This window comes from Camellia sinensis, chromosome 9, assembly GCF_055761805.1.
Source record: "Camellia sinensis isolate YWXY chromosome 9, ASM5576180v1, whole genome shotgun sequence".
Classification (NCBI taxonomy): Eukaryota; Viridiplantae; Streptophyta; class Magnoliopsida; order Ericales; family Theaceae; genus Camellia; species Camellia sinensis.
The window spans coordinates 26,403,757-26,547,935 of NC_138969.1; the positions used below are offsets into that span (position 1 = coordinate 26,403,757).

General features: G+C 39.9%; 3 protein-coding genes, 1 non-coding gene and 2 pseudogenes across 11 annotated transcripts; 3 read left to right on the forward strand and 3 right to left on the reverse strand.

Annotated features, from left to right (window-relative positions):
* The first annotated feature begins 7,464 nt into the window (after positions 1 to 7,464).
* On the forward strand, positions 7,465 to 10,050 carry LOC145798513 (mediator of RNA polymerase II transcription subunit 32-like). Of its 6 annotated transcripts, none has more exons than XM_082886369.1 (3): positions 7,480 to 7,613; positions 8,427 to 8,575; positions 9,380 to 10,050. In XM_082886369.1, exon 3 carries the CDS (start codon positions 9,428 to 9,430, stop codon positions 9,863 to 9,865), a length of 438 nt encoding a protein of 145 aa, XP_082742495.1. In that variant the 5' UTR covers positions 7,480 to 7,613; positions 8,427 to 8,575; positions 9,380 to 9,427; the 3' UTR covers positions 9,866 to 10,050. The 6 variants fall into 6 exon arrangements, with proteins under 6 accessions (XP_082742496.1, XP_082742495.1, XP_082742497.1 ...); XM_082886371.1 differs by having other exon boundaries at positions 9,391 to 10,050; XM_082886368.1 differs by having other exon boundaries at positions 7,510 to 7,613; positions 8,044 to 8,575.
* Positions 10,051 to 11,912: 1,862 nt separating this feature from the next.
* On the forward strand, positions 11,913 to 37,133 carry LOC145799308 (ornithine aminotransferase, mitochondrial-like). The gene is made up of 10 exons (XM_082888859.1): positions 11,913 to 12,089; positions 17,585 to 17,716; positions 30,886 to 31,116; positions 32,205 to 32,364; positions 32,542 to 32,597; positions 32,949 to 33,101; positions 33,808 to 33,905; positions 35,018 to 35,098; positions 35,745 to 35,978; positions 36,766 to 37,133. Exons 1-10 carry the CDS (start codon positions 11,913 to 11,915, stop codon positions 36,914 to 36,916), a joined length of 1,473 nt encoding a protein of 490 aa, XP_082744985.1. The 3' UTR covers positions 36,917 to 37,133.
* A 5,366-nt stretch (positions 37,134 to 42,499) lies between these two features.
* Positions 42,500 to 48,497, forward strand: LOC114294611 (uncharacterized). 3 transcript variants are annotated; one of them, XR_014339479.1, is made up of 3 exons: positions 42,515 to 42,648; positions 43,449 to 43,598; positions 47,822 to 48,497. It is a non-coding gene; the product is annotated as an uncharacterized LOC114294611 (transcript). The 3 variants fall into 3 exon arrangements; XR_014339480.1 differs by lacking the exon at positions 43,449 to 43,598 and having other exon boundaries at positions 42,500 to 42,648; XR_014339478.1 differs by lacking the exon at positions 42,515 to 42,648 and having other exon boundaries at positions 43,077 to 43,598.
* Positions 48,498 to 49,399: 902 nt separating this feature from the next.
* Positions 49,400 to 50,437, reverse strand: LOC114294616 (uncharacterized). Its single transcript, XM_028238739.2, has one exon. The coding sequence runs from the start codon at positions 50,359 to 50,361 to the stop codon at positions 49,600 to 49,602; it is 762 nt and encodes a 253-aa protein (XP_028094540.2). The 5' UTR covers positions 50,362 to 50,437; the 3' UTR covers positions 49,400 to 49,599.
* A 45,510-nt stretch (positions 50,438 to 95,947) lies between these two features.
* Positions 95,948 to 98,573, reverse strand: LOC145799309 (cytosolic sulfotransferase 5 pseudogene; annotated as a pseudogene).
* A 17,342-nt stretch (positions 98,574 to 115,915) lies between these two features.
* LOC114294617 (flavonol sulfotransferase-like pseudogene) lies at positions 115,916 to 116,227 on the reverse strand (annotated as a pseudogene).
* Between the last annotated feature and the right edge of the window lie 27,952 nt (positions 116,228 to 144,179).

Below are 144,179 nucleotides of genomic sequence, written 5' to 3' on the forward strand. Positions count from 1 at the left end.
GTTTGCGATTGATGCTGGAATGCTGTGCAAGGCTTTTGAAAGGCTACTGATTCTTGATTTGCTGCAACAGAGAGCAAGAAAAGGGCATGGCAATGTATTTTCACAAATGTATGCATGCCTCGATCCTCGTGCCACCAATCACGCATCTCGATGCATGATGGCCGAGGAGTCGAATTGTGCAACTCAATATGAAATGAATGCACATATGGACACAACAAGGCCTAGACTCCATCATGGATAATCCAGAGTGTCGGCGACCAGGAATTGAGATACGTTCCGTCACTCGGAGTACGAAACGTACCTCGTTTTCCATGCTCGGGCTAACTCCTATCCCAAACACAATGCAATATGCATGAAATGCATGAATGTAACTAATATACAACCTAGCATGCACAATGCTATGAAATGACATACACAATGCACGATGTAACATGGCATACACGATGCTCTAACATACAACCTAGCATACGCAATGCTATGAATTGAAATGGCATATACAATGCATAATGGACTTACACCAACATAAGTGGATCTCAGCCACACTCACATAAGAGGCCATTAGGTGAAAATGAGACACTCGAGATGCGTGCACACATGCACGCAAACCGAGGACCGAACCTAAGGCACAATATGCAACTCTAACTAGGCATGGCAAGGCATGAAATATGGTATGCAAACATGCAAATTTCAGCGCTGGAATATGATGCTAAACAGCCCCAAAACATGGCAATATGGCACCTGATGCATGGAATGAGACCCGAAACATGAAATTAGGTACATAGAATGACCTATGGCTATGCAAAGCATGCATTATTTGAACATGAAGTGTGAATAAAGAATCAAGACAGTCCCAAAACAAACATATTTACAGTTTTAAGCAAGGTCAAACAATGGACACAAATAGGACTAAGCCAGCATGCAAAAATGGCCCCGTAAGAGAGGTAATGAAGAAAGTAGCAGCTGCTGGCCCTAAATGGCCAAGATCCCTTCAACAAAGTTTAAGAGGGGCTCAAAATGAAGCACTTTACAGTTTACAACAAGCCACGGATCTAAACACAAACAGGCCTAAAACATTGTGCAAGAAATGAGCCAAAAGGGAGACAAAGAAGCAAGTGATGGTTTCTGGCCTCAAACAGAGGAGGGCCCTTCAAAAAAGTTGAAGAGGGGCCCAAAAAAAGGTGTTTTACAGTTAGTGACCAAACCCAAAACAGTGCACATGCAAGCTTAAAATACTATGCAAAATAGGGCCTAAAAAGAGGTTTAAACACAAAGAGTAAAAAGGGAGCCTCAAACAGCAAAAGACCCTTGATAAAACATGAAGAGGGGGTCAAAATAAGGCTATTTACAGTTTGGACCAGAACCCAAAAATACAAGCACAAGGGGCTAACAAAACATGCAAAAATAAGGCCAAAAGAGGGATAAAGAGGCAAGTAACAAAAGGAAGCCTCAAACAGTGAAGAGCCCTTCAACAATGTTGAATAAGGGCTCAAAATAAGCCACTTTTTAGTTTATAACCAAGCTCGAAACAATTTAAAAATAGGCCTAAAATACTATGCAAGAAAGAGGCATACAAGAGAGGTAAAGAAGCAAGTGCAAAAAGGAAGCCTCAAACAGGGAGAGGCCCTTAAACAAACATGAAAAAGACCTCAAAATAATACTATTTTCAGTTAGGGTCGGAGCCCAAATATGCAAGCAAGTATAACTAATATATTGAGAAAAATAGGGCAAGAAAGAGGGAGGAGAGGACTTACCCTTGAAGACCATGTCTTTGACAACTTTTGGACCAAGTTTGGTGGCTCCTTAGCTCTGGAAAACAGATCCAAGTGGATGGAATGGATGGTAGTGGTGTGGTACTAGGTGGTGGTGTAGAAATGGTGTAGGGTTTGGGAAGTTTTGAGGGTTGGAGTGTAGAGAGAGAGAGATACAATGTAGGAGCTCTAAAGCAAATTTTGTAACCCCTAAAATGGGAGCTGGAGGGCCTGATATATAGGCAAAAGTGTGGGAAAAAAGGGAGGAAAAAATGGGGGGAAATGAATTCAAGTTTCCCCCCAAAAGTGTAGCCCCTCCGGATACACAATCTGGGGGGAAACAAAATACATATTTGTAATGTACCAGAGGAGGGGATCATGGCCGGCCGGTTATTGAAGTTGCAGGTGGCCGGCCGGCCCTTCCCATGGCCGGCCGGCCAAGGGTCAAAAGGGTCAAGAGGTATTAGTGGCCGGCCACCCCAGATTTGTGGCCTCCCATGTGTGCACAACACAACCATGTGGTCAAAAACTGGAGAGAATGAACCAGGAGAGAGAAAATGTCACTTTTAGGAGGGGCTTAAAAGGGTCACACATAATTACTGGCCAGCCATATGATATTGGTGGCCTCCTAGGTGTGTACAACACAAATATGTGGTTTGGGGCAAGAAAAAGTGGCCTTAGGATGGTCAACATTGGCTTTCAAGTGGGAAAAACGGGCGACGGAGGGCGATGGAGGAATAAAACTGGTTGTCAGAACAATTACTGGCCTCCCACCCTTCTACGACCTTTCTAACAATGAAACAGAGGTCCCTGCCAAAAATGAACTCAAACCGATGCAAAATGGAAGTTCGGGGGCCGAAACGCGCAGCCCGAGGCCCCGAAAACTGACTGTTAGGCACCGGAAGTGGTGTTCGACCACGAAGTTGTTCTCTCGAGCCACAGTGTCCCTCAAAAGGGAGCAAATTAGATGCATGCCAAAAACCGGAGCAAACGGAGGTGGTTAAGCGGTCCTGAACCGAGGCACACGGTCAACGGCTCCGAAAAATCGGAAACCGGACTCCAAACGGGCGAAATGGCCTACGACCACGAGACGTAGCCTACGGCCATTGAGAGATGATCTATGAGACCTCTCCCTCCCTTCGGGAAGAGAAAACAGAGCCTGGTTCGTAAACCGAGGCAAAACACAAAAGAGTCCGAAAGTCCGGAGGCAAGGCTCACTGCCGAGACTCTGCGACCTCTGAGCGAGCACAATATGCAACATCACCGAGCGCTCAATCGGTGACATCTGAGTCTTAAGGTCGGTCAAAAATGGGGTGTCTACATGCTCAAAGCTTGCTCGCGGCCTGGGGTAGGCCCGACTCGGCCCGTTGATAATGTGAATATTCACATTGACATGTTAACATGCACATTGATAGGAATGTAGAATTGGCCCGTGGCCTGTGGACTGCCCGAAGCCTGCCCACGGCCCGGGGTAGGCTCGTTTGGGTCCGGGTCCGAGCCGATGGGTCGAGCCTCGAGTCGGGCCAATGGGCCTGGGCCTAGCCTCAGGCTTGGGTCGGGCTTGGGCGGGCTTGGCCATTTTTTTTTAATTCTTTTTAATTTTTTCTACCAAAATTTTATTATTTTTCACAAAAAAAAACACTAGGCCTAGGCGCGAGCCGGGCCTCGGACCAAGCCTTGAATGGGCCTTAACCGGGCCGATGGGCCGAGCCGGGCTTCAAAGTGATGGCCCAGGCCCTAGCCTAGGGTCTCGGACTAGGCTCGAGCTCGGGCCCAAACGAGCCTTTCCAGAGCCGCGGGCGGGCTTCGGGCAACCTACGTTCTTTTTGACTATTCCATTAAGTCCTATTTGAGGTAAGAAGACCAAAATACCATTTTCATTTACTTATATTCTATTTAGTCCATATTATTTTCTTATATTTCAATAAGTCCTATGGGAGACATAATTACCAAAATACCCATAATGTGAATGTTCATATCATCAATGCATAGAGGCCCGGGCCGGCCCATATCGAGCCTCGTGGGTGTCCGAAAAAATCCGGTCCGGCCCGGCCCACGGGCAAAAAAATTAGGCCTAGGCCTTAGCCCTGGCACAAGGGTATTCGGGCTTTGGACGAGCTGATGGATCGAGCCTCGGGTCGAGCTAGTGGGCCTGGGCCTAGCCTCGAGCTTAGGTCGGGCTTGGGCGGGCCTAGCCATTTTTTTTAATTCTTTTTAATTTTTTCTACCAAAATTTTATTATTTTCCACAAAAACAGACATTGCGCCTCAAACGGGCTGGGCCTCGGACCGAGCCTTGAATGGGCCTTAAGCGAGGCTGATGGGCCGGGCCAGCCTTCAAAGTGATGGCCTAGGCCCTAGCCTAGGGTCTCGGACATGCTCGGGCCCGGACCCAAACGAGCCTGCCCCGGGCCGTGGTGCGGGTTTCGGGCAGTCCACGGGCTGCGAGCCAATTCTATATTCTTATCAATGTGCATGTTAACATGTCAATGTGAATATTCACACTGTCAACGGGTCAGGCAGGGCCTATCCAGGGCGTGGGCAAGCTTCGGGCAGCGGGCGAATTTTACACTTCTATCAATGTTAATGTTAACATGTTAATGTGAATATTCACATTGTCACGGGTCGGGCCAAGCCCGCCTCGGGCTGTGGTCGGGCTTCGAGCCGCGGTCGGGCTTCGGGCCGCCAACAGGCTGCGGGCCAATTTTACACTCTTATCAATGTGAATGTTAATATGTCAATGTGAATATTCACATTGTCAACGGGCCGGGTCGGGCCCGCTTTGGGCCGCTGGCCAATTTTATACTCTTATCAATGTGAATGTTAACATGTCAATGTGAATATTCACATTGTCAATAGGCCGGGCCGGGCCCCCCAGGTCGCGCCACGGGCCGTGGGCGGGTTTCGGGAAGCCACGAAGCGCGGGCTAATTTTACACTCCTATCAATGTGAATGTTAACATGTCAATGTGAATATTCACATTGTCAACGGGCCAGGCTGGGCCCACCCCGGGCCGCGGGCGGGCTTTTGGCCGCTCATGGGCCGCAGACCAATTTTGTACTCTTATCAATGTGAATGTTAACATGTCAATGTGAATATTCACATTGTCAATGGGCCGGATCGAGCCCGTCCCGGGCTGTCCATGGGCCGCGGGCGGGTTTCGCGCCGCTACGGGACGCGGGCCAATTTTACACTCCTATTAATGTGAATGTTAACATGTCAATGTGAATATTCACATTGTCAACAGGCCGGGCCCGTCCCGGCCTGACTCGAATTTTTCCGGGCACCTACGAGGATCGACATGGGCCGAGCCCCTACACATTGACGATATGAACATTCACATTGACGGTGTGAACATTCATATTAGGGGTATTTTGGTAATTATGTCACCCATAGGACTTATTGAAACATAAGAAAATAATGTGAACTAAATGGAATATAAGTAGATGAAAAGGATATTTTGGTCTTCTTATCTCAAATAGGACCTAATGGAATAGTCAAAAAGAATATGGGTTGGATGGAATAAAACTCTTAGAAAGTGGATTTATCAAAAAAGCTCCATTCTTAATACATTAAAATTTTATTATAAAGAAGTTTTTGATTAAAATCTCCTTATTTTTTGAAGTGTTGAGGAGGGACACATGAGTCTACAACGCGCATTGCAAGTTATATAAATGAATATAAACAATAAATGCTGTCATCGTCTTTGATCGTTCTAACTGGCGTATAATTAGGGGTGTAATTTGGGCAAGTTTGGGTGGGTTCGGAGGTTGTTTAAATTCAATTTAAATTGTATTAGGATCTGTCCAGACCCCTCTAAGTTTGAATTGTAACACGAGATTGCTTGTTCAAGTCTGACTCGAGTTAAACTCGAGTTGCCCGAATTGTACATAAATTTTAGTGTTTTTTTTTTGTGTGTGTGTGTGTGCGCGCGCAGTTGCATTACTAAATTATTAAAATTCGACTTTATTTATATTTTTTTATTATAGAAAATCATTAATACCACCAAAACAAATAATTTATATAATGTAAGAGAGATACCACTATAGTAGTCTTTATAATTTATAAGTGAAAATAAAAAAAATAAGATTTTATGTTATTTGTATATATAATATATATTCAATATGATTTAATAATTTAAATTATTTTAATATCATGTAATGGTTAATAATTTATATGTATATTAATATTTTTATATATCTATATATGTATAATTTAGGTTTCAAGTTGCTCGGATTGATTGACGTTTTTGCCCAGACCCATCTAAATTTAATTCGGGCTTCTGAACTTTTATCCAAGCCCGTACCGAATTTGAAAATATCTTGTCTAAATCTTAAAAAAATTCGAACTAAGTTCGGGTTGCTCAGGTTGAGCCCGCCCAAATTACACCTCTACTCCTAACGCTTCTAAATAAGGCTGCTTTTGGCAATACCGTTAAAAGTTAACTTTTAATTTATTTTGAACCACATTATCTCTTATATTTTTTTAAAAAAATTAAAAAATCAATTTTTAACTATCTTTTCAAAACATCTCTAAATGTTACCATATAAGCTAAATAAATGCTGCTGTCGTCTTCAAACTCCCTAACGTCTCTAAACACTCGTTTGGGATGTAGGGTAGGGTAGGGTTGGATTGAATTAAAATAATCACAAAAAAGCAAAATAAAATTTTTAATTCCCAAATTAAAAGTTGTCACATTAATCTATAATTATTTTATTTTTCTATTATAAAAATTAAAAAAGTTAAAAAACTCATCTCAATCAATATTATTTTAATCCTAAATTCAAATAACTAAAAATCAAAAAAAATTAAGAAAAATGTTTGGTGGCCCGAATTTGTGTGGCCCAAATAGCTCAAATATGTCAAAACGACGTCATTTTACACTAAAAATAATGTCGTTTTAAGACATTTAAGTCATTCGAGCTAAGAAAATTTAAACCATTTAGCATTATTAAAAAATTAAAAAGCCAACTTCCATTCCAAACGAAACATAAATAAATGTTGCCTTCTTCAAATAAATGTTGTCATCTTCTTGGTTTCTGACGAGGGTGGACCCTCTTAAGATCTCTTAAAAAATGCCACCAGAGTTATATTAGGAATTTTAAATATTTTACTAAATATTTTATCAAATCTTTTATATGGGTGTGTGATTCATACATATGTAAATTTGTGTGAATCTCACCTCATATAAAAAATTTGATAAAATATTTGGTTGAATGTTTGATACATGGCTTCGTTTGAGAAGTGGGTTGATTTTTTAGTTTTTTGATTTTTTTTGTCTGGGCTAAAAAACTTGGTTTGGGAAGAGTTTTTTGACTTTTTGATTTTTTTGATTTTTTTTGTGAGAGAAGAGTGTAATGATTATAAGTTGAATATGATATTTTATTTGTTGTAACTAAAATAACCTATTTTATCATTTGTGGTTTAAATAACCAAAAATAAAAAAGTCGATAAACTATCTTTCCAAACGGTGCCACTTGAAACCTTGTCCCAAAAAAAAAAAAAAAAAGTTTTAATTACATTAACATCCTCTCAGTTGTTAACAAATATTATTTTCAACAATGATTTAGACCACTAAAAAATACACTATTAATAGTATTAATGCATTGTGAATGGCAAAAAAAAAAAGAAAAATAAATAAAATAAGGCATAGAAAGTGGGCGGACCCACTGCCACATCATTAGTGCTCCCTGTAGCGCTCTCTTTTTAGTGCTCCCAAACATTTTTCTATTATTTTACACCCTCTTTCTATCAATTAGAACCTTTTGAACCCAAAATAAAAAAAATAAAAAAAAACCCCTTCTCTCTCTCTCTGTCTCTGATTGCCTCGAACTCAAGCTCTGCTTCGATCAATACCAGTTCAAAGGTATGTGTATCTTCTCTTGTGATTCCATTCTTTTGTGACTTTGAATTTGATAATAATCGTATGCTTATCCCCAATCATCACTTAATCATGGTTATTGTGCTATCTTTCAGTGTTTTACAATCTCTTATAGCAATTCAGTTGGTTAGAAATGATTTACTCGATTCAAATTTTGATCTTTTAACTTTTGATTTGTACTCGTTTGAATTCTGTATCTGTCTGTATATGCATTTCGGTTGTTGTATTCGAAATTGGGCTTAGGGTTTTACATGGGTTCTCAGTGCTTTTGTGTGTTGTTGATTAATTAACTAAGTTTTTGTTGCCTTAATGCATTGTTTGAATCTGAGATTTGTTGAGGGAAATTTGCTTGTACTTGTTCAATTTTATGTGGGTAACCAAACAAAAATATGATTTTTAAATTTTTTTTTTTCAGGAATGTCTATTTGTTTTTTTCTCATTTTCTTAGTCCAACCAAACAAAAGCAAAGAATTTAGATCATTTTTTTTCATTTTCCTTCCCTTTTCGCTTTCTTTCTCTTTTTCCCTCAACAAATTCTAAAACCAAACAGAGCATAAACGAGTAAGAGAGAAAAGAAGAGATAATGCTATGAAAAGGGTTGCTATATTTGTCAAGGAACTAAATCCTTTTGGAAGTGTGTATGTGTTCTTTTAGATCTTAATTTGGTGCTGAAAAAGTGCTCATATCCTTCTCTCTCTCTCTCTCTCTCTCTCTCTCTCTCTGTTATCTTCCATCTTTGCTCTCTCTGCATCTCTATCTCCACCCGATCATCCCTGCCTCTCTATATCTCTCGCGCAGATCCCTCCATCTATATCTCGATGATCGTCCCTGCCTCTCTCTTCCCTTTGTTTTATCTCTCTCTAAACCCTGGCAAAACAAGCAGATGAACAAGACGAAGTTGAGATTCTTGAAATCGTCTGAAATCTAGCACGCATCTTGAAGTCCAGGTATTTATTTTTCTAAAATTGTCTTTCTTATGATGGAGAATTGCTTAAAAGTTGATTCAAACTGCTTGAGATTAGTTGAGATTGCTTGAAATTTGTTTGATATTGGTTGAAATATGTTTGAAATTGCTTGATTATTGTTGTTGTTGTTTTTAGTTTGTTTGTCTTTTTGGTGAATTGTTAAAAAATATTATTTTCTGTTTGGGGGAGTTTTTGCTGGGAAAGGATGAGGGAGGGAGGGAAGGAGGGAAGGAAAACAGTCAGGGATGATGATCTGGCAGATTTGGCATCGCCAAAGCTTATGCTAAATTTGGCACAAGCTTTGGTGTTGCTATAATTTGGCAGCCAATATAGCATGCCACTGGAGACCTGTTTTTGCCAACTGTTGCCAAAATTTGGCAATGGCAGCACACTGTGGATGCTCTAAGTCACATTATAAAGCTTTGTTTTATTTTCTTTTCTCACATTTGTTTCCCAAACAAGAGGATAGAATAACCCACTATTTTCTCTTCATATCTCTCCTAAATTATTCAAACAAGGAGAGATCACCATCCTTTCTTTTCGCCTATCCTAGTTTGGCAAATGCATTAGCATGCCCTTCACTAAGGATCTCTCTTTCTCAACCAAAATGACTCAGATACAGCTCATTTCTTATCATTCAAATCCCTTGCATTGTTTACTACCCTTTTACCCTTTGTCACTGGCACAAAGAAAAAATGAAGAAGAAGAAGAAATAGAGAGTAGAAACTTATTGTTAATTACATTTATGCATCAATTGTGTATATTATTTTCTAATTTTTCTTATAGGGTTTCAACAGTTTGTTAAAGATCACTTTGAAGGTAAAGGCTCCCAAGATGGACAACATTGTAGATGCTTTAAATAATGCATACCAGGAGTTTGTTGCTGCAGCAGCTGGCGTGCTTGAAGCTAAGGAGAGTTCCGGTGGCCAGAAAACAGCAGTTACTGTTGCTGCTCTTGAAAACTTTAAGCAGTGTCAAGAACTGTTCAGAGTGGCTTGTGATCAAGCTGAAGAGTTCGTGGAGTCTGTGAAGCAAAGGGTAGGGTCGGAGTGCCTGGTTGATGAGGCCACTGGCTCGGTGACTGGAAAGCCAGGGCAGGCTGTCACAACTGGTCTTCCGCCTATCAGTGCAGTTAGGTTGGAACAGATGAGTAAAGCGGTCCGGTGGCTGGTGATTGAACTTCAGCAGGGTTCTGGAACTGCTGGAGGTTCATCGCATCCCCATCCTTCTGCACCTTTTGATGCTAGATTTTCTGAGGATGCAGCTCAATAGGTATACAGACAATTAAGGTCGTCTTTGTTCTAGATCTTTTTGGAAGTAGATGATATTTTTATTGCATCATTGCAAGATATTATAGTTACGAGTCACGACCATACATTTTGTGCAAACACTTGCATTGTCAAAGTGCATTTAATTTTTAAGTGAACAAGGGTTAACTGCTATTGCTTGTTTCTGAATTTCTTGATGTTTCTAATTTTCTGTTTAACTCTGGCGTGCTGCATTATCCATTACATATTTTTTTTAGATCTTTCTTAGGTTGCTTGCATGCCTTTTTATGGTTCTTGTTTGTGTTGGGGTTTTCTTACTATTTGATTTTCATGGTGCTATGATTTAAAGTGCTGATCCTCTGTATTGTTAATTTTATCACAATATACTTTTTTGCCAATTCTAATTTCCCTTTTTTTTTCCAACCTCTTTACGTATATGGTGAAAAGGTCAACCAGGCTCGTTAGATATTGGTTTTAAAATGCTATTACCCACTGTCATGACCCATTATTGGGCTTATAAATGAGGGGTGCTGGGAGTGTGTAGTGGATTTGGATTTGAGTGCCTTAACCTAAGAAGCACGGGTATGAACACAGACACGGAGAGAGATTAAATCTTTGAGATAGTCACTTGTTGATGTTGTCTGGGTCTGGCCCTTGGTCAACACTGGGTGTGATCATGATGGAATCATCCCTCATTGAGATTGTCGACCAAGTACCTTGGAGATTGTTGCTCTTTGTGGTGGAATCAATTGATGACCAGTGATTTAGGGCGGCAAGATCAACACTTCTCTTCTCCTTGAGATCGTCTCTTCTTTGTCTCAACTTTTCTATCTACGAGTTTACACGCTGTTTATCAGTAACTTTTCCATTGAGTTGCAGATGGTGACGGGGTTGTGGTGATTAGAGTAGCGTGTAAAACGAGAAAGTAGAAACAGGGGGGTAATAATGATAAAAAAATATAAATTTTAAAATAATAATTTGTATCATGCTAGTTTTTTTTTCATGCCTCATCTTTTAATATTTCTTTATACACTTTTTATAGGTTTTAATTTAGATTTGCATTGGTGATTCGAAATGTTTGTTTCATAAACTTTGTAATAAAGGTTATTCATGTAAAAATTAGTTTTATTGGACAATTATAAATTTGAGAATAAATTACATTTTTGTTTATAAAACAAAATTTGCATAGATTTAGTGTGAGGTGATTCAATATAAGTTTGAATTGATACCTATAAAAAAAAGTATGAAAGTGTTTGAAGAGATGAGATATGATGGCAAAATTATCCTCCCAATCTAGGAAGCACGGATACGGATACGGGATACGGGTACGATACGATACGGACACGGCGATACGGCAAAATTTAAAAAAGTAGGATACGGATACGGCGGGGATACGTTCAAAAAAAAATATATTTTTTCATAATTTTTAGTAATGTAGCATACACAAAAATAAAACTTCAACAATTTTTAGTAATGTAACATACATAAAATAAAACTTCAATTAAATTTCAACAATTTTAACAATATAGCATTACCCATAACAACCATAATGCAATTCAATCCCAAATTAAGGGGGAAAAAATTTACAAAGTTCATTTATTTATCAATAAATTTATTTATTTATTTATTAATAAATTTTTTTTACCTTATTTAATTTATTAATAAGTTTATAAAGTTTATAATTTTATAAGTTGACAAATTTTATTTTTAATAAGTTTATTTATTTATTTATTTATTACTAAGTTTTTTTTACCTTATTTTATTTATTTATTTATTTGTTTGTTTTATTCAATAAACTTATTCAATTTGCAGAGTCTACATATAAGTGTTTTTTTTTTTTTTTTTACTACGTGATTTGCAGAGTCTAGTCTACATATATATAAAATAAATAAATAAATAAATAAATAAATAAACATCCAAGTCCAGAAGGCAGAACAGATCTACATCTCGAACTCGAACCAGAGTCGAGACAGACAGATCGAGCGAGATCGAGAGGGAGAGGGAGAGAGAGAGAGTTCGTGACAGACAGGGGGAGCGAAAGGGAGAGAGAGATGGACGAACCTGATCGAGATGAGATCGATCGGCGAGCTGTTCGAGACGATCGGCGAGCTGTTCGCGACGATCAACTGTTCGCGACGATCGGCGAGCTGTTTGAGACGATCGGCGAGCTGTTCAAGACGATCGGCGAGCTGCTTCTCCTCCTCCTCCATCGCGGCTGCGTCGAATTCGTAGGTCAGACACAGTTTGGTTTGTTATTTTTCATTTTTTTTGTTTAATTTCATCTTTATTTGCATATTTTACAATTTCACCCCATTTTAAGTTTTTTAAATTATTTTTTTGCCCCCGCCGTATCCATACCGTGTCCATTCCGTATCCATACCGTATCCGAGACGTATCCGAGACGTATCCGAAATTCAAAAATTAAAAAAAAAATACGGATACTCCATTTCCCGTATCTGATACGTATCCTCGCGTATCGGGCGCGTATCCGTATCCGATACGTATCCGATACGCATACGTGCCCTATTTCGGAGTATCCGTGCTTCATAGCTCCCAATACTCACAAGGACAAAGTTTTCATCAATTAAAATCACACCAAACTCAACCTTATCCTGGGGAATGATAAGAGTGGTGATTCATTCCACTAATTTTTAGATCACTAATAGCTCTAATGAGCTTAAAAAAAAAAAAAAAAAAACAAACAAACTCAAGCCAAAACATCACATCACTTTGGTGAGGGTCACTGTGCCACATCATTAGTGATGCTCTACAGCCCCTAATTTAGTGTTCTAAAACATTATTCGGAATGATAATGTGCAGCCGGGGGTCTTGAATCGGCCCAATCAGATGATGACAAATTAGAGGCTATGTAGTGCGACAAATTAGAGGCTATGTAGTGCATTCGTGGAAAAATTATTTATTAGTTGATTCTGGTCATCTCAATCACAAATTTTTTTGTCTCTCATTTTTTTTTAATTACTTAATATAAAACTATGATTCTTCACGTTCTCCATTACAATACATACGTCATGTAGTGCTGATCAACCAATAACTTTTAACAGAGGTGACGTACGCCGTAGTAGTGTATCCAATTCTATCCTTTCCTATCCTATCATCTATTGGATTTCATACGTGTACTCCACTGTAAACTCTTCAATCAAAAAAATTTCAAAATCAAATCATGGAGAAACTTTGTAGAATTATATAAAACTATACAGCTTGTTTGATTTTAATTTTTAAAAAATAGTTTTCAAAAAATTTTATTTTTTTATTTTAATATTTTTAATAATTTTTTTAATATTTTAAGTAATTATTTTTAATTTTTAGACATACCTAACATAAATATATTTAAAAAGTATAATATTTGTGAAAAAAAAAATCTTTAAAAAATACATAAAATATCAAAAAATATATTAAAAAAATACGACAATTCAATACATGTTTCGTATTTTTGTGTATTTATTAGCTTTTTAAAATATTTTTTCACAAATATTTTACTATTTAGATACATCTAAGTAAGGTGTGTCTAAAAAAATATAAAAAATTACTTAAAATTAAGAAAATACTCACTAAAAATATGAAAAATAAAAAGCTCAGTTTTTAAAAAATTGAATTCAGAAAATTGAAACCACACACACTGATAAGTATTATTGATCTCAGTGATTCTATGACATAGATGTTATCCACATTTTTTCAAAAAATAAAAAATAAATGCAGCCAAGTCTATATTATTTTTTGTTTCTTTATTTTTTTTAGCTTCGGCATTTAATTTAATTAAGTTTTGTTCGGAATGCAAATTTTTTTTATTTTTTAAGAAAAAATATGTAAAAAAGAATGAAAAAAGAATTTTAATTTTGTTATATAATTTTTTTGACTATATTTGCCAAATGGATAAAATAAATTGCAATTAATGCAAGGATTATGAATGGGGTCATTTTACGAAGTTTTTTTTCAAAAAAATATATTTTATTGAAAATAATTTAAAATAATTTGATTTTTCATAGCAGTGCAAGTGGGCGAACATAAAAATTATATTTTACTTTATAATTTTTACTGGACCTTTATTGAAAGGGCATTTATTTTAAATTATTATCATTGAAACATAAAATGTTCAGAATTTTATTTTTTTTTTAAATTTCTTCAATATTATTTTATCTCAATTCAATGCAGAGTAAGATCATTTTTAATGGTAAATATCAAATTTAAATTTTATTGTCAAATTTTAACTATACTATAAGATCTTATTTTAATATTGGCTTATTTTTTTTTGATACAATCATCATCTCTCTGCCCAAATTTCATGGATAATAATATCAAAATTTGACAATTTCAATAATAATTTTATTGGTGCACCCAACTACTATAATATATAGTTATGGCAGTTCTATTAGCCAATTTCACTGAAATGAAAAAAAAAGAAAAGAAAAAGTAGTCCATTTTGGGCAACAAAAAACAATACGGTTATTATTATACTATTTTTGAGATAGGATTTTTTAAAATCTAAATAGTTGGTTTGAAAAATCATGTTTGAAGTTAAATTCTGAAAATATATTTTAATTAATTTGTTATGATTTTTTTAAAATCATAGTTTTAACACAAAATCTCAAATTAAAATTTTAGAAAAAAGCTTAAAAATAAATTCAAATTTACTTACATTTTAGAAATAAATAGGATGAATTACACTCATTTCTCTTAAGATTTGGAAAAAAAAAAAATAGTTAATTTAACATTTTTGACAAAAGTACACTGTTCTTTTCGTAAGACTAAATCGATCGAAATTAATGCAATTGTAATAAACAAAGACAAATACATATGTTAGTAAAAAAGAGATAACAATAATATTTTTAAATTAGTGTTGAAAAGGGCCTAACTGTTATTGAATTAAAAATTCAAGAGAAACAAATATAATTATATTAAAAATGTGGGACTAAATGTAGGCTCATTGGGCATTAGGTTTGTTGGTCGAAAAAGCAAAAAAATTAAATTGCCACATATATCAATTAATTTTTTTTTTTCACAATTATTTATTCACACAAAAAATTATTCAGAAATAATTTTTTTATTTGATAAAAAAAAAATCACTAAAAGAGTCAAATTTCCAAATGGGATCACTCTTTTTTTTTTTTGGTTTGAAATTTTCAAAAATAATTTTATGAATTTTCAATCTATATTTAAACCAAAAAGAGTAATCACTCTACTTGGTTTTGGTTTTTAGAATTCATTTTTTCAGAATTTTTTTTTATTTATTTTTCCTTTTTTTCCATTGAATTTTTTTAATATTTTAAATAATTTTTTAAAAAAAAATTAGACACACCTAAGATAAATATACTTAAAAAATATAATTTGTGAAAAAAATCTTTAAAAAATTTACTAAATGCAAACAATATTAAAATTTAATATAATTTTCTTATTTTTATGTTTGTGTTTGTAAATTTGTATTTTCTTTTTGGCATCTCATATTGGATATGATGTTTGGTTTGGATAGAATTATTGATGGCTTAGGATACTTCTATTTTAGTGGTGCTTGGATTGAGTGATTTGAGTAAGAAATTAAGTGAGAGAACTCTTTTCTTATATAAGTGAAGTGAGAAATGATAAAAATTTGTGACAAAGAGAGCTATTTTAGTGGTCATTTTGGTCCCTATACCTTCCATTGGCTCAATTTTGAGCTTAATTTTAGATTTTGTGTCAATTTAATCCAATTGATAACCTCGTTAGTGTTTTTGATACAAAATTATTACTGAATTGGTTAAGGTTAATCACAGAGTTGAGTAACTTTATAATTTTACCCTAAAAAACATGACATATGCCACTTATGTGAATATTTTCCATAAAAAAAATACTAAGAGTTGTAATCAGTTTGACCAAATTGAGACAAAATTATAAATTCAAGGTCAAAATTGAGCCAAATGAAATTATAGGATCAAAATGACACAAGGACTAAAATACAGGACTACGGTCATAATTTGTCCTATTTTATTTTATAGGTTTTATTTCTCATCGAAAGTGGTGAGAGATTTTGTGGGAAACAAACGGATATTTGGTGGTGAGATTTAGTGAGGAACAGGCTGATTGGTTTTATATCTCATCAAAAGGGCCAGTGCTGTATGTCAGGCCCTTCCCCATTGCAACTTCAGAGATCTAAGTTTTGCTTAATTGCAAAGATATAAAATTGAAAAAAGTTTACATAATGTTAAGCTGATAAAGTATTTCTACTCTTTCTAAGAAACCGTGGCTAAGAAACTATTATGTATGGTTGCTTATGTTGAGTTCTATCTTTTGAACCTGCATCACTTGTTTCAGAGAGTTGTGAAATATAAAATATACAATTGCCTACTCACATTTGTTTTGAAGTTTGGTTGGATGCATTCGTGCTTAGAACCCAAATTGCAGAATAAGGCTGCTACAGGACAAAGAATCCAGAATTATAATACTTACTTACCAGTCTAAAGTTCCTTTATCATGTATATTTTCTGAAAAAAGATCAATAAACAAGAGGCCAAAAAAACCATTGGGAAAAACCACCGTGAAGACAGATAGAGGATCCATTGTACTTGAGCTTGCAACTTCAATAGAGTACTTGTCATTCTGATTTGTTGTCATCTGCTTTCTCTGTTAAATTGTGAAGGAAGAAACATGATTGAAACACCCCTTAGCTCATTTGAATGACCTCTTCCTTATTCCCTAGAACAGTGTAACTTTTATGCTGAAGCAATTTTCTTGGACAAAAAAGTTCAAATGGTGCCAAGTTTCCCCTTAAGTTATCATTTTAATAATTTTTTTCTAAAAGATCAAGTACAGTAGTTAGCTTTTGTATATTAGAAAAAAATACTGGAAGAAATGCATAATATGGTATACTACCACAAACTTATCAAATATATGTAGTATACTACCACAAGCGATAATTTGATAGAAGAATAACAGCTTTCCATACCAAAAAGAAAGAACGATTTATTGTTATAGATAGGCCAAGCTCATTGTGTCTTGTATATATTGCATGCGCCTTGCTAACAAAGAAAAAGACAAAAATTAAAAAACAAAAAGCACTTTTCACCAATTTCAAAACACTTTTCATTGATTTAAATTTTTTTTTTTTAAAAACATTTTCACCATTTCCAAAATGCATTTTACACAAATTCCAATATTGAAGCTTGCCCCAAGGCACTTGTTAGCATTTGCCTATGAAGCATGGACACCTTTTCGGAGGTTGTGTACAGGTGTCCGACACATGTTGGACATGGACACGCTCCAAACAAGTGTCAGACACGCTGGAAAGAGTTGGACATGCTGGGACACTTTGGACACGCTGCGGACACTTTGGGACACGCTGAGGACACGCTAGGGACACGTTGAGGACACGCCGGGGACACTTTAGGAACACGCTGAGTATTATTTTTTTCAAAAAAAATTATAATTTTTAATTTGTTTGCTAAAACAGCATACCTAAAGTTGATAAAGTTGATGAAAATTAAATATTTAACATAAAATACATATTAAATATTTAAAAATATCCATATAATAAAAATATAAAAATATATATTTTGAACGTGTTCCCAACGTGTCGTGTCGTGTCCTGCACTTTTTGAAAATTTACGTGTCCGTATCATGTCCGTGTCATGTCATGTGTCCATATCCGTACTTCTTAGGCATTTGCCATGGTGTATAACATCCATCATTGATGTGGGTTATTTAATGTGTCTTGGTGGATTTTTACTTATCTAAGCCACTTTTCTGGCTGAATCGCAGTTATCACCCTGTTCCGATTGTATTCTCTCGAGCGAATGGATCATCTATATGGGATCCTGAAGGCAACAAATATCTTGATTTTCTCTCAGCCTACTCTGCGGTTAATCAGGTGAGATTCAGGGGCTGTTTATTTTAGTTAGTTATATCTTCACATATACCTTGTCAGAGAACCAACATTGTACTGGATGTATCCTTTTGCCTGCCAGGGGAGGGTTTAACAAGTTCATCTTGGGAGGCCAATGTAAATAGGAAGGTATAATTGAAAAAAGAAAAAAGAAGATGAAGTGTTTTTAAAATTATATGCATGCTAAAGACACTTACCTACTTGAGTAAGTTATACTGCCCAACTGAAAAAGTGGTTACATATGACATTGAAATTTCACTTAAATTGTCAAACTTCTACAATTTTCTGAGAAAATTGGCCATTGGACTCTGTACGGGGAGCAAATATTCCGGCGTGCCCGTATTCCTTTCTTCCGTGCTCCGTCGATATCCGATCACCTGCGAGCAAATAACGGTGAGCTACCCGGCGGTGTGTGGCCGGAAAAACCCTCCGACGGTCAAGTTAGCACACACCTTAGAGGGAATAGAGAGAAGGGAGAGAGTGTTTGAGTGTAAGGATTTTCTTACAGAGATGTTCGTGTGTTGCGTATGGGGGGCGCAGACATGCTTATATACCTTCTGAGCCCCATATCCACTCCCTGTCATCTCCTGACATGTGGCTCTGCTATCCCATCTGTCAGCATAAACCATGCCATTCATCACCTGCTCTCAACTGCCTGCCAGCACAGCTGGTGCTCGGCAGCCGAGCTGCCCTACCTCGGTCGTACCATGCTTCATACCTTAAGCGCCTAACCGGATAAACAAACGGTGGACCGGGCTAAGCGGCATCCCGGCCGAGCCTAGCCCGGATGCTTACTTTGATCAGCCTTCTCGCCGGTCAATCAACTACCTCGGCTGATCGCGCCTTTCCGAGCGCCGGTCTCTCGGTCTGTCTGGTTTCGACCATCCTCGGACCAAGCATCCTGGTCTGACCGGTCACTTCCCGACCGAGCAACTTCTGCACGGTCCGGGGCGGCACACCGTCCAAACCTTGCCCGGCCCAAGTTCTGGTAGCCCATCTCCGGGTGAACAGTTGATCATCTCGGCCCAATGCACTGCTGGGCCCTCAGCTTGCCCGGTCGATACCCCGGCCCAACACCGGATCATAAATCACCCTCTCAATTGCCCCTTAATTCCGTCCGCGGAAGCGTGACTGGGATTACTCACCTCGACCGAGATAACATTTCTCCGGTCGTCAAAATGCCAAGCCTCGACCGAGCTAGTTGACGTAATTGTCCGCAGATTTGACCGGTTATATTCCTCGGCTGACCTATTCTTGTTGAAAGTAGCTCGGTTGGCTCTTCGTCTTTTCAACCCGTCGCTTCAGTCCTGTCAAAGCCATAAATGGGGACACGTGGCGGTCTGCCATTGGTCATCGGGCAGCCAACCCGCCGTTTTTGCCAGAATTTGAATTTGGGCGGTCTCTTTCGCCTATACAAACTCCCCCCCCCATCGTTCCATTTTTTCCTACTGCTGCCTCCATCTCTGACGGTTCTGAAGTTCAAGCTCGACTGCCATTCTTCGTGTTCGAAGGATTAGGTCCTACTCTTCACTGGTAAGTCAATCCATCCTCATTTTGTTGTTATGTTCCTTCATATTACACACATTAGGGTACAAAAACATAGATATTAGGGCATAGGTCGTAGAATCTGTATTAAAACCTTTCTCTGTTCTTGGTGTTCTTCATATTTCTAAAGAACACTGATGAACTGGGGTGAACCGGGCTCTGGGCCTTCTTTTGATCCAAAAAACCAACCAAACCGGGCAAACAACATGTTTGTTTCAACCCCAGCGAAAACCGAGTTAACAAAAGGACTTGGCCGTTCAACCGGGCTAACATCTGGTCCGCTTGGGCGACCGGGCTCCTTAGATAGAGTAGACAACCGAGGTGGTTTGGCGCCCTTAATGACCGAGCTAAAATTCAGCACCTTTCGCGCGACCGCGCTAACACTTAACACTTGCCATCCTTTTCCTGCAGAGTCCAAGGGGACCACTGTCATTCCTGAGGCTCTCAGGACCGGGCAACATCCAATACCCAGAGCCAAACCCCTCAGCCGGGATAGACTAAGCCGGCCAAAAATGGGGAAGTTCCGCTTCCTAGTGGATACTCCGGCTGCGCTGGCTACGTTCAGGGAGGACTACGGCATCCCGGCCGATGTCCACCTGCAGCTCGCAGAAGAGGAGACCACACCTTGGGGTAGGGAGGAGTGCCCCTTCACCGTGCTATCCATCGTGGAAGGGGGTCTTCGTTTCCCGCTCAACCCTCTTATAACCGAGTTCCTCCGCCGCACCGGGCTGGCACCCACACAGGTGTCCACCAACACTTATAGAATAATCAACGGCGTGCACGAATTGAACCAACGGCTAGGCACCAACTTAGGCTTAGCCGAGATATTGAGGCAATACACAATGGGCCACACCGGTGACGGCCTAGCTTACTACTTGAAAATAAGACCGGGCAAGGAAAAAATCGTAACCGGCACCCCGGATAAAGATATGCACGACGATGATTTCTTCTGGGTGTCCGGCAATTACGAAACAGCCGAGGTGCCGGGCTGGTTCATAAGCAAGGACTTCGGTTCTTCATGTAAGCCACTCAAACTTGCTCGGTGAACTTTATTCTTTAGTTTAACTAACCGGTTTCCCTGTTTCTTTTGCAGCTATCCAAGCCTTGCAACCCAACTACCAATTCCCCAACGTCGAGGCAATTCGGGCCGTGCTTAGGTACCGCCACCGAGACTGCAACGAATTGCTCGGCTACACACCGACTTACAGATATTCTGCTCCGCGCCGGAGTAGAGTAACTGACTTCCTCAGAGCCCCTTCGCCACCTCCAGATCCAACCCTACCAGACGTCCCATTAATCCGGTTAACCGACGAGCAAGAGATGGCCAAAAGATCTCGGATCAAAAACCTTCTAACCGCGACCTCAGCCGAGATACCGAGCGTTATAACCCGGTCGCCAGCCGCCGGCCAATCCAGCAGCGCTGTGGTCGCCCTTGCGTCCTCGGCTCCAGCTGCCGGGCAATCTGCCAGAGAAGCGCGCCGGGCTGGAAAGAGACCAAGGGCAGATCCCTCCGCCGAGCTCGTCGCCGAGCTGACAACCGAACATCCAGCTGAAACTCCTGCTCCCGTGCCCGCTTGGCGTCCTCAGCTGAAGCACCGGGGACAGGACATCCCGGCGACGGCTTCAATCAAGGCTGACAAAGAACATTTGCTCGCCTTCGATATCTCCAAAGCATTTCTCCTACCGGGCGACGTGGTCGGCAGCGACCACGTCCCTGACACCCGGCTGGTGAAATCCTCAGTCAAGTCCATGGCCAGGGTAAGTCGGCGTTCTTTTTAATATTTCACAAGTGTTTGCTCGGTCCTTCTTGCTCGGTCCCCTTTCTGATGTACTTTGCTTCTTTATGCAGGCCATTCAGAAACAACATTTGGTCTTGGAGCGCATCCACCGGCTTAGGCAGAAAGCCAATGACACTGCCAGCCAGGTTGAAAGCCTTCAAGCCGAGCTCGGCCGGGCTGAAGCTTCTCTCGAGATGGCCAACAATGATAATAACAGGCTGCTCGGTCAACTGAATGCAGCCGAGAAAAAACATAGCGAGCTCCAGGCCGAGGTTGACACTCTGAAGAATGAGAAGAGGAAGGCCTGCCGGGCTGCCAACAACGCGGGTTTCAACGAGGCCGAGAAGAATTACCAGAAGCAAGTCTTTGCAACACAAGACATATACTTCAAGGCTGGCTGGAAATCCGCTTGCGAACAGCTCGGCCAAAGTTCTGACACCGACGTATTTGCCAACCCTCCTCCAGCTTCTCTACCAGTCTACCTTGTGCCATATGCAAACGATGTTTTCAGCGCTTTACAGGCTGAGGCCGAGGAGGGACTTGAAGATGGGGACGGGGAGACAGATTCTGAGGAAGAAGAGGCCGAGGTGCCTGAGCAGCCCGGCAACGATGAGCCCGGCGCCCAAGAAGCAAGCCAAACTATTGACCTTGATGCTGATGCTGCCGAGGATGCGTTCACCAATCTTTCCCCCTTAGTTTAGGGTTCTTTTTCCTTGTTTTTGTATTTTTGCTTCCAACTCTCTTGATGTAACCGGGCTCTGTCCCCTCCGTTTGTAATGAATTTCTTATCAATGAAAATTCAAATTTTTGCAAGTGTATGCACGGTTGTAATCAGTTCTGAAAACATCTCAGTATAACTCAACGAACCGGAATACAAAACACGGTCTAAGCACTTCAGCAGAACAAGACAAATTCATGAACTGCAGTAGCCACTAAGTCGAACAAATCAACACTTCCAACCGGGGTACATCATCTCGGTTGGGAATCCAAAGTTGGACAAAACGCCAACTCTTCCAACCGGAGTACAACATCTCGGTTGGGAATCCTAAGTTGGACAAAACACCAACTCTTCCAACCGGAGTACACCATCTCGGTTGGGAATCCTAAGTTGGACAAAACACCAACTCTTCCAACCGGAGTACACCATCTCGGTTGGGAATCCTAAGTTGGACAAAACACCAACTCTTCCAACCGGAGTACACCATCTCGGTTGGGAATCCTAAGTTGGACAAAACACCAACTCTTCCAACCGGAGTACACCATCTCGGTTGGGAATCCTAAGTTGGACAAAACACCAACTCTTCCAACCGGAGTACACCATCTCGGTTGGGAATCCTAAGTTGGACAAAACACCAACTCTTCCAACCGGAGTACACCATCTCGGTTGGGAATCCTAAGTTGGACAACACCAACTCTTCCAACCGGAGTACACCATCTCGGTTGGGAATCCTAAGTTGGACAAAACACCAACTCTTCCAACCGGAGTACACCATCTCGGTTGGGAATCCTAAGTTGGACAAAACACCAACTCTTCCAACCGGAGTACACCATCTCGGTTCTAAACATTAAAACAAGAATCCATGTGCTAAAGCAAAATTACTTCTATAATTTTGACAAAAAGAATTACATTCTGCTTTGCAAGCCAAAAAATTTCCTTACAAAAAGAGGAAAGTAAAGCTTAAAAATAATACAATTTCAAGTTGGCCGCATTCCATGGCCGGGGTATAGCTCTTCCCTCTAGATCCTCCAAGTGGTAAGCCCCCTTGCCAGCCAGACCAGTGATCTTGTAGGGTCCTTCCCAATTTGCCCCTAGTTTGCCTTCTCCTGGCACCAGGGTGTTGCCCATAATCTTCCTCAAAACCCAATCTCCAACTTTGAACGGTCTGGGGTGCACTGTCTTGTTATACTTCTTGGAGAGCTCTTGTTGGTAGGCGGCCACATGGATGAGGGCTTTCTCCCGGCGCTCTTCCGCTAAGTCCAGCTCCAAGGCAATAGCCTCGGCATTTAGCTTGGGCTCAAAACTCTCGGTTCTGAGGGTGGGCATTTCAACTTCCAAGGGTATGACCGCCTCCATGCCGTAAGCCAAAGCAAATGGAGTTTCCCCGGTTGAACGTCGCGGGGTTGTTCGGTATGCCCAAAGTACACTAGGCAATTCCTCAGCCCACTTTCCCTTGGCCTTTTCCAGCCGTTTCTTCAACCCATCCAGTATAGTCTTGTTCGACGCTTCGGCTTGACCATTGGACTGCGGGTAGGCCGGGGTGGAGTTGTAGAATTCGATCTTCAGATCTTCACAAAATCCTCTGAATAGGCGACCGTCAAACTGGGTGCCGTTGTCAGAGATCAAAATCTTGGGGACGCCAAACCGCGTGACAACGTTCTGCCAGACAAATCGCTTCACGTCTTTCTCTTTGATGGTTGCCAAGGGCTCGGCTTCAACCCACTTTGTGAAGTAATCTGTGGCCGCGATGAAGAATTTCCGGTTGCCCGGTGCTGTTGGCAATGGTCCCACTATATCTAGCCCCCACATGGCGAAAGGCCAAGGACTGGTGAGAGGAAGAAGTTCCCTGGCAGGCTGGTGGATCTGATGGGCGAATTTCTGGCATTTCTCGCACTTGCGGACATATTTTTGCGCGTCGGCCTGCATGCACGGCCACCAGTATCCCTGCGAAATAGCTCGGTAGGCCAAGGACCTGCCCCCGATGTGGCTGCCACAAATGCCCTCATGAATTTCAAACAAGAAGGCCTCCACACTGTTCGGGTGCACGCACTTGAGATACGGACCGGTGAAGGACTTCTTATACAACGCGCCTGATGGAGAGAGCCAAAACTGCTCTGACTTTACCCAGATTTTGTGTGCTTCTTTCTTGTCCGCGGGAAGAGTCCGGTCTCTGAGGAACAAGATCAAGGGGTCCATCCATGAAGGACCTAGCTCGGCGCAGAGTACATCCGTCTGCCCGGCGTTTTCAATGCTTGGCCGCGGAAGAAAGTCAATCAACAGGGGGTTTGGAGACGTGCTATCTACCATGGAAGCGAGGCCGGCGAGTTCATCAGCCCGGCTGTTTTCTTCCCGGCCAATCCGCTGGACTCTAATTGCCTCAAACTGCTTGATATGGTCCCTGACCAGAGCTTGGTACTTCGCCATCCTGTCGTCCTTCGCTTCATAAATCCCTGAAACTTGGTTAACCACAAGCTGCGAATCACTATATACCAGAAGCTCGGCAGCCTTCATTTGAATTGCGCTGTTGAGCCCAGCAAGAAGCGCCTCGTACTCAGCCTCGTTGTTAGACGCCGGGAAGCCGAGTGTGATAGAATGCTCAATGGTTAGGCCGTCCGGGGATATAAGAACGATACCTAGGCCGGCACCATGACGGTTGGACGCTCCATCAACAAAAAGCTTCCACATGTCCCCCACAAAAAGCTTCCAGCAGTCAGATGGGTCCTGAGAGTTGCGAAGGGCAATGGGATCACAACTGCTCGGCTGTGCGGTGTCAAGTTTGGTGTTGACCGGTTCAAAGTCAGTGCCCCTTGGTGATTCGACACCGGACTCAGCAAGTTGGTCCGTAATGCCCAAGTCCGTAGGCGAATCACCAGGTTGCGGTGTGAAGCCGGCCGCAGGTTCTGAGCTGTCTGGAACCATTCCTCCCCCCCTTGATGATTCGGCACCGGACTCAGCAAGTTGGTTCAGAATGCCCAAGTCCGTAGGCGAATCACCAAGTTCTGAGCTGTGTGGAACCATTCCTTCCCCCCGTGGTGATGCGGTACCGGACAGAGTGGATGGGTTGGTGATACACAACTCCGTCATCGCAGCACCAGGAGGTATTACCGTGCAAACTGAGGGAACTTCGATGGTGCGCGCTAACTCCGCGGCGTGACCTTCTGCAACTGGTTGTGCCTCGGTTGGCATGGTGTGCGTCTCATCATCTGCCTCGGCAATGTCGACCGGGCATACCGGATGAGTGCCAGGTGAGAACTCGGCAACAAAATCGGCCAAGGTTTGGGCTTTGATCGCGGTGCACGGCTGGAACTTCACATCGAACTGTCCCAACTCGACCGCCCATTTTAAAATTCGGCCTGAAAAGTCTGCACGCTCAAACAAGGCCTTGAGGGGGAACTCGGTCAGTACGACGATGGTATGGGCGTGAAAATAATGTGCCAATTTCCTCGAAGCCATCATCAGTGCCAACGCAAGCTTTTCCAGCGGCAAGTACCTCGTCTCAGCCGGCAGCAAGGTCTTACTTACGTAAAAAATTGGGAGGTGCTTGATTCCTTCAGCCCGGACTAACACCGCACTTACTGCGTGCTGGGAGACAGCAAGGTAAAGGTAGAGTTCCTCACCGGGCTCTGGCGTAACCAACAGCGGCGGAGAAGACAAATAATCTTTGAACTCGGCCAGAGCTCGGTCACACTCGTCATCCCATGAGAACTTTGACTTCAATGCTTGAAAGAAAGGGCGGCAGCGATCTGATGACCGGCTTATAAATCGATTAAGCGCGGCGGCCATCTCGGCCAGATGCTGCACGTCCTTAGCCGAGCTGGGCGGCTTCAACTCTTGCACGGCTCTAATCTGAGTAGGGTCTGCTTCGATGCCTCGGTTCGTGACTAAGAATCCCAAAAATTTCCCGGATCCCACACCAAAGGCACACTTCGAGGCGTTCAAGCGCAGCTTGTACTTCTTCAGAATGGTGAACATCTCGGTTAAGTCGGACAAATGGTTTGCCTCATGTCGGCTCTTTACCACCATATCGTCGATGTAAGCCTCCATTGTCCGACCGAGCAAAGGAGCAAACATTTTGGTCACCATCCTCTGAAAGGTTGCCCCGGCGTTTTTCAAACCAAAGGGCATAACTCGATAGCAGAAGAGTCCCCTTGGAGTCGTGAAAGAGGTGATCTCTTGGTCAGGCCCATGCATGGCAATCTGGTGGTAGCCGCGGTACGCATCCAAGAAACTGAGCCGATTGTGTCCAGCCGTCAAATCCACTAGCTGGTCAATGCGCGGCAAAGGGAAGCTGTCTTTTGGACAAGCTCGGTTGACTGTCTTGTAGTCGACACAAACTCGCCACTTTCCATTCTTCTTAGGCACCACTACCGTGTTGGAAATCCACCGAGGGTAGTGCACTTCCTGTATTGCTCGTGCTTCAAGCAAGTTCTTTACCTCCTCTGCTACTACCTCGGCGTGATGCAGCACCGATCTCCTTGTTCGCTGGATGACTGACTTTGCTCCAGGGAAGACATTGAGGTGATGGCGGATATAGCTTGGGTCAAGGCCAAGCATGTCGTAGGGCGACCATGCAAAGACTTCGATATTCGCCATCAAAAACTCAATCATCTCGGTTCTCTCCATGGCCGAGAGACTTGAACCGAGCAAGAAGAATCTGTCCGGCTGCTCGGCATCAATCCGCACCTCAACCAATTCTTCAACAGCCTTGTCTTCGGCTTTGGTGCCAACATCATCCAAGACACTCCGGTCCTCCGGTCCCTCGATCATTTGAACGAATCCCTTGGCAGCCCGGCTCCCGTTGACCGCCACGAAACATTGCTTGGACATGACCTGATCACCCCAAATTTCCTCGATTGCCCCCATAGCCGAGGGGAATCTCATCACCTGGTGGTAAGTCGATGCAACGGCTTGCATGGCGTGAAGCCATCCTCTTCCAAGGATAAGGTTGTACGTTGAAGGCACTTGTAGCACCCAAAACTCCACTTGCTTGACCACGGATCCTGCTTTGACCGGCAAGATAATCTTTCCCAATGGCCACTCCGGCTGCGAGTTAAATCCAACCAGTGGCGAAGTGGCCGGAGCCAAATCTGTCTCACGGAGTTTGAGCTGTTTGAACGCATCATAATACATGATCTCGACCGAGCTTCCCTGGTCGATCAAGATCCGTCTAACATCAAATTCTTTGACGCGCAGTGTTACTACAAGAGCATCGTTGTGCGGCGTCTGGATACGCTCTAAATCCCTTGAGGTGAAACTAATCACGTCTTTCTCTTCTGTCTTCCCCCTTTTGATGGCAGACTGTACTGACAAAACTTCCCTCATATGTTCTGCCTTCTTGATCATGCCCCGGAGTTCGCAAACACGCTTCGGTTCCACGATGCCGTGGATGACATTAATAACTCCTTGTGGTGGTGCATCTCGGTCATCCTGTCCCCTGGGATCGACCGGTGTCTGATTCGGTTTCACGCCGCCATCGATGTAAAGGTCCAGATGCCCGGCCACAACCAGTTCTTCCAAGTGTTGTCGCAAAGGCAAACAATCCTCAGTCCGGTGGCCCCTCTCTCGGTGAAACGTACAACGATACCGCGGATTGTAGCCCTTTTGTCCATCGCCCAACTTAGCAGGAAACCGGACATACTCCTCGTCTCGGATTTCACTAAGTATGCGATAGATTGGAATCTTGAAGACCGTGGTTATGCCAGTCCTCGCCTTCATTCTTCTGTTTGCGTCCTCAATGTCATCTCAGGGGTAATCATCCCGGTCATTCCGACGTCCTCTACCCCGGTTTTTTCGATTTGAACCTCGGTCTGATTCCTCTGCTCGGTCATTTGAGCGGTCGGACTCTTGCCCAACTGCGTGCACCTTGCCTGCTGTCTTCTTGTCTGTTCCGACCGGAATGGCCTTCACGGTGGAAGCCGATGCATCATCCTCTACTCGGATGTGCTCATTGATGCGCTGCATGAGCTGGCCCATGGAGGTCGGTTGGTGCATGGTAAGCGAGTCCCGCAGTCTATGTCCGACCGGGAGACCGCGCTTATATTGTGTGATAGCAAGGTTGACCGGGCAGTCTAAGATCTCGTTGAAGGTTTCCCAATACCTTGAATTGTACGCCTTCAATGTGTCGCACGGTTCCATCTTGACACTTAGCAAGTGATCGACTTCCTTTGGTGTTTTTGTGTTGGTTTTGAAGCGCGTAACAAACGCCTCGGCCAACTGATGCCACCTTTGTATGCTCCCTTCCGGCAACCTCTCGAACCACTTTAGGCCCAGCTCGCCTAAACTTGACGGGAAGATTAGGCACATAAGTCCGTCATTGCGCCGATGTCCGGCCATAACCTGTCGGAAGTGGCTCACATGCATGTACGGATCGGTTTTTCCGTCGTAAAGTGTGAACTTAGGCTGGTGGAAGCCTGCCGGAAGTGGCGTTGTTTCTATTTCCAGGGAAAAGGGAGTGGCACTCAGCCTTGCCAAGTCTGTATCTTCGAATATCGGCGTTGCTTGGCGGGGTGGAGGCATTCCGACCTCCTCACTGCCGTGAACCCCGTAGGAGAGCCGCTGGAAAGCAGGTATTCTCTGAGCTTCGCGACGGCGAGCCCGCTCCCTTAACACTGCCCGTAGGTCCTCTGACTGAGCAGAATAAGAGTACCTCGACGTCGTCGCCGGACGTGAGGGTTTGTAAGTGCTGTCTTGCGCGCTAGACTTTTCTGCACGCATGTCGGAATCACCAACCTGGTAACTCCTGGTGATGGAAATGGACTGAGTACGTCGCTGACTCTGATCGCCTGACCGGCGGGATGGGGTGCGCTCACTGTGGACTCCCACTCCAGCTACACCTTTCCCTTTGACATGCCGCTTAAGATCCTCCATCTCCGCCGCCATCCGCCTGATGACAGCGTCTTGGTCCCTTAACTTGCTTTCCAGTCGCCTGGCGTGTGAGTCTCTCCGCCGGTGACCGTCTGGACTCCGTGAATGCCCATGACTCCTTCCGCGCTTATCCCGCGCGTCTCCTGACTGTCCTCCAGTGGGCGTCCCCAAGTCAGCCATTGGATGGACGGCAGGTGGTCCCTCTCTCCTTCGGGTATACTCCGGGGTGGCTCCATCGATGGCGGACAACGGGAACTCGTCGTTGTTCGCCATGGACGGCGATCAGATGAACCTGGAAGACAAGGTTTTGTCTGTCAAGATTCCCACAGACGGCGCCAATTGTACGGGGAGCAAATATTCCGGCGTGCCCGTATTCCTTTCTTCCGTGCTCCGTCGATATCCGATCACCTGCGAGCAAATAACGGTGAGCTACCCGGCGGTGTGTGGCCGGAAAAACCCTCCGACGGTCAAGTTAGCACACACCTTAGAGGGAATAGAGAGAAGGGAGAGAGTGTTTGAGTGTAAGGATTTTCTTACAGAGATGTTCGTGTGTTGCGTATGGGGGGCGCAGACATGCTTATATACCTTCTGAGCCCCATATCCACTCCCTGTCATCTCCTGATATGTGGCTCTGCTATCCCATCTGTCAGCATAAACCATGCCATTCATCACCTGCTCTCAACTGCCTGCCAGCACAGCTGGTGCTCGGCAGCCGAGCTGCCCTACCTCGGTCGTACCATGCTTCATACCTTAAGCGCCTAACCGGATAAACAAACGGTGGACCGGGCTAAGCGGCATCCCGGCCGAGCCCAGCCCGGATGCTTACTTTGATCGGCCTTCTCGCCGGTCAATCAACTACCTCGGCTGATCGCGCCTTTCCGAGCGCCGGTCTCTCGGTCTGTCTGGTTTCGACCATCCTCGGACCAAGCATCCTGGTCTGACCGGTCACTTCCCGACCGAGCAACTTCTGCACGGTCCGGGGCGGCACACCGTCCAAACCTTGCCCGGCCCAAGTTCTGGTAGCCCATCTCCGGGTGAACAGTTGATCATCTCGGCCCAATGCACTGCTGGGCCCTCAGCTTGCCCGGTCGATACCCCGGCCCAACACCGGATCATAAATCACCCTCTCAGACTCTAAAGCTTAAAATTTGTAGAAATTTTCAAATAAGTTAAATGACAATGAAGAAACTTGAATATATATATATATATATATATATATGTATGAGATTAAAAAAATGAGAAATACAAGTTTTTATTTTAAAACAAGTTTGCAGCTGAGGGGAAATTGAATTCGTAAGCCATGCCTACTAGATGCAATTCAAAGGTTATGATTGTGTGATCAAATTTTCAAATAAATAATCTCAACTATGAAATGTTTCTATTATACTTGAATGAGGTATGAACTGTCAACAATTTAGACACCATGATTACATTTCGTGCATTCCCATTTTTTTTTTTTAATGGGTATCCATAAAAAAGAAAGAAAGAAAGAAAGAAAGAAAATTCTTGTAAGGTTAGTCCAAAGATTGTAAAAAGCTTAAACAGGGTTTCTGAATCGATAAACACATAATACTCATGTTGTATTCTAAAGCAAAAGCACTAGCAAATCTTCTTACACAATAGCTGTGGCGCTGGGGCCGTAGTTGTTGATTCATGATATGTGTTGTGTGTTGTTTTCATATCTCTCCATATCATGTACCTCGACTTATTTATTATGTACTTTTAAGATTTTTTTTACCATCTTTAAAATAGGTAGAGAACAATTATATATACAAATCAGAAGTATCTTGCAAGAGTGAAGGATTAAGTAGCATGATCACAACTTGCCATTGAATTGTTCTCTATAGTAATATTTTGATAAAAACTCTCTTTAGCGCTACTTTTTTCTTAAAATTTCCAAAAAAAAAAAAAAGAGAGAAGAAATTGAAGAGTGCTTGTGTCTTGTGTATCTGCATTGCATTTCCACATGCTTTATGGAGATGTATACATTTGCATCAGAGAGGGCAGCCTATGGAATAATATAGAAGTTTGTTGTAGGAAATGAATACTTCTGAAGGGATTATTTGTTCTTTACATCTGTCTTGATACCAACATGTTGATAGAGCCCAAAGGCGATGAAGAGATCCGTCTATAAACATTTATAGCCTACACTTGAATGGACTTATTGTATTGGTTCACTTCACTTTTCTTTTTATTGCATTGCATAGCAAACGGAGGTTAAGTTTTAACTTAATAGCTTCTTTCTGCAGGGACATTGTCATCCAAAGATTGTTAAAGCATTACTAGAACAGGCAGAAAGGCTCACTCTTAGCTCTAGAGCCTTCTATAATGACAGATTTCCAATATTTGCAGAGCATCTAACCAGCATGTTTGGTTATGAAATGGTCTTACCAATGAATACTGGTGCCGAAGGTGTAGAAACAGCTCTGAAGTTGGCAAGGAAATGGGGCTATGAGAAGAAAAAGATTCCCAAAGATGAGGTACCAAATACGTCTTCATCCCGATGTCTTATGCTTAAAAACAGGCAAAGAATATTCAAACTTTTTGGCTTGTGCTTCTTCAAAGTTTTATTATTTATTTATTTATTTTGGAAAAGGAACTCACATACTTGATTTAGGTGTACTAGTTATGATAATCATTTATAGAAAATTTCTCGATCCGTCTCCTTCTTTATCTTAGACTCCAAATGTCTATTTTAAACATACCTAAAATTTCTGGAGTCATGTTGGTGGAATCTTTAATTTCATTTAGCAATGTATTTTTTTCTTTATTTTCATCCCTTTCTACAAATTTCTGGGGTTCATTAATCCAGATAGCAGTCTGCATTTATTATTGCATTGTTTATTGGGTCTTGCAAAACAAGTGCCCATAGGTCACAAGGAAAGACAAAAAAGGAGAAGAACACGATGCGCCTTTATTAAATTGAATACACTTTTCATTGAAATCAATACGCTTTTAATCTTTGCACCTATTTTCAAGACACTTTTCACCCCAATTCCAATATTAAACAATGCCTCGAGGGCATTCGTTAGCATTTGCCTGGTTTATTAGGGGTATTTATTCATAAATACCTTTTTACGTACTTATGTTCCACTTAGTCCAAATTATTTTTTTATATTCTAATAAGTTCTATGGTTGACATAGTTACCAAAATACCCCTAATAATAATAAGGTAAAGCGTGCATTAATGTTCACATTGATAGTGTGTATGTTCCATGATGTAAACATTGTAAAATTTATTTAATGTGAATGTTCATATCACCAAGTTGCTAAGGGTACAAAAAATATTTGTAAGGGTAAAATTGTCCATAAAATACCTTAAATATGAGAATTAGGATTTGGTAGATCAAATGTCCTAAATAATAGGACTTATTAGAATACAATAATATCTTATGAACTAATTGGGATACAAATACTTGAAAGAGGATTTCCTAATAAATTTCCCGGTTTATTATGGCAATTACTTTTTTAACATTTTAGCATTTAATGTTTTTTGTTGGCTTGTTGCCAAGTAGTATAACATCCTATTGCGCTTTCGATTTTTTAATTCAAATAATGTCTTTCGCAGGCTATCATTGTCTCGTGTTGTGGCTGCTTCCATGGTCGTACATTGGCTGTTATTTCTATGAGCTGTGACAATGAGGCTACTCGTGGTTTTGGGCCCTTGTTGCCTGGCCACCTCAAAGTTGATTTTGGTGATGGAGTTGCTCTTGAGAAGATATTTAAAGGTTTCTAAACATGGGAATTTTGTCAATTATGATGATATTTTTAAATTACAATGAAATATTTTGCTCACAGCTTTGGGCCTAAGAAATCTTGTTCTTATGAAATGCCATGTTATGTCAACTTTGGCAGATTAGAATATGTATGATGCAAATATATTATTTCTCTTTCATGGTATGCAGAAAAAGGAGATCGGATAGCCGGATTTCTTTTTGAACCTATCCAAGGAGAGGCTGGGGTATGTGTCCTTGGTAACTTAAAATATGATCAATTTGGAAATGTTCTTTTATTTTATATTTTCATTCAATCAGAGCAACAAGCAATGATAGGATAATAATTTATATATTACAATTTTTCGCTTCTAGCCAAACTGGCTCATTATTTTAGGCTAAGTCGTAGCCATTTTCTTCAATCTCAATGGAACATATATATTATTTATTTTTATTTTTTGTGATATACTATTTGAAACAAGGTCTATGGTAGTTTGGCCTGCCCTAGCTGGGGCATGGATGTATAATTTAGTGATTTATTTACTGTTTCTTAATTTCTTTACCTTTAGATAATTTTATTTCACATACTTTGTTGTTAGGTTATAATTCCTCCAGATGGTTATCTAAAAGCTGTCAGAGATCTTTGCTCAAAATACAATATTTTAATGGTTGCTGATGAGATACAAACTGGATTGGCACGGACAGGAAGAATGCTAGCTTGCGATTGGGAAGAAGTTCGCCCAGATGTTGTAGTAAGGCCTTTTATCATATTAGATTCATACACCCCACTATTTGATTTGAATGTGGCTGACTTTTAAGTTTTAACCCTATTGTTTATATTATATCTGAAACCATATCAACCAAGTCAACTAAATCTATCGGTAAATATATTTTAACTCTTTGCTTTAGAAATTTTCTTTGGTAAGATATTTGCTTCATGAATTTGGTTTGCAAGTTGGTCCTTCTCTGTAGATGTTTTATTTATTCCTTTTCTACATCTCAAGGTATGGATCTTCTCTCCAGCACCAAGAAAAGGGCTTAGTTACAGGAAGAGAGAAATTTCAATGTGGCCAAGATCTACATTTTTTATTTTATTTTCAGTTCTGTCATCATGTGTCATAAATTTAAAGTCTAAAACACTTGTTTTCGAGAGGTTGTCGTGGCAACTATGTAACTTGATCCAAACCAAGTGATGAAATCAATCTAGGATGTAACTATCCTCAAGTTCGGCCCGCCAATTACGCTAGTATGAAGAACTTTCATTCTTTTATACATGTATTGACATCTCAAGAAAAATGCCTATTTTCTCAGTGTGTGCGAGGCAATATTCTTTCAAACTTTGTGTTACTAATACTATATGAAACCCTGGATTGTCTAAAGTATCTGTGAATATTTTATTAACAGCTTAAATTTGCTTCCATGCTGTAAGATAACTTATTTTATGGTTACATTGTTCAGATACTAGGAAAAGCATTGGGTGGTGGAGTGGTTCCTGTAAGTGCAGTGCTTGCAGACAAAGATGTTATGCTTTGTATCAGGCCAGGAGAGCATGGAAGGTCAGACTTATGACTGCCTCACTTTTATTGTTAAATTTGTTGGGTCCATTTTCGTTTCCCTGCCACTGAATTTGAATGTTGCTTACTTAACAAATTACAGTGTTAAGCTGCCAAGACCTATCTTGATTTTGAAAAGTAGCCAAGTACCCAAATCCCAAATGCAGTTCAATCACAGATAGACTGGTTACAGCTTTTGTTTGAGTTAGGCGTGGTTATTATTCCATTTATTTTGGGTTATTACTGTGTCGTAAGCATAGTCTATTGGTACATGGAAACTTGGAATAAATCTTTGGGGTTCATTTCTCTGCATGATGTGTTTGACTGGTTCGATATGTCATGCCACCTCTGGAATATAACTTGGTGGGGGTGGTGGGCCAGGTCTAGTTTGGCTGCCGCACAATTGAATTTTGAGAAGTCATACGAACAGAACTCAACAAATGAAAGAACGAGTTTATGGAAGTCAAGCATACATTGTCTACTTTTCTTGTTGAAGGAAATAATGGCTATGATTTAGCTAGAACAAGCTGCTCTTTTTCTTTTAATTTTTTTAGTTTCCCATCTCAATTTTGATGCTAAAAAGTAGGGATAAAGTTCTGGTTCTAATACATGAATTACCTATTGAATCGTGCTTTACTTGAACATCATGAATGGACTCATTTTAGCTTCTAATATAACTGTCACTTGATTCAAAACATTAGGCCTGTAGTAGCTCTTCCTGACCAACTCGAAACTGTTCAAATATGATATTTAGGAGATTATAAGGTTACACTGGTACGTTCATCAGCTTATGTGGGGAGGCTCTGTTTTCACATACAACTTTCTCTCAGTTCACATACCATTTTTCATTAGGAGGTTGATTTCTAAACAAAACTACATGGTTCCGAAATCAACTTCCAAATGAAAACCAATAGTTCCAAAATCAACCAGAGATATAGCTGAATCATAAAGTTTTGTTCGGAAGGTGATTTCTGAACTGAGATAATGTGTGTGTGAAATAGAAGCTCCCGTTTATGTCCGATCTGTATTATCTTTTTCACTCTGTCATTCATAATATTGCTATGAGGCTGCATTTTGCAGAAGCTGACATGGTTTTGATTTTACATTGTTATCAGCACCTTTGGTGGAAATCCTTTGGCTAGTGCAGTTGCTGCTGCTTCACTAGAGGTTATCAGAGATGAGCGACTCGCTGAGAGGTATTAATCCTATTCCCTGGTGTTTAGGATAGCAAGACTTAATGCTATAATCATCAGACACGGGGCACTTGGAAGAAACTAAATTCAGAGAGTGTTCATTTGATTTGATTTATTTTTTATTTTTAAGTTTGATTTTCTATTATATATACTATTAGTACATTGAGTGAACTCCCTAATATTTTAAATGTCAGTTCTTCTAGTTGGCGGAACAAAAAGTGAATTTCTTGTGCTTGGCATTCGTAAGTTGAGTTTTGTCATCAATTGTTTATCTTGTGCTTTACTCGATTTGCTTGGCTTATTATTGGGCTTGCAATGGTTGCGCTGGCATTTAGCTTCACTCAGCTCATTTAGCTAATGAGCTCTAGTCTGATGTTCAAGCTCGGCTCATTTTACTAATGAACAACACATGAATGAGCTTTTTAGCAAGCCACACCCATGCTGTCATGAACAACTTGGTTCATTTGCAGCTCTACAGGCTTCAATCTATGAAAAGTTGTTAAACTACTTAGATACACTTAACCCCTTGAGTTTGTGATATTATCACTCCTAGCCCCTTCATCTGGGAATCTGACTTGGTCTTCCCTGTTCAATAATGTAAATTTGTTACTGTGGTCTCTCTCTCTCTTCACTACTTGTTACTCTGTAGATCGGCAAAAATGGGAGAGGAGCTTAGGCATCAGCTAAACAAGGTTCAACAGCAATTCCCTAATGTTATAAAGGAAGTGCGGGGAAAAGGCATGTTTAATGCTGTGGAGCTTAACACCAAGAATTTGTTCCCCGTCTCTGCTTATGATATATGTATAAAGTTGAAGGAAAGAGGAATTCTTGCAAAGCCTACTCACGATACCATTGTTCAACTCACTCCTCCCCTTTGCATGAGGTAAGGATCGATGCTTGATGAATGTTTTATGGTTTCAATATGTTAAAATCTTATATTTATTCACAGGATCATCATGGTTTAGTGACGTCTTCACCAGGCATACCCTGTTGACAACTGTGTCAGTCCGAAGTTTTCAATTGTTCATGCCACTTTTGAAGTGATGCATTGAGCTCAACTCAGTGAAGCGTCATACTAAGTATTTGGATTGACCATGATAACCCTTTATGTTCTCCACTTTTCCCTGGATGTTGTAATTCCCCTTGCTCCCGAACACGAAATACAACAATTTTAAACAAAAAGGGATTTTGACTTGGCGACAAAAATGTGACTTTGTTTTATGGAACTAAATACTTCGCATAAAAAAATACATGACAAAAGGAGCAAATTTTAAATGAGAATGCTGTATTGCACGAGTGGCGTGTAGAGTTAGATTAAAAAGCATACATACGAGACTCGAGATAATACCAAATGAGGTAAATATAAAAGTTTGTTGACTTTGTTTTGCGCAGTGACTTTGTTTTACTGATATATCTTGTGTGTTTCCAGTTTCCCAGTACTGAATGTTTTCCTAAATTTCTGAATTTGTCGTACACCCGTACAGAATTCACATGTTTTAACTGTTAATACTTCTCTTATTTATATTTTGCACGGTCTATAACCGAATTTCTGAGATAGATACAATTAATGGACTGGATGATGAGAAATTAGTGTCCATAGCTTCCTATTTGTACTTCGTTTTTACATATTTGATATCATGTGATTTTCTGACCTAATTCGGAACTTTCAGTTTGGAGGAGCTCCCAGAGGGCTCAAAGGCACTGCACGACGTTTTGCAAATCGATCTGCCAGAGATGCAGAAGTCAAAGCCGAAAACAGTTCCCCCAACAACCTTAGATGTATGTGACCGGTGCGGCCGAAACTCCTATGATTCATCATAGGAACTCTGAATTACAGCCATATCGTTACCTCTTATACTTTTATATATTGCACCTGGTACACAAGAGCTGTGGTTTTTTTTTTTTTTTTTTAATATTAGCTAGAATAAAATAATGCTGAGACTTCTTCACTAAGTTTGGATGTTGTTTCTTATGATTATTTTTCGTTTCATGTTTATAAAAAAATTTAAATTGTGAATAAAATTTTGTTGGGTACCAATTTCCGTTTTAAAAACATTATAGACATATCATAAAATTTTTGTAACTAAAAAAAAAGGTTTTCATTTGTTTTGAAAATAAGTTTTCTTTTTCTCCCACCTCCTTTTTACTATCTCACCTCGGCGACTCCCACCTCCAACCATTGTTGTCAATTGCTTCATCTAACCATTGTCACCGGCTGCTGCCTCCTATTTAAATGTCACTTGGCGCCATTTGAATGTCACTTGGCCTCGATTTGAAACCTTGGCTAAGACCTCAAAAATAATTGGGCCACCTCTTTGCATTGACGGGATAATGTCATAAATATATTTTTTTTATATTTAGTTGTTCTAGACCTATATGAAAGTGTGAGTGGGTATGAGAGAGAAAGGTACTAACAAAGTGATATTGAATAATTTAGAGAGAGCGGGAAAGGGGTTTGATTTTATCCGTATCAAGTACATAGAGTTAGGGGTGTTCGCAGATCGCTTTTTAACGATTTGATTTATGATTTAGACCTGTTCGTATGTTTGTGGTTTAAGAAAAATTGAATCTATAACTGGCTGTAATGTGAGTTGTGGTTTGTACGAATAGGGTTCGCGAATATAAGGACGGTTTGCAAATTGAGTTTTTACCTTAAAATTTTTTTTTTTTGCTTTTTTTTTTATAATTTTTTTATAATTTTTTAAAATATTTTTGATTGCGGGAGATTCAACACTATTCTCCATTAAAATTGGATTACAAAAAATTATGGTTATTTGGGATGATCTAAATAGGTATAATTTTTAATTTTTTACGAAAAGATGTATAGAAAAGTAAATAGGTGATATGACCCAAATAAAATGTACTTATCTAAGGGATTGTTTGGGATGATCTAAATAAGTGCACTTTTTGACTTTTTATGAAATATGGGTTGGGTTTGAAGTGATGTGGTAGAGAGATAATGTGATTTTCATCTTATTTAAATCACATTATCTCTCTACCACATCACTTCAAACCCAACCCATATTTCACGTTTTTTCGTAAAAAGTTAAAAAGTACACTTTATTTAGATCATTCCAAACAATCCCTTAAATAGGATAATGACTTTTTGACTTTTAATTTTTTTGTGTTATGCCAAACTTAGCCTAAATTAGTGCACTTATATCCATCATGTCAAAAAACTAATATAGAAAGAAAAAAAAAAATCACCTAACTAGATTTACAAAAATTAAAAAAAAAAAATCAACTAAGGGGTTGTTTGGGGTGTCTTAAATAAGTGTACTTTTTGTCTTTTTGAACTAAAAAATTGAGGAAGAAAATATAGATGTTTGGGTTAACTTTTTGACTTTTTATGGAAAAATGTGTAATAAAAAATTGTAAAAATTGATTTGTAAGAGAAAATTAGAGTTGAGAGTTGTGCAGCCGTAATTGTTGATTTTTGGTAAATAGTGTTAACTTTTTAACTTTTTGAATAACTTTTTGACTTTTTGACTTATTCTGAACTTGCCAAACTTGGCCTAAATAATAAATATTTCAAACAAGACAGTGTGCGATATTATTATAATGTTATAATATTAAAACTTACAAGTTTGATAATCAGATTAAAGTGAGTAAGAAAAGAGAAGATTAGGGTTATATATTTACAAAACTTATAAGAAAATCTGATGGTCCAGATTTAAAAAATAAAAACAAAAATTCTATACAAATGCTGGCGGGTGAGTGTGGATAAAACTCGCAAACCGCAAAATAGAAAAATCTTAAACCGCATCCGACCTTAATAATTTTGTGAAACCGCCCAAATAGGTGAGGGCAGTTCAGATTGGACGGTTTTCGCAGGTCAAATAACCCTATGCCCAACCCTATTTAGAGTAGGTTAGATTTTCGCAGGTCACTTTTTAACTTTTAATCTCTTTTCAATTATATCATTTCTCTATTTTTTTTTATATGTATATATTTTTTAAAACAATAAAAAAAGTTAAAAAATTTAATTTTTAACTTACTAATATATTAGTTGATTCTATTTATAAGGTGATTTTTTTTTTAAAACTTTTTACATGACATCTCTTTCGTCGTTTTTGTTTTTATACAGACATGGTTTTTGGAAGTTCAAAAATAAAACTTTTGATATTTCTTAAAATTGGTTATTTCTAATTGTCAAAATTAAATTTTTTAAAACAGATCATCAAAATAAAAACAAAAAATGGAAACATAACCCAGCATTACTGTAATCTATATTTGCTGTTTCATATACGCATTTACACAATTTATTTGCAATTTTACTAACTCCCAATTTCCAATCACATTATTTTGTTTCTTTGATTTATTTGCATTTGCCAAATAATAAAAGATATCATCCAGCCAAAAAAAAAAACAAAAAACAAAAATCAAAGTACAATTTAATTATCTAGTATATTTTTTAAGGAAATTTAGTCAAAATCCCTCTATTGGACTCTTATTTGGTGAAAAGGACAGTCCAATTTATTTTTCTTCATAAACCCCTCTAAGGAGAAAACACATAATTGAGTAAGGACAAAGTAAAATATTTTTTCCCCCCTCTCATTTCTTGGACAATATTTCGAGAGTAATATGTTACTGTGAACCAGAGTAACATGTTACTGTCAAATAGAGTAACATGTTACTGTTAAATAGAGTAATTGTTAAATAGAGTAACATGTTATTATGAGACAGAGTAACATGTTACTGTTATTGTTTACATTAATTTCAACGGTAATAATTTAAAAAAAAAAGAATTTCATAGTCAATATCGACCATATTTGATAGATCTTGATGAGAGAATTTTAAAAATATTAATTTTATTAAAAACTAACATCTACATTAAAAGTTATATTATTTTAAAATTTAATATTTTGATAATAGTAATATTTGTTGAACTTTTAAGGAATTTTTTTTGAATAGAGCAACATGTATATTAATTTTAATGGTAATAATTTTTTTTTAAAAAAAATTTCACAATCAATATAGATCTTATTTGATAAATCTTGATGAGAGAATTTTAAAAATATTTATTTTATTAAAAATCAATATTTACATTAAAAGTTATATTATTTTAAAATTTAATATTTTGATAACAGTAATATATATTGATTTTTTTTTAAAAAAAAAATTCACGTATACTTAATACATTAAAATTTTATTATAAAGAAGTTTTTGATTAAGCCTCCGTTTGGAAAGTGGGTTGGCTTTTTGGCTTTTTGATTTTTTTGACTATATGAGCCTGAGCTCAAAAGCTTAGTTTGGGAAGGGCTTTTGGCTTTTTGACTTTTTTGACTATATGAGCCTGGGCTCAAAAGCTTAGTTTGGGAAGGGCTTTTGGCTTTTTGGCTTTTTTGGTTTTTTTGTGAGAGAAGAGTGTCATGATTATGGGGTTGGATGGGATGCTTTGTCTGTTGTGGCTCATGAGCCTATTCTGTTTTTTATGGCTCATTGAGCCAAAAAAGCCCAATGAGCCCTTGCCAAACCAACCCTAAATCTCCTTATTTTTTGAAGTGTTGAGGAGGGACACGTGAGTCTACAACGCGCATTGCAAGTTATATAAATGAATATAAACAATAAATGTTGTCATCGTCTTTGATCCTTCTAACTGGCGTGTAATTAGGGGTGTAATTTGGGCAAATTTTGGTGGTTCGGAGCTTGTTTAAATTCAATTTAAATTGTATTGGGATTTGTTCAGACCTGTCTAATCGTCAATTGTAACACGAGATTGCTTGTCTAAGCTTGATTCGAGTTAAACTCGAGTTGCCTGAATTGTACATAAATTTTAGTATTTTTTTTTTGTGTGTGTGTGTGCGCGCGCGCGCGTGCGCAGTTGCATTACTAAATTATTAAAATTTAACTTTATTTACATTTTTTTATTATAGAAAATCATTAATACCACAAAAACAAATAATTTATATAATGTAAGAGAGATACCACTATAGTAATCTTTATAATTTATAAGTGAAAATAATAAAAATAAGATTTTATATTATTTGTATATATAATATATATTCAATATAATTTAATAATTTAAATTATTTTAATATCATGTAATGACTAATAATTTATATGCATATTAATATTTTTATATATCTATATATGTATAATTTAGGTTTCGAGTTGCTCGGATTGTTTGACGTTTTTGCCCAAACCCGTCTAAATTTAATTCGGGCTTCTGAACTTTTGTCCAAGCCCGTACTGAATTTGAAAATATCTTGTCTAAATCTTAAAAAAATTCAAGCTAGATTCGGGTTGCTCGTATTGAGCCCGCCCAAATTGCACCTCTACTCCTAACGCTTCTAAATAAGTCTACTTTTGGCAATACTGCTAAAAGTTAATTTTTTGTTTATTTTGAATCACATTATCTCTTACATTTTTTTTAAAAAATTAAAAAGTTAATTTTTAACTTTCTTTTCAAAACAACTCTAAATGTTACCATCTAAGCTAAATAAATGCTGCTGTCGTCTTCAAACTCCCTAACGTCTCTAAACACTCGTTTGGGATGTAGGGTAGGGTAGGGTAGGGTTGGATTAAATTAAAATAATCACAAAAAGATAAAATAAAATTTTTAATCCTCAAATTAAAAGTTGTCACATTAATCTATAATTATTTTATTCTATTATAAAAATTAAAAAACTCATCCCAATCAATATTATTTTAATCCTAAATTCAAATAACTAAAAAATCAAAAAAAAATTAAGAAAAATGTTTGGTGGCCTGAATTTATGTGACCCAAATAGCTCAAATATGTCAAAACGACGTCATTTTACACTAAAAAAATGTCATTTTAAGACATTCAAATCATTCGAGCCAAGAAAATTTAAACCACCTAATATTATTAAAAAATTAAAAAGCCAACTTTATATTCTAAACGAAATATAAATAAATGTTGCATTCTTCAAATAAATGTTGTCATCTTCTTGGTGTCTGACGAGAGTGGAACCTCTTAAGAAATGCCACCAGAGATATGTTAGGAATTTTAAATATTTTATCAAATATTTTATTAAATTTTTTATATAGGTGTGTGATTCACACACATGTAAGTTTGTGTGAATCTCACCTCATATAAGAAATTTGATCAAATATTTGGTAGAACGTTTGATACATGGCTTCGTTTGGGAAGTGGTTTGATTTTTTGGTTTTTTGATTTTTTTTGCCTGGGCTAAAAAGCTTGATTTGGGAAGAGTTTTTTGACTTTTTGACTTTTTTGGTTTTTTTTGTAAGAGAATAGTGTAATGATTATGTGTTAAATATGATGTTTTATTTGTTGTAGCTAAAATAGTCTATTTTATCTTTTATAAATAAAATAATCAAAAAAATCCATAAACCATCTTCCCAAACGGAGCCACTTGAAACCTTGTCCCCAAAAAAAAAAAAAAGTTTAATTACATTAACATCCTCTCAGTTGTTAACAAATATTATTTTACACCCACTTTCTATCAATTAGTACTTTTTGAACCCAAAAAATAAAAAATAAAAAACCCCCCTTCTCTCTCTCTCTCTCTCTCTCTCTGATTGCCTTGAACTCAAGCTCTGCTTCGATCAATACCAGTTCAAAGGTATGTGTATCTTCTCTTGTGATTCCATTCTTTTGTGACTTTGAATTTGATAATAATCGTATGCTTATCCCCAATCATCACTTAATCATGGTTATTGTGCTATCTTTCAGTGTTTTACAATCTCTTACAGCAATTCAGTTGGTTAGAAATGATTTACTCGATTCAAATTTTGATCTTTTAACTTTTGATTTGTACTCGTTTGAATTCTGTATCTGTCTGTATACGCATTTCGGTTGTTGTATTCGAAATTGGGCTTAGGGTTTTACATGGGTTCTCAGTGCTTTTGTGTGTTGTTGATTAATTAACTAAGTTTTTGTTGCCTTAATGCATTGTTTGAATCTGAGATTTGTTGAGGGAAATTTGCTTGTACTTGTTCAATTTTATGTGGGTAACCAAACAAAAATATGATTTTTTAAATTGTTTTTTAGGAATGTCTATTTGTTTTCTTCTCATTTTCTTAGTCCAACCAAACAAAAGCAAAGAATTTAGATCATTTTTTTCATTTTCCTTCCCTTTTCGCTTTCTTTCTCTTTTTCCCTCAACAAATTCTAAAACCAAACAGAGCATAAACGAGTAAGAGAGAAAAGAAGAGATAATGCTATGAAAAGGGTTGCTATATTTGTCAAGGAACTAAATCCTTTTGGAAGTGTGTATGTGTTCTTTTAGATCTTAATTTGGTGCTGAAAAAGTGCTCATATCCCTCTCTCTCTCTCTCTCTCTCTCTCTTATCTTCCATCTTTGCTCTCTCTGCATCTCTATCTCCACCCGATCATCCCTGCCTCTCTATATCTCTCGCGCAGATCCCTCCATCTATATCTCGATGATCGTCCCTGCCTCTCTCTTCCCTTTGTTTTATCTCTCTCTAAACCCTGACAAAACAAGCAGATGAACAAGACGAAGCTTGAGATTCTTGAAATCGTCTGAAATCTAGCACGCATCTTGAAGTCCAGGTATTTATTTTTCTAAAATTGTCTTTCTTATGATGGAGAATTGCTTAAAAGTTGATTCAAACTGCTTGAGATTAGTTGAGATTGCTTGAAATTTGTTTGATATTGGTTGAAATATGTTTGAAATTGCTTGATTATTGTTGTTGTTGTTTTTAGTTTGTTTGTCTTTTTGGTGAATTGTTATGTGTTTGGTAACGTTTACGTTTTCAGTTTATATTTACAAAAATTTTATAAACTGATTTTTGTTTATTTTTTGTTTATTTTTAAAAAAACATAAACTACAAATACGTTTGGTAATTGACAAAATGTTTAAAAAAAATTTAAAATATAAAAAAGAGTGAGAAATGGCAAGTGGCGGCGGAAGACGGTGGTGGAAAGTGGTGACGGTAGGTGGTGGGTAGTTGGTGGTGGTGGGTGGTTGCGGGTGGGTGGTGGTGGTGGTGGTGGTGGTGGTGGTGGTGGGTGGGTGGGTGGCTGATGGTGGCCGGTAGTGGGTGGTAGCGAGTGGGTGGTGGTGATGGTGGTGGCGGGTGGGTGGGTGGGTAACGGCGGGTGGTGGGTGGTAGCGAGTAGGTGGTGGCGGCGGGTGGTGGTGGCAGGTGGGTGGCGGATGGTGGTGGGTGGTGGCGGATGGGTGATGGGTGGTGATGGTGGGTGGGTGGGTGACGGTGGCGAGTGGTAGCAAGTGGGTGGTGGTGGTGGCGGCGGGTGGGGGGTAGTGGTGGCAGGTGGCGGGTGGTGGTGGTGGTAGTGGGTGAGTGGGTGACGGTGGCGGGTGGTAGGTGGTAGCGAGTGGGTGGTGGTGGTGGTGGTGGTGGTAGTGGTGGTGGCAGGTGGGTGCTAGTGGCAGGTGGGTAGCAGGTGGGCGTTGGTGGTAGGTGGCTAGTGGTGGCAGGTGGGTGGTGAGTGGTGGTGGCAAGTAGGTGGCGGGTGGTGGTGGCGGGCGGTGGATGGTAGTGGCGGGTGGATGGCAGGTGAGTGGTGGGTGGGTGGTGGTGGTGGTGGTGGTTGCGAGGAGTGGATGGTGCTGGCGAGTGGGTGGCTGGTGGGTGGTGGGTGGTGAGTGACGGGTGGTGGTGGTGGCAGGTGGTGGGTGGTGGTGGCAGGTGGGTGGTGAGTGGTGGTGGCAGGTGGTAGTGGGGGGTGGGTGGTGGTGGCGGAAGACGGTGGTGAAAAATGGTGGCAAGTGGTGGCTAGTGTTGGGGTAAAAAAAAAAAAATTGAAAACTCAAAATGGAAACACATTTTTTGTGTTTTCATTTTTTGGCCAAATTTATAAACTGAGACCACTTATTTATAAATCAAAAATTTTACCAAACAAGTTTTTATTTGAGTTTTTAAAATTTTTGTAAATATAAACAGAAAACATAAAACGTAAGTGTTACCAAACAGCGTATTTTATTCGCATTTCACCTACCTTTTCCCCTCCCCTTTCAAAATCTCTTTCCAAATCTATGAACCAAACATAACATTAAGGAGGTCTTAAAATTCATAATAATGTAACAATTTGTACATTGTTGATTTTGGGTTTTGATTATGTGTTTGCAGCTTTATGAATTAAACTAGAGATCTTTATAGAAATAGTGAGGAGCTAAAACCAATAGCCATTTTTAATCCATTAATTCGAAGGACCTGTATGAAAGTGTGGTAACCACTATTAGATCGCCTACTGGAGAGACAAGTGAATTTCTAATTACTATGGAGTTGCACCAAGGATCAACCTTGAGTCCTTAACTTTTTATTTTAGTTATAGATGAGTTAACGAGAAATATTCAGGATGATATGTCATTGTGTATACTTTTTGCAGATGATATTGTGTTAGTAGATGAGACTAAAGAAGGAGTTAACACTAATGTGGATATTTGAAGATAAACATTTGAATCTAAAGGATTTCGGATAAGTAGAACTAAGACAGAGTACCTGAAACAATGGCAATGTTTGGAAAGTTGGCTATTTGGCTTTTGTCTTATTGACTATTGTGGGTGAGACGTATGGTTAGGGGTAGTCTAGGAAGATGGCGGGCACTTTAATGGCCTGAGATCACTGGAGGTGGAGAGGAGGAGGTCGAGGCAAACTTGGAGAGGGAGAGGTTGGCAGTGATGGACCTTGAACACTAATGTAGAGTGTGAGAGGGGATGTTTAAACGTGGGATTTAGTGTGTTAGAATTATGGAGTTGTGTTGTTGTTGTGTCTTGCTGCATATACGATACGTTATATAGGCCACAGGAGTATTGGAGCCTAAGCAAACTGTTGAACAGGTAGCTTGTTCTCCTCAACTCTGCTAGAAGTGATATAAGCCCTTCTGCCGTCTGTGGCTTGACGGCAGGCGGGGAGCAACATTTCATTGCAGGCGGAAGGTAATGTTTCGTATATGCATTGGATGACATGAATGTAAGGTTGTTGTTGCCTCTACCTTAAGCCTAGTCGAGATGGAGTTGTCTTAGCAAGAAGACAACCATGTCGACGATCCCATGACCTCAGTCGCCAGTCCAATATCCTCTGATGATCCCGAGCAGTGGTGCTTGGGTCCTGCTCCCAACCCAGGCATCCAAATAGGTGAATGGGCTAGGGCCCACCTTGGTGTTTAGGAGAGCTAGGGGCTCGCTTCCAAGTGACCAAGTAGGAGAATGGGCCGCAGGCCTATCTCAATATTTAGGAGAAGGGCTCGCTTCCAAACGACCAAGTAGGAGAATGGGCCATAGGCCTATCTCAATGTTTAGGAGAGTCAGTATTTATCAATCCAAGTCCAAGTGAACTGGGGGCTGATTATATTGTTTTTTGGTCTTGGAGCGAGCTATGAAGGACCATGGGCCCTGCGGGGCCATGGTGCTGCTTGTTGCAGGGCTCTTCATATTTAGATATATTTGGGCTTATATGTATGCTTCCGCTTAGGCTAAGCATATAGTCTTGGTTTTGCGTGGTACCTTGGCACACAGCACCTGTAAGGCTCGCCATGTATCAAACATATGACATGTCCACATAGTGCCTTATTGGTCTGCCACATGGGTGGGTTTTTGGTGATGTGGCACCCATAGGGCTTGCCACGTATTGGGCTTGATACAAGCACCCACAACTATTTTAGTTTATTTTGTCTTTTAGTGGGTATTTTAGCCCAACCGTCTTTCCAAACACCCTAAATGTGAAAATTGAGAACCAAGAGTTACCTAAGAGTGAACATTTTTGTTATTTAAGATCGATTATCACAATAGTTATGGAGATTGGAGCAGATGTGGTCCATAGAATTAAGGTGGGGTGGCTTAAGTGGAGGAGTGCATCTGGGGTACTGTGCTATAAACAAGTACCCACTAGACTAAAAAGAAAGTTATATAGAACGGCTATTAGACCAATAATATTGTATGGGACGGAATGTTGGGCAATTAAGAAACAACATATAGATAATATGAGTATTGCTGAGATGAGGATGCTAAGGTGGATGTCTGGTAAAACTAAAAAAGATAGAGTTAGAAATGAGTATATTCGTGAATAGGTAGGAGTAGTTCCGATAGAAGATAAGCTCAGAGAGAATAGATTGAGATGGTTTGGTCATATACAACAGAAACCAACAGAGGCAGAAGTGAAGAGATGCGATACAGTAACGGTAGATGGAAGTATTAAGGGAAATGGCAGATCTACATTGACATGGGCAAGTATAGTAAGTACAGATATGGATTTCTTAATTTGACTAACCAGATGGCCGTTGATAGAGTCGGGTGGAGAAAAATGATTCATGTAGCCGATCCCATTTGATGAGATTTAAGGCTTGGTTTGGTTTGGTAATTCGAAAGAAATGATGTTGCCCTGAAAAATAAGGCATACAAAAACAGACAGCACAGTGCACAATGATAAAAATAAAGTCAAGCTTCCTTGAATTAATGCACTCTGTTTTCTGTTAAGGTATGCCTTTTGCATGTATTTCGATTTGCTACAGTCTGGTCTAGTGAACTACAAAGTAACTGAACGTAGATTATTGCAAGATTGAGTGCTTTCTGTCTTTCAAGTTTTTATATCAAGTTTTTGGTGCGCTTGTTTGGGGGTGGGGATAAAGGGCCTACGTGCCACTGCTGATTCCATATCAAGAATGTGCAATTTAAACATACCATTTGGCAGGACTGTTTGGCATTGATTTTAGCCATCTCAAAAAAGTTTAGTAGTGTTCGTGGAAGTTAACGTGTGATGATTTCTTCTTCTTTTCTTCATAAACTCGAGGGGTTGGTTTTCTGTCTGCAGGGTGTGAGTTGCAGCAAATTACACATTCTGGTTTTCTTTTTCCATAGACTCGGTTACCATTGGTTCAAGTAAAATGGAAACTGAACAACAAGCACAGACATCCTTAAATCAGGCAGGAAGTTCCGATGGATCTAACCTAAATGGCTCGAATCTTGTGGCACATGTCAAGAAACTGCTGTTTCGGCAAATGCTGGTGGGGATCAGTGACGGACGATTTTTCGTGGGCACATTCTACTGCATTGATAAGCAAGGAAATATCATTCTCCAAGATGCAGTGGAGTATCGGAGCACCAGACGCTCTTCCCCTTCCCCCATGGAACAGCGTGGCCTCGGTCTCATTCTCATCCCCTTTTCTTGCCGAACATCATGTCATGTTGGTTGCTCCATTGAAGAACAAATTTCACTACTATCACTAAAGGAATAGAGGAAGCAGCTTCAATTACCATCCATCTTCGTCACAACCGATCAAGTAAGACACTTATATGGTTTGTTATCAGTAACTGCTGCAACCAATTGTTTCTTGGTGACACACATGCTCATGTATTTATGCTGCATACATTATGTGTGAGTGTGTGTGTTTGAACTTGGACCTTCAAAATCAGACTGTTTTGAAATATTTTTGGGTTATATCTGTTGGGAGAGTGCAGAACTTAGCTAATTGATCTTATTTTGAAAATTTCATTGATTTTGGATGATAGGGTCAGGATTAAACCTTTATTTATTTGATGTTTTTACTCTGCAATATGAAGCTTGTGGTGATTAGTATTCAGGAGTGCTGAGGAGGTAAAAGCAGCAAACCTACATGAGCTATGGTAGCTCTGTTTGGAAACAGTTGCACTTATCATTTGTAGTGAATCACCTGAAATCATCCACTACGAATTGGTTTATCTCAACACATTAACCCACCAAAAGATTGTCAAACTGTAAACAAAAAAAATGGCCTCCTCCTTGTGCTGCTTCATCTTCGTCTTCTTCCTCTTCCTCTACCTCCTGCTGCTGCTGCTCTTTTTTTTAATTTTAATTTTTTTTACTGCTGGCTCTTATATATACATTCAATGCAATAATTCACAAAATTACACACATTGAATAAGCGACGGGCCTGTTTAGTGTAGTTTATTCTAGGTTAAAAATCAATGATCAATACTCTGAAAGCATTATTCTCCAAACTTCAATTTAATTAGCTTTTTAGTTTTTAATTTTTTGTTTACCACATAAGATATAAACAAAAGTTACATAAAACGGTTTAGCACAAAATTTTAAAAGTTTAGAAAAAAAAGGTTATAAATATTCCATTTACATTGCAATAAGCGATAGAGAAATTGTGTTGTAGGCTACTGTACTTTAGCGAAGTCTAGTGTTTGTTATGTTTTTAGCTTATTTATTTTTTAGCTCATAATATGATGGGACTTTAAGGCTTGATTTGATTTGGTTATTTTTTAGCTCAAAATAAGTTTAAAAAACCAATTTTTTAAAAATTAAATCTGATATTTTTTTTTAAAGCTACTAATAAATTTTACCAAACAGTGCTCTAAGGATTAGGAGGATCCGTATTAGTATTCTAAAGCACAACTTTCTCAATTGGTGAAACTCCACTGTGAGTTGTTCTTATTCATGATTGTAAGTGATAAAAAAAGAAAATTCTCACTACAAAACTCCACGGCATTTACACTTGTCACTATAGAAGGATAACAAAGTACAAGACAAGATGCAAACAAAAAACATAAGAAAGGAGACCTGATATAAGTGCATTTGTAAAGTGTCCTTTTCTGGTTAACTTCCTAACTTTGGCAGATCCGATATTGAACCGCTTGGAGCCGAATTTGCCTGTTAGATCTTTGAATGAACTCCTCAACTCTTCTCTTCAGGTCTTCATCTGACATGTTTGAAAACTCATTTTCTTCTTTCTTTTCATTCTCTGACTTGCCTAGAATAATCTTGTTTTCATTGTTGATGGCTGGAATATCTCTGTTTGACATGCTATGAACACATCTTGCTTCATTTTTCTTTTCCTCTTGAGCTTCATTGTCAACTTCTGGACTGAATTCCGGTATCTTTTCTTGAAAATTGTCACTAGACCTTTCCAAATCATTCTTTTTGAAATTTTCCAATTTATTTTCTGGGAATTCGCTCTTGTGAACAACAACCACCTCTTTGATTTTCTCTGGACTTTCTTGTGAACTCTTTCCCTTTTGTTGTGCAGTGCTTGTCTCGACAATTTCCCGGTATTGTGATTCAAATGATGGAAAGCTATTTGCTTGACTTTTTTTCACGTACTCTTCGTAGAGGTCGGATTGTGTTTTTGATGAAGAGAATGCACCAAAATCCGCAGCAATGATGAGAATGAGAGTGTTGGAAATGAAAAACCAGAACTTGGTAGTGTTGAGGAGGGTGGAAGGAGAGAGGTTGAAGCTATAGAAGATGGAAATGTAGATGAAAATGGATAAAAGAAAAGCCCATAAAGATGTTACATTTGCTCTTTGGAGATAGAATTGTGGTCTGTTTGGTTTCAATGTATTCTCAGCTAGGTTTAGCACTGCCATTTTTAGAGGAACAAGAGGTTGAGAGATAATGAGGGAGGTTTGAGCTTTGGAAGTGACTTTGATTTTCAAAACTTTAGTTGGTGGAAGTTCAAAATGATAAGGGTAATTTATAGGGGTTTCCAATTGAAAAGGACATGTCAGGCTAGATTCTAGTTCAAAGGTGGCTAATAATTGAGCCCATGCAAAATTAGCCAATATTCATTATGCCACTATCTATTGTCCTTCCTCAAATGTTTCCTATGATATTTTTAATTTATAAATTATTTCGGTTGTTTTTTTTAATATATATATTTTTTTATTTTAAAGTAGTAGGACCTAAAATCAATAATGTTATTTCATATGCAAATTTTGTATTATTATTTTTATTTACAAATATTTACTCATTTGACAATAATCAAATTATTATTCTCATTACTGTAGCAAGTTTTAAGTTCCTGTATTTATTTTCGTGGTGCCCACATGAAACTATTACTCATTCCATTATAGTCTGAATAAAGTATACACAACTTACTCAAAAGAAAAAAAAAAAAAAAAATTTGATTTCTATAATACCACCAAACACCCAATAATAATAATAATAATAACTTTATTAGATAAGTAACATAGAACCTCCTTAACCAAAGTAAAGAATTAAATAGAATTTGATATCCTAATTAAAAAAGGTAAATTACATTATACTCCCCAAAGTGTTGATTGAAGTTAAAGGTCTACAATAATAATATCATTATTATATATCAAAATTATGTATAAATTTTTTATTTGTATAGCATTACTCTTCTTACTTTTAACTGTTAAATTGAAAAAATATATATATTTTCAATTTAGTTTATTCCAATATTGTTCAATTCCTAATTTTCACTCAATAAATTGATTGAAAATGCTACTTGGTGCCAAGTGGCAAGAATATAACCATTACACGTGGTGGTATATGGTATTTTTCGTCAATTAATTGAAAGAAAGTTAACAGTTGAACAATAGTGAAAAAAATAATTTAGGGATTTAAGTTGTTTTTTTAATCTCTTTTTTATTTTTATTTTTTTTATTTATCAATTTGCAATAATTTTTTTTGAACCTGAACAGCTTTTCTTTGGTTGGTAAAATGTAATTTTCACTCAATAAATTGATTGAAAATATTACTTGGTGCCAAGTGGCAAAAATATAACAATTACACGTGGTGTTATATGGTATTTTTTTTTGTCAATTAATTGGATGAAAGTTAACAGTTGAACAATAAGAAAATAAAAAAAAATAAAATTAGGGATTTAAGTTGTTTTTAATTTTTTTTTTTTAAATCTATTTGCAATAATTTTTTTGGTCCTGAGCAGCTTTTCTTTGGTCGGTAAAATGTGACAGCTCACTTAGCTAAATTTAAAGGATACCCAAAAACAAAAGCCACGTCATCATAACACGACACCGTAAAATACAGGTGGCAATTTTCAATTCATCGACTTTTTTTTTTTAATACTTTTATTGAAGATGCGTTACTCAAGCGTTAAGCTTCTAGGACTTTCCAAGGCTATTTCACAGTGCACCAAAGAGCGTCCTACCTTTTTTTTTTCTTACTTTCGACGTGTCACATTCGTAGAAATGGTCCACCATTCTCTCTCTTATTTTATTAGGTAAATTAGAAATACGTAATGAAATTTATTTAAAATATAAATTACCCTATATAGTTTGAAAAATTATAAATACTCTCTTATTAGAATTTTTTATTTAATAGAATTAATTAAAAAAATAAAATTTATAATTGCATTTTTATACAATAATAAAATTATTTAAATTATTAATTAAAATATATTTTTAACATCATTAAAAACTGTTAATTAATTTTATGATTTATTATTAAAAGGGACGATTTGTTATGAAATTAGAAATTTAAGGAGGTAAAACATAATTTTCAAAATTATAAGAAACGATTCGTATTTTAATCAAAACTTAAAGAGTATATTTATAATTTGCTCTATTTTATTTGATTTTAAATTTATTTATCCAATCTACATTTATATCTCTTATTTGACGGCTAAGATCAACTTTTGCTTGCGGACCCACATTCATTTTTTTTTTTCGAGAGCGAAAGTAACCATAGCATTAGACATTAAATTAATCATATTTTACATGTTATCAAAAATTAATCATTGCCATGTCATTGTGACCATTTTTACTTCTCACATAAATTAAGGATAAAAATATATTTGTGATATTATTAATTACTTCATATACTCTTAATTTCTTAATAGCTGAGTGTTTGGATAAATTTACGTACACTTCATATTTTTTTTTGTGACATACATTTTTTACTAGTTATTAGATTATTATTATTATTAACCTCTCAGACCCTTTAAACTCATAAATTATCAAACAAGTTTGGAATTTACAGATCAAGTAATTCAAGTAATTGTGTGTCTAATCAATGATATTTTATGATTTATTTATTATTTATCTTATTTTTTAGATCATGTAAATATATAATTTTCTATTGACTTTGTTTGGCTGGAGGTTATTTAGGTTAAATAGTCAATAAAGACAAAATAGATTAAAATAATTAATAAGATAAAATGTCACATTCAATTTATAATTATTTAATTTTTTTTTCTTATAATCATCAAATCAACTATAAAAAAATCAATTATCATCTAAACATAATTTTTTTTAATTAGGCTAAAATAATCAAAATAAAATAAAATAAAATAAAATAATCAATTAAAATAATATATTTTTAAACGGGCCATTATTAGACAGATAGGTAACCAAGATGTCATTATGAGAGGATAGAATAATAACTTTTTTAGATTTATTTTTGTACAATAAATTTCAAGTACTTGGGTTGTTTGGGATGTTTTAAATGCACTTTTTGATTTTTTGGGCTAAAAAGTAGAGGAAAAAAATATGATTGTTTGAGATAATTTTTTGATTTTTTATGAAAAAATCTATATTAAAATATTGTATAAAATAATAAAATTACCATTTTGCCCCAACTATAATGAATTGCCTACTGACTTGGATTGTCCAGGAAGCCAGACGATGGGCAGGAAACAAGTGTAGGAGCAGATTATCTATAGTCCAAGATCGGATTATATGGTGCTGTTTGGCCTGTGGGGGCCCACCATAGCTCTCGTTTTGATAATTGGAACCGTTTAATGTGTAAAACTCGTCGATATTATATGCTTGTAAAAAATCATGTTGATCGGATATCAATAACTATCTGATCAAAACAGTTTTGTATGAAAAAAAATGACGGTGAAAAATAAACGGCTGGCAAAAATCTGATTTGATCACATAGCTATCCATATCCGATCAACGTTATTTTTTACAAGTATATAGTACTCGACGAGTTCTACACATTGGATCGTTCGGATTATCGAAATTGAACCTGTGGTGAGCCCCCACGGGCCCAACAGTACCCTCAAACTTAATGAATATATATATCTAATTTGTAATTTGTATCATCACAGTGCACTGTGTAATTTTCTTCATCACTTCAGTACCATCACTTGTGTAAAGTTAGATTGTACTTTTTTTTGTATAAATTAAATTTTTTTATATTTTTAATTTGCGAATAGTGATAACTTTTTTTAGTTTTTATAAGGGTATGGCTTCTGTCCAGTCCACCGTGCTGTTGGGCTCATGGGGCCCACCACGGATCCCGTTTTGATAATCTGAACCATTCAATGTGTAAAACTCGTCGAGTACTATATGGTTGTAAAAAATCGCGTTGATCGGATATCGATAGCTATATGATCAAATCAGTTTCGTATTAAAAAAATTAGACGGTGAACAAATTAACGGTTGACAAAAAACTATTTTGATCACATAGCTATCGATATCCGATCAACGTGATTTTTTACAGGCATATAGTACTCGACGATTTGTACACATTGACGGTTCAGATTATCAAAACGAGACCCTTGCTGAGCCTCTACGAACCCAACATCGGTTCAGTTCGATCCCGAACTAAACAGAAGCCATACCCTTTTTATAACATGCCAAACCAGTTCTTAGTAATCAATTTTGTTAAGTTTGGGAGAAACTTTTGAAAATTAAAATCAAGAAATAGATGTCTCGTCTCCAAATTTGCCTCTTTGACAACTGGATTATTTGGGTAAGTCGTGTCATGAGACTTGTTTATGCTTTAATTGTGTATGATTAATTAGGAGATGATTGCAAAATTTATGTGAGCTGTACTTTTATATCTGTACAAAGTGTACTTTTCATGACAGTATATCAAAATCCAATTTCTCTTTCAAAAGCCTACACAATCATCCTGATCTCCATGCACATAATTGGGGATTGTGGACCAATTTTTCAAGATTTACCTCAATTTTTAATCCATGGTCTTACACGTGTACCATATTAATTTTACGATTGGGTCCCACGAGCCGCTAAATCTCTATTACGTGGCTGCCAAGTAATGATCCAAACTCGCCTCGTTTTACGGAGCAGCAAGAAAAGAGTTGGTATTAATTAATTGTTTGTTTAGCGGCATTTTATCGCTCAACATGTTCTATTTAATACAGATAGGAAAAAAAAAAAAAAATCTCCAAATTGACATTTGAAAAAAAAAAACATTAAGTTCTTGTATAATTAAACGAAATTGAGATTGTTTTTTTCTTCTTTTTTACTAATATCAATTTTAAAGTCTTGCCAATTGTATGATAGATGAAATTAAAAATTTCATTTAATTCACTATCATCATGATCTTAGGATTAATTACTATTACAATTATTATTATATATATATTTGGATTGTCATTCTATGATTGATTTATTATCTCCTCAATTTTATTTTATTTTTTCTGCATAGTCAATGTTCAATTCCTATATTTTAATGTAACCTAGTGGGGCAAGAAATTGAGGTTGCAACATTTTGAGGGTATGGTGGCATTTGAAGGTTGTTTACTTGTCTTTCTCTTTGTTAGGTACAGATAATGCAGCGAGTAAAAAGATTCAAACTATACGTTATGTGATAGAATTCAAAACGAAGAACCTTATGGGTAAATCACGTGTTTCACAATCATGAACTAAGAACACTCAGTAATGGAGTGATACTACAGTATGAGTATCACCCACTCTAATCGCAGTGCAAAGGCTACATCGTTATTATATTGGGAGAGAGTTAGAGAGTATTAAAAAAATGTTATCAGTAAAAAATACATAACGTATCTAATATTCTGTATAATTCAGATATATAACCATCTATCCATATCTCCTATGGATAGGATAGATGTAGACAGATAGAGGGTTATCCTAACAAATAGGATAATTAGGAAATCAAATTCAAATTGCATGGGTAATTTGAATGGGCCATGGGTCATGCCACATGGGCGCCCAAATTTAGGTCAAATACCCGGCCCAATTTCCAACATCTCCTACTCGCACATGAGTTGGCATGACACTGTCATATCTCTATCTCAATCTCTTCAAATATTGAACAATCCCATACTAGCCAATGAACCGTGAGACTGCTGAGAAACACATGTATACAGTATAGGGACATCAACCCCAAAATAGAAATAGTGTCTCATATACTCCAGACCCATCTAATTACACCGGTCCAAAAAAAAAAAAAAAAAATCTCTAATCCCTCAAAAAGAGCATGTTTGACCCTCTTAATTCTTGCAATATATTCACACTCAATCTGCCTCTCATATAGAGCGATGTGAGTTACTGACAGTGAATATACAACAGTGGTGTAATACTAGATGATTTTCCCTTCGCCCTCATGCGATTTAGTTTAGGATTGACCGCTTTCCAGTGATGTCCCTTAAAGCCGAATCATACATGATCGCAGGCAACATACCATAGTAGCAGAACATCAACCCCTTACCTTATGACATAGTCAAAGGTCACAAAATGATACATAAGTAAGAGTCATATAAACAATGACACGTAAGACTCACACGGTGAAGAAATAGGGATCCATTCTCTCACCTCATTACTTGGTCGCTAAGCACATGTAGTATGAATACATGTTACGATAGAGTAACTCTTCCAAAGAGTGACATCATACTCGATACACCGTACAGATCTTAGGCTAGTCACTTTCTAGCGCCTAACCCAAATTCTCTATTTGCTCGCCTTATAGGCGCCAAATGAGATTTCGCATCTGGCTAATTATAACAGACACAACATTGAAAATGGGTACTAACATCCATGTTTGGTCTTTAACATGACCTCATCTTGGTTGTAACTAAGGCGACCTACATAGTGGATAATTTAAGCCTCTCTTGGCTCCAAATAAAAATAAACCACTAGTCTTATCCTTGCTCGCTCCTAAGTGTCAAGGGCGATTGCTCTTGTGAGTGAGCCAATCTTGCCTGCTGACATCATCATTTGCTAATCATTACGACATAAACCATAATAGTATTAACATCCCATCATCTCACAACAAATAAGTGATCGATTTTAAAAACACGACCATAGTCTGCACAATTCTAGATTCCAAGCATAAGCCCTATCAGCACCTCTTGCGATAAGCATATACAACAGAATTCACCATATGTATTTCACATGAAGTGGTTCAAGATCACTACTTCTTGCACAATTACCTCTCTAAATATATTTTGGTGATCAATTTGAATTCATTCAAGATGCGTCCAACAAGCGCATTGAACCTTATAAAGGGCAAATATATACACTATCAGTAAAGCATCCTATCCACAGTTTAATGAGCAAGGTCAATGTCTAAACTACTCAGTTGATCATTTGCAAAAGATAACACTCATTATGCCGAATATGCCCACACAGAGTACTTCAGGCTCCCACAACAAAAGATCAAGGAATATAAGTCATCTGTTTCTCTCAAAGACAATCCGAGGATTCACTCAATAGCTAAGGCTTTAGCTTTTACCGATAGGTAAGTCAATGGGTTTGCGATTTCGCATCTAGAATCATTCTAGGATATTCTTTATGCAAGTCATCAAAGACAAACCGAGAATACTCCCAGAACAACCTCTAAGGAATGTACATCCGAGCATATAAATTACATCACCCATGTCCATCATGTCTAAAACAGAGGACTGCCAACCTTAGGAGACGACAACCTTATAAATTCCTAGCTCATAATGATTAAGGACAAACTTTGTTTGGACCATTGATCATGCCTCAGTGGTCTTCATTGATCATCGTTGGCCTATCATGGTTAGACGAAATTTAAGAACTACTATTTGGATAACTATTATAGGCCGTAAAATATTTATTAGAACTAACAATCTTTTTGCGCTTCTAACTTTTCACCATAAAAGCAGAAGGTACATCCCTACGGATCTACTTATCTAATTCTCTAATGAGAAGTTGGGTCACAACGTCCACAAATCAAAGTTTCGAACTCATGTCAATCATAGGCTAAGTCGAAGTAACCTCACTCTCCAGGAGGAAGTCTTCTCATGGTCTACACCTTCCTCAATGGTGTGACTTTTTGATATCTAGCAAGCCTTATGCCTTAAAAAGAGACTATCCAAATAGCGCATAAATTTAGAACAGTTTTGCGTCATAATGAAAAGTCAACCAAATCCTAGAAATGGTTAATCCTCAAAGACTTTGTCTTAAACTGCGCAACATTGATCCACTTTCTAAAAACAGGAGACTAAAGCATATGGCATTATCTTAGGCTCTTTATCATCTTGCGGAGAAATTGTGAATGTCTCCCTCTCAATCACCTAGTGATGATGTAGAAAATTTTCACATTCGCTACTATGCAACTAAGAATGTAGAGTATTCTTCTCTAATGGAGTAATCCACTAGTAGGCACATCGCTCTCACTGTCCCTAGGATATTGAAAATTTCTTTCCATTCTCACTTAGGCTACATAAAGCGCTATACTTAGAATTCTATATCTTATAGAGTTCCAAAAGTCTATTCACATCACCTTTACTAAGAAAACTTTATGTGACTTAGTTACACTATCACAAAGCTGTTTACCTATAAGCACATGACCTGGAGGGTTTACATGACAGCATACAATAATGCGCCACATGACCCTAAGTGTTTACAATACAACATACAATAATGCACTATTGAACTCTAGGTTTTTCCTTCGTAACCTCATAAGAAGTAAAATAAAGATAAGCTGCTTGATGGTTCCAGATCGCCCACAAATGGCTCTCTGCTAACCCATTACTTAAATAGAGTGTAAAACCTGATATGGAGGGCATTTAGTTAGGGAACACATGCAACAAGCTAAAGTGCAATTCCCAATTGGGAAACATATTGTGCCATCATCCTCCTAACATAATAATACTTAATTCCTTATCTCTACTACACCATTATGTTGCTGAGTACCAGGAATAATCAATTTTCTAAGCATCCATTTCTATTCACAGAGCTTTTTAAAAACAACTCAAATAGATACTCGTCACCTTGGTCAAAACTAAAAGCACGAAAACTCTTATCTAATTGATCTCGACCTCATATGTGCAATGTCAAAAATCATCTCAAAACTTTTGACTTATGGGAGATCAAATAGTCTTGACTAAGATGTGTATCGTAATCTATAAATGTGTCGAGATTGGGGCTAGCTATCATACCCTTACACATATTCAGTCATAAATATCATAGTGGACTAAGTGCGCCAATACAGATGCCCTTTTGCGGCTTTCCTACTTAAGTGTGCGCAACCATTACGAACAAAGTTACACATTTACATGAGAGCAGGATGTCACAAGCGAGTGGGGCTGAGAGGGCCTACTCAAACCATCTATGTCATTTTCTCATTAATATGATTAAGTATAATAAGCCATCGGTTCTTGACCAATGTCATAAACTAATTCCAATCATCCTAATATATGAGTTCTCAAAGACAAGTGTAAAGGTTTAGACCCAACTAGGTAATGACTCATGACTAATTCATGTTCATTAGATCACAAAAGGATGTCATGGAGATATCAAGTGCGCCGAAGTCGCAAATTTAACTAGTAAGTGCTAATCCCTTGCACTTTCAAGTCAATTTTATTCTCCATACACTTTACTGCATCTAGTTGAAATGTGATGATACTCCTCTTGCCATCTCTGCTTCTCGCTTCATAATTAGTTGCAATTAATTCTACTATCCACAAGAAGGAGAGAATAAGCTATCAATCTATGACAGCTCCTAAAGTAATTTAAGCGCGAATTAGGCTAAAGAGTCTAATTTAACACAATGCTTTCACGAGCGATGCGCCAAATTCTTAGAGTCATAACAACCTTGTTGGCCTTGACCTTTTCATTACTATGCTGTAACTTTTGCGCTTAGAGGTAAACGTCATTCAAAAACGTTAGCCTAGTGTAGACACCCCATTTTTGACCGACCTTAAGACTCAGACGTCACTGATTGAGCACTTGGTGATGTTGCATAGTGTGCTTGTTCAGAAGTTTCGGAGTTGCGGCTGTGAGCCCTGCCTCCGGACTCCCGAACCCTTTTCTGTGCCTTGTCTCGGTTTGCGAACTAGACTCGGTTTTCTCTGTTTCTTTTCCTGAGGGGAGGGAGAGGTCCCGTAGACCATCTCTCAATGTCCGTAGGCTACGTTTGGTGGCCGTAGGCCATTTTTCCCATTTCGGAGTCCGGTTCCCGGTTTTCGGAACCGTTGGCCGTGTGCCTCGGTTCGGGACCGCTTAACCATCTCCCATTGCTCTGATTTTTGGCATACATCTTATTTGCTCCCTTTTGAGGGACACTGGGGTCTGAGAAACCCACTTCGTGGCCGAATGCCACTTTCGGTGCTTAACAGCCCATTTTCGGGACCCCGAACTGCGTGTTTTGGCCCCGGAACATTCGTTTTGCATCGGTTTTCGTTCATTTTTGGCAGGTACCTCTGTTTTATCACCAGGAAGGTCACTGAAGGGTGGGAGGCCAGCAATTGTTGCAGCAGCCAGTTATCTCTCCTCCGGAGCCTCCCGGCGCCCGTTTTTCCAACTTCCGAGCTAATGTTGAATACCTTGGAGCTAATGTTGTCAACTTTCAACCACATATCTGTGATCTACACATTTGGGAGGCCCCTAAAAGTTGGTGGCCGGCCATTAAAGTCACCTGACCCTTTTGACCCCTTTCTTCCGGGCTAATGTTGAACCCCTTGGACCTTTTTTCTTGAACTTTCAACCACATATCTGTGATCTACACACATGAGAGGCCCCTAAAAGTTCATGGCCGGCCAGTAATCCAACTTGACCCTTTTGACCCCCTCTTTCCGAGCTAATGTTGAACCCCTTGGACCCACTTTCTTGGATTTTCAACCACATGGTTGTGTTGTACACACATAGGGGTACCTCTCCAGTAGCTGGCCGGCCAGAAAATCACATTGACCCTTTTGACCCCTAGCCGGCCGGCTAGGGGGTGTGGCCGGCCGGCCACCTCCAGCAAAAGCAATGGGTCGGCCTGCTTCCTTGCACTGTGCACTTTACAGCTGTGGGGCAATATCCCCCAGATATTTTCTGTATCCGGGGGATATTTTGTGGGGGAGTTTTCCTCTCCTTCTCCCCCACCTTTATACCCCCTTTTGGACCCTTATAACCAGCTGGTGGCCTCCTTTGTAAGGGTTAGAAAAATTTCTCTTCAAGTCTCCATAGCCAACTCCATCTTCTTCCTTCTCAATTCTTGAAAAAACCCTAAGTCCCTAACCATTATTCCTTCTACACCACCAAGCTCTACCACCACCATCTCATTTCCAGCAACAAGGAAGGATTCTTGAAGGCTAAAGAAGCTGCAAATCCATCCAAGAAGCAACAAAAGTTTGAATCTTCAAGGGTAAGTAACACTTTTACCCTTTTGACCCTTTTTCTTGATCTATTTCTAAGCCCCACTTCCTTTTTGTTTCAAGCTCCGGCCCTAACTGAAAAGGGCCATCTTTTGAGCTCATCTTCACTTCTCATCAAGGGCTCAACCCTGTTTGAGCCCTCCATAATACACTTGCTTCATTGATCATCTTGTATGTCATAGTTTTGCATGCTATTTTTGACCCATGAGCAATTTATTTTCGAGCATGTTGTAAACTGATATAAGGCTTAGTTTGAGCCCCTCTTCAACATTGAGGAAGGGCTCAACCTTGTTTGGTGTCTCCATGTGTCACTTGTAGTTCAATCCCTTATTTGGCCCCATTTTTGCATAAATTGGTAGCCCTCTTTGTTTCTGTTTTTGGACCTTGGTCCGAACTGAAAGTGGTCTTATTTTGGCCTATACTTCATGTTTCATTAACACTTTTTTTCTATTTGGTGATTATTTTGTATACTTCATGTTATAGCACCTTTTGAGCCTTGTTTTGCGTCACATTTTTAGCATATTTGTATACTGATTTTGAGGCTGCCATATACTGTAAATGTTCATATTTTTGGTCCATCTTCAGTGTTGTGGAAGGAAATTTTTCAGTTTGGGTTTTCCTTATATCACTTGCTTCATTACCCCTCTTTTGGCCTCTATTCTTGCATGCTTTTTTTCCCTTACCTATGCTCGCTGTTTGGCCATGTTTATAACTGTGAAAGTGCATATTTTGGGACTGTCTAGCTTCTGTCTTTGCATTGCATGTCCATATTGTGCGTGCTTAGCATAGCTATAGGCCATTTCGGGTGCCTAGTGTTGCATTTCGGGACAATTTCTTGCATTTGGTATCATTTCGCTACATTTCGGGACTGTTTTCCCCATATTTTGTTGCTGAAATTCTGTTAGTATGCTTGCATATCATTTTTCCATGTTTCATTGCATTTTGCCATTGCCTCGGTTTGTGTGCCCGTGTGCACGCATTTCGAGGCACCCCTTTTTTTATCCGCCGGCATCCGATGTGAGTGTGGCTGAGGCTCACTCATGTTGGTATAAGCCCATTTATCATTTCCATGCCATTCCATTGCATTTTGCCATTGCCTCGGTTTGCGTGCCCGTGTGCACGCATTTCGAGGCGCTCCATTTTTATCCGCCGGTATCCGATGTGAGTGTGGCTGAGGCTCACTCATGTTGGTATAAGCCCATTTATCATTTCCATGCCATTCCATCGCATTCCGCCATTGCCTCGGTTTGCGTGCCCGTGTGCACGCATTTCGAGGCACACCTTTTTTTATCCGCCGGCATCCGATGTGAGTGTGGCTGAGGCTCACTCATGTTGGTATAAGCCCATTTATCATTTCCATGCCATTCCATTGCATTTTTCCATTGCCTCGGTTTGCGCGCCCGTGTGCACGCATTTCGAGGCGCTCCATTTTTATCCGCCGGCATCCGATGTGAGTGTGGCTGAGGCTCACTCATGTTGGTAGAAGCCCATTTATCATTTCCATGCCATTCCATCGCATTCCGCCATTGCCTCGGTTTGCGTGCCCGTGTGCACGCATTTCGAGGCACCCCTTTTTTATCCGCCGGCATCCGATGTGAGTGTGGCTGAGGCTCACTCATGTTGGTATAAGCCCATTTATCATTTCCATGCCATTCCATTGCATTTTGCCATTGCCTCGGTTTGCGTGCCCGTGTGCACGCATTTCGAGACACATATCATCGCCTCGGTTTGCGTGCACGCGTGCATGCATTTCGAGACACATATCATCGCCTCGGTTTGCGTGCCCGTGTGCACGCATTTCGAGACACATACCATCGCCTCGGTTTGCGTGCCCGTGTACACGCATTTCAAGGCACCTCATTTTCATCGCATTTTACCATCGCCTCGGTTTGCGTGCCCGTGTGCACGCACTTCGAGACACTTCATCTTCATTGCATTTATCATCGCCTCGGTTTGCGCTCCCGTGTGCACGCACTTCGAGGCACCTCATTTTCATAGCATTGTGCATACTAGGTTGTATCTTAGATTGTATTTTGTCATTTTCTCGGTTTGCGTGCCTGTGTGCACACATTTCGAGGCATGTCTTTCCATAGCATTCTGTGTATGTTAGGACTATATCTTAGTTGCATTTCATGCATATCATGCATATTGCATCATGTCCGGAATAGGAGTTAGCCCGGGCACGGGAAACGAGGTACATTTCGTACTCCGAGTGACAGAATGTGTCTCAATTCCCCAGTCACCGACACTCCGGATTATCCATGATGGAGTTAGGTTTTAGTTGTAGTTTCATGTGCATTCATCCTATATTGAGTTGTGCATTTCGACTCCTCGGCCATCATGCCTCGGTATGCGTGATTGGTAGCACGAGGATCGAGACATGCATATATCTGTGCAAATACATTGCTATGCCCCTTTCCTGCTCTCTGTTGCAGCAAAATTAGGAATCAGCAACTTTTTGGGAATTGGCACGCATTTCAAGAACAGGTGTAAACAGAGGCTAATTGGGGCATTCCGGTGGATTTCCGCGCAAGACAATTCGGACATGCACCATTCATCAGAAGCAAGGCAGTCCCTGGCTTGCACGCCAGTTTTATTTACTTTCGTAGTTAATTTGTTAATTAATTAGAATTTTGTAATATTTTGGACTGTAATATTCTTTTATTCGGGACTGTAACATTTGGACTGTATATTTATTCGGACCCTCCGAGTGAGGGCACAACTGTAATAACTGTGCGTGTGTGTGTTGTATGTCTTCCAACCCCACGTCTTTCTCCCTTTTATTTATCCGCTTATGATGGTTAGATTAGGGCATATTTAAATTAGCATACAGTATGACAGCATGTTTGCATCATTCATCTGTATTGCATGCACCGGGCTCGGCGCACCATACTAACTGCATCGTACTTTCAATTCCAAATTGAATACATGGTAGTTGTAGCATTTCATATACAATCTTAGAATAGCCGAGCCTGTTATAGTTGCATTTTGCATGCGTTGCATTAGGCATTTCTGTATACTTAGGATCATGCATGATTTCTAATACAGTTTTTGTTTTGGCTTGGAGTACCCGATAAGTTTTATGCTTTAGCATCCTTGCATGCGTGTGAGTGTTGCCATGAATAGCATGCTTACCATGAGGCTATGTGCTTACATGATTTAACTGCCTGAATGCCTGTGGGTGGAGGCTGTGTTATCTGAATTGGAGTAAAACATCAAATGTTTTAAGCCTACCTGCGGGTAGCAAACCATTTTCAAAAAGCGAACATGAAATGTTTTGTTCCAATTCGGACGACCTGGTCTATACTTGTATGCTGCGCGCATCACATAGTAACCTAGGCTAATAACCGGAATAAGAGCATACAATATTTTCAAAAATTGATATCATGGTTAGTAGAGGCCGGTCTATGACCGGGCGAGCGGGGGTGCTCACGAAGTGACCTTCCCCAATCGTACCCAAGTTCCCGAGCCGAGGCAACTTTGGTGATGACGGACACGTGGCCTTTTGGCACCGAGTCAGGGTTTCCTAAATTTCCCAAATAAAATATTTAGGTGGCGACTCTGTATCTGGCAAAGCAGTCCATGTTTGGCACTTTTTTCAAAATCAGTTTTTCTCAAAACGATTTGCCGGATTTGGACTCTTTGGTTCAGACTTAGAACCGTGACGGACGAAAAGTCGAGTCCGAGCTGTAGCGAGGTCCCCCGCGGGCTTGTTACAGTTTCTGGCGACTCCGCTGGGGATTTAGAGAGCTTGACTCGAACTCATGATATCTGTTTTTGACTACACTTGTGTGTTTCTTTGCATTGCATTTGCATTGGTGCGCCTAGGACACCGTGTTTGCCATCTGCTATTCCTGAACGGTTTGCCGGAGGCTTGTTTTGTCAAGGCATGACCATAAGGCTGACCGGTTGTGGGCTCTGCCAGTATGGGAACACAAACCCCGGTTTTACCGGGGCACCCTCTTTGACCATTCGACCTAGTGCATATTCGGATCCATAGTGACCATTCCAAATTAGGACAGGTTGCTTACCCATTTATAGGTTGTCTGAAACCGCTGTGTGCGTAGTGAAACCCTAGCTCCTGACACAATAGGACAGGGAAACCTTACCCCAACATAGGGGTGTTTTGGCTCTCACTTATCTGTTATGTGCTTTAGAGTGCGTCTCTACAGGAATGCATGTATCAGTATATGAGTTTGAGTATCAAGCCTGCGGGCTTCAGTTCAGTATTGGCAGTATCAGGCCTGCGGGCATCAGATCAGTATATGAGTTTGGGCATCAAGCCTACGGGCATCAGTTCAGTATTGTCAGCATCAGGCCTGCGGGCATCAGTTCAGTATTATGGGTATCAGGCCTGCGGGCATCAGCCAGTATTGAGGATTAGCTATCTGCGGATATCAGATTCTGTTTTAGGGAACAGTGATACAGGGATGATAATCAGTGTTTGAGGACAGTGTGTATTTCAGCTTATTGACCGTGTGTTGATTATGCCCGATTGTGTGTCATGCATTTTATTTTAAGCTGTTATGCTGTCCGTTTATCTGTTTATTTATTTCCTTTTCGCTTTATTTATCTTTTGCTAGGTCAGTTTTAGCACGATTGCTTCCAACCCAGCAGGCATTCCCCAAGCACCTTGGACACGAGGTCGTCGACTCCATCGATCTGAGGATCTAATCGACGGACAGCCAGTGTTCCATTCTCTACCCCTTGTTACCAAGAGGAAGCAGAGAAAGCGCAGTACATCTGAACAGAGAGCACCAGAACAGTGGTTCCCCCCACCAGTGGACAGTTGAACTGAGATCCCCATTGAGACAAATCTGCTAGTAGTTCAGACATATCGAAACAGTATGACGACACCGACAGGAGTTGAGGAAATGATACGCCAAATGCAGGAAACTATGCGGGCCATGCAGCAAGATGCTGTCCGCCGGGATGAGCTTGCTAAGCAACAAGCTGAGATTATGACCCAATAGGCTGAGCTTATCACCCGACTGCAACAACAGAGTACAGCATCTGCTTCACACCAAATTCCTCCTCCGGCTGGAGCCCCATTACCTGAGAAGGCTCCTGCTATTCAGGACGTCCCTCCAAACACCCAGAATACTGTACCGACTATCCAAAATCTGCAAGAGGACACAAGTCTTCCAACGGGGCCAGCCCCGCCCCCGATTCCACCACAACTGTCCAAGGTCCATACCCCCAATCACCCGGACTCTCCATCCGAGGTCGAGGTTGATCAAACAGCTCTAAAATTGAGCAAGCTGGAGAAACTCTTCAAGAAATCCCAAGGGGCCAAGGCTATGCCGGATATCGGGGATGGATATACCGAGGAGGCCGTAACGCTCCCCGATAGATTCAAAATGCCACAAATCGACCGTTTTGATGGGACCGGCGACCCCATGGTCCATATCCGACTGTTTGCGGATGTCTTGCGGCCAATGGGCCTTACACGACCACAGAAGCTCTCACTATTCGGTCGAACCCTGTCGGGTGTGGCCTCTCATTGGTACGCAAGACTACCAGATGAAGTGAAGAAGAATTAGGATGAGATGGCTGAGGCCTTTGTCACGCAATATTCATACAACACTCAGATCGAGATCACAACCCGTGATCTTGAAACGACGAGGCAAGAGCCCAAGGAATCCTTCTCGGACTTTGTGATCCGATGGAGGGCCAAGGCGTCGACGATGACTTTAAGGCCCACTGACAGAGATCAAATTCGGATGATTGTGCGCAATCTCCACCCGAAGTTAATGCAAAGAATGATTGTGGTCCCCTTCCCTACTTTCGCAGATTTACATGATATGGGGGTGCAAATAGAAGATGCTATGAAGCAAGGTCTGTTTGACCAGGACAGAGAACAACCGAGGAGGACCTTCAACCGCAACAACAATGCAGGCCCGAGCGGCGCTGCAAATACAAGGGCCTCGGAAGTTAGTATGGTCACCACCACTCCCCCTCCCCCTCCAAGGCCCACGACTGCCACACCATTCTCCGGCGCGTCCGGAAGCAACTCACAAAGCAACCGATTCCAACCACGAGGCCAAAGAACCTTTACTCCACTATATATGCCTCTGACCAAGGTTCTGGGAATATTGATCAGGAAAAATCATTTAAAACCCCTGGAACCAAAGCCATTACCAAATCCACTCCCCCCCTCTTACGACCCGTCAAGGTACTGCGCATACCACCAACAACACGGTCATGACACCGACCGCTGTTACAGATTGTGTCATGAGATTCAAGATCTTATTGACAAACAGGTGATCGCGCCTCCTGATAAACCCAATGTCACAACCAACCCTCTCCCACCACATAACCAAGCTCCTCCTCCCAAAAGAATTAACTTTATCCAGACTGGGGTCGCATCTTACGATCCTAGCATCTATATTACACCCACCCACCTACCCAAGCCGGAGGTGTTCCTCCCCGATTGCACTGACTTCTTGTGCATGGTGGACATCTCCAAAACCTAACCGGAACCGATGGTGGTGACCGTCGAAGACGGGGCAGGGCAGATTTTAGGAGAGACTGAGTCTGTTGAATCTGGGACTGGGCAGAATTTTGCTGGGGGAGCCTATGATCCAAGCAAGTACATCCTATCAACGAGCCGAATTGGGCTAAGTGTAGAATTGCCAGAGACAGGAGAACTATGCATGATCCGAGGGGATGGATCTGGGCTATGGGCAGATGAGCTGACAGCCGTAGAGGAGGACTTTGCTAACTTGCAATTTCTCGAGGACCAGGAACTGGGGGATGCGTCGATTAATTGGTATGATTATGAGGAATCAGAGGAGGCCACGGGATGGCTCGAAGATCAACCGGATGTAGTGGGGGAAGCCCAACCAGAACAAAGCCCGGCAGGGGCAGAAATATCAGTTGTGGCCGGAACGGCCGAAAATCAAGTTGTACCGCCGGAGAGCACCGGTGTTGAGAATTTCGCTCGGGACATGGGCATTGTAGATACAGAAGTCGTTAAAAAACCAGCTGTACTGACGCAGTTGGAACAAGAAAAGTTTGAGGCTACTGAGAGAGCCAGAAAAGCAAAGGGCCCTGAGGGGACTGTAAGTGCTGTGTGCACGAAGACAAACAATGCTGCAAGCATATGGACAGAGAGCACTGAGAGTGTGAGTAGACCGGAGCCGGACAGATGTCTGTTGGCTGCCAGTGGAATGTGGTGGGAAGATGACGATTTGTGTCTTGCCCACACCGATGAAGACTGGGGAAATGGCCAGCCGGATGATACTTGGTATCTTGATGAAGTGGACCATATGACAAGAAGTGGGCGGTACTTCAAGCCCCCACACCTGGACCAACCCGAGGCGTCCGGGAAAAACAGAGAAGCGGAGAGACAGAAGGAGAAGCAGATTGAAGAGGAAGCTGTGCTGAAACAGTTGAAGAAAATACAGGCAGACATCTCCATCTGGGGACTGCTAATGGCATCACGAGTGCACAGAGAAGCTGTCCTATCTGCTATGGACAAGTCCAAACTCTCCATAGACACCACGCCTGAACAACTGGTTGGGCTGGTTTTTCCGGGAGGAGGTTCCCCGGCATTAACCTTTTCGGACAAGGAGTTACCGCCTGAGGGCACAAGTCATAACAAACCTTTCTATATTTCTGTGGAATGTAGAGATAAGTGGATACCGGTGGTACTTGTTGATACCGGGTCTGCGATCAACGTCTGCCCGACCCGAACGGCATATGCAATCGGGTTAAAACCTGCAGACTTCATCCCAACCACCCAAGTAATCAGGGCATACGACAATACCAGCAGAGAAGTGATGGGGACTGTTAAAATTCAAACCAAGGTTGGTCCAGGACAACACAGTGTCGAATTTCATATCTTGGACGTTCCCGCAACCTTTAACTTACTTTTGGGGCGACCGTGGTTGCACCAGGTCAAAGCAGTCTCTTCCACTCTACATCAGATGCTAAAGTACCCTCACGGGAAAGGGGTAGCGATCGTTTTTGGGAATTCATCAATCCATCCGCCGCCGGAAGTGTCTACACCTGTCTTGGAGATCGAGCACGGCACGGAGGATGTGTTTTTATCGGGGTTCACTTTGGCCGAGGCTCAAGTGGTGCAGAATGTCATGGCTGTGAATGAGGGCATGTATGTTAGTGCCCAATCTATTTACCTCATGAACAAGCTAAAACATACCCCTGGGATGGGATTAGGGAGAAGCGGCCGGAAAGGCGTCTCAGTATTGGCCGAAGTGCCACACAACCCCCACGCCTTTGGACTAGGTTATCTGCCCACCAAGGAGGATTGGGTAAGGAAAGGAAAAGAAATGGCCGGAAGGGCCAGGGCAAAGAAGGCCGGGAAGCCATTTGATTTAATGCACAGGCCCATCTGGGGTACCCTAAACGGACGCTTCGTCCGGGAGGGGGAAGATTTTCCATTCTGTGGCTTCCCGGAGCCATGGCTAAATGCGGAGGGGACGCTTGTGCCTGGTTTTGAAATCTTCTTCGACATACAATTATCTGGGGATGACGTTGCCGAAGTGCAGACAGACCCACCAACCGAGGTTGAGCAATGTGAAGCAGTGGATCCTGAGAGTACAGAGCTTGAAATGGGGGTAGCACTGGCGAGTCTACTATCAGATCCTCCGATCGGCCAAGAGTGCTTGGGGGATAACTCTTCGGTTTCTGTGATTGGAGATGAAATAGCTGCGGGCTTTCCAGCGCTGATCTTGGATGCATCTATCGCACCTTCTCTCATCTGGCAATATGAAGAAGGCTTTTTATCTAGCAGTTCCGGGTCAGGTAGTGAGCCGGAATCTGATTCTACTGAATCTTCTGCATCAGAATCAGATTCCAGCTCGACTGAGTCTGAGTCCGGTATTCCTGGGGGTGATAACCCGGATGCCACAGTCCTGTCTAGGTCGTCTTTTTCATTTTCTTTTGAGTCTGTTGTAACAGAGGAATCTGACGGCTTGGAAGTATTTAATGAGAATGACGTGGATGTGGTTTCCGAGTATTTTTCTGTGCCTTTGATTTATTGTTTAAATCAGGATTTTCAAAATTTTGATGAAAACAGTGAGGGAGAAATTCCCTCAGTTTTGCAACGGTTAATTGATCAAGAGCAGGAAAGATTTGTTAAACCTTTAATGGATGAAATCACTACTGTGAATATTGGTACTGAGAAGGACCCGCGGCTGGTCCAGATCGGGTCCACGTTGTCTTCAGAGGAGCGCGAGCGCTTAGTCGCTTTGTTAAAAGATTTCAAAGATGTTTTCGCGTGGTCCTATGAAGACATGCCTGGAATCGATCCTGAGATTGTACAGCACTGGATCCCTCTTGATCCCGAGGCCCGCCCTGTCAAACAGAAACTCAGAAGGATTCGCCCGGACTGGGCCCTCAAGATTAAGGAAGAGGTCACCAAGCAAATTGACGCAGGGTTCCTGCTGGTATCTGAATATCCAACTTGGTTGGCCAACATTGTTCCGGTGCCAAAGAAGGACGGCAGAATTCGGGTCTGTGTAGACTTCAGAGATTTGAACAGGGCCAGTCCGAAGGACGACTTCCCCTTGCCGCACATCGATGAATTGGTGGATTTCACGGCAGGGCACGCCTTGCTTTCATTTATGGATGGTTTCTCAGGCTATAATCAGATAGTAATGGCACCCGAAGACCGGGAGAAGACCGCGTTCACTACCCCGTGGGGTACATATTGTTATCGAGTAATGCCATTCGGGTTGAAAAATGCTGGAGCTACGTATCAACGGGCAGCAACTACAATATTGCATGATATGATCCATAAAGAGGTCGAGGTGTATGTGGACGACATGATTGTTAAGTCCAAAGATAGAGAGGGCCACTACACCGCCTTACAAAAATTCTTTCAAAGGATCAAGGAGTTTCGGTTGCGACTAAATCCCCAGAAATGCACGTTTGGTGTTACAGCAGGGAAGATGCTAGGGTTTCTGATCACACAAAGGGGCATCGAGGTCGACCCTTCCAAAATCAAGGCCATCTTAGAAATGCCACCACCAAGGACTGAAAAGGAGGTGCGAGGCTTTCTGGGTAAAGTGCAATTCATAAGACGGTTTATTTCTAAATTAACCTTGACTTGTGAACCACTTTTTGGTCTCCTGAAGAAAGGAAAGAAATTCCAGTGGGACGGCCGATGTCAAGTAGCTTTTGAGCAGATCAAAGAGTATCTACAGAACCCACCCGTGTTGTCACCGCCTGAGCCGGGGAGACCGTTGATACTGTACCTTTCGGTAACTGAGACTACCATGGGCTGCATGCTCGCGCAGGAATCAGAAGACAAAGTGGAAAGAGCCATATACTATCTGAGCAAAAAGATGCTGGATTACGAGACCCGCTATACACCGCTGGAGAAGGCTTGTTTGGCCTTGGTATGGGCAACCAGGAAGCTGCGGCACTACCTGTTAGCCCACTCTGTAATGTTGGTTTCGCGTTTGGATCCCATCAAATATCTTTTCGAGAAACCAGCACTTACGGGTAGGCTAGCTCGTTGGTTGCTGTTGCTCTCCGAATTTGATTTGAAGTATGTAACGCGCAAGTCAGTAAAAGGTAGAGCGGTAGCGGAGTTCCTTGCCGACCACCCGGTTGAGGGGGATGAAGCGGTTGAGTATCTATTCCCAGATGAAGCAATTCTGCACGTCGAAGATGAAACCTGGACAATGTACTTTGACGGAGCGTCAAACCAGTATGGGTATGGGATAGGGGTGTTGCTGATAGCGTCTGATGATTCCCGTATCCCTTTAGCATTCAAGCTCCAGTTCAAAGTTTCCAACAATGAAGCAGAGTATGAGGCATGTATTGCTGGCCTGGAAGCAGCCCTGGAACTAGGGGCAAGACGGTTGGACGTCATTGGGGACTCGAACCTTGTTGTGTCTCAAGCAAAAGGAGATTGGAAAGTCAAAGAGGAAAGGATGATAATCTACCACCAAACCTTGGATTTGTTAATTCCTCGGTTTGAGAAGCTAAATTTCACCCACCTCGTAAGAGAGAACAACAGGTTTGCAGATTCATTAGCAACTCTATCTTCTATGATAGACATCTCGTCCGGAGTCCGGATGCGTCCAGTCATTATTGATCAGAAGTTCGTGCCAGCATACGAGTCAATTTCCGCCATAGATGAGGTTCAAGACGGCAACCCCTGGCATTACGACATCTGGAACTTCTTGGAAAAGGAGACATATCCACTAGGGGCAAATGCCAAGGATAAGAGGGCTGTCAGAAGAATGGCTGCTCAGTTCGCTATCTGCGGGGGAAGGTTATACAAAAGGGGCCATCTGGGAATGCATAAGCTCTGTGTAGAAGCTGAAGAGTCAAGACGCCTGATGGAAGCCATCCATGGGGGAGAGTGCGGTGCACATATGAATGGGGTGATGCTGGCCAGAAAGATCCTCAGACAGGGCTACTACTGGTCAACCATGGAGGAGGATTGCATTAATTTTGTTCGGCGATGCCACAAATGTCAAATTCATGCAAATCGCATGAACATCCCGCCGTCAAAACTGTACAACATGACTTCGCCGTGGCCTTTTTCAGTCTGGGGAATTGACGTGATCGGAGCTGTTGCCCCAAAGGGGTCAAACGGGCATGAGTTTATCCTGGTAGCGATAGATTATTTTACAAAGTGGGTCGAGGCCCAATCATACGCAGTGTTGAAAGTGTCGCATGTTGCAAAGTTCATCAGGAACAACATCATCTGTCGCTACGGGGTGCCAAACGAGATAATTTCAGATAATGGTTCCCACTTCAAGAAAGAAGTAATAGACTTGTTGGAGAAATACAATGTGGCTTTTCATAAGTCATCTACATACAGGCCGCAGACCAACGGAGCAGTTGAGGCCGCCAACAAGAATATCAAGCGTATACTACAGAAGATGGTGAAAACCTATCGGGATTGGCCAGACAAGCTGCCATTTGCTCTGTGGGGCTACAGGACTTCAATCAGAACTTCTACTGGAGCAACTCCATATTCATTGGTCTATGGAATGGAGGCTGTTCTACCCATTGAGATTGAGGTTCCATCGTTACGAGTATTGGCTGAATGCCAGATAGCCGAAGCAGATTGGCAGCAAAGCAGATTCGAAGAACTCATGCTCTTTGATGAAAGAAGACTGAAAGCACTGTACCACATCCAAGGCTATCAACGAAGAATTGCCCGGGCTTTCAACAAGAAGGTTAAGTCCAGGAATCTGAAAGAAGGAGATTTGGTGCTCAAAGATAACCGAGCTCCCATCCACGACCCAAGGGGCAAGTTCAAACCCAATTGGACTGGTCCTTATATCATCAAAGCTATCTGGTCAGGTGGGGCTGTGGTTCTGATGGATCTAGATGGCTTGGAGTTCTCACAACCGATCAATATGGACAAGTTGAAGAAATACTATCCTTGAGAGGCTCGCTAGGCCGAAAACCCGAAAGGGCTACCTAGGCAAAAGCCAGGGCACAAAAAATTAGAAAATATAAAAACTGAGCTCGCAAGGTTGAAAACCCACAAAGGGCGGCCTTGGCAAAAGTTAGAGCGCAAAAGGAGAGTGAAAATACTCGAGTGAACCTTAGCCTGAACTACGTAAGGTTTGATTCCCATCTTTGGGATACGTAGGCAGCTTCACCTTGAAGTTCAGCCATAAACTTTTCCCCGATCAACTCTGTCCATTTCGATCATCTCAGTCATCTTTATCCATCAGCATTTATCGTGATCTCCGGTACAGTGCTGTTCAAACTAGGGGCAACTTTCCATTGCCGCGACGGTGCAAAGTTACTCAGACCAAGGGGCAACTTTCCGTTGCTTTGCAGTGCCGCATTGTTCTTCAGACTAGGGGCAACTTTCCAGTTGCAAGGATCTGGGGTTGTGCGTCTCAGTGACAGATTTTCGGCGTGTCCAAATCTGATCCACATCGAAAATAGTTTTGAAAAGTTTTAATAAAAGTTGACTTTGTTCAAATCAATCTTTTTACGACTAAGACCATTTTTGGACCAAAAGCGGAAAATTTTCAGTACCATAACTTTCAATTTCATTGATTTCAAAAATAGAGATCTCCTGCTCTTGCATTACAATCGAAGTTGCTTTTTTAGTACATTCATAAAGAAAACTTGAAAATGCTAAATAAGCAATAAATTTGGGGCATAGTTGAATCAAGTATCTCTGCGTCCCCTCCCAGAGCTGGATGAAGCATCTGATGCCAAGCTGGGCCCAACTTGTGCCTCCTCATTGAGCCAATCCAAGCACTCATCTGACAAAGTGCAACTGAAAGTTGAAGCAGGGGCCAGAAGCTCTCTAGTCCTCCATGCCGTGGCATATCGGGCAAGTTGTGCACCCCGGACCGGGAAAGCGGCTGGATACTCAATCCCCTCCGGTGGACAAGTCTGATCATGACCAAACTGACGCAGGAACCGGAACGGAAAATAGAATACGCAGTGGGTTAGACCAATCAGTTGGATCCCAATCAGCCGAGACATACTATAGCTCATGGCCGGGAGGTTGAGCCAAGGGCAACGCCAAGCAATGCCGTCTGCGGACAAATTGCACATCCAATCGAACCACCACCTTTCGTCAAGAGCATTGACTAGACGCTGCCGAAAGAAGTAGCCTCGAGCTGAATAGGCCGGGCAAGAGTCCACAACCTGCAACTTGTCCATTAACCATACCTAGGGGAGGGATGGAAAATGAGAGAATAAAGAATAGAGAGATGTATGATGAGAGAAAAGTAAGACAAGGGTTTTGAGAGAAAAATCGAGCCTGAGGGTCGAGTGATGTGAGCAAATATATATGTGAGGTTGGGAGGGAAACATTACCTGCAGTAGCAGTGGACTCCCAGCAAACCTAGTCGCCTCCCGGCGATAGACAGAATCTAAACCCATCAACGTCTCGGCCAAGGTCATGGCAATACAGCTCTTTCCTTCTCTCAAACCTTGGGCGACTTCAATCAGGCGAATGCTCGCCCCGCCGAAGCCCGAGGAAAGCAGAAAGTGAGACAACAAACATAAGCAAAGGGCGTGTTGCCGGAAACCCTGCCAATAATGGTTGCTGCGGTCACCAGCGTCGGAAAAACGATGGATCAAGCCGAGGATGTCCAGTTCCCCACTGCAAATCAGAGATCGAGCGTCATGCGCCGTGAGCCCACACATCCGCCCTAAAGCCTGGGCGTGACCAAAACGGAGCTGAGGCAAGATCATTTCAGAGCACTCAGACTCCATCAAAACCTGAAAATCTTCGAAAGTAGGGCACATCTCTTGGCCGCCAAAGCTAAAAACATGCGTCACTGGATTCCAGAACCTTGCCGCGGCATGGAGAAAAGGAAGCTGTAGCGGAGTACGGCTCAGCGTGAATAGTGCATTCAAGCCGAAACCCCGGAAATTCAATTTTTCCGAGCCATCTAGAGAAGAGATCCAAGATGTGATATTTTCTGCGAGAAACGCCTCCATCTTTGGCTAAAACTAAGATGAAATGAATGTTCCCGAAGTTGAGGCTTTTATAGAAGGAAAGACACTATTCACGGGGACACGTGTCAAAAATCTGGTGGCTGCAGGACTGAATGGCCGGCCAGCTACTTTTTCTGGCTGGCCAGCCATTTACTTTTTGCAGAAGTGGCTGGCCAGCTGCCTCTCTCCACAAAAATGGCCGGCCGGCTCCCAGTGGTGGCTGGCAATGCTGCAGTGTATCTCCTTGGCCCTGTTTTACCCTTCGAGGGAAAGTTCCAAGCATTTCCGTGCCACGGGACAGTCGAAGGCCTTCATCTCCCTCTGTTTCGGATATGTTCCGATGCCCAGATCGTCAGAAGTACACTTTGTTGTTGTTAAGTTTTGTTTATCGAGTTGTTGCGTTTTGCTTATCGAGTTGTTTGTCGAGCGGACGTGTTTTGTGTTTTTGAGTCATTGCTCTCTGTTTAAGCAATTTTTGTTAAAGTTTTGTTTATTTGTGTTGTTGCATTTTGCTTATCGAGTTGTAAACTTTCTAAGATTCTGTTATATCTTAGTAGGTTGAGTTGCTTAGTTTGTTGCGTCAGTTCACTACCTGACTTGGTGATTACACAATGCGCATTACCATTCAATTTCATTCTTGTGCAAAACAAATTGATGCGATACGATGCTAAAAGTACAAACACCTTTCCAAAAGCTATTTCATTTCATCATGCTTTACAACAAACAAAGGTACAAGTTTTACAAAAAATAAAACTGCCAAACAATGTGCAAAGTGCTATAAACTACTAGTAAAAGAAAAATAAAGCAGGAAATAGCAGCATCAAAGTCCTCGGGAGCGGGAACGAGAAGCACGCCTCATCCTCTTCTGCGGGACAATCTCTGCACCATCATCATCATCCGAGTCGGAGTTGTCATCCTCAGGATTCCCCTCAGCCTCCTCCTCCTCCTCCCCGGCAGACGTCTCGGATTGACGATCGGTAGCCTCCTCCTCCTCATCAGGCTCCACCTCCACAACGTGAGCCCTGAGTCTGCGGACAGGCCCTCCTCGAGCTCCTCGATAAGGCCTAGATGGCCCGGCTCCTCGGGAAGGCCGAGATGACCCCGCCCCCTGAAAAGGCCCAGATGGCCCAGTTCCCCAATGAGGCCTAGGTGGCCTGGCCTGCGGCTGACCGGACCATGAAGGCATCTGAAAACAAAGAGTTCAATCCAAATGCATCAGTCCAAATGTATACATCAGACGTAAATACAAGCAAAGGCTACATGAAATGGGTGCATGTAAATACAGAATACAAGTGGGGTGTGTGTCAGATGTGCTCTACACAAATAGTCTATCGATGCAGTAGAAATCAGCATGTCATCAGAAGTATGATAAATGCCAGAAAACTGAAGGGTACCTGAATGCCCGCAACAGACAACTGTGCCTCCCTGCGCAGGACCATGCCCTCGAGTGTGGCCACCAGTTCGACCACCTCCTCTATGTACCCTCGCGATGGCTGCAAAAATGAGCTCATAATCGTCAGTGAACAGAAGAGTGTCTAAACATCTGAATGATAAATGAAAAGAAGTGGAGCATACCGGCGGTGAGTCCGGATCAATGGCGTATTGATCACTGGGCATCGGAGGCTCTAGTGGGATCGGGGTCGGAGAGATAGCCCCATACTGCCACGCCATCAACTCAGTCGGCATATCTGGCCATCCGGCATGAGGATGAATCGACGGAGCCGGAGGAACCGGTCTACTCCCACCTCTAGATGTACCAGCCCTGCTAGAAGAAGGGGCGTCTGCAGCCCGAGCCTGAGCCTGGCCCGAGGATGACATACCGGCAGGCCTCATCATCGGGATACGAGCTTCCGTCAATGGAGGCATCAAATATATGTGACGGTAAGTGGCGTAGTCCCCCTCCTCAGTATATAGTAAAGCTTCGCTACCCAGCATGGCGCCGACTACCTCCGAGTAAGAGAGCCTGTCAGCGGTCCGCATACCGGCTGGGGGTACTGCGGGAATATCCTGAGAAAGATACCCCCATACCTGGCGCAGAAAGCGCTCCCCCAGGAACCATACCCTGCCAACCGGCCCCTCGAGCAGGACCCTATACTGGGAGATGCCTGACGCTCCGGTATACTGAAGACGGAGATCATCACCCAGAGGCGCCCAAGGCTGCCAAGTGATCTGCGGATGATAAATGCATAAATCGATCAGAAATCGAGAATGTACAAAGCAAATCAAAGATGAAATTAAAAAGAACTGGAAGTTCTGAAGTACCTCTGAGTGTCGCACAGTGTCGAAGTACTCTCGCAGGCGAAGGAGGGTCTCACGAGGTCTCGGCCGATGCGGGCCCTCGAATATCAATGAATATGGGGTCACGGGAATCCCTACCACCTCCAGCTCTGGGGCTAATGATGGGAAGTATACATACACCCATAGCTGAGAAAAGCAGTGCAGAATGTAAGTACGAAATGTTGAGTGCAAAATACAGACTGTAAAAGTGCGCTGTGTGTGCAATGTACAAATGATGAAAAGCAGAAATGTAAATCAAGGGGACAGAAAGTACCTCCCAAGCTCTCCAGTAGCCGCCAAGCAAATCACCCCGCCCACGGGAGGTCGCGCTCATGTAAAAATAAAGGGTAGCCAGGCCGGCGCCACCCCAATCATATCGATGGACCTGTGATAGGTCGACTAGAGCGCTCAGCAAATATAGCCCAACTGTGTTCCCTCTGTCGGCGAACAGGGTAGTCCCGAAGAGGAACATCAGGAAACCACGGGCGTACTGCTCCGTCTCCTCGGGACTCTCAGGCACCATCTCCGCTCGCCGAAAATGGGAAGAGAACCAAGTGTATCGGACTCTCCCTAAGACCCTATCAACAGGGGGGCGAGCCCCCAACAGATACATCCAGGCGGCCTCCCACTCGCCCATATCCTCGTCATAAGGGATAGGCCAACCTCCGACGTCTAAACCGGTCAATACAGCAAAGTCAAAAGGGGTCATAGTCATGTCCCCGGTAGCAGAGAAATGAAAGGAATTGGTGGTGTCCCACCATCTCTCTACTAGGGCTGCCATCAGTGTCCTCCTGGCAGGACAACGTGACAACCCGACGCAGAAGGGTCCAAATCCTGCCAAGTCCACTAAGTCTCTGACGCCCTCCGGGAGCTCGGCATACCAATCCCGCGCCGGGAGCAAGCCTGCATTCAGAATGAATACATGTGTCAATAATGAAATAAATGGGCTGTGTGCCAATGAGATGAAATGGGCTGTGTGCCAATGAAATAAATGGGCTGTGTGCCAATGAGGTGAAATGGGCTGTGTGCCAATGAGATGAAGTGGGCTGTATACCGATGAAGTAAAATAAGCTACATGCAAACACTATCTACCTGGGCTGCGTGTTCAGAAAATTTGAAGTTTGGGCTGCGTGTTCAACTTTCAGTTAAATTGTGGGCTGCGTGTTCACTATCTACCTGGGCTGCGTGTTCAACTTTCAGTTAAATTGTGGGCTGCGTGTTCACTATCTACCTGGGCTGCGTGTTCAGAAAATTTGAAGTTTGGGCTGCGTGTTCAACTTTCAGTTAAATTGTGGGCTGCGTGTTCACTATCTACCTGGGCTGCGTGTTCAGAAAATTTGAAGTTTGGGCTGCGTGTTCAACTTTCAGTTAAGTTGTGGGCTGCGTGTTCACTATCTATTTGGGCTGCGTGTTCAGAAAATTTGAAATTTGGGCTGCGTGTTCAACTTTCAGTTAATTTGTGGGCTGCGTGTTCACTATCTATCTGGGCTGCGTGTTCAGAAAATTTGAAATTTAGGCTGCGTGTTCAACTTTCAGTTAATTTGTGGGCTGCGTGTTCACTATCTATCTGGGCTGCGTGTTCACAAAATTTGAAATTTGGGCTGCGTGTTCAACTTTCAGTTAATTTGTGGGCTGCGTGTTCACTATCTATCTGGGCTGCGTGTTCAGAAAATTTGAAATTTGGGCTGCGTGTTCAACTTTCAGTTAATTTGTGGGCTGCGTGTTCACTATCTATCTGGGCTGCGTGTTCAGAAAATTTGAAATTTGGGCTGCGTGTTCAACTTTCAGTTAATTTGAAGTCTAGGCTGCGTGTTCAAACTTTCAGTTAAATTGTGGCCTGCGTGTTCACTGTCTACCTGGGCTGCGTGTTCAGAAAATTTGAAATTTGGGCTGTGTGTTCAACTTTCAGTTAATTTGTGGGCTGCGTGTTCACTATCTATCTGGGCTGCGTGTTCAGAAAATTTGAAATTTGGGCTGCGTGTTCAACTTTCAGTTAATTTGTGGGCTGCGTGTTCACTATCTACCTGGGCTGCGTGTTCAGAAAATTTGAAATTTGGGCTGCGTGTTCAACTTTCAGTTAATTTGTGGGCTGCGTGTTCACTATCTACCTGGGCTGCGTGTTCAGAAAATTTGAAATTTGGGCTGCGTGTTCAACTTTCAGTTAATTGTGGGCTGCGTGTTCACTATCTACCTGGGCTGCGTGTTCAGAAAATTTGAAATTTGGGCTGCGTGTTCAACTTTCAGTTAAATTGTGGGCTGCGTGTTCACTATCTAAATCTGGGCTGCGTGTTCAGAAAATGTAAAGTGTGGGCTGTGTGTTCACTTTCGAATTCGGGCTGTGTGTTCGACATATCAGTGTTTGAACCGTGTATTCTAATGTGGGCTGTGCGTTCGCAATTAATTAATGAGCCTAGTGTTCAGAAATTCGAATGTTGAAGCTACATGTTCAAGATGTGAGCAAAGTACTATGTCATAAGCTAAACTGCATGTTCAAGCATGGCAAAGGTACGAAATGTAAAATACAGAAGATGAAGTAAATACCTCTCGAGCCTCGTGAGAGAGATGCTGCTCCGGCTCTCTGAGAAGCAGATCCATGGGTGCTCGCTCGTCAAAACTGGTAAAGTGACGGAAGACAGCACGAGGGAGGACGTGTGCTGCCGGACGGTACCTCCCGGGAATGAATGGTCGGGTCCTCGGAGGTAGAGTCATGGGATCGAAATCATCGCCGGCACCTGGAAAACCTCCACCGTGGGGAGAATTGTCCGCCATTTTCAAGAATTTGCAAAGGGAGGGGGCAAAAATGAGCAAAATGAGCAAAAATTGGAAAAAGTCAACAAAAGTCAACTCTCGGGAAATAAAAAGTCAACAAAAGTCAACTCCCGAGAAAATATTCCAAATATTAAGATAAACTTACCTCAAGTGGTGAAAATACAAAAAGAAGCTCCGAAGCCGGAATTTAATCGCTCCAAAGTGCTTAAAACTGAGTGAAAACAATTTGTGCGGGGCGTTGGAAAACGCGCGTAAAACTCAAAACTGGAGAGAAAAGTGTTGAAAGAGGCAAGAAAATGAAGGGGGCTCGGCTGCCATTTATAGGCCTCAAGCCTTGGTTGAAAAGGCATGCAAAAGGAAGGAAAAAGACCAAAATGCCCCCGGGAAAAGGGCATGGCCGGCCGGCCCCTTTTTCTGGCTGGCCAGCCATCTGCTTTTTGCAGAAATGGCCGGCCAGCCATTAGCTTTAATGGAAACCGGTTGGCCACCCCCCCTTGGGAAGATAAACGGCCGGCCATGCTCCCCACATACTCACCTAGCTCTCTGCAAATTTTGAGGAAGATCGGAGTTCCCGGGACCTGAAAAAGTTCAAGAAAAGTACACTTCCGGTCGCGAAATTGCTCCGTCGGGACTTCGGTTTCAAGTTCTGACATATGTCTCATCATCATTCATCAAAATCAAAGTATATCCTTTTTAAATGAGTTGTAACCTTTCAGAGAAGCAGATCGGAGGCCGCGATTGAGTTACCTTCGCCGAAACACGCATTTCCGTACTCATTGATTCATGACAAATGACACCCTGATTCATGCTCATTTTGTACTATCATGCACATTATCTTGCATTCTCATGGGCATACTATCTTGTCATATACATTTCTTGTTATTGGCATACTTCCATGTTTAAGCATGCGTTGTCACGCACGTTCCATTCTTGCATTGCGATGCATACACTCACCGGCACTGCGTGTGTCGAACTTTCGAAATCACATTAAATACCTGTTGTTAGCATATTGTACTTGTTGCAATTTCTCTCTTTTGCAGGCACGATATTGTATGTACGGTTCAATTGAGGCTGGTGCGACCTGACGAATCGCGCAGGTATCGTATCTTCTCCGTGTGAGACGTGGCGGGGATTGAATAATCCTCCGCATTCTTAACTGCATGAAATGTAGTTGTTGCTTTGCATTCTTGCTTAAAACTGTTGCATCTATTTGCGAATACTTGCTTCATTACAGCTTGCTGCATTTGCACGATCATCGGGTTACCTTCGGCTTCTTGCATATCATTTGCATTTTGCCCCCTGCCTGTGGGCATGCATGCGGGCGCATCTCTGTTTATCCCGTATGATTTGTCTAAGTCTTCGGCCTTATCAAAAATGGGTCGTCTCTGGGCTTTGACATTCACTCCCGTCACTTGTGACTTCCGAGTTCTGTCAAAGAGGGGCAACTGTAGACACCCCATTTTTGACCGACCTTAAGACTCAGACGTCACCGATTGAGCACTTGGTGATGTTGCATAGTGTGCTTGTTCAGAAGTTTCAGAGTTGCGGCCGTGAGCCCTGCCTCTGGACTCCCGAACCCTTTTCTGTGCCTTGTCTCGGTTTGCGAACCAGACTCGGTTTTCTCTGTTTCTTTTCCTGAGGGGAGGGAGAGGTCCCGTAGACCATCTCTCAATGTCCGTAGGCTACGTTTGGTGGCCGTAGGCCATTTTTTCCATTTCGGAGTCCGGTTCCCGGTTTTCGGAACCGTTGGCCGTGTGCCTCGGTTCGGGACCGCTTAACCATCTCCTATTGCTCTGATTTTTGGCATACATCTTATTTGCTCCCTTTTGAGGGACACTGGGGTCTGAGAAACCCACTTCGTGGCCGAATGCCACTTTCGGTGCTTAACAGCCCATTTTCGGGACCCCGAACTGCGTGTTTTGGCCCCGGAACATTCGTTTTGCATCGGTTTTCGTTCATTTTTGGCAGGTACCTCTGTTTTATCACCAGGAAGGTCACTGAAGGGTGGGAGGCCAGCAATTGTTGCAGCAGCCAGTTATCTCTCCTCCGGAGCCTCCCGGCGCCCGTTTTTCCAACTTCCGAGCTAATGTTGAATACCTTGGAGCTAATGTTGTCAACTTTCAACCACATATCTGTGATCTACACATTTGGGAGGCCCCTAAAAGTTGGTGGCCGGCCATTAAAGTCACCTGACCCTTTTGACCCCTTTCTTCCGGGCTAATGTTGAACCCCTTGGACCTTTTTTCTTGAACTTTCAACCACATATCTGTGATCTACACACATGAGAGGCCCCTAAAAGTTCATGGCCGGCCAGTAATCCAACTTGACCCTTTTGACCCCCTCTTTCCGAGCTAATGTTGAACCCCTTGGACCCACTTTCTTGGATTTTCAACCACATGGTTGTGTTGTACACACATAGGGGTACCTCTCCAGTAGCTGGCCGGCCAGAAAATCACATTGACCCTTTTGACCCCTAGCCGGCCGGCTAGGGGGTGTGGCCGGCCGGCCACCTCCAGCAAAAGCAATGGGTCGGCCTGCTTCCTTGCACTGTGCACTTTACAGCTGTGGGGCAATATCCCCCAGATATTTTCTGTATCCGGGGGATATTTTGTGGGGGAGTTTTCCTCTCCTTCTCCCCCACCTTTACACCCCCTTTTGGACCCTTATAACCAGCTGGTGGCCTCCTTTGTAAGGGTTAGAAAATTTTCTCTTCAAGTCTCCATAGCCAACTCCATCTTCTTCCTTCTCAATTCTTGAAAAAACCCTAAGTCCCTAACCATTATTCCTTCTACACCACCAAGCTCTACCACCACCATCTCATTTCCAACAACAAGGAAGGATTCTTGAAGGCTAAAGAAGCTGCAAATCCATCCAAGAAGCAACAAAAGTTTGAATCTTCAAGGGTAAGTAACACTTTTACCCTTTTGACCCTTTTTCTTGATCTATTTCTAAGCCCCACTTCCTTTTTGTTTCAAGCTCCGGCCCTAACTGAAAAGGGCCATCTTTTGAGCTCATCTTCACTTCTCATCAAGGGCTCAACCCTGTTTGAGCCCTCCATAATACACTTGCTTCATTGATCATCTTGTATGTCATAGTTTTGCATGCTATTTTTGACCCATGAGCAATTTATTTTCGAGCATGTTGTAAACTGATATAAGGCTTAGTGTGAGCCCCTCTTCAACATTGAGGAAGGGCTCAACCTTGTTTGGTGTCTCCATGTGTCACTTGTAGTTCAATCCCTTATTTGGCCCCATTTTTGCATAAATTGGTAGCCCTCTTTGTTTCTGTTTTTGGACCTTGGTCCAAACTGAAAGTGGTCTTATTTTTGCCTATACGTCATGTTTCATTAACACTTTTTTTTCTATTTGGTGATTATTTTGTATACTTCATGTTATAGCACCTTTTGAGCCTTGTTTTGCATCACATTTTTAGCATATTTGTATACTGATTTGAGGCTTCCATATACTGTAAATGTTCATATTTTTGGTCCATCTTCAGTGTTGTAGAAGGAAATTTTTCAGTTTGGGTTTTCCTTATATCGCTTGCTTCATTACCCCTCTTTTGGCCTCTATTCTTGCATGCTTTTTTTCCCTTACCTATGCTTGCTGTTTGGCCATGTTTATAACTGTGAAAGTGCATCTTTTGGGACTGTCTAGCTTCTGTCTTTGCATTGCATGTCCATATTGTGCGTGTTTAGCATAGCTATAGGCCATTTCGGGTGCCTAGTGTTGCATTTCGGGACAATTTCTTGCATTTGGTATCATTTCGCTACATTTCGGGACTGTTTTCCCCATATTTTGTTGCTGAAATTCTGTTAGTATGCTTGCATATCATTTTTCCATGTTTCATTGCATTTTGCCATTGCCTCGGTTTGCGTGCCCGTGTGCACGCATTTCGAGGCACCCTTTTTTTATACGCCGGCATCCGATGTGAGTGTGGCTGAGGCTCACTCATGTTGGTATAAGCCCATTTATCATTTCCATGCCATTCCATTGCATTTTGCCATTGCCTCGGTTTGCGTGCCCGTGTGCACGCATTTTGAGGCGCTCCATTTTTATCCGCCGGCATCCGATGTGAGTGTGGCTGAGGCTCACTCATGTTGGTATAAGCCCATTTATCATTTCCATGCCATTCCATCGCATTCCGCCATTGCCTCGGTTTGCATGCCCGTGTGCACGCATTTCGAGGCACCTATTTTTTATCCGCCGGCATCCGATGTGAGTGTGGCTGAGGCTCACTCATGTTGGTATAAGCCCATTTATCATTTCCATGCCATTCCATTGCATTTTGCCATTGCCTCGGTTTGCGTGCCCGTGTGCACGCATTTCGAGGCACTCTATTTTTATCCGCCGGCATCCGATGTGAGTGTGGCTGAGGCTCACTCATGTTGGTATAAGCCCATTTATCATTTCCATGCCATTCCATCGCATTCCGCCATTGTCTCAGTTTGCGTGCCTGTGTGCACGCATTTCGAGGCACTCCATTTTTATCCGCTGGCATCCCATGTGAGTGTGGCTGAGGCTCACTCATGTTGGTATAAGCCCATTTATCATTTTCATGTCATTTCATTCCATCATATCATCGCCTCGGTTTGCGTGCCCGTGTGCACGCATTTCGAGACACATATCATCGCCTCGGTTTGCGTGCACGCGTGCATCCATTTCGAGACACATATCATCGCCTCAGTTTGTGTGCCCGTGTGCACGCATTTCGAGACACATACCATCACCTCGGTTTGCGTGCCCGTGTACACGCATTTCGAGGCACCTCATTTTCATCGCATTTTACCATCGCCTCGATTTGCGTGCCCGTGTGCACGCACTTCGAGGCACTTCATCTTCATTGCATTTATCATCGCCTCGGTTTGCGCTCCCGTGTGCACGCACTTCGAGGCACCTCATTTTCATAGCATTGTGCATACTAGGTTGTATCTTAGATTGCATTTTGTCATTTTTTCGGTTTGCGTGCCTGTGTGCACACATTTCGAGGCATGTCTTTCCATAGCATTCTGTGTATGTTAGGACTATATCTTAGTTGCATTTCATGCATATCATGCATATTGCATCATGTCCGGAATAGGAGTTAGCCTGGGCACGGGAAACGAGGTACATTTCGTACTCCGAGTGACGGAATGTGTCTCAATTCCCCAGTCACCGACACTCCGGATTATCCATGATGGAGTTAGGTTTTAGTTGTAGTTTCATGTGCATTCATCCTATATTGAGTTGTGCATTTCGACTCCTCGGCCATCATGCCTCGGTATGCGTGATTGGTGGCACGAGGATCGAGACATGCATATATCTGTGCAAATACATTGCTATGCCCCTTTCCTGCTCTCTGTTGCAGCAAAATTAGGAATCAGCAACTTTTTGGGAATTGGCACGCATTTCAAGAACAGGTGTAAACAGAGGCTAATTGGGGCATTCCGGTGGATTTCCGCGCAAGACAATCCGGACATGCACCATTCATCAGAAGCAAGGCAGTCCCTGGCTTGCACGCCAGTTTTATTTACTTTCGTAGTTAATTTGTTAATTAATTAGAATTTTGTAATATTTTGGACTGTAATATTCTTTTATTCGGGACTGTAACATTTGGACTGTATATTTATTCGGACCCTCCGAGTGAGGGCACAACTGTAATAACTGTGCGTGTGTGTGTTGTATGTCTTCCAACCCCACGTCTTTCTCCCTTTTATTTATCCGCTTATGATGGTTAGATTAGGGCATATTTAAATTAGCATACAGTATGACAGCATGTTTGCATCATTCATCTGTATTGCATGCACCGGGCTCGGCGCACCATACTAACTGCATCGTACTTTCAATTCCAAATTGAATACATGGTAGTTGTAGCATTTCATATACAATCTTAGAATAGCCGAGCCTGTTATAGTTGCATTTTGCATGCGTTGCATTAGGCATTTCTGTATACTTAGGATCATGCATGATTTCTAATACAGTTTTTGTTTTGGCTTGGAGTACCCGGTAAGTTTTATACTTTAGCATCCTTGCATGCGTGTGAGTGTTGCCATGAATAGCATGCTTACCATGAGGCTATGTGCTTACATGATTTAACTGCCTGAATGCCTGTGGGTGGAGGCTGTGTTATCTGAATTGGAGTAAAACATCAAATGTTTTAAGCCTACCTGCGGGTAGCAAACCATTTTCAAAAAGCGAACATGAAATGTTTTGTTCCAATTCGGATGACCTGGTCTATACCTGTATGCTGCGCGCATCACATAGTAACCTAGGCTAATAACCGGAATAAGAGCATACAATATTTTCAAAAATTGATATCATGGTTAGTAGAGGCCGGTCTATGACCGGGCGAGCGGGGGTGCTCACGAAGTGACCTTCCCCAATCGTACCCAAGTTCCCGAGCCGAGGCAACTTTGGTGATGACGGACACGTGGCCTTTTGGCACCGAGTCAGGGTTTCCTAAATTTCCCAAATAAAATATTTAGGTGGCGACTCTGTATCTGGCAAAGCAGTCCATGTTTGGCACTTTTTTCAAAATCAGTTTTTCTCAAAACGATTTGCCGGATTTGGACTCTTTGGTTCAGACTTAGAACCGTGACGGACGAAAAGTCGAGTCCGAGCTGTAGCGAGGTCCCCCGCGGGCTTGTTACACCTAGCTAAGGAATTATGCAAACAAGCACTTCCTCATGTCTCACACTCAAGTGTGGAAACAGTAAGTGTTCAGACTTAGACAAGTTGGCAATACTAATAGATTTTTTAGCTACTAGGTGCTAATCTTTTCACTTAGTGTTAATAGATTTTGCAGCTTCTAAGCGCTAATCTTTTAACCTCAAGTGATACTTCAACGCACACAATTATAGTGCGTGGAATTTTGCTCTATTTACTCCCATCAGTTGGGTAGAGAGCAAAACATTGTTCATACTGACTACTCGTCTTACACTTAGTGACTAACTCATTTAAGCTTGCATTTCTTAGATGACGTGACTATTGAATGTTGCTTCATCCAATGATGCAACATTATTACAAGTCAAATTACAAAGTCAATCCGTGCAGCTCAATAGTCAAGATCATATCTAGATCTATTGAGGGCTTACTCATTTCACAACTCCAAACTCGCCAATCAAAATTACTTAGCATGCCGCTAACCATAGTGCACACATAAGTTTTTATTGCACCTAACAAGGCAACAAAACCATGACGACTTTGAGTCATGTTTCCTTACTTTGGCATAATTAAGGTCTGACCTAAAGTCTCTAAGACTTTCTACTCATCTAAAGAATAGGATCACATTGTTTACATTTGAACACCTCTACTAAGTCTAGGTCAACCAAATTAACTTTCATAAGTTAAGTCAATTTAGAGAGAGAAAAAAAAATGCGCATTGGGATTAATTTGATTAGCATATTCTAATATAATTTTGTTGCAAAAATCTAAATTAAATAGTGACAATATTACACAAGTCGCACGATCGAAAATCCATTATGCTCGTAATCATTTCTTGCGCCATAACTGACAATTATCCAGAATTTAGTTTAATTCATGGACAAAATTACTTGTTTCCACTTTTCAAAAAACACTTTTCAGAAAATTCTACTTTCTTATTTTCCGTGTTTTTTTGTTTTTACTGAATTTTTTAAATATTTTAAGCAATTTTTTTACTTTTTAGACACACCTAACATAAATACACCTACAAAGTAAAAAAATTGTAAAAAAAATCTTTTAAAAATTCACTAAATACAAAAAAATACAAGAATTCAGTACATTATTTGTATTTTTATGTATTTATTAATTTTTTAAAATATTTTTTCATAATTTTTTTACTTTTTAGATATATCTAAGTAAGGTGCATCTAAAAAAGTAAAAAAAAATGTTTAAAATTTAAAAAATATTCAATAAAAACAAAAAAACACAAAAACCAAAAAAGTCAGTTTTCAAAAAACTTAATCCAGAAAATTTAAACCAAACACACTGATTAGTTTTCGGAAGTAAATCTACAAAGATTTCTCTCAACTGAACAACCTTCCACTAACTATGGCATGTCTAAAGCATAAAATATTAATTCCATACAATAGCATCTTAATGTAAATTTACAATCAACTCATGCTATATTTCATTTAATAATGGAATAAAACTAATCATGCTTCTTTAATCACAACATATTACAAACTCTAGGCATAAAACAACAATATGCTTTGTTTAATATTCAGACTATGCCATAACAGAAAGCACATCACTTCTGAAATTTTTCTAGAACTTTCTGAAATTTTAAATAATTAATAAACACACATAAAATCAGAAATAAATATTTCAGAATCTGGTAAAATGCAACAATCATACCAGTAAATAGTAAACCATTACAGTAGTCTACAGTAAAAATTTCAACTCCAGAAACTTAGTCATGTAACACCAGAAGCATTTTAAAGCAGAAATAATGAATTATTATTTCAGGAAAAATATCTTGTATTTTCATAATATTTGGAAATTTTAACAATAGATAAAACATGTAATTCTGAGTCTAACTGTATCAACCACGCTTAAAACAAGGCTATAATGAATGACTTATGACCATTTAAAGCAATTATGGATTTTTTAAAACAAACAAACAGAGCCTTACATCTAGCAGCCAAGCCAGTCAAGCTGGCGTGAAAAATGGTGTGGGGCAGCTCGGCGCGGTTCGTCGCGCTTGTGGCAGCGCACATGACGCACACGTGGATAGCTGTCACAACCCAAACCCGCCCCTATAGGTTTAGCGTCGTAACCGGCCAGTAATCCTTAGATTACTAAAGGCCTCTTAACATAATGACATATAATAAGGGGCTACAGAAGCAAATATAGAAATATATATTGTCCATAGAGTTGTGTTACGTAAGTGAGTCAAAAGTTTTTAAAACAAACTTATATATATATATATGACGTCATAAATATTAGTCTTACGTCACTAAAGCCACATGTACAGAACTTTCCAAAACATATTCAAACAAAACATAAACATCCGAAGGTACAAAAGAAATTCCCAAGACTCAAAAACTTGCTTAGATCTCAAAGGAGAACATCCACGGGAGGCACGATGGTTGGCTGACACCAAAACTTGCTAAGTAGCAACTTAGGCCTGGTCACGCGTATGCTCACCTACATACATAATAAATAAATAGTGAGCGAGAGCCTAGTGAATAATAACAGAGTAAAGGGTTTTGATGAATGATGATGTCCACAACATTGTCATAAATAAGAATTTATATCATAAACAAATTTACATTCATATTCTTTTTCAAGTCAATAGCAGAAATCAGAATACATATTTAATCTCACATCCATTAGCGCTAATAGATCACATACGGGGCATTGAAGATCATACTTCTCAGTCTCATAAAGGAACCTCCAACCGGGTACAGATAACTTGTCAGTCCCATAAAGGAACCTCCGATTGGGTACAGATAACTTGTCAGTTCCACAAAAGAACCTCCAGACCAGGTACGGATAACTTGTCAGTTCCATTAAGGAACCTCCGGCTGGGTATAGATAACTTGTCAGTTCCATAGAGGAACCTCCAGACCGGGAACAGATAACTTACTCGAACCCCGAATGCTTATTAAAATCGGACAATCATTCATAGTACAAACATAACATTTCATAGAACGGATTTTATTCCTTATACAGAAATTAAGTAAGGTTGTACATAACTTTACTAAGTTATTACTCACTATTAACAGATGGTTTCAAGGCAATAGACAGAATAGGCAAATCAGACGTCTTGTGGTGTGTGACCTACACAGTTACAGAACGAACATATACTGAATTACACACCTGGAAACATTAACTTAGTCATTTCTTATCTTGGTGTGTTTCCACTTCTTATCCTCATTATTATGCCTTAATCATGGTCTAGGAATGCCTAAGATGAAATGTGGATACCAAAATGTACTTTGGAACCCTTAACAAAACTTGCTGAAAACAGGGGTCCCGCTTGAGCGTAACTTCTTTCGCTCGAGCGGACATGCAAAATGTGTGTGGTCACTCGAGTGCAACTTTTGTCACTCGAGCGATCTGTAAATTCCGCAAAAGTACTGGTTGCTTGATTTTTCCTCTTGATGCTCGCTCGAAGCTCGCTCGAGGGTGAGACTCATGTCCTCGCTCGAGCGCAACTTTTGTCGCTCGAACGGTCTGCAAAAACACGTAAACTTCTGGGAGCTTGCATTTCATGCTCGAGCTAACTTTTGGTCGCTTAAGCGGAGGTGCAAGATCACAGAGTAGTCGTTCGAGCGCAGGTTCTGTGGCTCGAGCGGAGAGGTAGAATCTGGAATTTCCAGAATTATACACTTTGAAACTCATCATTTTGGGTCAAAACTCTAGAAAACATTTAAAAACTTGCAGATTATTATAAATTGAAGATCATTTTCCCAAATTAAGGTCCAAAAGTATGCCAATTGCTCAAAACTCAAACTTGAAATTGGGAAAACATGTCATTACATACCATGCAGGCAAAGATACAAGCTCAAGCTTTCAAAACATGACTAAATGAGGCAAATTGGTGGAAAAACAAGATGAATTCTCAAAACTAAAATAAACTCGACACATGCAAGTGGAAATTCTTTGGAATCAACTCAAAATGCTATGATACATGCATGCATGCATGCATGATTTGAGTTACAATTCTATAATACTAGTTCATTCTCATTTCATTCCACCTCCTTTACTTGAATTCTTACAAAAACTAACTCAATTACACAACTAAGGGTTGGATTTCTTACCTTAGTTGCTCAATAATGCTCTCTAGGGTTAATTGATTGAAGTTCCTAGCCAAATCTCCAAATTCTCAAGCAATTCTTTTGGTTGAAGTCACTTCCCTCTTACTCTCTCTCTCTACACATTTTTCAGCTCAAGCAAGAGGAAATGAGAGTGTAAAAAGTGTATATGAGGTATTGAGGTGGCCTTATATAGGCTTGATCAAAAAGATTAATTAATTAGCTTACCACTAATCTAATGGGTACAATTTATTCTAACTAATTTGTTTCGAATCAAATTTCAATTGAACCTACCATAATGTTCTAAAAATTTCAAATAACACATACACCAAGTTAATTTCATGATTGGATGCCGATAAGGCCTTTAATTCACAAAATATAATAGAATTTCAAACAGATATTCTTACACTAGACAGATAGAGACACAAATAATGCAATGCACAAATAATTAACTCAGGATTTCGTCTTAATTACGTATTAGGCTTATTTAATCGTGGATTAACATTAATCAGAGGTTGGGGTTGTTACAACAACACGGATAACGCACGCGTGGGCGGCGTATACGGCGCGTGTGCACTAGTGGGATGCGTGGCAGGCCCGTCGCAAGCGCTGGCGGCGTCAGCTAGCGCGTGAGGCACATACGTCGCCTCCTAGGCTGATTTCTGGTTCAATTTTGGTACTGTCAAACTTCATTTTTCAAAATAAAAACAATGGTGGTCTTAAAAATGACATTTAACAAACACAAATAATGGGGTGTATCACACTCTCTCTTTAATGAGAGTGGAAGTACAGAAACTTTGTACTTTCTCTTCTTCCTTAAGCCACCAAAAAATCAAAACAAACCTAAATTAGGGTTTGATTTTTCTCATCAACTGTAAGTCCAAATCTAACAAATAATATATGGTTTCGAAGGTCTCAAAATGAGGATTCTAAATATGCAAGATTCGTACACTGAAATTAAAGCATGTAAAACCATCATGCAAACAAAGTTTCAAAAATATAAAGTGGGTCTCCATTTTTCTTGAAATCTAACCGTTGGATTTTCATGAAACTTTGCAGATATGTTCTACATGAAATGTACTACAACATATGTGAATTTCAGGTTGATCGGAGAAAGTTTGAAAAAATATTAATTTTTCATGCATATACCATGTATATATATAATTATATACATATTTTAATGCACAAAAAACAAGCACGAAAATACCCATTTAAGGCTCTGATACCAATGTTAGATATAGATAACGCAGCGAGTAAAAAGATTAAAACCATACCTTATGTGATATAATCCGAAACGAAGAACCTTGTGGGTAAATCACGTGCTTCATAACCACGAACTAAGAATACCCAGCAATGGAGTGATAACACCGTATGAGTATCACCCACTCAAATCACAGTGCAAAGGCTGTATCGTTGTTCTAATGAGAGAGAGTTAGAGAGAGAGTGTGAAAAAAATATTATGGGTAAAAAACACATAACGTGTAACGCCCCGACCCTTCACATGTCATCGATATTGTCCGCTTTGGGCCACACCCGCACGGATTTGTTCTTCCCAGTGGATCACCCATCCCAGAACTACTCCAGCCTAAGCACGCTTAACTGGGGAGTTCTAATAGGGATCTCACCACCCGGGAAAAGGCCTCGCTGCTATATAAGGGTCTAGGTTTTTACTTTTATTGCTCAAGAACTCCCCTTCCATTCCCAATGCGGGACACCGGGGCCTTACAATCCACCCCCCCATAAGGCTGCACATCCCCGTGCAGTAGTCTTCCAGCTCGCAAGCCTGCCCATATGCACCAAGAGACGTCAGGGGCCCACACTCGGTACTCTGGAGAGTCGGCTCTGATATCATTTGTAACGCCCTGACCCTTCACATGTCATCGATATTGTCCGCTTTGGGCCACACCCGCACGGATTTGTTCTTCCCAGTGGGTCACTCATCCCAGAACTACTCCAGCCTAAGCACGCTTAACTGGGTAGTTCTAATAGGGATCTCACCACTCGGGAAAAGGCCTTGATGCTATATAAGGGTCTAGGTTTTTACTTTTATAGCCCAAGAACTCCCCCTCCATTCCCGATGTGGGACACCGGGGCCTTACATAACGTATATGATATTTTGTATAATTCAAATATGTAATCAGATATATAACCATCTATCCATATCTCCTTTGGATAGGATAAATGTAGATAGATAGAGGGTTATCCTAACAAATAGGATAATCAAGAAATCAAATTCAAATTACATAGATAATTTGAATGGGTCATGGGTCATGCTACATGGGTGTCCAAATCTGTGTCCAATACCTGGCCCAATTTCCAACACTCTCATAGGTGATCAAATTTGACTAATAAGAGAGCACTTCTACTCGATATTTCAAATATGATGTGACATTTTAATAGTTATATTTTGATATCGAATATCAATTTCACCTGATGTGTCAAAAATTGATGTGACATTATGCTAATTTTGATATGTTTTTACTTCATACATTTTTTTTTTTTGAAATAGAAGAGTTTCTATGTAAAATAAAGGAGTTCAAACTTAAAAAATAATAAAATAATAGATTTGACATATCGGGTAAAGAGCTTTCATGTCAAATTGACATATGCTAATTTACCACCTAAGAGTACCTTCATCCGATATTTCAAATATGACGTGGCACACTACCAATCATATTTTGACATCAAGTATCAATTGCACCCGGTGTCCCAAAAGTTGATGTGACATTTGACATAACCGCTTTATGTCAATTTTGACATGTTCTTACTTCATGCCTTTTTTTTGAAATAAAAAAGCTGCTATATAAATTATAAGAGTTAAAATTTAAAAAATAATAGAATAATAGATTTGATATATCGGGTGGAGAGTTTTCATGTCAAATTGACATATGCCAATTTGCCACCTTTGTCTTCAAAAAAATTTGACATACCAAGTTTTGAAGGTTTGGATGGAGTCTAGGGGTGTGCACGCTACGGTTTGAGAGCAAAATTATAAATCGAATGGTGGATTGGCAAATCACGGTTTGGGCGATTTTGGGTAGATTGAAGAATATTCTAACAAATTATCAAACATTTTCATAATATATAATACTAATTTACATAATATTTTTCGTATATATAATACAAACTAATTTTACATAATATTTTTCATATATATAACTATTAATTTGTAACAAATTTCACATCTTAAATATCTCTTACAACTCATTTTTACTTTGATATTTTATTAGAAGTTAAAAATATATATATGTATTAGATATAACGGAACAGAGCGGTTTCGAAGGCGAATTAAATGGTGTGAATGGATACAGATCAATAAAATTTTAGTGAATTGAATGGTACATAACCCTAGGTGGAGATGCTCTGAGTCTTTAAAAAAATCTGCCATATCAAATTTTAAAAGTTTGGCTGAAAATGCTCACTAATTAATAATGCTGACAATAATTTGTTGTCCTATCTTGTCCCGCCGTATCGAAAATGTTTGTTGCATTTTCTAACTTTTAATACTAATTAGATATTTATTATCAACTTTTTTTTTTTTTCTTAAGAGATCTTTAAAACTAAAAATATTGCTGATCTATTAAAATTTCTTGTAAAATAGTCAATATTAAATAATATTTTATTAGTTTTAATTTTTTGATTTTTTTTTCTTTTGTAGAAGCAATTTTACAGGTATTGTTGCATTTAAAAAATAATCTAATTTTTTCATGTTATACATTTTGTCAATTGAGTGTTTTTATTTCATCTATTTACGTTTCTTCTTTTAAAAATTCAATTCCTAAAAACAAATCTAACCCATGCAAAAATGTCATACTGCTAAAACTTTAAGAACTCGGACAATTTTTTAACACTATCACCATCTAATAATTTTAATTTTAATTTTTTAAGTAGAGAATAAATAATATCCTAATACATTCAAAAGTAAATTTTTTTTAAAAAGGTATTTTTTTTTATTTGAAAGATTATAGCACATGTGCTATTTATTTTTTGTTTAACCTAATAGAATTTAAGAAAACAACACAAGTGGCTTGATTTTTATTTTTGATTTGACCATGAGGCCTGATTCACTTTATTTTTTGGACCAAAAAAGTAAATACGTTTTGGGCTTTAACAATGTAGAACCATTACTAAAGGTCATTCAATAGAGCAAAATTCTATGTCTTTTTCGCTAAAAAGTATAGTGACACTATTTTATTGTTGACGTTTAACATATGAAAAATGTTAAATACAAAATATATTCAAAATTTAAAACATGTAAATTAGATTCATTCTAGTTTGATTTGATCCAAACCACACATTCAAATACTTTCTTGGGCACGTAGGCTTTTGTTGTGCAAAAACATGTACATGATACTAGTTCATTTATTATAATGTATTTTGTTACAATAAAGCCTAATTGTGCCATTCCCAGTAAAGATCAAATACAACATACTATTATTATAGAGAGATAAGTGAGAAAAAACTCTGCAACAAATACAAGTAACATAAATCAATAGATTCAAATCTTGACCCCATATTGAAATGCAGGTGTTTTGACACTAGTTTATTAAAATGTGAATGAGAAATTCACAACATTATTGACTAAGTTGGTCCAATTAGGGCTTTCAATATAAGCCAATATGTATCGGAAACGTCAATTGATACTGTATTGGTGATACCGATATATCAAATACAAAAGACAATGCTTGTTAAATAGAAAGTCCAGACCATTGAAATTTCATGTGTGTAGTTTCATCAAGTCTGTCTTTCATCTCTGGTAATAGCTTGTTCTTCCGATCTCCCACAAGACCTAGCCTAAAGTACGAGCTCTTGGTAAAGCCAGACCATGGATCTTCACCATCTTTGTTCACTTCCAAGCTCTTCAGCTTCCCTATGTTGCACCATCGTACAATCTTGTCAGCCACTCCATTGTCGGCCAAAGGTCGGCCAAGAAATGAAGCCAGCTTCATGACTTCTCCTTTTGGGTCTCTCTTCAATCTTCATATTTGAAGAACAATAGCTATTGAAAATATAAATAATAAAATTATTTTTAAGTTATTAGACGTGTTAGTGAATAATAATTTAACGTAAGGATCAATTAAAACTATAAAGACCAGAATGACATAATGGGCAAACTATAAGGACTATCGCCGGAATTTATCTCAAAAAAATGTGGTAAGAATAATTTTAAAAATAGACAATTTAATATTTTTGAAGAAAAATGTAATAACATAATATGGCTACAATCATTGGATCAATCAAAATTTTCATGTACTATTTATTCGTAGAGACCTACAAAATGCATGGTTCAGAGTATTGAAATGACACCTATAATGGTCTCATAGGCTCAATTGTACTGTTAGTAAACATTTGTAAACTACACCGGTCTAGGTCATGCTCGTAAGCCCACCATGAGTCCTTTTTGATTTCTTCCCAGACACACATGCAGGAAGACGAGAAGACTATGGTATTCCGAAAGAACCGAAAGGGTGACGCTAGGAAGTGCAGTTTTTAATGATCCAAACTGTTAGCTGCTGGGCCCACATACCCAAACTGGACCCATCCAGTCCTCTACAAGCCAAGAGAGTGAATTACATACTAGTCCTTGTAATTTAGGTAAAATTCCACATTGGCACTTGTAATTTTAATTATGTCAATTTTAACCCTACACCACCATTTTTTTTTTCCTTTCAATTTAATTCCTTTGTTAAAATCCATTAAAAGTACTAATGGAAGATGTCCACCATGCCATTTTTTGAAACATAAATAAAAGTATAAGGTTAACAACAATGATTTATCCCACTAAAAATATCACCACTAATAGCACTAATGCATTAAAAAGGTAAAAAAAAAAAAAAAAAAAATACAACTCCAAGACCAAAACATCACATCATTAATGGCGGGACCCACTGCCACCTAATTAGTGGTAGCACTAATTAGTGGGAGCAAGCATTTTTCTAAGGTTAAAATTGATACAATTAAAATTATAAAGACTAAAGTAAAATTTTCTTGAAATGGACTAATGGAACAAATTTACACATAAAATTACCTCTATTAAAAAAAAAAAAAATTTGAGATGAGTTGGTGGAGTACTTTTTGAGGACTCTTCAAGCTCTCATTCCAGAATTGAAGAACATGTTCATGGAAAGGACCAAAGGTATGAAAACTATTGCAGAAGCTCTCGAAGGCTTCATCGAATGGAAATGGGCCTTGCTTGGGCGATCTCTTGGTGTTCATGAAGTGCCACAACGACACAAACACGTCCTTAGGATCTCTAATTATATACACAATCTTACAGCTTGAAGTCTTTGATTGATTCTGGTAAGAGAGAGTATGAGACATAGGTTTGGAAGAGCCGTGGAGAGGCCATGTTTGGCAGATCAAACTTTCCATTTTTCTGCAAACCTGTAAAAGAAGATGACATACAAATAAAGATGGAGAAATTACTTGTCAGTGCATAGCTAAAAAAATATTTTCAAAGCAGTAATATTTTTGTATAAATATTAGTATGTAAAATTATAATTTTTTTCATGATTTTGTAATTAAATTTTAAAGACATCACTAACAAGGAATATTTCCAATAAAAATTTCATACGTAATTTTCAGTGCAAATGATGTGATATTGATATTTTTTAATTATAAATCTTAGTGCTGGATCATCCATAACCAAATCTTAATTTATACAAAATAATCTATTCGGACAGGTTGCTGTTGGGCTTTGTCACTTATCCTATTTTCACGATTTCAATCTTTTATTTTAGGGAAATTTAGTGTAACATCTCATAATTATGTTCTAAGATTGATAGTAGATCAGTGTTTAGAAGCAACGGCGAAAAAATAAATAAAAAATTAAATTTCCAACTCACCATATGGTCAAAAATGTTGTGATAAAATTTTAAAAGAAAATTAAAAAATTGGTTGTAATACATTTCCCAAGCGAAAAGGCTTTTTCAAAAAATGCAGAAAATATAAATTGAAGCCTTGGAAAAAGAACAAAACTTTTTCAAAAAAGAAAAAGTATATTCGAAAAAAGAAACCAACAAGTGTTTCAAAAAAGAAAATTTGTAAATGTTACGTTTGTAACGAAGAAGGTCACTATGCAACTGAATGCCCAAAAAGGAGAAAAAGTACAAAGAAAATGATCAAAATTCTTGAAGAATAAGATTTTGAAATAATATATGGCGAAGAAATTTCTGGTGAAGAAGAAATCTTATACGAAATTTCTAGTGATGAAGAAAGTTCAGATGAATAACTAATCTTCATGATGACTAATATTAATAGTCAAGAAATATCTCAAGAAGTAGATAGTATATCTCTAGAAGAATTACAAGCCATTCGACTTGGAGATGTAATCAGAGAAGAAAAAGCTTTTACCGAAGAATTAATAAAATTCAAAAAAATGCAAGAAGTTACTGTGCCAGAAATTTACAAACTTTCAAAATTCAACTTCTTTCAGCAATAGTGTTTGAACAATACAGTGGTAACACTCAAGCAAACTGGTTGGAAGAAGGAAATATTGATATTCCTTTTTTTGATAAGAAAAAGGTTACAAGATGGGAAAAAAAAAAATTCTGAGATTTAATATATTCATATTGGATTAATACATGTAACCATAACAGTCTTATTCCGCCAAGGGATAGATACTTTTATTTTGGCAGTAATCTTTGATAAAAGATTTTTCGACCTAATGAAAGTAATCGTTGGAAGAATTCAATCTAATTTGGTTAATGGCGTAGTTTGGTTTAATGTTAGACCAAATTTCTTTATTTCCATAAATGATCCTAATTTTGAGGACACAGTTCGAATAAGAGTTAAAACACAAGGATTAGGAATGAAATCGAATTCTTATAATTTGGCTATTCGTTGGAAAACAATTCACGAATTGACCAAATTTCCTGAAACAAAAATAAGATCAAATGATAATAGAATTGTTGAAAATTTTGAACCTAGATCATTTGACACGGTAATCCAACCACGTCTAATGAATTGGAGCGATTTAGAAGTCCCTCGACAATGGTTAATCTATGACCTAGTGGAACAAGGAGAATCTTCTAAAACAAAAAATCCTGAACAAACGCAAATACAAGCGTAAGGAAAAAATTTATATATTCAAAATACAGTTTCACAAATTAAAAGATCAACTTCTGTATTTGAAAAAGATTTTCCTAACAAATCATTGTCAAAATTAAGCATTGGTGAATCAAGTAATAATTCTAATCAAGAATCTATTACTTCAACAAATGTTTAGATTCCTATTTTTCCAGGAAGAAGAAGACAATTTGAACATATTAAGTCCACATATATGTATCATTTTCAAACAAAAAATGATGATATTATTTTTTCTCCTAGCCAAGGAAAGAGAAGATACACATATGTATTGGGAATATTTAATTTTGCAGGTTATAAACCCTATAGCCTCAGTGTTCTCATAGACACAGAAGTTACAATCAGCTCATGTAAATGGAATGCCATACCAAAATAAAAATGGACATTAATGAAACATCCAATTTTGGTTACTGGAATTAATGGCAACCATACTTCCATACAATTCAAGGCTAAAAATATAGCTATTAGGTTAAATGATAGCAAGTTTATCATACCAAAAATTCTATGCTTTCCTTATATGCATGGCGATTTTCTTCTTGGAAATAATTTTATCTATAAATACCTTCCGATGCAAATACAAGAAAAAGTCATTTCATTAAGTATAAACAATGTCTTAATTCATATTCCCTTGTTAGAATAACATAAATATATTTGTGATAAAGAGTTTGTGCCCGTTTCGCATGGTGATTTAACTCCCATCATCAAAAATATTGATGAATCACATTGGATTTATAAAATTTTGGAAGAAAATTTTAGTGAAAATCCATTAAAATTATGGCAATGTAATCCATGTTATTGTAGTTTGACATTAAAAGACCCTAATGTTATAGGTGTAGATGAATTTGATATTCAACTTCAGGAACTTTTAGATAAAAAGTTAATTGAAGAAGCTAGAAGCCCTTACTCTAGTCCAGCTTTTATGATAAGAAACCATGCTGAAATTAAAAGAGAAAAAGTCAGAATGGTAGTCAACTATAAACGGCTAAATGAAAATTTAGAATTTGATGGATATTTTATTCCAAGAAAAGATGTTTGGATTAACTTAACCAAAGGATCACAAATCTTTAGCAAATTTGATTGTAAGAGTGGATTTTGGCAAATTCAATCGATTGAAGAGTCAAAAAACTTGACAACTTTCAGTACACCTAGAGGACATTACCACAAGAATGATATGCCTTTCGAGTTAAATATAGCACCACAGTTATTTCAACGGTGGATAAATACAATTTTTAAAGATCTTAAAGATTGTTGTGTAGTTTGTATTGATGACATACTTATCTTCTCTAAAACCCCGGAGGAGCATAAGAAACATATAAAATTACTTTGTGCAAAATTCCAAAAACATGGAATTATGTTGTCACCAAAAAAGATTGAATTGAATTTTTGGGAATAATTTTAAACTAGAAATGTTTAAAATTACAAGAACATATTGTGTCTAAATTACGAGATTTTCCTGATACTCTTGAAAATATAACACAATTACAGAGTTTATTAGGTATTTTAAATTATGGACAAAATTTTATCAAAAATCTTTCAAAAATAGAAATTCCTTGGTTAACCAAATTAAGGAAAAATGTTATTTTTGAATGGACAGTAGAAGATATCGCTTTAATTAAACAAATTAAGGAAAATGTTAAAACTTTACTTGATGTTTATCTTCCTAAAACAAGTGATAAATTAATTTTAGAAACAAATGCCTCAGAAGCATGCTGGGGATGTGTTCTTAAAGCAATACCATGTAACTTATGGCATGATAAAGAGATACCTTTATTAGAAAATGGGATTAGACCAAGAAAAAATCCAACCCCCATAAAATTATAAAAAGAAGAACTAATTTGTGGATATAATTTTGGAACATTTAAACCAAATGAACAGAAATATATTATTTTTGAAAAAGAATTACTTGCAATAAAATTTGCAATAAAAAGTTTTCATATTTATTTAGCCCAGGAAATTTTATTATATGCACTGATAATAAGGCAGTAAGAGTTTCTTGATCAATAAAAAACCTATTGAGTAAGGAAGAAGATTAGTCTGATATAATAAAATTTTTGAATATACTTTTGAGGTACAACACTTTAAAGGTACTAATAATTTTCTTGTATATTTTCTTAGTAGGAATTGTTTCAGAAAATTAAATTACTAAACAAGTAATTTTAATTTTTGCAAAAGATCTCTAGACCAAGAGGAAAAAATGGACAAGGGTAAGCAACCCGCTCAAGGAGATTGGGTGACAATTGCTAAAAAAGCAATCCCAGACAAGAAAAAGTTTATGTTGTGTTTGTAGGAAGACAACCTGGAATTTATACAGAATGGAATGATTACAATAAGCAAGTTTGGGGATTTCAAAGAGCACGCTTTAAATCCTATGATAGAATGACCAAAGCTAAAAAGGCATTTTACAGTGCACCAGCTATGCCTGTTTATCAAAATAATTTTTGTCAAATGAGAATTAACCTAGTTCCAACTAATATTCAGACATCTAAACCAGATGAATTTGAAACAAAAGATTTTTCAACCCTGGTATATCCAGAGAAATTTATACAGAACTCAATAAGGTTTGGAAAACTCACATTGCAGATAACAAAGTGAAAACACATGGGAGTTCTGGCCAATAAATTAGCTGAGCAAACAGTTAAGTTAAAAGATTTGCAAAATTTTTGTTTTAATATCCTTAAACAAATGAATTGGAATGAAAATTTTAATTTCGAAAAAATAAACAATTTTCTTCAGCTATCAGACTTCATATCAGATGAGTTTTCTGATCCAGCTTTTGAACAAATAAAAAGAATTTGTCTTTCTGAAAAAGTAAGAACGTTGCTTCTAAAAGAAATTTTTTCTGTTAATCAAAAATTGAGTTGAGGATCATTGTGATAAGATTACACAAATCTTAGAATGATCTTATCATAAATTAAATTTTAAAGATAGAATTCCCAAAATAACCATCCTGGCAAACCATGACATGTGGTTTTTTTAAAGATATAGATTAGGGAATAACTAATCAAGTTATTTTCCAAATTTTAGATCCAATCTAGTGGATAGAATATCCAATGATCATAAAATCAATGCTCTCTTGGGTAGTAAAAGGCTTCCGATGGAGTAAATATTTTACTTTTTGGATCTCTAGCACAATTGGTTGGTGAGAAAAAGAACATTTTTTCCAACCATACCAGATTTGGTATCTTAAAGAAACTGAAGATTTTGAATTTGAAGATGATTATTTGGATGAAGATCGTAGGAGGGAGCGATTGGAAACTATTCAAAACTTCATTTAACAGAATATTGGGTAGACAGTCCAATAACTATTTCACAGGTAGCTTCTAATATCTATGGCTCAACAAAATTGCCATTCATGGTCATAGATAGTAGAATACTATTTGTCACTCATTTTCCCATAACATATCAAAGGTATCCTATACAAATTAATGAGGCTCTTGACATGTTATTAAGTCTCAAAAAGAGAAATAATTTGGATCTTCCGTTGGAACTAGCCATGACTGCAGATGATGTAGAACATTTTTGGAATGAGCGATACAGCTAGGATTCTGATTCCTCTCCATCAGAGACTGATGAAGAGTTTCACAATCTCATCAACAAGATGGAAGCATAGTGGACCCCACTATCACATGCAGCTGTCTCTTGATCGACTCCAACCTTATCTAGGACACGTGGAGCAACCTGAATTATTAGGCGGAAAGTGGTCGGACAAATCCTTTCAGCCAACTTTACAAGACAAAAAAGATCAGCCAAATCTTATCTGTTTTAGTTTATCCCTTTGAAAATCGAGGAGGGTAGACAGTCATGTATATTTGTATATAATTGTAGCTAAGTTGGGGGTTGTTAGAACCTCCATAACTATATGTCTAGAAGTCATGTATAATTGTCAAAGCCTAAGTCTAGGCTATTAAATTTTGTAGTATAGACTTTTGGAAAGCTTTGCAAATTTGGACGTATGTATTTGATAGTCCAACCAATTTTAGACTAGACTTTTTAGTTTTGTTTTTTTATGGAGTTGTGTTTTATAAATTGGCTTTCAAGCCAACATAATAAACAATGTAAATTCTCTCCATCCTTTTGTTGCCTTCTTCGTCTCTAACTTCTCTTAACTCCATAACTCCATCATAACTCCACAATAAAAATAATAGTAGAAAGCTCGTTTCCTAATATTTCTTTTTGTAGTTTAAGGTCCTTGAGCCATATTCTCTCTCTCTTTGGTTTCAAGGATGAGTGTTTCCACCGGAGACTAGACAACATTTGGTCCAAGTTTCCAAACCTTATATTTTCCCTGCGGCAATTCTGCTTGTCATCTTTTATTGTTGCGGTGGATGCTTTATCCCAACACTGAAATCTATCGTTTGTGGTTTGCGCCGCAGCACATTCAGTGCAGGGAAGCAAGTTGTGAAGATGATGAAAGCACCAAGAAGGAGTTATATGAAGATTCCTAGGCATGTTTTTGAAAGCAATCCCAGAGGTTACTTTCGTGGTCTCAGGGGAAAGCCGTAAATGAAATGAACGTGTATTTCTCTTATAATAAAGCCTTGTATACCTAGTACTCATTTGAACTATGTATGTTTGCTCTGTTATTAATCTATAGTTTGTTTGTGTATATTTCTTGTTTTCAATGCTCATCAACCATGATGTGCAGTGGTTTGGTTTTGAGTAAATTTTAAGCTCATCATGAGATTACAGATGTTTGGGGTTTGAAGGATTTTGACTTGTTTGCAATTTATTAAAAGAGTTTGAACTCAGTGAAATTCTCCTTTGAGTGAGTCTCTCTCTCTTTATATATATATATATATATATGTATATTGGTTGTTGTTGTTACTTATTTGAGTGATCGATTTGTATATTGCACATCATAATTGAGAAGGTAGAGAAATTTTCTAGTTTGAACCCAAAGGAATTCATGCGAAAACTAGAGAAATTCTCTGGCCTTCCCAGAATTTCTCTGGAGAGAATTTCCTCTAGATCAATGTTGAGGGACCTTAGACATTATGAAAATGTTAGATGTCCTTTACGCTATAAAATTTTAATACTAGGGACCATAAAAAAAATCCCCTTTATTTTATTCAATTATATATATAAAATTATTTATGTAAAAATTATATTAATTTGATACTCATAATCACAAGTTTTAATGATATTTGTCTACAAAAAATGACCATTTTTAGCTCTTGTATCATTTTGCTTTGTGTACTTTTAGTTTTCGTTTTGGAAGGACTTTTTTAGTCTGACTTTTTGGCTTGTTTGCTAAATTAGCTCCGTTTGGAAATAATTTTTTAGTTTTTTTTGAATTTTTTACTTTTTTAGAAAGAAAAAGTGAAATAATTATGATTTGAATATGACATTTTATCTTATTGACTTACTTAGCCTATTTTGCCTTTTTGTGTTTTTCTAGTTCTAACCTAAACCCAACTCACTTGCTAATTGACTCAATTTTGACATTTAATTTATATTTTTATCAATTTGATTAAATTGATAATGCCGTTAGGATTTTTGATGAAAAATGATCACTAAGTTGGTTAAAGTTAACTCACTAAATTAATTATGCTTATAATTTTATCTTTAAAAATATGGCACATATCACTCATGTAAATATTTTTTATTAAAAAAATATTAACAGATATAACTAATTGGACCAAATTAAAACAAAATAATAAATTCAAAATCAAAATTGAGTCAATCAAAATTAAAAAAATCAAAATGACACAATAGTCAAAATATAAAGACTAGTGATATAATTTATCCAAAAATAATAACAAAGATAATTCTAAAAATAATCGGTTCATTTTCTTTACAAACAAAACCGCTTAAATAATGATTTATATTTTTTAGATTAATCTGATATCAGTGGCAGAGGGAGTGTGCCCCCCTGGATTTTTTTTTTGTGGCAAATATAAAGAAAATATTTTAAATAGAAAATATAATAAAAATATTATTAGAGTGAAATGTCCATGACATTTTAAAAATTATGAGAACAATAATGGTTATTTTGATTGAAAATGAAGAGACTACTATAAACCATATTATCTATGAAAATTTTATGAATTTTTTGTAATATAATAGTGATGTCATTATTATTAACATGCAAGTATGAAATTTATTTACTATTAGTAATCTCACTATAAAGAAATCACACTATAAGTAATCTCACTATAAAGAAATAAAATTTATTGGATTGTTAGTTACATTTGACATGTGAGGTTCACTCTCTATGTGTTTATTTACTATTAGTTAGTGATATCACATAGTAATGATGACGTGGAATTACTGTTATATTGAATTTTTAATCAAATTTTGTATAAAAAAATAATTTATCATTATATAATTTATTTTAAGATTTATATTTATATTTTTTTATATTGTCCATGATACACTAAATATAAATAACATTATTTTTTTAATGTTTCTCGAAATCATCACAAAAATTTGCGTGAAATATTTTTGTAAAAATTTTAGATATTGTAATTAATAAGTGCCCCATTTAATTTAATTTTCTAGCTTCGCCATTGCTGATATGTCGCATAAACCTAATAGCTAGCAACTCTAGTAATGGAGAGAATCCCATATCATTACTCTAAGTTGTAGTTCTAAATACGGCACGAGGTCGTTGGGATGGTGGTATCTCAAGGGATCATCTGCATCGTCATCTTTATCACCGCCATTGCCGTCACCACCACCATCACCACTGCCGCGGTGGATGATGGAGGCAAAGAGGGCCTTGAGCCAAGTGGAGCCAATCTTGGGGGAGACGGCTACAAAAACGTCGTCATCGAGCGTAGTGAAGCTTGATTTGGCAGCCATGGCTGCTTCGAGAACAATATCATTGTACCAGAAGCCCTCCCATTGGTGGAGATCAATAAGTCCCCACCAATTCAACTTGGGAAGGCCAGTGAATGAAGATGAAATAATAGTAGTACAAGTAGTGTTTGGTGGATTGGGTTTGGAGGTTGCCACCATTGATAGTGAAAATTGTGCAAGAAAATGGGAAATGGTTTTTTACTTTCTTAGGTTTTGCAGCAAGTGAACCCCCAAGATGGAATTAGCCAAAAAACCCCCAAGATGGATATTGCACAGAAACATGGTCACTTTATAGATATAAGAAAATGATAGTAGTGGCTTCTCTCCCATCCTTAATTAGATTGAAGAGGTATTGTAACGCCCCAAAAAATATGATAAAACCAACTCATAAGCAGAGGAATAATAAAGATAAGAAACTTTTATTCATCAGAGTTCATTTACAAAAATTAACACATGCGATATACATTCACAAATGTTTATCTTGAATCTACAGCATGTGTTGCAATGCTCGGAGAATTAAAATTAAACATATAGTTATATGCCTTATAGGCTTACATCTTTCCAAGTCTTGGCTTGGTTACACAAAAAATGAGTCTAGCTCAATACAATTTAAGCCCTTGGCTATACAAAAGAATACAACAAAATAAGGAAGCTCATGCTCCCAAAGTCCCTCCAAGCTATTACCCTGGTGGAGGCATGTCACCAGCACCTGAAAATGGTTAGGGTGAGCCAAAGCCTAGTAGAAATAATCTAACACAGTTTAACAAAGATATAAATACAATGTGCATATACAATGTTTATGACAAAATATCCACGTTTTATATAACCGTAAAGCACTAAGGTTCATATTTCAATTCATTCTCCTTTAATCCATTTCAAGTTCATTCAGTATTCTCAATTCATGAGTCAATTTCATTATTTTTCAATAACCCAACTGAGACTACAACTTAGTGGTTTTCCAATTCAATACACTACCACACAAACACTTCAAAATCTACCATTTTACAGAAATTTCGTCCGTGGGATCAGTACCTATGTACACACAAGATTTTGAGATTTTCACCCTTGACACTCCGGCCAACTTAATTTCAATGGAGTCCATCCCCTATGTAACACCCCAATTTTTAAGCCCAAATGTTGATACAACAATCATGGTTCTTTAAAGGAAAACCGAAATAAATTCCCATACTTGCATTACATGATACGAATAGTTCTCATGCGATAATACATTCAATTCAAAACAAAATAAAACAAACAAATAGATACCCTCAAGGGTTTAAAAATTTCCAAGGCTTAAGCTCGGTTACACAAAACGGTTATTCAAACCCACACAAATATAGCCCTTGGCTTATAAAACAGAGTCACGCAAAATGAGAGCATTGTACTCCCAACACACACACACACTTCCACGCTCCTAGTTGGATGAAATCACCACATCTTTTCCTGCACAAAAATCCCATAGGGTGAGCATAAAGCCTAGTGGGAAATTCTTAACAAAGTATATACATTTTATACAAGTCTCAAGAGATGAAATGCATATACCATGCTATGCCCTTTTTAAAGATAAATCACATTTTTATCTTTTGAAAACCATTATGCTCAATGATGTCATGCAATTTCAATTGTTCAAAACTTAACAATTTATTTCAAGGGCAGTAAATACGACTCTGGTAATCCCTAGGTCGGTGTCTGTAAGTAGACTATACTAGTACTACCAAATTGTCATTTTTACCAGTATTACCGGAAGGCTCGACACCTAACCACACGAGTTTTTAGTCTTTCACCCCGGACCCTCAGGCCAACTTATTTAATTTCATCTACACCACCTATCAAGACTTACCAATGTATTTACCCCAAAACCATTCTATGAAAACTTTTTTTTCTCAACATTCCTTTCTCAATGCAAGTTTTCAAATCGACTTTTAAAGTTTAATGTAATCAAATGAATTGATATGTCAATGCAACAACAATCAATACAATGTAACAATTCTTCCACATAATACTACCATTGTGATCAAAATTCCCGTTTCTCATTTCAATGTAATTTCACAAGATAAATATAAATACTTTTATCCCAATTCATCATCCAAGGAATAGTACGATTCCCTTTTTTCAAGTATTCTCAACAATTAGTCATTTCTAGACTATAATAATATTCTGGACAACAATTTCCAAAATGAACAACAATTCTCAAATTCTCTGAAATTCATCATTTATATAAATATAAATAAGAAATTTTTCCAAACCTCCATTTAGTTTGACACACAAAATAAATATAACAATATTAATCATGGATTTTCAGTCCCTTAGAAAAAATCCCCAAATTCTAGGTTTTCTCACCAAAACTATACAACTCAAATCTTTTGAAAGAAAACTTTTCAAAATCATCTTTTCTTCATTCAATGAAGATTAAAACCCATAAGATCATTTTAAAAGAACAAGAGACAAACCCACTTTCAAAATTGCTCAACTTCTTGAATCAATAATCAATTTTCAGAAGCTATCAAAGGATGATTTTGAAAATCATCTAGATCTTGCAAAAATATATATATATATATATAACTCAAAGAAAATCCCTACCTCAAGTTTTGAAGAGAATCTGAGATGAAACCCCAAAATCTACGGTATCGAAACTTGATTTCCACCGCACACAATGAAGCCCTCGAGGTGATAACCAACTTTAGTGAAGAACTTAGGCCTAAATCCCAATGGATTTGGAGAAATCAAAGAGAGAAGATGACTTCTAGAGAGAGAAGCTCTAGATTTGGAAATTTGGAGAGTTTTAAAGAGAGAGGGGGCTGCAAAAAGTGATCTGAAACCCTAATTTACGGACTGATATAACAAGGTCGCTTGAGCGTGAAATACACTTTCCCGTAAGCAATTTCGAATGCATTTTGCATTTTTGCTTTTGGCAAGCTGACCGGGCCCTGAAGTTGACCGGGTCAAAATTGGGATCGCTACACCCTATATCCTCCCAAATAATGGAGTACATCATCTTTCTTCTCCCAAACAATCATATATATATATACAATGTATATAAATCATAGTCATATTCAATGACAACCAATAATAGATTAGTTTCAATTTACCTAATTCTCATGTAATTTCTACAACAATCATAGCTATCCTTCACTGATAGTCTAATATAGATATTTCTAAACATATATAAAATTTTCTCAATAGATATACTATTCAAATTTCTATGGATGAGAGACAACACGTGTCTAACTCCACCATTTACATCAACAATCATCCAATTTCACATTACCATCATCAATTTCAATTATTTATACAAAACAACAATTTGACCCATTTAGGGCAAAGCTCCATTTTTTCCAAATACCAACCCAAATGGCCCAAATCAAGAATTTGGCCACAATACAACCTCACTTTCAACCTTATAACCATTTATTTCACATTCACTTAGAAATCCCTATTTTTATTTCACACCCAAACCCTAGGTTTGCTCAAACTACTCCCCAAATCCCACCATTGTTACATAATGACAAATAACTAAGCTAAAAATCATATGAAAGTGTAGAAAATCCCTACCTCAAAGAGAGAAGACGAGCCAAGTAAGAGTGAAACTTCAAAGACACCCAAATCCAACTCTATTCGGATCAATATGGAGATCTTGAGATGGTTTACCTTTTTATCAAAGGGATTCGGGTGAGGAAATCACTAGAAGTAGGTGAAAATGTAAAGAAAGAGAGTGTTTTAGAGAGAGAGAGAGGGTCTCAACTTTAGGTTTTAGGAAGAAAAGATCTGAAAAAGTGATATAAAAAGTCATTTTCGCGATCTGATATACGCACAGTCCGCTCGAGTGCAAGACTTGATGCTCGAGCGTCAGACACAGAAATGTTGTTCCGCTCGAGTGCAAGAATTGACGCTCGAGTGTAGAAAACACGCATTCAGTAGTTTTGCAGACAACAGACCAACACTCGAGCGCAGGAAAGGCCGATCAAGAGTAGGAAACGCCGCTTGAGCCTAGAAATCACTCTTCTAGTAGTTTTGCAAACCTGCAAAAGTATTGAGTGTCTGCAAAAGTACTGAGTGTTTGCAAAGCCCGCTCGAGTGCAGGAAGTGCCGCTCGAGTGGAGGACCAAAATTCTGGACAACACAAGGTTTGAAAAACAAGCGACCAACCTACCTAAACACAACCACGGCGACCCCAAAGCCAATTCCAAAGAGATACAAGGGAAGAAAGAGGTAAACAACAATGAAAGCATTAAACCCGAGTTCGGAATACCACAAGAGTTGGGTCAAAATCGGGATCACTATTGTCACACCTTGATAATTAGCATACGAGATATTCACAATCATCAGAATGAAACGCCAAAAGGGCCATCTTTCCCATTGAACTAACATTTCCCATCGTACAAGTCCAAGGATTACATGTCCCAAAATCTATCCTAGTTCAAGAAGCTAGATGGCATTACATTAACAATAGCCTCACTGGCTCATTAGATACATCAAAACTGATTAGAACATTACACAAAACCATTGAGTCCCAATACAAAATGTCTTTTTGTGGTCTTTCTCCCTCAAAACCTACTAAGTATCCTCTGCTCTACTGAGGCAAAACTTCATCTGTCCCTGAAAAATAAAATAGGATTGAGCAGATCGCCAGTAGAAATACATTTACTCAAGTATTTAATCATTCGAATGAAAATGGCATCCTTGAGACAAAACATAATACTAAGTTATGAGCATAAATGCCTTCCTCTACTTATGTAATTTCATAACAATTGAACATGGAAATTAAATTCCACACCTTTTTAACATGACATTTAAACATTCCCATCAATGGAAAAATAAACCATGAGTCCCGTGTAAGAGTTCTACACAAGTCATTTGAGTTTCAAAAATCGTTCCCCCACATTTGCCGACTATTATACGGCAGGAAGTGGGCTCCTCAAGAAAACCATCCGTTTTTCCACTTTTGCTGACTACGATACGACAGGACTATGTGGACACCCAAAAACATCTTTCCCACATTCGTCTAGTGGTAAGCCTAGATAGGGCATTTGGGCACCTTTTAAAACTCCCCGTACGGGTACAAACACAACACTACATTTTTCCAAAACCGACTCTTACTCGTACTCATTCCCAATTAACAATTTTATCACATTTTAATTTCATCAACAAGCATCTATCATCACAATAAATGAAATAACTCATTTTAATTCCATCAACAAGCATCCATCATCACAATAGATGAAACAACACATAACCCTTAAAGAAAAACAGCATCTAAGCCACAATTCCATTACCATATCAATATCCACTTCTTTCCTCTCTTGATTATTAATAATATTCCATTTAAATTAATGTCTTCTACTCAATTTGAAAAGTTAGGGTTTTATCAACTTTGGGGGTTTTCCTCTTTTACCATAGATTTAGGTTTTAATAACACTTATATACATATTTTGTAAAAAGATTTAAGAAATTTCAAGAGGTATCTAGTAAAATGGTTAATTTAGGTAGAACATGGGTTTAATCCAACAAGATCCTCAAATTAACTCATGAGTCACAATAATACCATGAACTCTCTTCAAAATAAAGAAATACTAGAGTAAAAGTATCCCTACCTCGAAAATCAAGGAAGGAAGTCAAACTCCTACAAGAATCCTTCGCAGTCTCGCGATCCAATTGGTGGACAAGGATAATCTTCAAATATTCTTCACTCCTACCAAGAGATTTTGGTTGGATTTCAAGTGTATATGGAGTATTCTATGGTGGAAACTTAGGGTTTTGTAGAGAGAGAAGGAGTAGAAGTAAAATAGAAAGGAAGAGGTAAAGGAATGATCTAGAATCGTCATAATTAAAAAGCTGATATCTTGAAGCTCGCTCGAGCGTGGCTTCCTACGCTTGAGCGACCAGACATAATTTGAAGGACTCACTTGAGCGATAACTTCCTCACTTGAGCGGAAAAGGAAGGGCCTCAGAAGTTTTGCGGTGCTAAAATGAACTACTGGATGCTAGTTTTCTACGCTCGAGCGAAGCTTTCCTCGCTCGAGCGAGCATGCTTGCAATTTCGCAAGATATTGGGAGCAACATATCCTCGCTCGAGTGACACTTTCCTCATTCGAGCGACCCTTGAAACAAAATGTCACAGCTATAGGTATTTGGCTTATTCGATTCACTTTTGAGTCCTATTTAATGATTCAAATTATTCATATTTTAGGGTTTGTCAAGTATATCATCCATGCAAAAAATCTAGTCAATCGGATGACGGCCTAGGTATACACTGGAGGGTATTGTTCGACCAATGTGCTCTATTACAGATCTTGTTTCGATTATTCGAATTGTTTATATTGTAAGATTGTTCGTATATGTCATACACATAAAAAAATAAATTGATCTAATAATCGTAACATATTCAATTTATTACATTTGTTACAAAAGAAATAAATAATTTATTTTCAAAAATATACTTGTCGTTTATTTTTTTTTTGTAGACAAATACAATAAATTAAATATGTTACGATTATTAGATTGATCTAATTTTTTTCTCTATATATAATATACATAAAAAAATCTTACAAAATCGATATTTCAAATTATGAAAATAGAATCCAAACAACACTTCTTAATCTAGATCTTGGATTACGAGGAAAACTAGAACCTTAAACTAGGTACATTGGCCCCTCACTATCAAATTGCTTTCTTCCATTTAGGAACTATAATTTTTAATCAAAAAATTACTATAAATTATTACGTTACTCTTTTTACTTTTGTATACATTTTCTTTGTAAAAATTTAAAAATTTAATAAACCAATTCTCAAACCGTCCAATAACATGTAATTATTGAAAAATAAATTAATTTTATTAGAAAAGATTCACATGGTGCTTGGCCTGAACAATAGCGATCTACCTCCTCTTCAGCCATGTGTTATCGTGCCATGTCCTGCACTCTCTAGCAAATGAGGACGTGTGACAACCAAGGATCCAAAGGCGAGAGAGAGGCCATGATTTGTGCATGTCAGATGACTGGTGCAACACTTGTCTATCGCGGTTGTCACTCTTGTCGACTGCGGCTGTCACCTTTATCGACTGCGGTTGTCACCTTGTTACTGGATAACTGACATAACAACCGACAAGAGAGTACGGGACAATAACTAGATTGAATAGTGCTGGACATGAGGCGAATCGGAACAATAGGACTTATCAAAACGGTCCAGTAGTCCCAACAATAGGACTTATCATAAAGGTACAATAGTCCCTCTATCATAAGGGTACAGTAGTCCCTTACTGCCTAATTACTTTTGACTAAACTGTAATTAATGAAAAATTATTCAGAAAATAAATTAAAAAATTAAGATTTAAATTGATAAAATAAAAAAATTATTTTGTTACAAAACTCAAACTCTTATTTTTTTTTTTGTAATGTCCCTTGTTAATTATTATTAATTTTCTTTTAAGGTAAATTATATGGACCTTCCCTGAGATTTCAAAAAAATAACTTCACAAATTTTAATTACATTAAATTCTTTTACTAAACATTATTACATGCATGAATTAAGTGTAAGAAAAACATATCTCTCAAGTAATAAAATGCAATTTTTTTTTTTTTTTTTTGTGGAGAACTATTGGAGATCCCAATTTAGACCCCTAAAATCACTCACAATGATGTGACGAGATAGTGGGGGCTTATATAATTGAGTATATAACAGATTAAAAGTTGACACCGATCATGCCATATCATTGTGGGTGAAATTCGGAGAGTTCTTGTACGTTGCGTTTGGTTGAGGAATTTGAGAAGATATTTGGAAAAGGAAAGGAAAAAGGCAGGTGAAATATGAATAAAATATACCTATATTTCACTTAATTTCAGATACATTTTTATTTTTTTTTCTAAATCCCTTTCCAAATCCTTCAACCAAACACAGCGTTAGGGATTTCAAACATTTTTCTTTCTTTCTTTTCTTTTGGGTTTTCAAACAAGTCAACGATACAAGATTTTTTTAGATTTGTTCTCAATCTAAACCATTCATCACCTATTTTCATTAAATAAAATCAATGAAAAGATGATATTTTAGCCATTAAACTCAATGTAGACTAAAATATCATTTTTTTGTTAGTTTTTACTTTACGAAAATAGACGAATAGTTTAATTGAGGACCAATAAAAAGTCTAGGATTTAAATTGCTAAAATTAAAAATTCAGTATTTATTTTGTTACAATGGTCAAACTCTTAGAGTTTTTTTTAAATATTTTTTAATATAATTTTTCCTAAAAATAATTACATACATGTGGGGCTATAACTCTTTTGGTATAATAAAACACACCAAAAATTACACCCTAAAAGATTCTCACCTTTTAGTAAATAATTGTCCCACTTCCAACTTAATGGCAATTTTCCTTAATTCTATGTTTGGTTGGGAGATTTGGAAAAAAAAATTGAAAAGGAAAAGGAAAAGGAAAAAAATAGGTGAAATATAAATATAATATACTTACATTTCGCCTAATTTTATACAATTTTTTTTTTAAAAATCCTTTTCCAAATCTCCTAACTAAACATAACGTAAAAATAACTAGCATTGAAGTCCATTTTGTCTTTTGTTGTCAATTTGCTATAATTAATCATAGCTTATACATCGGCACAGAAGATTCCTACCTAATTTGTAATTTATTATCAATAACAAAAATTAAACCTTGATCACATGCTCTAATGAATCACATAATCGGAATAAAGATCAGGATAAATTACACTTTACACTCCTACACTTTGAATCAAATTTTACTTTGACCATTACACATGAAATCATAACAGTCAACCTCCTACACTTCTGATCAAATCTCACTTTGATCCTTGCACATGAAATTGTGACAATTAACTCCCTGTACTTTTAATCAAATCTTACTTTAATCCCTATACAAGTGCCAATGTCTCATTTTTATTACTCAATCGTTTAAATGTTTAACAGAATCTAGTTATGTGATAAGAATGTAAATACGACATGAGGGTAAGAAAGAAAAATCATTTACATTTTTCACCAATACATACTTTATCCTAAAATTTATATAAAAAATATGATTGCATTAGGCTAAAATAAAACGCCAAATTGTGAACAATTAAGAAGATAAACTAGCATTTTGTATAAATTGAAATCACGAAACTCTGTTTTGTACGGTAATATAGTCTTCTGTCTATTCATCTTTCTTTCTCTTTGATTTTTTTGCCGCATTTTTTTTTTTAATATTTCAAAAGCTCTCCTTTCTTGCCTTTTGGTGTGAAGTGAGATTTGATGTGAAGTGCAGGGGTGGAATGTGAAATTTACCCTAAAGAACAAATATAACATACTATAATTATAGAGAAATTCTCAAAGAGAAAATCATAAACAAACACAAGTAAAGTAAAACAAGCCCCCAGTAAAAAGATTAGAACTTTGAGCATTGCTAATAAATCACAATCATAATTAAGATTAAATATCACAAACTATTATTACAGAGAAATTCTCAAAACGAGAGAAAAATCTCAAGCAAATACAGTAGAATAAAGCACGTACCACAATAAAAAGATTCGAACCCCATAGTTCATTTCATTAAAATGTGAATTGAGAAATTCACATTATTCACTTTGGTTGGTTCTAACCAACCAATTATTGGAAAGTAAAAAGATTCAAACCTTTGACCACTTACTAAACGAAGTTCAATAAAATGTGAAATTCACGTTATCTACTTGGGATGGTGATAAGCAGCCAATTATTCAAGCATAAGGATGATTGAGAGACAATGAAGAACACAAAATGACACAAAATGAGAGTTAAATAGAAAGACCAGACCCTTCAAACTTCACACGTCTGATTTCATCAAGCTTATCTTTCATGTCCATTGAAAACTTATTCTTCAAATCTCCCACAAGACCAAGTCTAAAGTAAGAGCTCTTGGGAAAACCAGACCATGGATCCACACCATCTCTATTCACTTCCAAGTTCTTCAGCCTCTCTATACTACACCGTCGCACAATCTTCTCGGCCTCGCCATCGTCAGCCAAAGGCTGGCCAAGGAAGGAAGCCAACTTCAAGACTTCTCTTTTCGGGTCTCTCTTCAAGTCTTCATATTTCAAGAACAACATCTATTGAAAATATAAATAATAAAGTTATTTTTAAGTTATTAGATGTGTTAGTGGATAATAATTTAACGTAGAGACCAATTAAAACTATAAAGACTAAAATGACACAATGGGCAAACTATAGGGACTATCAGCAGAATTTATCCCAAAAAAAAAAAAAAGTGGTAAGAATAATTTTAAAAATAGACAATTTATATTTTTGAAGGCAAATGTAATAACATGATATGGCTACAATCATTGGATCAATATGAATTTTTCATGTAATATTTGTTGGAACATTTTCATAATATATATATATATATATATAAATATCTAATATAGTTATATGAATGATTAAAGAGATGTGACTTTTGAGCTTGAACCAAATGGTGTAACCATTGAGTTTAAACAAAAAGGTGTGTCTTTTGGATTTAAACCATGGGATGTAATTATTGGATTTAAACCAAAAGACACAACTCTTGGATTTAAATGGTGTCACTTTTGAATTTAAAGGACACGACCTTTCGTCTAAGGGACACAAACCCATGCCTATATAAAGGCAGAATGGATTGGAAATTGGATAGAGATTATCCATATGAAAACCATAGAATATCCATGGAATTTCTCTCTAACATTCATATTGTTATTTTCCACTATACTTGGTGGATTAGAAAAGTCCAAAAGTATTTGGGATCTAATTTTGTTCGTGCATAACGTAGTCAAACATCAGTCTTTAGACTGGGCGTCATTGTATCCTGGTGTAGCTTGCTTTTCGTGCTCCTTTCGGATACGACTAGCCCTATAGTTTGGACTCTCGTGGTTCTGAATCTGATTTCACTAGTGTAATGTAAAATAGTGAAAATACAAAAGGAGTCCAAATCCGACAATTCTTTTTGAAAATGACGTTTGAATCAAATGCCAAAAATAACTATTTTGCCAGATTTCAGAGTCGCCACCTAAACATTTTTTTTTGGGAAATATAGGAAATCTGTGACTCGTGCCAAAGGCCATTAGTCTGTTATCACCAATGTGTCTCGGCTCAGGAACTTAGGTATGAAAGGGGAAGGTCATGAATTGAGCACCCCCCGCACCCGATCAAAGATCGGCCTCTACTAATCATGATGTGATTTTTATGTACATTATATGCTCTTAATCCAATTATTTAGGCTAACATTACTAGGTGTTGCACACAAGTATAGACTAAATTGCAAAAGTTGGAACACTTTGATTTCATGTTTGCTTTGAAAATTATTTTTGATACATTGTCACTTGAAATTGTGAGTTTGTATGTACATTAATCAACTTATCCCAATTTTTGCAATTAGCTTTATCCATAGGCATTCAAAGAGTTATATCACTTAAGCGCTTGGCGTCATAGTATTATGCTTGATATGGCAACAATCACACTTATGCGATGTGCTAAAGTGATAAGTGCTCACTTAGTACTCCAAGGTAAGCCAAATTAAAGAAAAATGGTTAGAAAACATGTATGTTCCTAAACAATGCAATGTGACTAATGCAACTCACACATTATGCAATTTTTAATAGGCTCGGCTATGAGCATGGTATGCGATTCAATTCAAGACATGTGATAAATCATGTATTCAAGTAATGAAATTGAAATTGACATTGATTAGTATGATGAGCCAAACCCAAATGTACATGAAACAAGTGTATGCGAACTTGGGAATGCTAAGTAAATATGATGCTCTATGCTACCATCATAAGCGGGTAAATAAAAGGGCGAAAGAAATGAGAGATGGAAGACATGCATAATTATTACATAATTTTTCCCTCGCGCTGGAGGATGTGAATAAGTGTCCAACTGTTTGAAATAAACTAACTATTACAAGTTTGAATAAATGAATTAAACTAGCTAACTACTAATTAGATATCTAAATTATTACAACAAGGGTATTTCTAATAAACAACCGTTATTGCACAAGGATATTATAATAATTACTAACAAATAAGAATTATTACAACAATGATAATGAGAATATTAATCCAAGCAACCATGAGACACAATGATCGTGTGCACAGTGCCCAGAAGTTGCTCTGTCTACCCAGATTGCTCTGCTTCGCCCTTAGCCACTGCCCTCTGTTTCTACCAATAGTCTCTGTTTTACCAAACATTGGGAACCGGCCGGTTCCAAATGAGATCCGGTGGGGCCAAAAAAGTGCCGGCCGACACTAAATTTTCTGCCAAAAAATGTTTTGTGCTCTGAGGTGAGAACAATGTAGACAGAGCCTTTCTAGGCCTTGTTTGTCCCTTCTGCCCCTCTCTATCATGTGAAACTCAAGAGAAGAACAAATTCGCATTCGAAACCATCAATTAGCACAAGTTGATGGCTTGATGATCGCCGAGCATATTTGGACAAAGTTGATAAATGTGATGAAAAACCACCCTTCCCTCCTATCATGAAGACTCAAAGAGGGAAGTAGACATGCTCTAAGTCTTATCAACGTATCATGGATTGATAAGTGATAATTCTCGGAATGATGGACTCGGCATAACGTCCTGTCGAATCCAACCAACTGTAAACATTTTCTTTATGTCGGTTTAGTTCATTTTAAGCCAATTTTATTAGTCTTTGCCATTCTTTAATCAATTTGTTCAAAATGATGTTTAAGTCTACTAAATGAGAAGAAATGTCAAACGAGAAGTGATTCTTGACATGAAAGAGAGCTCATGCCTTGAAGATGAACCTCTGTAGAGGTTAAGCCATTGTGCGTAGGTTTCTTTCTCATACTTTGAATAACCGTTGATCGTTTGAAGTGACTCTCAAAACAAAACCAAAAGAAAGAAAAGAGGAAGGTGGCAGAAATGACTTATGCAAAATTGATTATTTAGAATGAGACCCTTGACATGAAAAAAAACTATCAAAGCATGGGTGACACAACACAACTAGCTAGCTATGAAGATTTGCAACACAACAAGCTAGATATTCAAAGCATACACTAATTAAATAAATTAGGACAACCCTAAAACAGCCCCTAATATGCTAAAACAGTGGCCAAAAAATCATGTTTAGAGCATAAAAAAAAGGTAGGAAAGAACAAGGAAATGTAAAGCTAATGAGCAAGAGCAAGGAGAGGTGGCTAACCTCTCCATTTTTGAGACCTCAAACCATGTTTTGTAGCCTTTGTTAAAATCTGAAAATCAGTTTAAAAGGCAAAGAAAAGAGAAAGAACAAGGGTGTGAGCTATGAAGTAGAGAGCAAGAAAGGTTGTTAACCCTCTCTACCCTTTGGTACCTATTCAAACCTAAGTTCCAACACTTGAAATAGGATCAAAACAATACAAAAACACAAGAAATAGCCAAAGAAAGACAGAAATGAAAGCAATACAAAGATGATAAGCTTATACCTTTTGAAAGAGGTAAGCTCTTGTTTGTAAACCAAACTTGGTCCAAGCTCACCCTCAAGCTTGAATTGTGATTCACAAAGCTCAACCAAGGTTCTAAGGCTTTGCTCTAAGGTTTTCTATGGTGTATGGCTATAGTATAAGGATGATCAAATATCTCAAAAATAGCTTGTACAAGAAGAAGGGGCTCTCAACTATGTTTTTGCTTCTTTGAAATTTTTCCAACCTCTAACACTGAGATATATGCTCGTATTTATAGAATTTGAGAAAAATAGGTCATAAATATCTTCAAAAATGGACAGCTGGCCTAGTCCCTCCTAGAACAGTGTTTCTCGCTATCGAGAGCTGGCTGGCTCCCAATAGCTACGGTCGGCTCCTAATGTGGTACGGCCAGCTCCCAATACTCTTCCTTGTTCCACTATTTTAAACTCAGTGTAGGGTGGCATAATGGTCAAAAATGAATTTATGGGGTAAAAATAGTGTGAATATGAAAGGTTTGGAATTGGTTTTGGAGCACGAGTACGTTCCTTTATTGAGAATCCGAATCACAATCAACACAACTTCATCATCGAGTGCACAGGATAAAGCGTCCAAGTCTTGTAGGTGGTCAAAAATGGGGTGTCTACAGTTGCCCCTCTTTGACAAAACTCGAAGTCGGGGAATGACGTGAGTGAATGTCAAAATCCAGAGACGACCCATTTGACGAGGCCGTAAGACTTGGGCAAGAAAATAAAACAAAACACAATTGCTAAAGGTTGAACCCGATGGTTGCCTATGTATCCCTTTTCAAAGAATCAAACCGGCGCAGTTCAAGGGCAAGGTATGCAAGAAACATAACTTATGATCATGCAATGAAACAATGCAATGAAAATGCTATAAACAAAAGTAGATATGCAACGTCTGAACGAAAGCAGAACAACTCAAGCCGCGTCTCACACAGAAAGAGGTGAGCAAACAACCATGGGGACAAAGAGAGTGCAAACCAAACCATGTCCCGTACAAGAAAGAAACCAGCCTAACTACATCCCACGCAAAGAAGGTGGAGGGTGATGTAAACACCAGGCGCATTTAGGGCTTTAACCGAGGAACTTGAGATCCTAACGCGTCTCACGTGAAAGGAGGGAAAGTGATATGAACAGACAGGCGCACCTGCTATTTTTAACCAAGGAAAACAACAATCCCAATGCGTCTCACGAGAAACGAGGGAAGGTGGTGTGAATAAACAGGCGCACCTACTATTTTTAATTGAGTTGATTATCCTAATGCGTCTCACATGAGAGGAGGGAAGGTGGTGTAAACAAATACGTGCACCTGCTGTTTTTAATCAATAAAAACAATCCTAACACGTCTCATACGAAAGGAGGAAATGATGGTGTGAACAAACGGGTGCACCTGTTATTTTTAACTGAGTTGACTATCCTAACGTTCTCACGCGAGAGGAGGGAAGGTGGTGTGAACAAACAGATGCACCTGCTGTTTTTAACTGAGAAAAACAATCCTAATGCATCTCACGCGAGAGGAGGAGTGGTGGTGTGAACAAATAGGCGCATTTTCTGTTTTTAACCGATGAAAACAATCCTAATGGGTCTCACACATGAGGAGGAGAGGTGATGTGAACAAACAGGTGCACTTGCTATTTTTAACCGATGAAAACAATTCTAACGCGTCTCACGTGAGAGGAGAGAAGGATGGTGTGAACATCAGGTACACCCGATGTTTTTAATCGATTTGAACAATCCTAACGCGTCTCACGTGAGAGGAGGCAAGGCGTGAACACCAAGGAAAACAACAATCCTAACACGTCTAATGCAAAAGGATGAGGTCAACTCAACGAAGAAGTAAACAAATTCAGAATAGAGCGAGATTATCTCATCCCTAGGAAGGCCTCGAAAAATGAAGCCATGGAATCCATGGAGATAACAGTACAATGCATAAACACGAGTTTCCACAATTCAAAAGAAATGCACAAATCCAAAACTAGGCTCGAATTAGCAAAGTGTAAGAGCAAGTTTGCCAATTGTGAAAATAGACTTAGCTTGAATAATGGAACACATTACAAATTCTCAAAACAACGAGATGATGGACCAAAGCAATGAAATAATTACAACTTTGGAACAACTTTTAAACAAAACAAATTATGAGCTCAAACTAATTAAGAAATTACCCAACTACAAATTAATAAAATATGAATTAAACAAATTACGAATTTTAAACACCTATCGATTAAACGAATTGAATTGATTAAAACCGGGCAAAGTAAAATTTTTTTTCCCTTCTTTTTCATTTTTCTTTTCTTCTCTTTTTGATGTTTTTGCTTTTCATATATATTTTCTTGATTTTTCTCTTTTATGTGTTTTTCCTATTTTCTTTTTCTTTACATTCCTTGTTTTACTTATTTTTCACTTATTTTTCATCTTCATTTTTCCTTTTTTCTTTTTCCTTTTTTACAAACCAAAATGAAACGTAACACTGAAACATACTGAGATAAACAACAAAACAAAAAACAGAACTGGGTTTGCATTTGGAGCCAGCCGGCACTCAATGAAGTACAGTCGGGCTCAAATAGTGTCGGCCAGCTCACGATAGCGGCAGCAACAGATTTAACGAAAACCACGACCGTGGTTGATTTAACCCCACTCCAACCTTCATTTTACACACACCCATATTTGAAAACCCTCTCCCTCTCTCTCTAGGATCCTCATCTCTCTAGATTTTCCCTCTATTCACATTGCCTTACGGTTGTTGCAAAATTTCCTTTGAAAACCCTTCTAATCCTCTACATTTTAGACCGATTAGAATTTGATTTGGTTGAGTTTTGGGTTTCTCTTGGTTTTTTGGCTCATTCTCACGATTTTCCTTGTGATTTCCTCTACCCCCTCTTGATTTTCAATTTTTTCTTCATTTTCTCTCTTCTAGGGCTTGGATTTGGGGTTTTTTTCACCTACTCTCACCCACCCACACATTTTTCTTCATTTTTCCCCTTAGTTTCCTCACTTCCCCTCCACGGCTAGCGGTGAACTTCCCATCCCCGACCCCATTGTTAATATTAGAGCTATCCTAGGTGGAGAAATAGAGGCCGAGGATGTCCTCCTTCCCATTCTTGAGCCTGTATTGCCTCCCCTTGATGATAGACCATTTGATATGGCCACCTACCAGCCACGTACACACGTTTTGACCCTGAGCAATATTCTGCGATTTGAGGGCCTTATTCTGGGGATTGACGAGGACATCCAACTATGGGAGTCCACCGAGCACTTGTCCGCCGATGCCTCCACAATAAGCACTACTCTTTTCTTGTTTGAGCATATTTGAATTCCTTTCAAGGTACGATAGATACTGACAACACTCCCATACTACAGGTGATGGCCATGAAGATTAGAGGTTACGGGTCTATTTCTGGCCCCAGGCACTGGTACGAGAGGCTCCTTGTGGAGGTTTGTGCATTAGTTGACGCAGCTGGCTTCGGACCTTTCTGCTTAGGACTGGTGCAGATGAGGGCTGACCCATTTCTACACGGGGCGCTGGTGGAGCGATGGTGGGACACCAAAGACTCGTTCTACTTTTCTTTAATCGGGGAGATGACTCTGACCCTGTATGATTTTGCGATGCTCACCGGCCTGCGGGTTGGAGTTGGCAGCCCGAACCCCTTCGATCCTGATATGGCAGAGTGGAGGGCCACACAGCTTCACCTCCTTGGAGCGATACCAGCCACTGTCAGTCTTGGGATGATGAGGTACAGTTGGTTGGTAGAGCATTTTTTTGATCTTCAGCCAGCTACTTCGGAGGAGGTCGCCCAGTATGCTTGCGGATTTCTTCTGTATCTCTTTGGTATTACCCTGTTTGCGAACATGGAAAATACTGTGGGGCTTTATCTCTTGGGAGCACTGGTGCATTTGCATCAGGTGGGAGAGTATGACTGGGGTGGTGCCGGCCTGGCCACCCTGTACTGCTTCATGAGCTTCGCCGCCCACCGAAAAGCAGATTTACTCAGCGGTTATTGGAGAGTATGGGAGGTACACCTTACACTTTTTCTTTCTTGCTTTGCTTTACAATTCCTATTTATATCTGCTTATCTGCTCTGTTCATAACTGCTTATTTACTTTCTTATAGCTATGGGTTTACACATATTTCACCTCCCTTATTCCGGTCTCAGTACGGCTACTTGAGTTGTTAGTACCCAGTTCTTGGTACTATAACTCTCAGTTTGAGCGTTGTCGATGCGTAGACCGAGATTTCCCTTATTTCCGCCGCTTCTTCGACATTATCACCGCAGATCGGGTAACAATACTAGCCTTTAACTTTTACATACTGTGTGCATACTACACTGTTTCCATACTATTGTCCCATATTGTACTGTCATTCTCATACTATTGTACTATACTACACTGTCTCTATACTGTTTAGACTTTTGACATCGGCCACTTGCTTTGCATATTCTGTTTACAGGTTGACTGGCACCCTTGGGCGGGCATCCCCCATGCTTCGAGGGTGATTTATGCTGCTGCATGGAAGGCCTCTACCATGCGGATCCTTTTCGAGAGCCCTTTCGACAGGGCATACTACTTAGGAGAGCAGTTCGTCCGCCAGACCCGAGGCCAGGCTGATTCCGATGTTTCAAATCATCCTTCTTTCGGTATGAAAAATGTTGATGACCTTCACGATGGACCTCTGCTCGATCACCTGATGCAGGGAGAGGACGGTGACAAATATCACAAGGCCGGCGATTTCACTACATTCTTACAGACTCGGGTGATGGCACCTCTTACCAGATGTGTGGCCCGTGTAGTTCCCGAGGCTGTTACCATTGCTGCTGGAGGTGCCCTTGTTGCCACAGCCAGCGTACTTCTCGAGGCTACTGCTCCCATTCCTGGGCTTCCTACAATTCCTACCGAGGTCATATATATGCGTCCGGATGGGGTGCTCGAGCAGATCCCTCTTGAGCATATCAAGGAGAGGGACCGCAGGCTAGTGATCACTCCTGGCATTAAGCAGGTACACACTTCTTTATACTTTTGCTCACTGCACTTCATTTTTTCTTGCCTTTGTGCTTTATTACCCTGCTCCACTGTACTCAACTTTCCACTATTTTGTAGGTGCCTGCGGTGTATGTTGATGATCTCCTCCGAACGATTGATCGACTACTCCTCATGGTGCGGAGGAGAGAGATTGCTTTGGCTACTCACGGGGATTGAGGTATCCTTTATCACTAGTTCACTATTGTTGCCAAACTGTCTATACTCCTGTTAGTCTATACTGATACCTATACCCTTTTCAGCTCGAGCCGGTGCCAGTAGTACCCGCAGGACCTCCTCCAGTTAGGAGAAGAGGGAGATAGGGTCCAGTGAGAGGCCGGGGATGGACTGATCGGAGGAGAGGTTGAGCAAGGATGCACTCACCTTCTAAGGAGTCTTTTGACGGATCTACGACCCCCAAAGACGAGGGAGAGGAGGTCGACGTGCAGTCTAGCGACTCCAGTGATGATAGCGATGCACCTCCTCCATAGCCGAGGAGGAAGGGGGCGAGGATAGGTTGATGACTCACTTTTCTTTTCTTTTCTTTTCTTTTGCTTTGTAGTTAGGAACTAGCTTCAGATAGACCTTATGTATTTTGGTTTTGAAGACTTTTCTTTTGGTTTTGGTCTTTGTAAAACAATGATTGGGGGTGAACCCTCTAGTTATGAAAAGAATATTTTGGATGACTCCTCTTGTATTGCATAGCATGTGATGACTGTATGGCACAACCGTTGTATGATAATCTTGTACAAGGCGTTTAGAACCATGAAAACTTACTCTTGAATTGATTCTTGAATCAGATAACAACTTACAACTGGTCAAAATACAAAATACGACTCGATGACAGAAAACAAAATGAAAACAACCTAAAAACACTAAACAACACTTGATGCAAACAAGACAAAATTCAAAACACAGCTCCGGTACGCCAAGGTGAGGACTTGCCCTCTCTGCAACTGCTCTGATTTGGGCAGTCATTGAGAGCCAGTCAGCTCTAAATAGGTACGTCCGGCCCCCAATGAAAGCCAGCCGGATCTAAAAGTGATGTCGGTCAGTGCATTGCAGCTGTCATACACTGCTTCTTCTCAAAGTCTATAAAAAGTGATCCCAAGCTGTTTTCCTAGCAGAACAACAAAAGTTTGATATTTTGCTCTAAAGATGGAGATTTTTCTCAACAATAGGCTCCGAGATTGGATTGCCACTTTAGACGGCTCAGAAAATGTGAACTTTCACGGTTTCGGCCCAAACTCTCTTTTTCCTTTGAGCCACACCCCACTTTGCTTTCCATTCCTCTATGTAATGGTTTGGTGCTGGAACCCCATTATGCATGTGTTTCACTTGGGATCACAAGAAATGTGTCCAACGCTTGAAGAATTCCAAGCATTGATAGAATCCCGGCACGACGAAGAAATTATGCCTTAGCCCTATTTTGGCCATGCGCAGGCTTTGGGATGAATGTGTGGGCTTTCATTACACGAGGCTCTATCCTAGGTACATGACGGGGAATTGGACATTCCCGATTTAGTTCATCGATTTTCCGCTATTGAAGACAAGAGTGACCTTCTTTGGTGAGGCTACCGGCAACATGCTCTCTGCTTATGCCTGCTTGCACAATTCCTTCTTGCCCCTAGTGTCGGTGTAGCCAACATTCGGTTGATTGAAGTGGCCCAGTGTTTGAAAGAGGGAAAAAGCTACGTGGGTTGGGCCCTGGCCGAAACCTTGATGGGCCTTGATGCTTTTCACCGGCGAAAAACTAATCAGTTTGTATGGAGTCCACTGCTTCTTTAGGTATTGTTTCCCACCCCTCTTATTTATGATCTTCATGCCACTCAACACTCATTCTCTATTTTCCTCTCTAGCCATTTCCTTACTTTTCTCTCAATGTGCATTTCTCTATTCTTTAATCTTTCTTTTTTTTCATTCCTTCCTAGGTATGGTTGATGGATAAGTTGAAAGTGGTGGACCTTGCCCTGAATACTCAGCCCAAGCTTACTTCTTTCGCCAACAGCTAGTGGATTTCCCTTCAGAGGGGTTGTGGTGTGACTGGATGTGTAGCGGATCTGCAACTGACATAACTTGGCATTGCCCTTGGCTTAATTTGACTGAAATGAGCTACAACATGTTCCGTCAGCTGGGCATACAGGTGATTGGCTTCACGCACTGCGTGTTCTATTTCCCTTTCTGGTTCAGATGCCAATTTAGGCATGATTAGACACGTCCAGATGAGCAGGTGGAATACCCGACTTCATTTCTCATTCATGGTTTACACTTGCCTCAGTACCTCACTGCTTGGAGGACAAGAGAGCTTCTGGCCCTTGCCCCTAGCTTCAGTTACGTCCTTTCTGGCGAGTGCTTGGTTTGGCTTGAGAACGAAGAACAAGTTGGGCCACCTTTAGCTACAGAGACTTCTACAAGCGCGAGCAGAGGACGTAGAACCTCCTGACTTGTCTATGCCCCTAGTTTTATTGTTTTGATCTTCCTTTTTCAGTTTTATGATGTAAAAGCAACTTTGGTTTAAATTAGAGAGTTGGAAAATGTACTTGTGCTAAAATCAATAAAATTAAAGTTACGAGTACTGAAATTCTTTCTTTTGGTCCCAAAATGGTCCAAGTTGTAAAATGGTAAAATTTTGAACAAAATCAACTTTTATTAAAATTTTTCAAAACAATTTTCAGAAATGGTCATTACCTGACATACACGGAATCAACCCTCAAGATGTAGAGCCTCGAATCAATAGATCACGACTGCTCATAATTGCATCCGCCATACCAGCCCTTCTACCAATATAAGATCACACAACCATGCTAACTGATAATAGAGAAAGATGACCTAATCAAATATGAATGCATAGGACAGTTGAGTTGAAGATAGTTGTGGCCGAACTTCAGGATGAAGTTGCCTATGTATCCTAAAGATGGGAATTAGGCTTTACGTAGTTTAGTTGGGGTTTACTCGAGTATTAACTCTCTCATTTTGCGCTTTAACTTTTGCCAAAGTTTCCCCTTAGGGTTTTTGTAGACACCCCATTTTTGACTGACCTTAAGACTCAGATGTCATCGTTTGTACATGCGATGATCATGCATGTTTGTGCTCGTTTTGAGTTTCCGGAGTTTTAGGCTGAGTACCTTGCCCCCAGGCCTCTGAACTCTTTGAGTTTTGGCTCGGTTTGTGGACCATGCCTTGCTGACCTTGCCTGGAGGGAGGGAGAGGCCTGTAGACCACTTTTTGTAGTCGTAGACTACTTTTCCCTCTTGTAGGCTAGTTTTCGATTTTCGGAGCCTTCGGCCGAGCGCCTTGTCTCGGAACCTCTTAACTTTCTCCTCTTGGCCTGGTTTTTGGACCTTGCCTTGTTACTCTTGCCTAGAGGGAAACAGAGGTCTGTAGACCACTTTTTGTAGTTGTAGACTGCCTTTCCCTCTTGTAGGCTACTTTTTATACCCGTAGACTAGTTTTTAAGGCTTCCAGTTGAGTGCCTCGCCTTGCGGACTCTCGTTTTGCTTCCTTTTTGGTTTGTTTTTGAACTGAGCCTTGTTATCCTTTGCCTGGAGGGTGGAATAGGGGTGTAGACCAGTTTCTCCCCCTGTAGACCACTTTTCTTCCCTGCCAGCCAGTTTTCTGGTCGGCCAGCTAGGGTGGGTGATCTGTGGACCACCTAAAGTGGTCGGCAGTCGTGCCACCACCTTCCTCTCTGTGTGCAGACCACCTCTCCCCCCTTTGCCGACCACTTTTTGTCCTTGCAGACCACTTTTTCTGGTCGGTTGACCAGTGGGAGTGGTCAGTCGACCACTTCAACTGGTCGGCAGCTTTCCTATAGATATTTTTCTTGCCAGCTGTGCCAGCTGTTGGGCACAGAAAGCATCCTCCATACACGTGTATGAAGGGATTGCACCAAGCTTCTAGCTTGTTCAACAAGCTTGAAGCTTGGAATTCTATATAAGGGAGCCTCCTCCCTCTTGTCTCAGGCTGAGAATTTTGCATTAGGGCTATACATATCCCTCTATCTCTGTACTTCTTCCTTTCTCTCTATATTTGTGCTTAAAAGTGTCATTTCTACACACTTTTGCAACAAACACCTAGTGAAACACCTTTGCTTTGGAGCTGAGGCACCTTGATGCTGGTTTTGGGGTTTTTGGATTGCTTTTGGTCCAAAAAAGTTGCTGGAGTTGCTGCTTTGTCCTTGTTCTTCAAGGGTAAGAAACTAGCCCCTTAAAGCTTTGTTTTTGATTAAGTCTTTGGCCCTATTTGCATGATGTTTTAGGCCTAACTTTAAACTGCAAAAAGCTTTATTTTCAAGTGTTTAAGATGTTGGTTTGAGGCCTTTTCGGTGTTGGGGGTAGTCTACCCCCTTTTGTGCCTTATTTTGCTTTGTTTTGTGCCACCTCTTTAGGCCTTTGAGATCACCTTTGTTTGGCCTCTTCACCACTGAATTCCAGAGGAATTTCAGTGGTGGAAAGTGTGTTTTGAGGCCCTAAATGGGTGGGGGTTGTCCCCCCTCCTCTTCTCTTGTGTGCTTATGTTGATGGCTCACCAAGTTAGCATGTTTTTCTACCTCCTTGAGGCCCCATCTTAGCATGTCTTAGGCCTTATTTTAGCATGGAATAACACTTTTTTGGGTTGGTTTGGTTATCTCTTGCATGCTTTTTGCACTTGTAGTGCAATTCCACTCATTAGCCTAACATGCATCATGCTTTGGACCATCATTCTAGCATGTTTTTGGCTCCACTCCAACAAGATTTTACTCATGTTTTTCCATGCTTAAGCTCTATTTGAAGTTTTTTTGGTCATGCATGCCTTACTTTGTATAGCCATAGTGCAATCCTGCTCACTAGCTTTGAGTTTTCAAGTCACTAACATGCATTGCTTGGGCTATTTGCATGATTTAGCATCATTTGATATGTGATTTCAGTGTATGTAGTGTGGTCATACTCTCCCATCTTTCACTCTTTCAATGCTTTTGGAAGGTTGTGCTTTATGCCTTAAATATGAGCCAATATGTATGCCATCTTGTCCAAGCATTTGGGCTACCATATCAGTGTATTTTTGGTGTTATTTTGCCATAATACAACTGTGTTTTCGGCTGGTTTGGCCACTTTTGGTTTGCATCTTGTACTTGTAGAGAAAATCTCGCTTACTAGCCTTGCATGCTTGTTGTTTTAGCTCATCATCCTAGCATGTGTTGGCTCTACTACAACATGTTTTTGGCCTTGATTTGACATGCTCTAGGACTGTTTTGGGTTGTCTGGGCAATATGGTTCATGTATCTCATAGCGGTAGTGCAATGGGCTTGACTAGCCTTGTGTTTTGATGCCTCTAACATGCTTTGTTTGAGATGTTTGCTTGCCATGACATCATTTAACATGTTATTTCAGAGCATATTGTATTGCCATGTTCTCACTTCTTTCACTCTTTGAGTGCTTTTAAGAGTTATGCCTTTGTGCCTCGTTTATGGACCAATGCATATGCATGCCTGTCTAGGCTTTTGAGCTCCCATCTCAGCATGTTTTGGTCTTTGTTTTGACCTAATTGAGCTCTGTCTATGGTTGGTTCTATCATTTGTGCTATGTATTGCATGCCTCTTGTGTAGTTCCTTTTAGTAGCCTTGTGCCTTAGGGCCTCTTGCATGCTATACTTGTGTGTTTATGTGATTTGGCATCATTTAACACTTGATTTCAGAGCATATAGCATTGCCATATCCTCATGCATGTCACTCTTTGATTGTGTTTGAGAGTTGACCCTTATGCCTGGTTGATGAGCCATTGCATGAGCATCATTATTTTGCCTTTCATGCCATCATTTCAGAGCATTTTGGCCACTGTTTTGGCATGCATGAAGTCAGTTTGGGGCTGGTTTGATCCATTGAGCATTGCTTTACATGGCCCTTGTGTTGTATCCTTCACTAGCTTTCATGCTTAAGGACTCTAACTTGACATGCTCATGTTGTTTGCATGTTGTTTGGAATGTTGTTGCATTGTATTGTGTTTGGATTGAACGTTAATCCAAACACGAGAAATGAGGGACGTTTCATACTTGAAGTGATGAAACGTGCCTCATTTCTCGGTCGCCGACCCTCGTGATCATGCATGATAGAGGTTAAGGCCCTTATGTGTTATTTGTGCATTCATTAACATTGAATTGTGCAAACTTGGCTTCTCGGCCATCGTGCATTGCGATGCTCGGTTGGTAGTCCAAGAGTCGAGTACCGCACTCCCTTGAGCTTAAGAAATGATAGGGAGGGTGGTTGTGTACACATACCTTGCAAATACACTATTGTGCCCCTTCTTGTTCTCTGTTGCAGCAAATTGGAGCTTGGCAGAAATTTTTGGTCGGCAGAGCAGAAATTTCTGGTCGGCAGAGCAGAAAAAGTAGTTGGCCGACAACTTTTTCTGGTCTACAGCAAACTTAAGTGGTCTACAGGTGGTCTATAGCACCATTTTCTGGTCGGCATGTGAGGCCCCTGAAAAATGTATTCTCTTTAAAAACTCTAATGTTGAATTATTTTCTTAAAGCCCCTCGTTTACTTGAATTAATTCGAATGTCGTCAGTTAGCATTACTATTTTTATTTTTATCGAAACAGAAATTTCCCTAACCGGATTAGGTTCCCTAACCTAATTTAATTCTACCTAAGTTACATATATTTAACTCCAAACCCTCACTCTTTATTTAAATTCAAAACTTGCCCCAAACTAGTACTTGTACCTTGTACCTTGAAGTACCACCAATCATGCAATATATATATATATATACACCTTGAGGGTTGTGCCTAGGACCAAAATAAATAAAATAATAACTCCATCACACTCCCCAAGGCTAGCCACCCTAGGAAGAAGAGAGAGGAGCCAATTTTCAAGAACTATGATTATGAAATTCTATTAAAACACAACCTAGTACCCTAGACCTAGGAAGCTAACTCCAAAACTAGTTCCATCTTAACTAAATATGGCCTAATCCTTGAGTAAGCCTTCCACACCATCCCTATTCCCTTTAAAATTCCAAATAAATCCTAACATTTCCTTCCATTTCCAACTAGTGGGCTTTTAGGACATTTTACATCAAAATTTGCCTATATATACCAACCTCTCCTAGCTTGGCAAAGCACAAACACCACACACACATACACACACACACACATTCGGCTAGAGAGAAGGAGGAGAGCAAGAGAGAGAAGTCTAGAAGAAGAAGAGGAAGAAAGAAGAGAGCTTCTTGTGCAAAGCTTAGTAGGTAAGCCACAACATAACCTTCTCTTTCGTTTTCCTTTTTTCAATACATATTTCTAAGGGTTCTAAACAATGTTTTCAGATCTGTTATTAATGATTTCTTATGTTAAAAATGCCAAGGGTTGAGTATTGATTTCATCTCTCTTGTATTTTCCCCATTTTGGCACAAAACCATCTTCTTTTGCACCAATCTCTCAACTTTTCAAGAGCACTCCTTCAAACAAATTTTCTGAGTTAAACATGTGATAGTTAGCATATTTTCTTCACAAAAGAAATGAAACTTTCCCTTGGTGGAACCCCTTTTTCATGAATCTTCTTGTTTTGGGCAAAGCACCTTAGAATCTGTTTTTGCAGCCCACTTCCAGAAATTCTAGAAAAATGTACAGAATTATTCTGGACCTCTATTTTATGTCAAAACCTTATTTAATGAGTTAGCTTTCAACTAAAATTGGTTTCATCAAAAAAAATTAAGCGGTTTGCAAGAAAATCAATTTTTCGTAACGGTTGACGGATCTGGACAGAATCTGGACAGCGCTGTCGTATTTTCTAAATAACTTAGAATCTGGAAAAGCAGCCCCATTTCCGAAAAATGTTCTAGAAACTAGATCAAATTCCCTACGAACCATAGGAAGACCAAGTCCGGTGAAGGATCTAAAATAGGCCTTTCATTTTAATCTTTATGCGATACTAAATCTGGAAATTTTGTTATGTATGGATGTTTTATACCCTTGAGTTCATGAGATTGCTTATTAGCTTATGATCATATCTTGGCATGATATTATATGTGTTGTGGTTATGTTATTTACCTTTCTCATGTTAAGAATGCATGCTTATATGGATATTATTGTCTTATAAGTTGGACTAACCTTGATTTAAAACATTTAATTCAACGGGAAACCTAATTGGGAGGGTATTGGGTTTCGAGCACTCGAGCAATGAAAAGATGAGAATATGTGATATATGGTTTGTTGGGATGCGTTCCCTATTTGGAAGTTAAAGTCTTGCGTAAGTGGTTTTCGGAACCCTTGAACGGAGCGGTTGTATTCGAACCCTAGGTGGTTTGGTGTAAGGAGGGATTTCGGGCAAGGCCCTATTTTACTGTCTCTTTTGAGGCCCTGCGGTTGGCGCTACACGGTACATAACCCTTGGTAGGCATCCGAGGTTAGGTCTGCAACAAAGCAGCAAAAGAGGGGGCATACCGAATAGTTCGCGTCCGATTCTTGTGGTTAGGAGGATGAAATCTCTTTGGGGGATTTCTAGTTGCTAACAATCTAACTCAACCCTTTATTTATTTATTTGAGTATCATGCTTTACTATTTGATGTTATAATTGTGATTGTGTATTGGACTGGGAAAAAGGGGTGGGGTGTGTGTGTGTTTACTGGGCATTCAAAGCTTATGGCGTATCATGCGGGAAAAAGGGGTGGGGTGTGTGTGTGTTTACTGGGCATTCAAAGCTCACGGCGTATCATGCCAGGTGACGAAGCAGAACTTATAGCGGGAGATGACGAGCCGGAAACCTTCGAAGACTTTTGGCTATCTTAGGAAGGCTAGAAATTTTGTTTTGTTATTTTGTAAGACTCGTGTGAAGATTTAAGCTTTTTTTGGGATGTAATGTAATAGAACAAGCTTTTGAAATTAAGGATATTCGTGGTTGTTATGCACTTATACTTTAATATTTACATGTATGAACCTTATCGTTGCTTATGAAACCTTGTGTCAATACCTTTTAAGATCTGTCAAAAGGGTAGTGTGCTGCCTAAGAAAGTTGGACTTAGAAGGGAGGCTAATCTGACTCCTCCGGCAATCTGGGATCTTACTGGTTATTGACCATAGGACTCATTAGTGACTCTCCATTGATAGCAACCAATGGTGTAGAACCGGGGCATCACATGGCAGCCCTCCTAGAGGTCTCCATGTTGGGGTAGAAGCTATCTGAAGGTTTGTGCAGTGTTTTGAGATCAAATACAAACAGAGACAAGTCTGGGTATCGCAATGGATTTCCGAGCGAGAAACCAAGTGCATGCATTGTTTAACTTTCCATAGCAGAGCTGAGTAGTGTAGTTTAATGCTTACTTGATAATTAGCATGTTTATGTAATTTAATTAATTTGTTAATTAGTTAAAGTGATGTAATAATTAGTGGTAGCTAGTTATTCAATTTGTTGTGTAATAACTAGTTTAATTAGATTAATTAGATTAGTTAGATAGCTTAGCTTATTCATTCGGACCCTCAGTTGAGAAATGTTGTAATAAGGGTGTGTGTGTGAGATGCATGTCTTCCAACCCCATTTCTTTCTCCCTTTTACTTATCAGCTTTCGATGGTTAGTTTAGGGCATGTTTCACTTAGCATACTTATGCTTTGCATGCGTGCATCATTTATCTGTCTTGCATGCACCGGGCTCGGCGCATCATTCAAACTGCATTGTATTTCAATACACTAACTTGAATACGTGTTTCAAAGCATGTTATCGAGTGTTGCATTCATATGCCATTCTAGATAGCCGAGCCTATTTTAGTTGCATTTTTTCATGTGTTGCATTAGGCATCGTTGACATAGCTAGGATCATGCATTGAATACTAACTAGCTTCTGTTTTGGCTTGGAGTACACTGTAAGTGTTTATGCTTTAGCATCTTTGCATGCGTGTAAGTGCTGCCATGATAGCATGCTTGCCATGAGGTTAACTACTTAAGTATTTAACTACATGAATGCCTGTGGATGAAGGCTTCATTGCTTGAATTGGAACAATTCATCAAAATGTGAGTTTTAAGCCCACTTGGAGTAGCAAATCATCATGTTTTATGCCCACCTTATTTGGTGGCAAATTCGCGTTTTAGCCTACTTGCGAGTGGCATCTTCAAACCATTTTCGAAAAACAAACATGAGATGTTTTGTTCCAAATCGAGCGATTTAGTCTATACTTGTATGTTGTGCGCATCACATAGTAAGGTTAGCTAATAAAACCGGAAAAAGAACACATGTGTTTTCAAAATAACATATCATGTTTAGTAGAGGCCGATCCTTTGATCGGGCGAGCGGGGGTGCTCATTTCATGACCTTCCCCCCTTGTACCCAAGTTCCCGAGCCGAGGAAACTTTGGTGATGACGGACACATGGCCTTAGGCACGAGTCAGGGTTTCCTAAATTTTTCAAAAATAAAATATTTAGGTAGCGACTCTGAAATCTGGCAAAGCAGTCCATGTTTGGCGCTTTTTGATTAAAATCGATTTTCCAAAACGATTTGCCATGGACTCTTTGGTGATTTATCAGTCTTACATTACACTTTGTGAGATTAGATTCAGAATCGTGACAGGAGTCCGAATTGTAGTAGCTAGAACTACAATTCGCGCCCTCGCGCACGGAGCAGAGTTCGAGCGGTCTACAGTTTCTAGCGACTCTGCTGGGGATTTAGAGAACTTGACTCGAACTCATGATATGTTGTTTTGTCTACACTTATGCGTTTCTTTGCATTGCATTTGCATTGGTGCACCTAAGTCATAGTGTTTGCCATCTGCTATTCCTGAACGGTTTGCCGGAGGCTTGCTTGGAAAAGCGTGCCATAAGGCTGACCGGTTACGGGCTCTGCCACGATGGGAACACAAACCTTGGTTTTTACTGAGGCATCCTTTTGACCATTCAACCTAGTTGCATGTCGGAAACTGTAGTGACCATTCCAAGCTAGGACAAGTTGCTTACCCAATTGTAGGTTGTTTTAAACCGCTGCGTGTGTAGTGAAACCCTAGCTCCTGACAAGATAGAACATGGAAACCCTACCCCTCCATAGGGGTGTTTTGGCTCTTACTTGCTTGATATGTGCTGTCAGAGTGTGTCTCTACAGGTTGTATGTATCAGTTTGCAATTCTGGGTATCAGGCTTGCGGGCATCAGTATTTGGGAGAAGTAGTTTTACCTGAGGATATCAGATTGGGGCAGTGATTTGGGAACAGTGATCAGTATTGAGAACAGTGTGTTCAGCTTACAATGTCAACTGTGTGTTGTCTTGATTTTAAGCTGAAGTGCTGTCCGTTTTCCTACTTATTGTTTCCTTATTATGCTTTATTTATCTTGTTGCAAGGTAGTTTAGCATCATTGCTTCCGACAAGGCAAATACCCCCCGAGCACTCTGGACTAGAGGTCAAAGGCTTTCTCGATCTGAGGATCTAGTTGACGGACAAGCAGTGTTCCTTTCATTACCCTCGGTTACTAGACGGAGGTCAGTTAGGCACAGTTCATCAGTACAGCAGTTATCAGATCAGCGGTCCTTATCCACCCCACCAGTGAGTAGTCGGGCTGAGGTTTCCGTTTCTACTGCAGAGAGAGATACACCTATTGTTCAATTAGATCAGCACCTTATGGCAAGTATGGAGGACATGATGCGTCAACTCCAAGAGACCATGCAAGCCATGCAGCGGGATGCTGCCCGCCAGACAGAGTTTGCCACGCGTCAGGCAGAGGTTGTGGCTCAACAGACAGAGCTGATTGCCAGACTTCATCAGCAGCAACAACCACAACAAGCCGGAGCATCTGCTTCGCATCCACCCCCACCCCCACCCCCACCTAGAGTTCCAACACTCGGGGAGACTACAAACGTCCAGGAAAATACGGACGTCCCAACGGGGCCAGTTCCACCCCCAATCCCACTTCAGCTGTCCAAAGCACTGGCTAATCTAGTGGACACACCGTTTGAGTTCGAGGTGGATCCAACAGTGCTGAAAGTGAGCAGGTTAGAAAAGCTGATCAAAAAGGCTTAAGGCATTAATTTCATTCTGGACATAGAGGATGGATACACCGATTCAGCGGTGACTTTGCCGGACCGGTTCAAGATGTCGCATGTAGATTGTTTTGACGGATCTGGGGACCCCATGGTATACCTGTGGTTGTTCTCAGATATCCTAAGGCCAATGGGCCTCTCCCGATTGCAAAAGTTTTCCCTCTTCGGCCGGACCCTGTCGGGTGTTGCGGCTATTTGGTACACAAAGCTGGAGGACTCTGTCAAGAGAAGCTGGGAGGAGATGGCTGAGGCCTTTATAGCTCAATACTTTTACAACACACAGATCGAGATCACAACTCGTGATCTCGAGACAACCAGACAGGAGCCAAAAGAGGGCTTCTCTGACTTTGTAACCCGTTGGAAGGCCAAAGTTTCTATGATGACCATCAGGCCGGTCGACAAGGATCAGATACGGATGGTTGTGTGCAACCTCCAACCCCAGCTGATGTAAAAAATGATTGTCTTACCCTTTCCCACCTTTGCGAATTTACACGAGATTGAGGTACAGATTGAGGACGCCATGAAGCAGGGTCTGATTGACCACGAGAGAGAGCAGCCTAAGAGGGCATTTACCCACAGTTCGAATATAGGCACGAGTAGTGCTGCAGCTGCCAGAACTTCCGATGTGGGCATGGTCACTACCACCACTCCAAAAACAGCCAATCCCTTTGCTGGTACTTCCATTTCAAACCCCCAAACTCCGAATTATCCATCCCGAGGCAAGAGGGTTTTCACCCCGCTGTATATGCCTTTGTCCAAAGCTCTGGGAGTCCTACTCAAGAAAGGGCATCTAAAACCATTAGAACAACAACCTTTACCCAATCCTCTCCCTCCAAAGCATGACTCGACTAAATACTGTGCCTTCCATCAACAATACGGTCACGATACTGACCAGTGCTTCAAGCTGCGTCATGAGATCCAGGATCTCATTGACAATAAGGTCATTGCGCCACCACAAAAGCCAAATGTCACCACCAACCCACTCCCACCACATAACCAAGCTCCACCTCCCAAACACATCAACCTGAACCAAACTGCGGTCATTCCATATGACCCAAGCATATATATCACACCCTCCCACCTACCCAAGCCTGAGGTGTTCATCCCAGACAGCACAGACTTGTGCATGTTGAGCACCTCCCTAACCCAACCTGAACCGGTGGTGGAGACTGTCGAAGACAGAACCGAGATGACTTTGGAGGCAGATGGGGATGTTGATTCAGAGCCTGAGGGGTCTGGGAGCTTTGCATACTACACGAGTGGTTATATCACATCAACAGACCAGGTTAAGTCGAGGGTAGAGTTTCTAGCTGGGGCAGAGATTAGTGTGGTTCGGGAGGATGAACCTAGTCAGGGGTTAGATGACCTAGCAGAGCTGGAAGAGGATATTGCCAACCTTCAGTTCTTCAATGAACAGGATCCGGGGGACGTGACTGTTAACTGGTTTGATCTGGATGGATCGGCAGAAAATAGAGGGTGGCTTAGTGACGAGCCAGATGTTGTTGAGCAGCCTTAGCCAGAATAGGGACCGTTAGGAACGAGAACATCAACAGTGGCTGGAATGGTCGAGAATTAGAAAGCATTGTCGGAGAGCATCAGTGTAAATAATTTTGCTCGGGATCCGGGCAGTTTGAGTACAGAAGATACTGAACAGGAGGCTGCACTGAAGCGGCTTGAACAAGAAAAGATCGAGGATCTTGAGAGGGCTAGGAAGGCCAAAGCCCCTGCAGGGATGGAATGTGCTGTGAGCACAAGAACAGGTGCAACAGAACCGGACAGCTGTCTGTCGGTTGTCGACGGGATGTGGTGGGAAGATGACGACTTACGTCTTGCCCACACTAACGAAGATTGGGGGCAGAACCAACCGGATGACACTTGGTATGTTGAGGAGGTTGACTATATGACTAGAAGTGGGCGGTATTTTAAGCCCCCACACTTGGATCAACCAGAGGCGTCCGGAAAGGACAAAGAAGCAGAGAGGCAGAAAGAAAAACTGCTCGAGGAGGAGGCTGTACTGAAGCAGCTTAAGAAAATCTAAGCAGACATCTCCATCTGGGGACTGCTTATGGCCTCAAGAGTCCACAGGCAAGCTGTCCTTTCTACAATGGACAGGGCTAAACTTTCAATCGATATAACTCCTGAGCAGTTGGTAGGGTTGGTTTTCTCGGGAGGAGCTTCCCTGACCTTGACCTTCACTGACAAGGAACTGCCGCTTGTGGGCTCAGATCATAACAAACCACTATACATCTTTGTGGAGTGTAGAAAGAAATGGATACTGGTGGTCCTTGTTGACACAGGATCTGCTATCAATGTGTGTCCATCGAGAACGGCATATGCTATCGGGTTGAAGCCCGCGGATTTTGTGCCTACTGCCCAGGTGATACGGGCGTATGATAATACTAGCCGGGAGGTGATGGGGACTGTACAGATTCAGACTCCGGTTGGTCTGGGGCAACAGGACATTGATTTTCATGTCTTGGATGTTCCCGCCACCTTCAATCTACTCCTGGGGCGGCCATGGCTGCACCAGGTGAAGGCTGTCTCTTCCACCCTGCACCAAATGCTGAAGTATTCCCATGGGAAGGGGGTGGCAATCGTTTTTGGGAATTCTTCGATACATTCGCCACCAGAGGTTTCTACACCAGTTCTAGAGATTGAGCATGGCGCGGAGGATGTATTCTTGTCAGGATTTACCCTAGCTGAGGCCCGGGTTGTACAAGACATGCTAGCTGTTGATGAGGGGCTATACGTCAGCGCACAGTCTATCTACCTTATGAACAAGCTTCAGCATATGCCCAGAATGGGATTAGGACGAACTGGCTAGAAGGGCGTTGCAGCATTTGCCGAAGTGCCGCATAACCCATATACCTTTGGCTTAGGTTATCTGCCTACCAAAGAGGATTGGGCGAGGAAAGAAAAAGAGATGGCTGGAAGAGCCAAGGCAAAGTAGGCCGGGAAGCATTATGAGTTGGTGCACCGACCTATCCAGGGGACCCTGAACGGACGCTTTGTTCGTGAGGGGAAAGATTTCCTGTTCTGTGGCTTTCCAGAGCCATGGCTAAATGCAGAGAGACGACGCTTGCCGGGATTTGAGATTTTCTTTGACTTGCAATTGTCTGGGGATGAAGTTACCTTAGAGCAGACAGACCCACCAGCTGAGGCTGAGCAGTGCAATAAGCAGGATTCTAAGAGCACAGAAATTGAGATGGGGGTAGCGCTGGCTTGTCTCTGTACAGATCCTCAGATCGTATCAGAGTGCTTGGGGGATAACTTCTCAGTTTCCATGATCGGGAATGAAGCGACTGTGGGCCTATCTTCAGGCATTCTCGATGCATCCATCGCACTGTCCCTCGTCTGGCAATACGAGGAGGGCTTTTTATCGAGCAGTTCCGGTCAGGTAGTGAGCCGGAATCTGATTCCACTGAGTCTGTGGAGTCGGAATCAGGTTCCAGCTCGTCTGAGTCTGAGTCCGGTATTCTTGGGGGTGATAACTCGGATGCCACAGTCCTATCTAGGTCGTCTTTATCTTTTTCCTTTGAGTCTGTTGTAACAGGGGAATCAGGCAATTTGGAAGTGATTAATGAGAATGGAATGGCTGTGGCTTCCGAGTAGTTTTCTGTGCCCTTAATTTATTGCATTAATCAGGATTTTCAAAATTTTGATGAAAACGACGAGGAAGAAATTCCTCTGGTTTTGCAACATTTGCTTGATCAAGAGCAGGAGAGGTTTGTTAAACCTTTGGTTGATGAAATCACCACAATTAATGTGGGTACTGAGAAGGAACCGCGGCTGGTCCAGATTGGGTCCACGTTGTCTTCGGAGGAACGCGAGCTCTTAGTCGCTTTATTAAAAGATTTCAAAGATGTTTTCACGTGGTCTTGCGAAGACATGCCTGGAATCGATCCTGAGATTGTACAGCACCGGATCCCTCTTGACCCAGAGGCCCGACCTGTAAAGCGGAAGCTCCGAAGGATCCACCTCGACTGGGCTCTCAAGATCAAAGAAGAGGTCACTAAGAAAATTGACGCAGGGTTCTTGCTGGTATCTGAATTCCCAACTTGGTTGGCCAATATAGTTTCGGTACCGAAAAAGGACGAAAAAAATCGGGTATGTGTGGACTTCAGGGATTTGAACAAAGCCAGTCTGAAGGACGACTTTCCCCTGCCGCATATCGACGAATTAGTGGACTTCACTGCTGGGCATGCGCTGCTCTCATTCATGGATGGGTTTTTAGGCTACAATCAGGTTTTGATGGCACCTGAAGACAGGGAGAAGACTGCTTTCACCACCCCGTGGGGAACCTATTGTTATAGGGTGATGCTGTTTGGCTTGAAGAATGTTGGGGCTACGTATCAACGGGCTGCGACCACGATTTTGCATGATATGATCCATAAAGAGGTTGAGGTGTACGTGGACGACATGATTGTCAAGTCCAAGGAAAGAGAGGGCCACTACACCGCCTTGTAGAAATTCTTCCAAAGGATCAGAGAGTATCGGTTGTGGCTGAATCCTCAGAAATGTACATTTGGTGTTACAGCAGGGAAAATGCTGGGGTTCTTGATCACACATAGAGGTATCGAGGTCGATCCTTCTAAAATCAAGGCCATCTTAGAAATGCCACCACCGAGGACTGAAAAGGAGGTGAGAGGCTTTCTGGATAAAGTGCAATTCATAAGACGATTTATTGCAAAATTAACCTTGACTTGTGAACCACTGTTTGGTCTCCTGAAGAAAGGAAAGAAATTCCAATGGGACGATCGATGCCAAGTTGCTTTCGAGTAGATCAAGCAATATTTACAGAACCCACCTGTGTTGTCACCGCCTGAGCCAGGGAAACCGTTGATTCTGTACCTATCAGTGACTGAAACGACAATGGGCTGCATGCTTGCACAGGAGTCTGAGGACAAAGTGGAAAAGGCTATCTACTACCTGAGCAAGAAAATGCTGGATTACGAGAGCCGTTACACTCCGCTGTAGAAGGCTTGTCTAGCCTTGGCATGGGCTACCAGGAAGCTAAGGCACTACCTATTAGCTCACTCTGTAATACTGGTTTCCAGATTAGATCCCATCAAATATCTCTTCGAGAAACCGGCACTTACGGGTAGGCTAGCCCGTTGGTTGCTTTTGCTTTTTGAATTTGATCTGAAGTACATGACGTGCAAGTCAGTGAAAGGGAGAGCGGTAGCGGAGTTCCTAGCCGATCACCCAGTTGAAGGGGATGAAGCAGTTGAATATTTGTTCCCAGACGAGGCCATTTTGCATGTCGAAGAACAGACTTGGACGATGTACTTTGACGGAGCGTCAAACCAATACGGGTATGGGATAGGGGTGTTGTTGATAGCGCCCAACAATTCCCGCATACCTTTAGCATTCAAACTCCGGTTCAAAGTGTTGAACAATGAGGCAGAGTATGAGGCATGTATTGCTGGATTGGAAGCTGCCCTAGAACTAGGGGCAAAACGGTTGGATGTCATCGAGGACTCGAACCTTGTTGTATCTCAAGCTAAAAGAGATTGGAAAGTTAAAGAAGAAAAGATGAGAATCTATCACCAGACCTTGGACGTTCTGATTCGTCGATTTGAGAAACTGAACTTCGCTTATCTGTTAAGAGAGAACAACAGGTTCATTGATTCATTAGCAACTCTATCTTCTATGATAGACATCCCTTTCAGAGTCCTGATGCGTCCGATCATCATTGAACAGAAATTCGTGCTGGCCTACGAGCTAATTGCTGCCATCGATGAGGTACAAGATCAGAACCCCTGGTATTACCACATCTGGAACTTCTTGGAAAAGGAGGTGTATCCACCAGGGACAAATGCCAAAGATAAGAGGGCAATTCGAAGAATGGTTGCTCAGTTCATTGTCTGTGGGGGTAAACTGTATAAGAGGGGTCATCTCGGAATGCACAAGCTGTGCGTAGATGCTGAAGAATCCAAGTGCCTGATGGAGGCCATCCATGGAGGAGAGTGCGGAGGGCACATGAGCGGGGTGATGCTAGCTCGGAAGATCCTTAGACAGGGTTATTACTGGTCAACCATGGAGGAGGATTGTATTGACTTTGTCTGGCGATGCCACAAATGTCAGATCCATGCAAACCGCATGAACATTCTGCCATCGAAGCTGTACAATATGACTTCGCCATGGCCGTTTTCAGTCTGGGGGATTGATGTGAATGGGGCTGTCACTCCGAAGGGGTCCAACGGGCATGAGTACATTATGGTAGCGATAGACTACTTCACGAAGTGGGTTGAGGCCCAATCTTACGTGGTGTTAAAGGCATCGCATCGCATTTCTCCAACATCATCTATCGCTACGAGGTCCCGAATGAGATTATTTCGTATAATGGTTCCCACTTCAAGAAGGCATCGCATCGCATTTCTCCAACATCATCTATTGCTACGCGGTGTTAAAGGCATCGCATGTTGCTACGGGGGTAGTGCTCTAGTAGACCTATCCCAGGTTCGACACTTCGATTGGGGTGGCGCTGGCCTTGCTACCCTTTACTACTATATGAGCGCGACCTCCCGCGGGAGCGGGAAAATAGTAGGAGGCTATTGGAGAGCCTGGGAGGTACATTCCGCCCTCTTGATTTACGTTTCTGCTTTTCATTACCTGTACATTGCACACTCCACATATTGCACATATTACATTCTACACTCCGCATTTTGCACTCTGCATTCTGCATTTTCTGTACATTCTGTATTCTGATTGCCACTGTCTTGTCTTTCACAGCTGTAGATATTCGCCTTCTTCCCGACGCTCGCTCCTGATCTGAAGGTTGAGGCACCACTCGAGGTGCCGTACTCGCACAGATTTGAGGGTCGATGCTGGCCCAGACCCCGAGAGACCTTGCCGTACCTCAGGCATTATTTTGACACAGTGCGGGCGACCGAGGTAATCCAGAACTCTCAGTTCTTCACGCTTTCAGCTTCGATTTATCTTGCATATCCATGACAACTAATCAATTCATGCACTTGCTATCTGCAGATCACCTGGTTGCCTTGGGTGGTGATGCTAGGGTTTTCTCAATTCCAGTTTGCTGGGGCATGGGGCGCCTCCCGATACCGGATTTTGTTTGAGGGACCAGTTGGCAGAGCTTGGTTTCTCGGGGAGCGCTTCATGCACCAAACACTGGGTAATCCCGCTCAGGAGATCCCTTCACCACCTCCATCAGATATGCAGACCAAAGAGAGTCTCATTCCCTGGGAAGTTAGCGACCTTATGCAGGGTGCTAATGCAGTTCTTTTCCTGGATGAGGGGGAGTACACGACATACCTTCACACATACCTGATGCCCCCGCTGACAGGTGTTCATGCCCCCATGAGGAGAGCTACTGACATTCCTTTATCGAGCCGCGCCCGAGCTACAGACATCCCTTCGACTAGCAAGGCCAGCACATCGAGAGGTTGGACTAGGGGGATGCCCCCCACTAGGCAGTGTGCTAGATGGCCAGATCCTCCGACAGAGCTGACATGTTGGCGATATGGGACGCCTTATCAGATTCTGCTTGAGTCTCCACTGCCGGATCATCGATACGTCAGTGCCCCTGACTCAGCATCGGTATGCTCCACAGCTTTCATTTATCATTCAGATATTTAGACATTCATTC

Coding starts and splice junctions, on each gene's coding strand:
- LOC145798513 (XM_082886370.1), top strand. CDS start 9,428: ATGGACAACATTGTAGATGCTTTAAATAATGCATACCAGGAGTTTGTT.
- LOC145799308 (XM_082888859.1), top strand. CDS start 11,913: ATGGACGAACCTGATCGAGATGAGATCGATCGGCGAGCTGTTCGAGAC. Junction 31,117..32,204: donor AAAAGATTCCCAAAGATGAG/GTACCAAATACG, acceptor TGTCTTTCGCAG/GCTATCATTGTCTCGTGTTG. Junction 35,099..35,744: donor GATGAGCGACTCGCTGAGAG/GTATTAATCCTA, acceptor GTTACTCTGTAG/ATCGGCAAAAATGGGAGAGG.
- LOC114294616 (XM_028238739.2), bottom strand. CDS start 50,361: ATGGCAGTGCTAAACCTAGCTGAGAATACATTGAAACCAAACAGACCA.